The sequence below is a fragment of the Leptosomus discolor genome, chromosome 6, assembly GCF_034619465.1.
Source record: "Leptosomus discolor isolate bLepDis1 chromosome 6, bLepDis1.hap2, whole genome shotgun sequence".
NCBI lineage: Eukaryota > Metazoa > Chordata > Aves > Leptosomiformes > Leptosomidae > Leptosomus > Leptosomus discolor.
The window spans coordinates 54,182,513-54,326,691 of NC_141396.1; the positions used below are offsets into that span (position 1 = coordinate 54,182,513).

Here is a 144,179-nt window from a genome sequence, read left to right on the forward strand (position 1 = left end):
GGGAAGGGAAGGGAAGGGAAGGGAAGGGAAGGGAAGGGAAGGGAAGGGAAGGGAAGGGAAGGGAAGGGAAGGGAAGGGAAGGGAAGGGAAGGGAAGGGAAGGGAAGGGAAGGGAAGGGAAGGGAAGGGAAGGGAAGGGAAGGGAAGGGAAGGGAAGGGAAGGGAAGGGAAGGGAAGGGAAGGGAAGGGAAGGGAAGGGAAGGGAAGGGAAGGGAAGGGAAGGGAAGGGAAGGGAAGGGAAGGGAAGGGAAGGGAAGGGAAGGGAAGGGAAGGGAAGGGAAGGGAAGGGAAGTAAAAGAAAAGAAAAGAAAAGAAAAGAAAAAAAAGAAAAAAGAAAAGAAAAGAAAAGAAAAGAAAAAAAAGAAAAAGGAAAGAAAAGAAAAGAAAAGAAAGAAAAAAGAAAAAAGAAAAGAAAAGAAAGAAAAAACAAGAAAAAAGAAAAGAAAAAGAAAAGAAAGAAAAGAAAAAGAAAAGAAGAAGAAAAGAAAGAAAGAAAAGAAAAGAGAAAGAAAAGAAAAGAAAAGAAGAGAAGAGAAAAGAAAAGAAAAGAAAAGAAAAGAAAAGAAAAGAAAAGAAAAGAAAAGAAAAGAAAAGAAAAGAAAAGAAAAGAAAAGAAAAGAAAAGAAAAGAAAAGAAAAGAAAAGAAAAGAAGAGAAAAGAAAAGAAAAGAAAAAAGAAGAGAAAAGAAGAGAAAAGAAAAGAAGAGAAAAGAAAAGAAAAGAAAAGAAAAGAAAAGAAAAGAAAAGAAAAGAAAAGAAAAGAAAAGAAAAGAAAAGAAAAGAAAAGAAAAGAAAAGAAAAGAAAAGAAAAGAAAAGAAAAGAAAAGAAAAGAAAAGAAAAGAAAAAAGAAAGAACAGAAAAAAGAAAGAACAGAAAAGAAAAAAGAAAAGATTGTGGAATGGAAGCTGGTTGTTCAGTACATAGTAAAGAGGGAGGGACAAAGAGGAAGAGGCCACAATGTGGAGAAGAGGCATATTTAGAAGTAATTAATGAGCTCCTGAAGGTCTCTCCATCTATTGTTCAAAAGCTTAAAGAAAATTCTGTGCAATAAGGCAAGGAAATGCTTAGAAGTGTTTTATTGCTCTAGACAAAAGTTAGGAATGACTGGCTTAGAAACGGTGCTTCTTCAAAGTGAAGAAATAGCAGACAACAAGCATTTTCCAAAGAATTGTGTCAAAAAGGCCAACAAGCACAGGAGCAGACTCAGCCTGAGAAGCTAGGCTTTATGTCCTCTACTTGTCAATATCCACACTGTTTATGTTCAAGGTAGATGCCTACATCTAGTCAGATGAATCCCATCCAAGGTGCTTACTGCACGTGAGCCAAGTGTGTGAGGCCCAAGCACAGCAGTCAGTCAAGTGCCCAGAGGCAAGGGGAACACTGCCAGGGCTGGAATAGTATAGACTGTCCATTTAAAATGTCATCTAAGTCTTACTGCTGACAAGAGAGGGAAATAATTCATCTGTTAATTAAAATGAATATGATCTGACTCATCCCTCTGCACTTCTTTGTAAATCGAAATGTCCATTTCCTCCCACTGTTAAATGCTTATAATATTATAAATCTATAAGCCATCTTCCTTGACTTACTTTTTTTTTTAACCCACAGAGGCTAGAATTTTTATTTGGTCAGATCCTTAAAAATGCATGATTCATGATCTGTACATTTCAGAAGATTTCTTTGAGTTATCCCAGTTTACGCTCTGTATTTCACTCTTCTTCCTTCAAAGATGCCTAAGTAAATCTATCCTTACGCTGCCTGCAAGTCCCCATGATCTCTGCTGCACCACAAGCATCATGTTCATGAGTCAGGTTATATCAGCAATAACCACTGCCCTGGGAACAGGGATAAGTGAAGGCTCAGCCCTTTCTAGTTTGCTGCCCACCCAGGTCCTCGGTGGTGAGGAATGAGCATAAGGTGTAGAGGTAAGGGCTTCTCTTGGAGTCTGTACTTGCCTGTAGTATCAGCCCATGAGTTCTATAAAACCTTATATTTCTATACTAAGGTCCTCTGAGGAATACAAGGAAGCACTTTGAATATCAATACTGTAAGGAAAGAGCATTTCTTCTCATAGGAACATCAGCATCATTTGCAGCCCTTTCCCAGGGAATCACCACAAGTAGGTGATCACATAACATACAAGAAACATCATAATAGTTGCCAGACAGAGTCCAGAGTCATGACAGATAAAGATTGTTATAAACCAGTAGCATGAAGCGTATTAAATCTTTCAAAATTTATGTTATCACTCACCATTGTAAATGGGAATATTCTTAGGAACTGTATGAACATGCAGCTACCTTTTAATCTTACTAAGTCTTCAGCCTTTGCATTCTTTGCAGACTAGCATTCTTTGCAACAAGTTTTAATATTTACCTGCTCTGTCCAACAATATATTTCTTTTTATCTGTTTTGAATTTACCACCTTTTAATTTCATAAAAGTCCCCATATTCTTGTGTTATGAGACAGGGAGAACAGATGGTCCTGATCTGCCTCTTCTATACTGTTTATTATTTTGCATATTTTTATCACATTTCCTTATTCATCTTTTTTATCCCAGTGTTTTCAATTTCTGTTATGAGTTTCTCCACTGCTCTATTCATTGCACACCTGAAGATGAAAAATGAAATAATTCTAAAATACTTAAATCAGATAAAATGACTGAAGCTTACAAAAAAAAAAAAAAAAAAAGACAAACTTTTGTGTTTGGTTTTTTTTTTTTTTAAAATCCCTCTTCATTGAGACCAAGGGCAGAAAATATGTTCTTTGAGACAAAGGCCCCAGTAAAGAAAATTAATGGGTTAAATAAATTAATATTATTGTTATTATATATACATAAAAATGCAGAGTAAATATACAAACCCATTTACTCACATACACAGATTTAAATATATAAATGTACACACGTACATATGATACGTTTGACTTACCAGGGGGCATTATGAGTCCTATGGCCATAGGCCAATGAAACAGTTGAGTTAGAATTGTGGCTGCAAAGATTTGCCAGTTCATGCTACACTTCAGCATGTTCCAGACACTGAAATTGATTTGCCAGATTGTTTTAATGGAATAGACATTAATATGACAGAATTCTAATTAAAATAAAATGTTCACAGTATTATAGAGCAAGCAACCTGATGCCTATAAACCTGTCCTGTTAGCAAGGAAATTAAGAATGGGTCATACACCAGCTGCTGAACTCAGTCTTGCAAATACCACAAATAAGTAACTTTACTCAAATGCATTTATCTCAGCGATGTTGGCTTTCTCATCTTTAATCTAGGCGCCTGCTTCATTTGATTTATTGCAATCATTTCCCTCTTAAATCACAGCCTGAGACACCTTTTTGAGCTGAAATAGATAAATATTCTAGTTTCCTACAAGTAACACCATGTATTTATTTATTTTCTTACTCTGCAGTTGTCCTTTTACATTATAAATGACAGTGAATGCACTGTATTTGAACAGTAAAACTGTAATTCAGTCTAGAATCTCAGCTTCCATACGAAACATGGATTATAATATGGTTTATAGTGACAGCACACTCCTTGGCTTCATTAATGTCTTAAATCACCAATAGCTTACATCTGTCTATATTTGACCAACCCACAAAAAAAATTAAAGCCAAGATATAACAGGCATTTGCTGAAAGTTTTTATGAACACGTCCAGTTTATTTTACACTTCAAATAGATACAAGCAAAACTGGGAATGAGAAATATAATCTCACACAAATTAATTCCAGTTTCAATTACCATTCAGCAACACACTCTGTGTCAGATCATCCACCGTATTGCACCAAGTTCTCATTTGCTGAAGCAGGAATGAGCTCAGGAACCGCCATGAGTGCACAGCCTGGCATTGATCATGGTGTTTCTACACAACCCAGGGAGAGTTCAAGAGCAACAAAGCTCCCTTAAAGAAGACAAGTGAAGACCATATTTGCATTTACTCACCATCTTGTCTAAACCAAAGAACAGATCAATGGCTTCTGCCTGTCCCTGCTTACTTCTGAGTCATCTGGGCATCCCCACCTTGACCCAGGCATGAATACTCTTGTAATCTGCTGAAGTCAGGGCATAATTTAGGACAGGGAACTGATTGAAAGAGTTCAGTACAGTGCCACAAAGATGATTAAGAGGGTAGAATATCTCCTTTATGATGAAAAGCTGAGGGAGCTGGGTCTCTTTAGTTTGGAGAAGGGGAGACTGAGGGGTGAGCCCATTAATGTTTATAAATACGTAAAGGGTCAGTGTCAGGAGGATGGAGCCGGGCTCTTTTTGGTGATGTCCAATGACAGGACAAGGGGCAACGGGTGCAAGCTGGAGCACAGGAGGTTCCACATTAACATCAGGAAAAACTTTTTCACTGTGAGGGTGACAGAGCCCTGGAACAGGCTGCCCAGAGAGGTTGTGGAGTCTCCTTCTCTGGAGACATTCAAAACCCGCCTGGACGCGTTCCTGTGTGATCTACTCTAGGTGGTCCTGCCCTGGCAGGGGGGTTGGACTAGATGATCTTTAGAAGTCCCTTCCAATCCCTAACATCCTATGATTCTGTGATTTCCCAGAGAAAGAAAAAATCTTTTCTCTCCTGCTCTATTCACCTGCACTACAGTCAGCACAGTTGCATTAGTTGCCAGTACCTATCCAGCACCTGTCCAGGCAGTAAAGCAGTACAATAGCTTTGACTGGGAAAAGTCAAACATGATCTTTTTGTGCCCTGTGACAGTAGCAATAGGTCCAATTTCTTAAAACTGCTAGTGAAGAACAGTGGAAAACTGATACCTTTCTGCATTGCAACAGCATTTCCCTGACATATATAGCTCATTTTCCAAAGTCTGACGTAACGCATACTGAGTTTTGCTCCATGATTACAGAAGATCTAAGAAATGAGAGTGCTGAAATGAAAAATAAAACTCAATACTATATGAATTCTGAAGATTTCCAATTGAGACCTGAAAATTTTCATTTCCATTACAGAAGTAAAAATTTTGGCAATTTTTAAGAATCAAGCAGCTGCACAAATTTCATTCTCCATCTAAACATCTGAAGACAGTTTGCTTCATTTTGTTTCAAAAATATTACAGCAGGATACTTTTATTTTTGAAAGTTTTTCAAAATGGGAAATACCCTAAAAGTGATTCCTTCTGCAGTTTCAGTTTTAGGGTTTTTTTTAAATGCTGAAAAATTCACGTCCAGTTCTGGAGATGGGAAGATCGATTTATCCACTACAGACAACAATGGTCACATTATTGAAATCAAGTGTAATGTTTCAAATATTACCTTTGTATCACATCAACTTTGATGGCTATGATTTATTGAAACTACAGGTCTAGCCTATATTTACCCCATCCACTGCAATTATAAGGCCAAATACTTCTGCTTGTGCAAGGAAGGCAGGGTTTTGTGTGCAAGGAAACTGCATATGTACATCCTGCAAAGACCAGTTTTCTCTCAAAGCCAGGTTGCGTCAATGTACTTCAGTATGGGAGAAGTTGAAGACAGTCACATGTATCCTTGCTTGCAGATTTGGGGGCTGCAAATTCAAGTTATGTTTGGATCCGCTGGCAAGGGGCTTGCCAGCTGCAACAGCATAGCAGAAAGCCTATCTTTTCATATATGACACAACAAGGAAAGCTCAACTCTAAAAAGCCAGTACTTGTGTAGCCATTTCAGATTATCATTTTCACATGAAGCATCTGCAGTAAAATTCCCTCATAGCGAGGAGTTAATTCTAATTTAACTCACCCACTCCCTTCCACAGATGCTCAGCAGAAGGGCTATCTGAAGGTCTGCTGGAAGCTTAGGGTCTGATCCAAAGCCCATTAAAGCCAGGAGGCTGTTGGGCCCTAAAGCAGAATTAATCATGCATCCTGCAGCATTTTTGCACTCATGAGCTTGCTCTGTTGGTATCAACTGATCAAGACAAGTAGCCAAATATTTATTACATGTAACTCCACCCAGCCTGACTGTCTGGTTGTATAACACGTCTGTGTCGCATAAAGAAAATCTAAAGCCTGAGAAGTTATTCAAATTCAGGTTTCCGCTAACTCTGAGCTAAAACTGCTGGCAATGGTTATAACAAAACCTGACAAGATGTCACTGCCTACAGCGAAGAGAGAAAAGCTGTGGTTCTACGCAAGGACCTGTCCAAACGAAAGAAAACAAACACTGAAGCCACACATTTGAGACGTTGCAATGAAGACTGACTTGGTAATTAAAAGAAATTTCTCAACTCAACAAATTATATCTGTTTGAGCTTTGGTGTCAGCTGCTAAAATTCCTCAGAGGGACATTTTTAGTTGAATTTTAGTGCTTTCTGGAAGTGCCACGGCTGGGTACACAGGAGACCGAAGTACGAGGCCAGCACAAACAGTATTAGGGCTGGCACCCTCTAATGCCCTGCTCCCTCTTGACCAGGGCAGGCACATGACCATTAGAGATGAGAGCCTTCGTGCCTATCCCACTCCTGGTCTCTCTGTCTGCTGACATTGCCAGAGGGTCATTTTCCGATAGAGACAAGAGTGCATCACAAATGCATAAACATGTCAAAACAAGACTGTTTAAAACTCTGTTTTATTACACTGGAGCTTGCAGCAGTGATCAGGAATGAGTGATGAGTCTGGGTTTCGGGTTTGAGGATGGCCAAGTTTTCATTAATTTACATCATTTTTGGCCTTGACCATTCACTGGTATGTTTTTTTTACTTTTTTGTTGGCACGGGCCTTATTGATCCCCATCCAAATACCCATCTCAAAATAGGTTTACCTCATGCTTTTCAAGAGAGGTTTTATTAGCATTGTCTAGCGGTGAGAGGAAAGCTCAGAGAGCTCAGTTTAGCTTTTAGTCAGAAAATGCCATGCCGCTGATGTATTAAAAACCACTGCAGTAAGTCAAGGGAACAAAAAGGGAGGAAAATAAGAAATAATAGTGATGAAAATAAGAAATCAAAGAGGAGATTCTCCCATAATTAATAAATTACAGACCTCTTTACTATTAATATAAATTCAGTTCAGATACCTTTGTATTCTAGACCTTATTCTGCATATACAACTGTTTTTCATTATTGGCTGTTTGATGTCTGTATATAAATGCTTTCTGTTACGGACTGATGTTACTCTGTGTCCTGTACGAAGCACTTGCTCATTCTAGGTGCTGAATGGGTAACGTGGTCATCCATTACAGGCTTCTAGTCTACTCTGTCATAGAGTTACTCAGTTTATTTAGTAGAAAAGTGGCTCATGGACACTTTTGATGCAACACTCTTGCAGCCCTTCCAGTAGGAGATACGGTCCTGGTTGACTATATTTTCAACAATAAACTGCACAAGCCACGTTCCTGTCAGTGCCTCTGCACGCTGCCTGCAGGCTGCCCTTACTACCTGCCAGCTCAGGCAAAGAATTATGCAGGCACTCCAATAAACAAACCCCAGCACAGAAATCTGCTTATTTCCCCAGGCTGGATGGCAGTGCTCCCCAGGTAGTTCAGAGTTAGGTCCTATTCTGCCAGTCTTTTTGGAAGGTATTTTTCCAGAGTGCTATGCCCCTAAAGCTTTTCCCTGCTCCTTGCCTGCATCCTATTTAAGCTAAAAGCTGGAAATTTTGTTTTGTCACAGAGGAGAGCCAGTTACTCTCCAGAGTTCTTGAAAATTACATACTTTATGTTACAAAATCCAGAGAGGAAGTCCAGCTATGGAGGAAAACGGGCAAAAGAGATTCCAGAAACACTATAAAATACTCCCTTCATTGGCAGATGCAGATTAATGGTTAACATCAAAACAAAACTGAATGGACTTATTTTCACTTGTGAATGTGAAGAATTTCTGTTTATTTTATTCTGTGGAAAATTTTAACTATAGTAATAGCCAAAAATTCAGATTTAAATAAAAGACTGCAATGCAGGAGCTTCCCAGAAGAAAGATCTAATTTTCATTTTGTTCTAATTTCAAAGTTCACAATTAAATTTTAAGAGATCCCTATCTGGCATAAAAGTCTCCACAAAGTCTTGCTACAAGATGATGTATCATTGTTTTTTTAACTGCTTATAAGAATTAAAAAAAATAGCTGACAAATTCAAAGAGCTTCAAAACAGAAACAGTTTCTATCACTGTAGATTGAGAACATGATTGAAGAAAGCAAGGAAATACATTTAGAATTTCAATTAATGTTCAGAAAATCACTTAAGTATGTGCTTAGCTTTCAGCAGGGTGTTAAGTAAAATTTGGTTAATATGTTTTCCTGAACAGAGATAATTTTCTGCATCAGGTCGTTAATGAACAAATGGTAAGTGAGACTTATTTTTTTTTTTTACCTACACATATAAATGTATCATGGTAATTTCAGACCAGCAAGTAATAAAACTACATTGTGAGGAATACCTTACTAAGAAAATCTATTATGAAATGTTATATAAAAATAACAGATTGTTCTGCATTTGATTTCTCCAAATGATCTCATTTAAATGTAAATTTTAACTAAGTTATGCTTCCCTTGGTGGTATTACTGTTTAAACTAATTGCTGGCTGTTAGAACTTGAAATCGTGTGTATGCAGCTGTGAATAATGAATTTCTATCGTCTCACTAAAGAGCACAGGTTTTCCTCTCTTGATATCTCTTTGTCTTCATGGTATTATCAGAACTAGTTCTTACACCAAATGAAGTTCAAGAGAGGTAACATAAGAAATCTTAAAAATAGATTTTGTAGAGATTAGGTGGATCTCTTCAGAGGGAAACATCAGTAAGCTTGCATGATTTGACCTAAAAGTCACTATAAGATCATTTACTTCTCTCAGCACAAAATGACCTCTTGCAAATCTTTGCTGCCTTGCTTTTAATTTCTGCATACTTCTCTTTTCTCTCATCAGAGCAGTTTAGTTTTTGTTTTAGCAATATTTACAATACAAGGAGTAGAATCAAATCCACACACTATGGACAAATGGTATATACTATGCTATATCTCATGACTGTCTTTTTTTTTTCTCACAGATTCCCTTCAGTTTGTAGTTGGGAATGCCACACACTCATGGCCTTGTTCAGATCCCCAGGTCTGTTTGTGCCTTACAGGCGTGACCATGTGCAAAGACCAAGATTTGCCTCAGAAAAACATGCATGTAAGCACACTCCCTTTTGAGGCTTTGCAGAACTGTGCATGTTCCACCCATCCTCAGGGCTTAGCTTTCTCTCCCAAAGAACTACACGGCAGCTCAGCGGCTACAGTTTATGCCTCCTCTCCTCTCTCCCTCCTTTGCCATCTATATAATCAGATGAGCATGTCCCCGACCCAACATCAGACCCAGATTCACCTGTTTGCTACATAGCAACGCACGAGATTAACCGTATGCCTCATGTGTTGCAAAAGGGGAAAGCACGAACACACGTGGAGCAAAATGTTTCCGTCAGCCAGTCTGAATGGATCAGGCCAAGATGGGGCCAAGCACGCTGGAGAAATTGGAGAATAGCCCAGTGATTTGTTCCCAAAAGAGAACAGCATCTATCACTGGTAGGTAGACTGGACAGGGCGTATATTCGTAATAGCAGCTTGCATCCACTCATGGGATCCAAAGTGCAGGCCTTCGGCCCATACTCACACTTCTGTATACCAAAAGCATGCTGCCATCTACAATGACCCATGATATCTGGGCATGAAGTTGATTACCCATTGTCTGCCTTCCAGTTCTTTCCTTTTTACTGTGCATCTGAAACCTGCCTTGCTCTCCCACTGCCCCGAGCTTAGAAAATTTGCCAGCACTCTTCTTGGTTCTGGTATTTGGCTTTTCTGCCCTCTTCTTCTCTCTTCAGGTTATAAGTAACTACAGCAGGAAAGAGAAGCTGTTGGTCCATCACTAATTTCTAAAACATTATTAATGATGCACAGGAGAAATCAAAAAAGAAGAATCACAATCAGTAAATGATTTGATGTAGGCATGATGTAGGCAGGGAGTGGCAGGTGATACAATCTTTTTGAAATTTATGGTTTCACAATGTGAGTGACCTTGGAGAATTTTTATTCTGTATTATGAAAATATGTTTGCAAAATTATGAAAAAAAAAAGTCCTAATAGGATGCTCTAAGTGTAAAATTAAATCTCGTGAAGTGTTTAGATAGTATGGTCACAAAAAACCATAAATGCTGGTGTAGAAATGCAGACAGATAAAGCTTCGATGAAAGTACAGTCAGAAGACAAAGTGTATATTCTAACTACTTCTGAGAAACAGGAGATTTTGCAAAAAACCCGTGTTGCCTGACTGGAACCCAATGCACAGTTTACATGCATTATTTAAGAACAGTCTTTCTTTATGAATCTCTTACTAGCAAAGCCGAAACATTTTACTATGTCCAGTTTCCATTTTTCTGCCAATACTACAAAATAAATTAATTCATTCATCCTACTGCCACTTTGCTTTAAATTAAGTTTCCAAATATTCATTTAACTTAAAATACAAGCTGCTGCTGATAAATTTAGCCTAGAGGTGGGAGTTTAAATGATTTAGGAAACTAGCAACTGGGCATAATCTTTCAACTTTGATTACTGGTTAGAACCTAAGCAAAGTGTAACCTCTCACAGGCTGGTTATGAAATTCAATGACAACTTGCATCTCATTCCTTGAACAGGAAACTACTTTGTAACTGGCATTTACTGGCTGACTTGTTGGCAATCTAAGCAGAACAAGTTAAGATTTAAAACGTTTGGAAATTGAATCTTTTCCAAGTGTTGAAGAGTGCAGAAGATCCTGCTGATGCTGTAGATGATGGGCACAGCACCCCAGCTGGAATCACTCAGAGTCCTTCCACTTCTCACACAGCCTTCAGTTCACAAGTTAAAGCTTAACTTTACCTTTTCTCAGCAGTCGCTCTGGGACTGTTAACAATAGTTTCACTACTTTATCCCATAGTTCATTAGCTGGCGGTAGGTGTGTTTTAAGGCTCCTGCACATAGTGCTAGGAAAACACTAACATGTAGTAAAGAAATGGATCCTCCCACAAATGGTATAAGCTTTATGGTTGCTAAACTTAACACACGTATACTTAACACACTCATAGATAGCCAAATTACGCTGCAGGAGTTCCCAGATCACCATATAGCATCAATACACTTAAAAGTACTCCAACCTTTTTTATGTAAGTTCAAGATCCCCCACATTTAGAGAAAAAAGGATAGTATTCTGCAGTAGTATTTGGAAAATGTTGATTTCTCATATTTACCGCAGGAACATGAACTGCAATCGCTGCAATCAATAAAGTTACATTTGATTTAAAGAATTATTTTATGCTCAAAATAAATGGGAACACTTCAATAACCATATGTTTTGCTCTGTCTTCTAGTCTCCTGAAACAAATGGAAATTACACGAAAGTATATCACAAAGATATAATAAGAGTTTGGAAATGAATCAGAAACATAAAACTATGGTTCTGACCACAGATATTATATTTTCCACATTGCCTAATGTAGTTGCAGCATAACTTATTTGACTCACTTTAAATCAGGGTTAAGGCAGCTTAGATTGAAGTTCTATTATTGTTAACTTAAAAGATACCCATTGAATCTTGAGTAGCTTGGGACAAACCTAAAAGATTATTCTTTTATTCATTTTTGTTCTTTGGAAGTGAAATTACATAACTCCGACAAAAAGTATGGGCTTTCTCTTTGTCAAAGGAGAAAGACAGCATTTGTCACTTTGCAATATTGTATACATTGAATCAGATTTATCAGGAGTCAGTTATATTATAAAATTAGAAAAAGAATGTAGAAAATCTCTTGAACAGCATAAGCAGGATCTGTACTGGGGAAAGCAAACCTCAGCCCTCCTTTTGGAAAGTTGCTTGAACATCCCTATGAATTCTAGCTGAATGTCTTTTTATTTGCTTTCATGGATTGCATGCGCAGCTATGGAACATTAGTTAAATTGAACTAATATAGATATATAATTTTGTACTATTGAAGGCAATTTTCTTTAATTAGCATAATAAGAGGAAAATTACGTATCTTAGTAAGGGCCACTTGTGTCATTTCCATGTGTACGCAGGTCTTCTCAGCTGACTGTTTTCAATCAACCTAGAAAGCACCATGAACAAAGCTGCTGGAGTGTAGCAGTCTTACTTCCAACATCATTCATTTCATACATGACACATTTTCAAACATGGTTTCTGAGATCCAGACCACATGAAAGGATTTCTTTTGACTGTTTCAAAAGTTTGCAGTCTTATCTGTTCGCTTATAGTCATCATGGAAAGACTTATTCAATGACTGTACGTTTTTCGTGGTTTGGATTTTTTTTTCCCTTTTCCATCTTGTGAGTGAAGATGAAAGAAGAACCTAATTACTCTAGGATCAAACTTCTTTATATGAAGGACATTTCACTGTGACTTTAAACATTAATATCACTAGAAAACACAGAGACAATAATTCTCATTTACCATGCAGGTTCAGATGATGCAATGCACTGAATGAAAGGATGTAAAACTATAATTATATACATACGGCTTGTCAGAAAGTAAAAGGAGTGTCATAATAGCTGCTAATTAACTTTTACAGAGTGAGTAAAGTTGGTTAGGTATTTGGAATTATGAGATGGAGAAAAACCATAGCTCTTCTGAGTGATATAAGCACTCTTACCCCAGAGGGATCACTCAAAACCCCGATAAACTTGCGTTTAAAACTTAGCATGTCAGTAATGACTGGTGATCATGTTCTTTGACACACTGTAAAAGATTTTGTTGTCAAATAATGCAGGGCAAGTAGCAGCTACGGAGGCATAGCTCTGAACTTTTAAAAATGTGTTATCATATATGCACATTAAAAGTAAATCTAAGGATCTGTCACCAGAAATGTCTTTTGGCAGTATTGCTTTTCATTTATTATGGAGGTTTTTTTATTTCCAAGAGAAAACTTGATTTTTCTTAAACACGAGAAAGGGAGCAATTTAAAGGAAATAAAATTAATTTTTGAAGGATTGCAGAAATTGTAAAAATTAAGGGTTTTTTGATAATTTATCATAAGATGGTGATTTTTTTTTTATTTTCCTAGCTCCTTTCTTTTTGCATAGATGAAAATAAGTTACATTTCTCAAACAATTACAGTAGAAAATAAAGGCACTTCTGACTTACACATTTTTTATATACATCCACTGTCGAGCAGCCATGATTCACAAGCTTACGATAGTAGAAAACTAGGACATGCACACTAGGACAAGTAGCTAAACTCTATCTTTGGCTAAATGTTCTCATGTAGATAAGTCCTAATTACTCACCTAGAGCCAGCCTGATAACTTTATCTATAGTGAGCAATGCCCAGCTTCACCAGAAATCTTATGAAGACACTGGAGGAATGCTGCCTTGCAGTATGAATTCAATCAAAATCTGTATGTACTGCTGTCTGCATTCATTTTGACGAATCTAAACTAGAAGAAAATGGAAAGAAAGTCCTATCCGTATCACGAAATATTGCCCAGTGCTTCTCAGCAAAGTACTGGTTTTTATTTTAAAATGATCTTCCTATAAAAAGCCAGAGTATCTTTTAAAAAAAAAAAAAATCCAGTGAAATTTCCATTTGCAGAGAATTTTTGCAGCTCAAGTTTTCTTGTATTCAACCCAAATTTTAAAATTTCAGAAAACCTTTTTTGATTTTTTGATCCTTCCTGCCTTCACAAGAAGGGCATCACTCACTGATAGTGAGATCATCTAATTTCCCACACTTCAAGCAAATCAGTTTTCTTCTTGGCATAAAACCATGCAGGATTATCACAGCTTTACCCCGTACCAAAGCAGTCACGACATAAAACCCAGCACACCACGTGTCAACCATATTGCTTATGTGCCTGTAATTCTGAGGTATGATGTTTACATTGCAGTTCACAAGCCTTTGAGATAAACCTTTCTGTTATTTATTACCCGGCTTTCCATTCTTTCCAGTACATGTGCAAGATTGTAGCATTTGAGAAGACAATGTTATTTGCTTTTTATAATAACCGATATCAACATCCCCTCCAGGTTGCATCCTTCTCAAGTAAGAGACTTAGAAGGAGCAAACAAATATCCCTTTATGCTCCATTAATTAGCATTTCTTTTGCAATGACCAAAGGCAAGGTCACAGAGAGCTGGAAATAAGCTGGTTTTGTAAACTTGTGCAAATCCAGTGCCCATGTTTCTCTGTGGAAAACAAACCCAAACTGTTTTTTGCCTAGAATTTTAAAATGTGAATTACCCACAGAAAGCTTCTCTGGCTTTGATTCTCCATTTGGATTACCTGCAACTGCTTGCAAGTACTTAGATGCAAATAAGTATCATTTCCTTTCAAGATCAAAGATTTATTGGATGTCAGATTTTATCTCTGACAATCACAACACTATATGCATAAGCCTAATGCTGTATGTTCGTACGTTCAGAGTCCTGTGTTCTCTGTGTTAAACAGAAAGTAGGTCATTGCCACATAGTAAGTGAATGAGCATAACAGTATAAGAAATCTATAATTCTCTCTTGAGGGTTCAACAAGGGAAGTAGGGAAAGAGATTGGATTAATTCTACTGAAACAGTGTGGTTGGTCATTACTCTTTATGTGGATCAATACGAATTGAGTCTGGGTTATTCTAAAACGTACTGTTACTTTCCAGAAGGCAGGGAGCTATTTTGGTGGTGTGCTCAAACCATAATAGTTACATTTGTCAGATTATCCATTATATCTCACATCGCCATAAAAATTCTCAGTGCTCTGATGTGCTGTTGAAATAATCTTAGGTACTTTTACTTGGAGGTGAGATAATATAGCTGGACCTATTTCAGGCAATTTTTTAATGATCAACCATCCCTTAAAAAAATACTGAGGACAATCTGATTGCAATTATGCCTAGCCATCTTGGCTATTTTAAAAATTCATTTACTGTCTAATCTGAGAACATCAGAATATGACAGGATTAGACCTTCAAATATCAGATGCCGCTTTATAATTTCTAACAAAGTAGTTAGTGCTTAGGTTTTTCTCCTCCTTTGAATTATGCAGCTTAGCACCGGAATTCCTACAAATGCCCAAGATGTATGAAATCCCAGCTGTCCCTTGGGAATACATTTCACAGTGCTGTTGATGTCTGCTGACCTGAGCCTGTAAAAGGGCTGAACTACTTCTGGAATTGTTCTTTTTCCTAAGGACTAGGAATTTTGGTGGTGTAAACTGTTACAGAAATAAGAAGACTTCAACGGATCTACAATAATTTAAATCAGCTAATATCTTGCCACCACTTTCATGATTTCAGAAGGAGTTGCAGCCTTTCAACACCACATTGCAGGATGGAGCCCTGAGGAATAAAAGTTAAAAATCCCCTTACAACCTCTGTCATAAGGACTATGTGCTCAGAATGTATATTCAAGAAAGTTTAGAGCTGCATAATGTATGCTGTGCAAGTGCCCTTCCTCCTTTTGACATTGGCACAGATTGCCTCAACTCATCGCAGAATTCTTCCTGCTTATAGCTAACTTCTTTTTCATTTATTATCTTCACTGTATCTAATGACAGCAGGTGCAATGCGCAGTCATTTGGACCACAGCAGTGTACTTATATGCATTCCCAGTAAATGGGAATGAAACAAAGATGTCCAGAAGCAAAGGAGGACTGCAAGAAAGACATGTAGGGCACTGAAAAGTCAGCTTTTTGAAGGGAATGTGTAAGGAGATTATTGTAATCATCTTTATATGAAGATAAAGCACTTGACCTTTATCTTCACTGCAGCATTTAAAGGACGGGTGAAGTGTTTTGGGTTTTTAATTCAAAAGAGAAGAAATAAAATGTGTAAAAAAGCATCTATTTTCAGTGTTAGCTATATCAAAAAAGTAAAACCTATTTTCTCATATAATGTTTAGTAGACACTGCTGCTCAGTACATGTCAGTCAAAATGAGTGAAAAGAGTTGTGAACAGTGGCTAAAAATCCTTTCTTCTCTCATTTGTACAGATTTCAGCCTCTTTTCTCTTGAGATGTCATAATTTCATTGTATCTCCAGTTACCATAGCGTCTTTCAGGATGGACAAGAGCTGAATGCACATAAAAGAAGAACAAATGACTAAGTGAACGAAAGAAAATGCCTTCTTTTTTTCTTTTTCAAGATTACTATTAAATGAGATATTTGTTCCTGAGAAAATAAATACGGTGGACTAAATTAAAGCAATGCTGACATTGTGACGTGAAAATATGAAATCATTATTCCTTTATTACACTCCACTGAGCCACAGAATTTAGAGAATGTGCACTATCTCAGTGTATTACCTAAGGTCCTTGATCCTCCTAACATGCACTTTAAACATGGAAGTAATTTCATGTGACTGTAATGGAAAAATTTGCATGCTTAAAGTTAAGAAGCTGCATAAGCCTTTGTGGGATGGAAACCCAGACACACAAAGTAGCTGATATGAATACAGAAATTAACCTGAATTTCTATATACTAGCTATGGAGAAATAAATATTAAGTTTACTTCTGCTGGAAATGATAGCTTAATTTTACCTTGTGGATACCATTACACAACAGGAATACAAGGAGATTAAAACGATACATTAAATTTGCAAACTGAAACCCTTTAAAGTATAGAAATTCCAGTAATAATGTTGCCTAAAGGTAATGTCACACACTTCCTCAACACATTTGCATTAAATCAACAGGGAGTGCAAACATGCAAAACCCCTATGAATCAAATAGTTAGGCAAGTGACTGAATGTGGATTTGGGATTAGGATTTTCAAACAAGTTAGATCACTCCTCTGCAACACTGTCTTCAAACCTAAGTGGTTAAATTATTTAAATGCCTGAATCTTACTGTTTTTTCCTTTGATCTCCTGAAAATCCTAGCCTAGCATTGAAATTCAGGTCCCATTAAAGTCAATAACAAACCACTCATTTGATTTCAACAATGTCAGGATTTCACCTGGGATGTCTAACTTTACCTACTCCAAAACAAGCATTGTCCAGGAGATCATTTCTTCACCCACTAATGTTTTCGTTGAGAGCTAGACCATGCCATAAGAGATCAGCTTGACTTCATTTTAAGGTGAATGACCTTTAAGGAGAATGATCATACAGTGACAATAAGGCATGAACAAAATAGCCCCAATAAAAATCACAAACTTCTGCAAGGAGGACACAGGGCATTTATTATACTTTCAATGGGCAGAAGCCAGTATTGCTGATCTGTGCTGCCACCCTGTGTCGTTCAGCACTCTGCCTTGTGATTTCAGTTGCTAACACATACTGTGCAGCTCAAAATCCCTTACAGTATTGGTCCCTTTTGCCTTTCCTTTGTATTGAACGTCACCCACAGAAAATACCCCACACCAGATTTCCATTCACTGAATGGGATATGTATTCCAGCTGGACGTCTTTCGTATCAGCCTGGTTCCAAACACGTGTGTGCCTCAACAGTTAAAAACCAAAAGCTTGCACCATACCAATGTCAAACTGGTATTTATTTACCACTAGGGACAGAAATCATTGCATGCTAATTGTCAAATAGGTTATGCCCTGTTTTAATTGGAAAACCACAATTGAAAATTACGGATAATGTTTTCATTATGTTTATTTCAAGGCATTGCTTAATCATACTTACAGTTCATGACAGGGAAATATTTCAATTGGATTTCACTTGGCCAGTCTGGGGACAAAGACCGTCCCTTCGTTTTCATGTGAAGTCCTTCAGGCAAGAAGATTTTGATCTTTAATCATGGCCTTTAAACACAACTACAATTAATAAATACATAGTTTACATACATATATATATATATATTTACCTGTAAATTGTAACTTTTAATTCTGTGCAGATGTGCAAGAGCTCGAATGGACGTAGGAAAACCTAGCTGGCTGCTGCCTCATAGGACAATTAGTGTTTCCCTCTGTTGAAGGGTGCAAAGGGCAGGAACATTCACTCCTTTCAAGCACAATGTTCCAGTTCTTTAAGAAAATATTCTATGTAGAGAATCCTACAATCTATTTGTTAAAGTTAGCTGCCAGCTCAACCACCTGGTACCCTCTCCCTTGGCAGACAGGAAGAGTTTTAATTAAAACACTATTTTTTTTGCACTGGGCAGTACTCACTGATCCATGAGCATCCAAACTGTTTTCTTACACCTGAAGTTGAGAGGCCTTCACTCTCTTCTGGTTTATTGTTCCCTTCAGATCTGCAACAGCCAGGAAGATTTACAGAGCCTTTGCAGTCTTGGCTTTGACTCTTCAGGTTGTTTCTTCGTAATTCAGTCATTTTCCTTCTGAACGACCTCTTTCCCAAACTGCTGAGTAGGGCATTTCTCATATGTCCTGCCTCCTTTAGAGAAATACTCACTAGACAGATATCTTTGCATTACATTTCACAAAACTCAGTTGAGAGATTTTTAACTGGTATACAAAGCCAAGCACACAGGAAAAATTGATTGTTAGCTAATTGTTAATTAACGAAATAGTGTTTAGTGCCAAGAATGGATAGTACACAGTAAACTGGCATTCCTAGTAATCCTCAGGACACTCAGCATTGTGATTTTATTTACTGTGCGCAGTTTAAAGCCATAAGCGTATGTGGGATGCTTCATCTCTTCATGGGCCTTTGCATGCTACTCTTCATAGTCATAGCTCACTTTTTCACAAGTATTTGTTAACTCGAGGTACATCCACTCCAAGCAGTGGAGTGCTGGACAGGCTAGTCACAAAACTAGAAGCATTATAAATGCATCAGTGTCACATTTCATCTTAGGGGGATGTTTTTGCCATGGTATGAGAACCACACGGTATAAGAATCCGACAAGTAGCTCTGTGTGGGAACACACTTCGCTGTTCAGCCATACCAAACTACTTGAAGCTACCAGAGGAATCTGGAATGCAGGGCTGTATCACACAAACATGACCTTATCTTCACTAGCCTATGAAAAAGTAGACGTTGTTCTTCCCATTCTAGGAAAGAGTATCAATTTTTGTTCCTATCTTGAAATAACTTCAGCGTGATTTTTCAGAGCAGTCAGCATCCTTTATGGCACTTTGAAGTATAGTTCCTTTTGGCTCCATTTGCAAACCCACCAGATTTAACTTTCAGTTTCAACTTAAAATAATCTCATTTCAAAGCTCTGTCATGGCATGACTAGTTTTGTAGAAAGGTAAACAAAAAACTCCAGCCTAGACCACATATTACAAATTTTGCATGATTTAAGTGGAAAACTACATCTCAATCCAGATCGTTTAAAAAGCAAATTATAAATTGCACATGCAATAACCGCACTCAGTTTTCAGAAGAGATAGTGAATAGCGTTTGAGGAGTTTTATCATTGTGCTGCAGTGACAGATTTTAGCTTTAGAATATAATCCCACCTACCTAATGAGCTCTAAGTGCACGGCTTGTCTCACTGCCAACTGTGTCACAGAAAGCTCCTTTTGGCCGGCAGCACAATCAATAAGACAATCTGAGTGGTAAAAGGAAGGAAGCTAAAACCAGCAGCGCGACTGGCAAGAAAGCAAGGGTTAAGCTGAGGCTTTTCCATAAGAAAGGGTGATAGCATCAGTTTCAAATGAGATAAGGGTAGAAGCAAAGCTGTAACACAGGACACAACCCTGCTTCGAGGAGGTTTTAAGACAGGACAGGGTGCACTTGCCCTTTTGAGGAACAGTGACCAACAGCCAGCTCTTGCTCTTCCAAAATCACAGAACCTTTATTGCAGCTTGTGAATGGTGTGAAATGGTTCAAGTTACTGAAATTCCCTCTGCAGCCCTTCCTCCTCCCTGGCATCAGCCCTGCTGTGCTCCCCAGGCTGTGGAGAAGCCAGAGAGGAGGTGGCTAAACATCATGTACCTTCCCAGAAGCTGCTACAGGAAAAGCCACTATTGGCCTATACACCAAAGCTATCCGGAAGATGATTCAGGTGTTTCTGGAGCTATAAACTTTCCTGGAACATACCAGAGCAGGTGTCACTTTCCAACATCACTTCTTGAGCGACAACTCTGCCGTGCTCCTCAATCTCACTTAAAACTGATGTTATCTCCCTTTCCCATGGCATAGCCTCAGTTTACCGCACAAGTCTTTACCTGCTTTCTGTTACACTTTCCTTCTACCTTCTCCACAGTCTCAAAAATCTTTTAATTTTTCACTAATCCAACACCTACCATCAAGGTTGCCTCCTCCCTGCAAGTGTTCAAGGTCAGGCTGGATGGGGCTTTGAGGAACCTGATCCAGTGGAAGGTGTCCCTGCCCATGGCAGGGGGGTTGGGACTAGATGATCTTTAAGGTCCCTTCCAGCCCAAACCATTCTGTGATTCTACGATGGCGACCTAAAATTCTTCACTGCCAATACAAGTTAGCTAAAACCTGAGGCATTAATACGAGTGAAGAAAGTAGAATTTGCCATCTGAAGAATGTGCTGGGTATCATAAAACCTAAGTCTGGTCGTGGAGGACAAAGCATTTTTTGATAGTTCCAAAGCCAGTAATCTAAAGCAGTATTCCCAAGACCCTTTACATAAAGCTAAATGGATCACTTAAGAGAAAACTCTAGAATATGCATGGCATGAAATGGCATTTTGGAAGCAGTTTGTACTTTTATTTTTGAAATATGTGTAAATTTGACCAGGGTTCCCTAAGGCCCAAATTTTAAGGCTCAGTTGAATTTTAATGGCTTACTAACAACATTATGTACGTCTCCAATTAATCTTCTCTGAAAACAAGCTTACCCATGAGATATTATTGCAAAGCCTATTTGTGTAAATTTTTTATTTTTTAAAATGAAAATATATATAGAGTTGATTTCCTACCTGAAGTTAATATCTTCTATTTTGAACAACGTGTTAAGCAGGGTGAGAAAATGTAACTGTCCAGTTTGGCAATAAATGCAGCCCTTCTTGTCATTTCATTACCTCAAGCCTCCCTCTGAAAACTGTCCATGTACCAGAAGAAAGTTTGGGGCATCATTAGGACAGCAGAATCTATCATATCATCTAGAACTGGATGTGTTCTTTGCATGCTCGGTATTTCATTTAAATTGTTTGCACATGTATGATACATACATGGGTACCTGGCACATTACAAAGGACACAGGTAAATATTTTATCTTAGCCAAACATGGTTATCTGTAGGCAAAATGAGTGTTTGGTGAGCTCTATTATCAATAGACAAACTATTGAAACAAAGATATCTGTAAGCAGGCCAATGATTTTTGCATGTACAGTGATTTTTCTAATGATTGATATATCTGACATTCAGCATACACATTATTCCGTTTGTTGAAAGCTTTGTTCATTCTGTTTTGAATGGCAAACTGCACATGCTTGAGTTATCACAATGGAAAAGCTTATCATAATAATGGCACACAAACTGCAAGAGGGCAAAAGCTTTGGCCCATAGCAGTGCTTCTGTATGTCAAGGTTAGACATTGCCTCATCCGAATGCAATTGCACCCTAAGTTATGTTTAAGAGTTGAATAAGTCAAAGTTATTATCATGTTCACTTTTATGCTCAGCTGTTGCTCTAGGGATATAGTCTTCTGCCACGTACATGCTGCCTGGCTCCAGATTTTGTACTAGGTATTCATTTTACAGGGTGAATTGGAAAATGGATTTGATGATCCAGAAACAGAGAGCCTCTTTCAGACTTGTTAAGTACAGAAATGTGAAGTATATAGGGGTAAAATTAAAAATATTATATATAATTTATTGACAATTAGAGTTAAGGGCTTCAAGTATTCACTATCCATAGCTACACCTTTTCACTTAGACTCTTCCAATTTCTTTCTAATTGCCTTTTGTCATTGCCTCACAACTATGTGCTGGAATTTTTCTGTTTGTGACTATGTACCCCATAGTGTAGTCTTGGTATCCTAGTGCAACTTTGGGTATCACTTCTCCTGATAAAACAAAAGGACAAACCCGCACACACGAAACCTTGCTGTGCTGATCCTATTTGCAGAGTGATCCTTGATTTGATCAGCAATTTTCACACCTTCTTCTTTCTCTGTTTGTTTGTGGAAGTCATGTGAAATGACCTTCCAAACAGATAAAAAGCTGTGACATATACATTCCACATACATATGGATGCAAGCCATACTGAAATATTGTTTGTTTGATTGCTTCAGTAGGAGGCTGAAGCTACAATGCTAATTTTGTGAGTTCTTTTTACACTGGTTTTGCTATGATTTTAGTCAAAATGAGCAAAAACAAGCTTTAGAGAACGTGCTGGTCCTGTGATTCACCCCTGAATTGTCTTTCATGCTCTCAAGAAAACTAACCTTAAAAAAAATGTGTCAAAATGTGTAAAGCCATCAAAGAGGTGATTGAGAAATCTTTGTTCAAACTAGATTCATTTGTTCGGAAAATTCATTTATGCAAAATAAATATTTCTGAAAATTACCTTGTTTTGAAATTAATCATGAAGGATTAAGATAAACACATACTTGAATTTCAAATATATACAAATAAATTTGCATATCTGTAAAAAGCATGACAATTTTACAGGAACACCAGAGGAAGTTTTACCCATGTATGTCAACACATAGGTGCTACGTGATTCTGACAAAGAAATGAATCTTGTTCCAGAGTCCCATTGACTAATTATTGAAACTCTATTAGCATACCTGTAAAATAGATAATAATAGCAATCTTAACTCATTATTTCCTTGAGAAACCATGAAACTGAGAGACAGGATGACTGAAGTAGAGATTATAGTGATAGCGAAGTCACTATTAACCTTAGCAAGGCCAGGGTTTCTTTTTGTAAGTCAGTGGCAGAGTTAAAACATTCCTGGAGTGATGACATACAGTCTTCAGTTTTAATAACTACCAAAGCCATCAAAAATAATAACTCGATCCTTTTTTGTATTACTGGTGCAGGCAGCCATCCAACACTAAGCTTCTGTAGTAGGTTGCCTTCAATTATTAAGCAGTAAGGTGGCAGGTCTTTATCAGGAGCAGAGATGAAAGAGAATACTTTGCTTTAACACAAGAAGGGAGAGACATGTTGCTGAACATAATGAACTGTACACTATGTGGAGTACATCATAATGGGCTCTTTATTTGGGTTACATGTGGAAGATGAAACAAATATGTTCATACATTCCAAAGACTTCTTTTCAAAACTTCAAACCATCACATTTCATTCACTTTGGGTAATATTTTACATCTGACAAAGCATGAGATCATGCAGCAGATTAGGTCACATTGCCTATTTGAAGACTTTATGTATTATTCAAAGGAGAGAGACTTACATGTCCTGAAAACCGTAAGGAAAAGTAAAATGTGTGTGATAAAAACCCTGGCTCAGTTCTGCAACCTTACTTAAGTAAATCTCCCAGTGACACATAGCAGAAAGCCACTGCTGCAGGAATGAGCGCTGCACGTACCCTGGCCGAAATGCAAGGGTTACACAAGCTGCAGCTGCCCATCAGCAGGCATGCTTTTCTGCCTTTCTGTGAGTGCAGAGTGGTGGTAACGTACTTGTGCACCTTCCCTTCCATACAGCTAGGATTATAGTGACAGATAAACAGAAAGCACCATAAAGAACAAAAGCCACGAGGTAATACTTGACTGGTGTCTACTTCATGAAATGCTACTGACGCCAGTACGACTGACTACACCATATGTAAGAAATTGCTTGACCCATGAGAATCAAAGATTGACTGAAAACAAGGTTGTTAGGCAAATGAAAAAATCATGCACTGTCTTCAACATTTCTGAAGTGGTTTGACTCCGAATCTTCAGAACAAAGACCCGCTTTTTAAAGTTCAGCTTCAATGGTACAAAGTGATGGCACAAAAGACAGACGTTTAACAAGACTTACAATCGTGTCTCATGTCTAGAAAGTGATTATAAGGGTTGGCCGACTGCAGCACCATGTAGACATTAACAGTGGAAGATACAGATGGTTTCTGCTTACCATTTGTTTGTAATAATGAAGTGTAAGTCAAGTTGCATTTTGTGACTCATTTTAAACAGCTGTGTAAGAGCCAGTACAAAATCTAAAACCAAGTACGACTTAAAATATAACACTGCTTTGCTTTTCTCAGTCAGTGAACTGGAGAATGTTTTGATTACTTTAACCTGATATCATTTGTACATCTTGGTTTTCTAAGATAATTAGACTTGCAGCTCATGCTTTTCCTGTCTATCATTGAGTCCCCCTCTCCTCCACCAACTTACTAATTGTAATGAAACCTGACAAGAGCAGACGTCCCAGAGATATTAAATTCCATGTTTTGTTAAAAGAGACAGATGAGTAGCAGAAAAACTTAAGTGCTCAGATGAGGGAAAAGCAGGAAGAGCCCATCCATTACATGTTCAGTTTGCTGAGCAATCTGTCAGCGCATCACTCCAAATCAGCTACAGCATCTGATATTACACTGCTAGCACAGGCAATGCAAAATCATAGCAGGGATGAGAGGCTCCTGAGGGCATTGCAATACAGGCACAGGTAATGGGGAATTGCTCTACTCCAATGTAATGGATGTGGCGCCACAACAATAAACAGTATTTTGTTACACCTGCTGGTCATAGGACAACTTATCTAAACGCCTACCTCTTCACATAACAAACATCCGATACCTACAGCAGTCACAGATGCAAATATAGCATTTTCACCGTCACTGCTACTTCAGCATGTCAGAATACATCCAGCTGGGTTCTCTAAGTGTTCAAACAAGCATTCAAATAAGGAAAGTTGAAGATTAGTAAAGAATTGCTCCTCTGGCTATCTGCATATAGACCCTGGCTACACCATCCCCTGATGGTTCAGATCACATAAATATTAATTCACCCCCAGGCTCTCTTTTGGAGTGAAAAACCTAGTCCTGAAACAAAATGTGGTAAGATTATGGACACAGTTTGCTCAAAGACCTTCTAAAACGCAACTGGAACAAGACTTCACTGGGTTAGGCTACCATCACCTTATACAACCCTCCGACTTAATCCTGGGGCTTTGCACCTCAGATTTCTTCAAGGCCCTTTTCCCACACAGAAGGATGCTGCACAGTTTCATGTTCTAAAAACACTTCCCCAATAAGCTGCATTACAGCTCTCTCACTACTTCAGGTAATTTCAACTAAAATTCTCCTCCCCTCAGCTACGTCTTAGGGCCACATAGGGACCAGAGGAGACCAAGGGCCAAGTGTGGACATTAATTTTTATGAACCTTCTCTGGCTTTGCAGGTAGAAGATGCTTTTTATCGTGGGGATGCCCTGCTACCCTGACACTTAAGTATGTAACAAAATGCAAGAAATCTGAGGGTTAAATATTTTTTTCTCTCCCTTCCCTTCTACCCCCAAAATGAAAGGTAAGAGATAACAAGAAGAAACTCTTCCCAGCATGTGGCAGCTGAAACATAAACAGATGCAAAGTGATTTTCCAGCTACTCCAGACAGCATCAGACATGGACTAGATCCCACCTCTTCTCAAAATATGTTACATTTGTGCTAAACTAAGGAACACATTTAATGATTTTTCCATTACTGCAGCTCCACAGGATCTAGCATGTGGTTTTGCAGATATGGGCAGTGAGCTCACTTAAACAACATATTTAACTCTGCATAAACTCCACAACTCCTTTATGCAGACGCTGTTCTTCCCACAGACAAAGAGCATGCCTTGGCCTATGTCTGTGCTATATGTGTATGTGCACTGTTAAGGACTTAATAAAGGCTCTCTGTCAACAGGGTGACAGGAGCAAGACTGAGGCACCTTGTTAGAGCTATGTGAAAGACCACATCTGCACAGCATTAATCTCTACTCTGGCTTGTCTCACTCCGGTGCAACAAAGAAGTTAAGAAATGAAATATAACCCAATAAAGCTAAAAGAAAGTTCATAAAATGTGGATCACTCTGCAGTATCAAGAACTTGTTTATCCTCTTCTCAGCAGTGAGGCTTTTGTTTTTCTTCTGTTGGCAAAAATGGACTCTGACGTAACTCATGATTACCTATGTTATGGCTATCTTCCTACATCAAGTAACATTACTAATGGTTAAAGCGGAGATATTCCCAAAGTGTTTGTAAGGATGAATGAAACGACTGATACGTAAGCTGCACAGATGAGTACTTCTGGGTTCTATAAGCAACCAGCAAAAGAAGATCCTTCCAAACAGAATCACCCTAGAAAATAAGTAAGTTACAAATTTTTAAGCCATACTCTATGGAATAAAGTGCTGTCACTTTGCTATTTCACTAGTTTTGTTATCGCTGAGACTCATGCTCCTTCAGCTGTCATTGTTAACAAGTGACTTGTGCAGAGTTTGAATATAGCATTAAACTGCAGTTTGGAGGCAACACACAAGTTGTGCATGAAGTTCTGCTTAACCCCTGAGAAACAGAGGAGTTGAGCAACTTTCCACTCCTACATTTGTGATATTCTTTAGGAAGTCTTTTCAGTTAGCGACAATCCTTGGTAAAATCCTGTTCTGTACAAATAATACTGATGTGACTAGCTTTCCTCACTTATGTGTATGCACAATATTACAGAACCATGCAATTTTTGTTGACCTTGACCCAACCCCTATCTCCCGTATATCTTCCTCTCTCCTTCCTGTCCCTGAATTCCTCACAGTCACATTATTTGTTAGCAGGGGAAGTAATAAAAATATTTAAATCTTTTAATATAGATGCAGGAAAAGATGTGAAGGAGGGCAGTAAAATTATTTGAAATGTAAACTATTAAGCAAGGTTTTCATCCTGACTGTAACCAGGTATTCTGGTCTGAGTAACGTAAGCCTAAGACACAGAAGCGCTTCTGATATGCTACGTTACCCCAGGCTTTTAGCAAGACATACAATTTTCCTTTTTTTTTCCTTCTCTCAAATCATTGGTTGGGAACAAACCTGCTCCTAGTACTGTGGCAATGGGAGGTGTCCTGTTCTCTGACAGTACAATACAAAGCAGGGTCTGCACATGCCAGCATCAGTCCTGCATGGGGTCACACAGCCCAGTGGAGAGCCTGTTTCTACCTTGTGGGATCTCTTCGAAAGAAATTGTCCAAAAATCACCACACTGAACATTGCGTTCAGTTTTCATTACGTTTTCTACTACAAAATCTTGGTGGGGAACATCTCCCTCTCTTTCACACTACCTTGTACTCGTTTAATAATCTTCTAGCTGCCATGGACAGGAGTCCTGCTAACAAGCAGACAACCTCTGGGATACCTCCAAGCCCTAAGTTTCAGGCTAAACACATGCTTGTGAAGGTAGGAAGGAAGGAGAAAAACAGCAGCAGTACAACCATCACTATCTGTCTCTGCCTCTTGCAATCTTTTCTGGAAGAAAATATGGACAGAGAAAACTAGGAGGTGTGCTGAGGCCTGAGAAGCTTTTCTCTCCATGTGGCTTTGTAAAATACTGATTTCAGTCCCGCCAAATGTTGGCTGACAGCCCTGGTGCAAAATCCTTGGCTTGCTAATGTTTTGTTATTGAAGAGAATACACTTAAAACCAGGAATGCACACAAATAGTAGGGTTCAGTGATGTTCAAGACACAGGCCATGCTCACGTTCCCTCAAAGACCTATTCTTACCAGACACTCTTCCAGCAAGATGATGGGAGGTCATTGCAGGGAACTGCGGAAGAGAAGGACCAGCATCTGGGATGTGAAAGTTCATTCTTCTCAACTCACCATCTGCCACACCGTTGTCATGAACTCCCTTCTTTACTCATGCCCCTCAGAAAAGGGTTAGCAGGCAGATTGTGTCCTCATTACTGTGTCCACTGACAAAGCACAATTTCTGACATACCAACTGTACCTTCACCCAACACCCTTTAAATTTCTATCTTTCAGCAGACCTTGAGCATAGCCTTTTTTCCTTTTGCTGACATTCATAACGAGTTTTATGTTGCTTCTGAAAACATATACTACAGGGCTGTGTGGAAAATCACTGGTCTCTCCCCTGGGAGGGTAAAGCAATCACAGAGGAAATGATTTTTATTAACTTTAGCCCTGAGAAAATCCTAGAAGAAAGGTGCAGGCACAGTCTACGCTCTGTGCAGAGAGAAATGTTGAGATACAAGCACGCTTGGTAGGGGTCACCATAGAAAATACCAGGTGTAACAAGCATCTACTAAGTATTTTTCAGAGATTGGCAAAATTTGGGAAAAAAAAATGAAGATAAGAAGACACACTTGACAAGTGGGAGGGACCAACCTCTGCTGCAGATGATAAAGAATGAAACTTCTTAGTTAAACACAAAATAGCACTGTCATTCCTGAACAGTTTTAGTTGAATTTTTTGAAAGAAACAGCTTGTAATTCTTTGGCCCAAATATTTAATTTAGATAAACTTGTGATTGAAAACAAAATCTTTTGAAGGAAAATAACACTAAGTACAGGTATCTTTCAAACAATGAGGATTAAATTGTCATCTCATTTTCACCAGTGGAAAAGCTCCTTGAAGTAATTGCAGTTATATAGAATTTGTCACTAAGTAACTGAAAGCAAAACCTGGTCATGGTAATCAAAACAGTTTTACGTGATTTATCAAGACAAGTCTACCAAGAGCATTTTATACCTTTATGCTTTTACACGGCAGTGAGGTTTTTCTGAATTATCCTTTTCTTAAGATGGAAAAGTCATGTTTACGAAATTGCACGTACACATACGTGTGTGTGCCTGTACATTCAGAAAGAATATAATGTACTACTCTTACATTATCAGTGCAGCAGTCATCTTACACAGCAAGAAAATGAAGAAAAAATAGTGTAACAGATCAGCTTCTGTTCCATTTCCCAGAAGAAAAGCTCTGATGTACAAAATACATCGAAGACAATAGCAGGAGAAAGAAAAAAATATTTTAAAGTTGTCTAAGGGGTAGTATAAAAGACTTCCATTTTGTGATTAAGTTTAGGGATGATGTTTGACGTATTTTGAAACTCTGCCCACTCAGATTGGTTATGGTTGTGAAAGGTTGCCTGTCAAACACTATGTCAGTGATATGAATACAGACAGCCAGTAAATCATCCTTCCAGTATAAACATCAACTAAAAATAAATAAATGTCTGTAGCAGAATGCCAGCCTGATGTTCCATTAAGATGAATGTTATAAACCATGAAGCAAACTAAATATTGATGACAAGAAATCTGTAAAAAGAGACAGTAGCTTATGGTCAAATAGGAAACTGTTAGTAAAACTAAGGATCTGAACAGTCAACAGAAAAAATAGTACAGTCTTTTAAAATAAAAATTGCTGCAAGTCACAACCTTGTTTGTGACTTGTTGTGAATAATAAAAAAGTAAGTATATGAAAATATTTAGAAATATTTGAAAATTGAACCATGCAGTGTAAACTCATGGTTCTCTGAGTCTCAGAAATACTTTTTTTCATGTTTATTCTTTTGAGAACATTGTTCATTATATATTTATGTCATTGTTTGTTTTCAGCTGAAAAAATGTACAAGCTCCCATCAAGACTAGTTCTTCATGGTGTTAGAAACATAGTTTCTGGAAACTTATGCTGAAACTTATACTGAAAAGAAACCTATGCTGGAAGTAGCACCTATCAAAGTGGTGTGACTTGAATCTAATCTGAAACAAATATAGAAAAGAGGGACAAAAACCACAGGAGGTGAAATGGTAGAAGTCACGGAGGAAATCAGGTATAATGAAAACAGGGAGCAAACAAATTGCATTCGCCAGTACACAGCACCTAAGCTTTACATGAAAGTTACTGGATCTTTTCACTAGCCTTAAAAAAGAATGAAAGATACATAATTAAGATAGATGACGGGTTATATAGGTTAATGCACAACATCCAGACTTTGACTACAGCAAGTTATTGGCTTTTTTATTTAATTTAAACATTAATGAAATGGGAAAATTACATGGAAAACACAAATGAGAAAACCAGAGGAAATGAGCAGTGCTGGAGCAATCAGGAGCCACGCAGCTAGCAGGGAGATCAAGGATGTGCTCTAGGGCAGCATGCCAGACAGCAGGGGTGGGGAGGGCAGAAGGGCAGGGAGAGGGCTGAGCCATGCCAGGATGGTAAAATGCCCAACGTGACTGAGCACATGCAGCAGCGGGAGGCAAACTACTGCATGCTAGACAGTGAAAAGGAGGAAGAGATGGTGGAGAGAAAAATTCCCAGGATACTTTAAAACCCAATTTTTTCAGTTATCATAGCCAAAGAACTGAAGTGGTGTGGGACATGCGGAGAACCTGTTGTTCATCTGGCTTTGTTTAAAATCCCACAGAGTCTCCTCTTTTGGCATCAGGCCTTTTCTGTCTAAATAGATAACTGAGCTCATGTTCAGGAGCAAGGATTTGGTAATTTGGTGGCTGTTACTTCACAGATGCTGGGCCTTCTGGGAAACCTCATGAACGTGCAACGTGAAATCGATTATCAAGTTACTGTCTAAAAATCTTACTAGTTTCCAAAATGGAAGGAATAAAAACCTAGGCATGTACCAGCACTTTCCTGGTGGGTACAACAACATCCTGTGAATCTTTACCGAGGTCCCTCTTACAACATAGAGTGGGAGAAGTACATCTACGTCTCTGCTAGCTTATCTAAACCGCGCTGTCCCTGCCTGACAGGCCTTGTGCAGCCGATAAAGGCTCTGCACACACAGACACAACTGCAGGATTCAAGCCCGGTTTAGTTTCCCACTTAGTCCTGTTTACCTTGCTCACTTTCCTCACAAAATCGTTGCATAAATATGTCGAGATGCATTAGCAAGACACGGTCAAGGAGAGATGCAGCCCTTGAAACACATTTATGTTAGGTGTTGCGGAGTTTTTTAATTTGAAAAAGGAAACAATAGGCTCTACTCAAAGGTCGCTCCCTTTATAACCAACACAGCTTTTGATTTTTCTGAGAATGATCTGAACAGTCAAAGGCATTTCCAAGAGATTTTCCCTCCACAAAAAGGCTAATGTGGTGGGGTTGCGTTCCACCTCTCAAGCTCCGCCGCCCCGCTTTGGGGCCCACCGCCCCCAAGGCCTCCCCCTGCCGGGGGCCGAACGCCCGCCGCGGCCTCACCGCTCTCCCCGGAGCTCGGCAGGCGGGTGCCGCCGCGGCCTCCCTCGGCCGCCGCAGACCCGCCGCGGCCCCGCCGTCCCCCTGGACCGCCGCAGCGCGGGGCGGGCCGCCAGCAGGGCGGGAGGAGCCTCCCGCCGCCGCCAGTGCAGGCGGGGCCCGCGGCGCCTGCGCCGGCCCGGCTCTGCGGCCCGTCCCGCTGCCGAGGCGCCGAGTCATGTGGAGCCGCTACCGGGCGGCCGGGGGGCTGCTGAGCCGCGGCCGGTGAGGGCGGGAGAGAGCCGGGGGTAGCGGGCGGGGGGGCCCCCGTCGTCCTTTCCCCGCCGTGCCCGGCCCCGGCCCCTCTGCCGGCATTCCGCGGGGGAGGGGGCCCGCCCGCCGCTGCCCCGGGCCCCGCCGCGGGCCTGGGCGGCCGCCGTTCTGCAGCCGGCTCCTTCGCGCTCGGCGAAGCGGCGTGCCGTGTCCCGGGCACGGCCCGGAGGGCCCCGGGCGGCCCGGCTGGGAGTCCCCGCTCCCGAAGGGCAGCTCCTCGCCGGAGGCCGGCGGGACGCCGGGGCTGGGCGGTTGGGCGCTCCTCGTCTCCCCCCGCCTCCGTCCCTCAACGCGGGAACGAGGGCCGGTGTCTCGTTCGCCGTTGCAGCACCGCCGGTGGGAGCGTGTTTGTTTTAAAGGGAAGTGTTGTTTCAGGTCTTGGAATCAGAAGTCGTGGAGGTGGAAGAGCGTTTCCGCTCACGAAAGAGCGCTGCAGTACAGGGTCGGCGAGCAGATCCACGGGTTCACCGTAAAGCAGGTAAACGTCGCCCCGCGCTTACGTTTCCTCCGTGTTTGTATAGGTGCATGCTCCCTTGACTGGAAAGTGCCTAAAAGTGAGGTCAGGAGTCTACGCACTAAGTGTTTGCATAGGTGCTTTGGGTGCTCAGTTAAAAACCGATACACTGGCTACTTGTAGTTACCTCTCTGCATCAGATTCTTTAGGTGACTTTAACGTGTGTTCCCATAGGGAGCTGACTTTTCTAGAGTAAATAACACACCCCCGGGAGTTTGTGTGTCCACTGCAGATGTTGAGCATTCAGTGTGGTCTTCGCAAAGTCCTGAGGGATAACTGAACCTCACCCATGTGCTGTTTTATGAAATACTTTTAAGTAATATTTTATCTCTTAAGCTGCTTTTATTACCTTTGTTAAGAACCTGTGATGGAAATATGTCTATTTCTTTTCACTTTTCTAAAAAAAGAAGCAGAAACAGAAAGTAAAGGTAATTTGCAAAAAGCTACTGACAGAGCTAGTGGTAGAACTGGGTTCCTTGATTTTTTTAATATTTTTTTTTCTGTCCTAAAGACTGGCATTTGAATATATGCCTTTCCTTTGTATTTCAGATGAAATTGTTCTGATCTTAATATTTCTACAAGAAGAGTGTAGTTCTTTGGCTGTAGTGTATTTTAATTGCTTTTTAAACTTTATTTTCCATTTGCATGCTTCTCTTTTTTTTCTCCTCCACAACTTATAGGAACAAAGAATTTATTTAATACTGTATATGGCAGTATTATGTACAGGATCAGCAAACTGATCATTGCAATATCATCCATGATTTATTTGATCTAGTTGCAGTGACACTGTAATAGAGATGTTTTCTTTCAATGCAGGTGACAGCTGTTCCTGAGCTGTTCCTGACTGCAGTGAAGCTTAGTCATGACTGTACAGGAGCCAGGTATTTACATGTGGCTCGGGAGGACTCCAATAATCTGTTCAGGTAAAACATTAATGTATGTATAGTGCATTCCATCTCAGCATTACCTTGTGGTTTCTAAATTGTAATCCAGCTTCATAACTGGATTTTTACATGATAACAAAGAGCATAGTGCTTCCTTTGTGGGACCTCTTCAGAGTTTTTCAGGTTGGAGCAGATGTCACGAGGACTGTTGTTCAGTCTGCTGCTCAAAACAGGGTCAGCACTTAATGCAGGTGCGGTTCCTCAGACTTTTATCCAGGGGGGCCTTGAAAACTTCCAAAGACAGAGATTACTCAACCTGTCTGGGTAACCTGTTCCCAGTGTTTGACCATCCATATGGTGGGGTGTTTTTTTATTTAATAATCAGGTTGGAAGGTCCCCTGCCTCAATTTATGACCATTGCCTCTTGTCCTTCCATCGTGCATATCTATGCAAAGAACCTGTCTTCATCATAACCTTGTAGGTATTGGAAGGCAGCTATTGAGTCCCCTGATGCCTTTCCTTCTTTAGGCTCAATGAGCCCAGCTTCCTCAGCCTCTTTTTGCAGGGCATGGCTCCACAGTCTTTATGGCTCTCCACTAAACTCCTTCAAATTTATTATCATCTCTTCTGTATTTGTGAGCCAAAAACTGGACTTTCCGATAAACATGCCTTCTAGTTGCAAGATGTAAACCAGTTCTTTTTTCCATAACCTTCCATGAAGTGTTTTTCTGAGCCTTTTGGGTGAAAAAGAAATGTGCTTAGTTATATACTGAAAACTTCTGTACCACCTCCAGAAATAGAAGTGCAGAGGTTGTACACTCTGGAAGGTGGCTGAGCATGCAAGAGCCTTAAGAACTCAATAACTGCATCCTGCTGTGTGTCATGTTAGTTACTAGACAGTGATGATGTTCCCATAAGTCACAGCTGGGGATAGGAAGTGGGTGGACTTCTCGTCACAAATAACTGCATTCCTCTCTTGCAGCGTGCAATTCCGAACCACTCCAATGGACAGCACTGGGGTCCCACATATTCTTGAGCACACTGTATTATGTGGTTCTCAAAAGTATCCTTGCAGAGATCCGTTCTTTAAAATGTTAAACAGGTCGCTCTCCACTTTTATGAATGCGTTCACAGGTGAGCCCAAAGTATATAATACCACTAAAAATGCATGGAGTAGAGCTGGATGTTGGCTCTCCTGTTGTTACTGAGTGTGAATGTTGCAAGTGAGATATTAAAAAACTAACAAGGCAAGGCAGCAAAATAGATCTTGTTCATTTGGCAGTTATGAAGTCCCGATAGAGCTGGGTCTTTTGTAGTATACAACAGTACATTTAATTATTTTTATATGTGTGTGTATATATATATATATATGTATGGCAAAAGCAAAGTTTTCATGGTAAAATAATTGCAATGTTAAAATTCTGTGTATTCCTCAGCAAAAATATATTTCATTTAGTAAGTTTCTTCTCTTCCAGTTACTTATATGGATAAGAAATTAAAAATAAATGAGGACAAAATTTGTCTTAGACTTTCTAAAATGCTGATCTTTTTATGTTTATTTATATGCAGCTAGTGATTACACACTCTATCCATTTTCAACACAAAATCCCAAGGATTTTCAGAATCTCCTGTCAGTGTACTTGGATGCAGCTTTCTTTCCATGTTTGCGGCAACTAGATTTCTGGTAAGATGTGGACAGCTTGAGTTGTATGCAAACCTTAAATTAACAAAAACCCCAAACAACAAAACAAAATAAAACCCAAAGCCTTCAAACTCCAAACACTTCCATGTTATTCATTTTTTCAGGCAAGAAGGTTGGAGGTTAGAACATGAGAACCCATCTGACCCTCAGACGCCTCTGGTCTTCAAAGGAGTTGTTTTTAATGAAATGAAAGGGGCATTTGTAAGTTTTGTGAATGTTTGGTTTAAGATCTTCTACACGGTGAAGTGGCTTAAGCTGCAGGTTGTCAATGGCATTATTGCACCAGAGATTTCCATTCCTACTTTGCGAAATTTAAATCCTCAGTAAGGTCAGCAATCTGGTACATGGTTATTCTTAAAGTCAGCCTGTCAAAAGTTCATTTACATATTAAAAAACGTCTTGTTAATGGATTTTATTGTAGAATTTTCTTTTAAATTGACATGATTATGTAGGTAGTTTTAAAAGTACATGGGACTACAGAACAAAATGCTTATGTGAGGGGGAGTTCCTGTGTAAGTTAGAGCTCAGAAGTCTTACTATTGAGCACTTTTTATTTTTGAAATGTGTTTTGATGACTTTTACTGAAATGTGGTGTTTTCCTCTTAAGACAGATAATGAGAGGATATTTGCACAGCACCTGCAGAATAAAATCCTTCCTGATCACACTTACGGTGTAGTATCTGGTGGAGATCCATTATGTATTCCTGATCTTACATGGGAACAGCTTAAAGAGTTCCATGCCACCCATTATCATCCAAGCAATTCCAGGTATCTGAAACTTTTGACTAACTTTCTAGGTTATATAGTGTCTTAGCACTCTGTTTGTATCTTTGTGAGGGGAAAACCAGCAGTACAGCGTTTCCATTCGCATGGCCAGCAACTTTGGTAACTTAGCTTTGCAGCAGCTGGGACAGCATTGAAGCAAGGAATTTGCCTGAGGAAGAGCAGTGAAGGATGAATAGGAGTCAGAAAGGAGACAAGACTGATTTTCTAGAGTGTGTCTGCCTGCTTGATTATGAGGATTTATTTGGGGGATTTTTGTTTACAGATGTTTCACCTTGAAGTCACAGGTTGGGGGGTTTGGGGGGAATTGGAACATACTAATAAGTATTTGGCAATAATGTTAGGCAGTTATGATATGAGTAGTGCAGATGAGTCTGGGTGTTCCTGTCCTCCTTGAAGTCAACACAGATCAGTTATAAAAAGAAGTTACAAATGAATGGCTGGTCGTTTGCTCTTGAATCACACGTTACTGTATTGGGTACTAAATAATGGATATTAATTTGAGTTGAATACCAGTTCTGTTGGTACTAATAAGGTATTTAAGCTAAAAGTCCATTTGAAAGTGATATGGAGGGAAATCTTATAGTATCGTTGTTTCTTCTGTACCAATTTTGTGGTCAATCTGTCAGTCTGATTAATTCACTTACGGAACATCAGCTTGTGTCATGATAGCAAATTTGCCATCCTTTGTTTTTCTCATCGTCCCAAGTATTTTACTGTGCCTGTGTTTAGATTTTAGTCGGGGAATAAGATTTACCTGGGACATAGCTTATGCTTATATTTAATTCAGTGAAAGTCATCAGTGTTTCTTGTAGGTGTGGGAATGTGCTTGGTAGACTGACCTCCAGAACCAAGCCATGTTTTGTAGATCACTTGGGACATCAGTCATCATATTTTATACATTATGTGTGAGGACTGTAAGAATTTTGTGTTCTGAAACTTTAGAGGGCTAGGATTCTAGCTTCGATTGCTAATATTTTTTTCTTGGAACATTGTATATTGCTGCAGCTAAATGAATCCCAGCTTTTTGTGGCCTTCAAAGTGTAAAACAAAAGCTGAAAAATGCAGAATTTTACCAGGAGATCTGTGAGCTTTAAGTATTTGGCAAGCTGGTGGATCTTTAACTTAGGGGCCTTACAAAGCATATTCCATTGGAGATGTAACTGAATCACTGGAAAACACATGAAATTCAGAATATAATAAAAGCTGTTACTGTAAATTTCATGTAAAGTCTGATGCTTAATCTGAATCTTTCATTTGGAATGCAGATTTTTCACTTATGGTAATTTTCCAATGGAGCAACATTTGAAACAAATACATGAGGAAGCATTGATAAAATTTGAAAGACTTGAATCAAATACTGACATCCCCAAACAGAAACTCTGGGAAAAGCCTGTAAGTAAAAAAAAAATTTAAATAGAAAACAAAATTAAACAAACAAAAAGAAACAGTGCACATTCAGTTGTGGAATTGCAGAAGCTGAATATAACAGGTTAATATTGTATCGTTGTTTCTTCTGTACCAATTTTGTGGTCAATCTGTCAGTCTGATTAATTCACTTATGGAACACTTAGTCGAGCCTGCTGGAGTTACTTTTTTGTTTAGAAGCGTGTTTGTGTGTAAATGAGCTAAAGTATTTTTATTTTTGGTTACAACGAGGGAAAAGCTACGTTTACTTTTGAGTTTTAGTAACATAATGGTTGCGTGCAGTTGTTTATTTTTCTTATTTTCAATTTTCAAGTCCCTCAACATTTGAGGCACCAAAGCATTTATTAATGGAAAGCATTTAGTGCCACTGATAGAAATATTGATACTTAGCATCAGGAAATATGCCCTCTAATGGTACCTAAACTTCCAGACATTGGTGTCAAAAATAATTTTTCCATGCTCTCCCTCCCCCTTTTCCTCCCTGGCTTGTCCAGAAGTGTAAGCATTTCTTTGAAACCAAGGTCAGAGTGTTAATTATGGACAGATTTGCTTGGTCCTCTCCTCTAGTCTCTACTTGTAAAATTTGAGATACCACTTATATTTTTCAAGATACCCTGTGTTTGTGTATTTACTCGTGAATATTGAACTTGTGAGTATTTGTAAAATTATTTGAAATCTTTAGAAGGAAGATGCTATGAAGATGCAAGCAGTTATTTTTTATTTGTAACTTCTGCATCAAATGTATTTATTATGCTTCACAGAGAGAACACAGTGTAACGTGTGGCTTAGACTCATTTGCTGCCAATCCTTCCAAGCAGACAACCGTCAGCGTCAGCTACTTGTTGACAGAGTAAGTGTATCAAAATGAAATTCCGAATCAAAGGCTCATTTTAGAACTTTAAGCAAGATGCAGGCATATTTCATGTCCCCCAATCCCTCTTCATAAATGTCATCTTTAAGGTGAACAAGGCCCTGGGAAAGCTAGACAAATCCTGCTGTAGTAAATGAAAGTTGTAATTGCTAAGCAGAATTTTTCCTGACTTTTTCTTTAGCAGATAGACATGAGGAAAGTCAGCCATTATCGTACAGAACTGTTCAGTGGATTAAGCTTTTGGGAACACTGGTTCCTGTCTTTCAATTTCCTGCCATGTGCAAGCTTTTCTGTATGACCCTACTGCTAACTTTATGTACCCTTGCAGCCTAATTTAACTTGCTTTACTGCTAGTTACACCAGGTGAAAGATGCAGAACTCTCTTGGCTCCATAAGGTTTGGTGCAGTGCTCGTAGCCGATAATTATTTCTCCCTTGCTCCCTCTACATTGTTTCGTAGAAGTAATTCTTCTGAAATGAACTCAGTGATGCTGGGTGTCACATATTTGTAAGCTTTATGGGTTTTAAGAACTATTCTATTAATTTTTCTTCAGTATTACAGACACTTTTGAAACGTTCACACTGAGCCTGTTGTCTTCACTGTTGGTTGATGGGCCGAATTCTCCTTTTTACAAAGCCTTAATTGAGTCTGGTGTTGGTACAGACTTTTCTCCTGATGTTGGGTAAGTGTTGCAATTTATTTTTCATCACTATAAGCAATATTAGAAAAGTTACAAATCACTGTTAAGTTGGGAGAAGTCATCTCTCATACTGGCAATTTATGCCAGAATAATCTTATTTTAATATTAAAATTTTGTAAGAGTTTCTACTCATGAACTATAAAGCATTCTCAAGTGTAATTTTTGGCTCTTCAAAATAATTTGATAGAAAATATGTTCGTTTAAACAGAGTTGTACTGTTCAAAGCTTGTGAACAAGAGAAATGGGTAGATGAAATCATGGTATACCTTCAGTGCCCTAATTTACTTGGGGTTTTCATCTTGGCCATTTAGTATTACCCCAAAGAGTTTGCTAGCTCTTCTCTGTACTGTGTTACCTTTTGCTTCTTTGCTTTAATTCTGTGATTTCGTAGTAGGTAGGTTTGGGACAAATGTGCCTTCATGCAATTAGGTGCCATTAACTTGCCATTGCCTCAGTACAAAGGGGTATTTCTGTCAACACTTGTTCAAACTGTAGCTCTTGCATCCAGTCTTCTGAGCTCGCTTTGCGCTTCAGACTAAGGGTGGGTGGATTGTCTTCACCTACAGGTTCAGCTGCTCATCATAGTTTTGCCTTTTATTGTCAGCTGAAAGAACGAAGCGCTTTTGGGGCATGATTCATCTGACTGATTTTTAGACTTGAGGATGACAAAAATCATGTCTTTGTCTCCACTAACTGTCTCAGATGTTTGAGTGGGAAACCTTATACACTCATCTGTGATTTTAATGTCTTATCTTGAATTGTCTCTACGTGAAGTCATGGGCTTCCTGCAAGTCCTGTGTCATGCATGCCAGCGCCATGCAGACATTTTAATGTTGCAGAGCATGGCAGTAGAAATTCATCTTTAGACACTGAAGTAGTGATTCAGTTGTATGTTTTGTCAGCTGAGCCTTTTCTGGGTTGACTATATTGATATGGTGTTGAACTGTATAGTGAGATAGCTTTAATTTGCCTTAGTGACTGTGCTGATTAATCAATCTAGAAGACTTAAGTTTGAGTCCAGCAATCAGTATTCCAGAATCCAGCACCTGAGCCTGCTATTGAATTCCTTCTGTGGTTTTTAGACATGGAATAGTGAATGTTTAAGAGTTGATGAGCACCTATTGCTTTTTGTTTGTTGGCTTTGGTTAGAACTGCTAGGTGTTCTGTATTTTGACAAGTGTCAATTATTCTCTGTAAGGATGAGTTCTTATGATTAACCCTGCCTGACAGTTTGGACAAAATTATCTTCTTTTTTTAAGCTGCTAGTGGAAATAATTGCAACAAACATGGAATGCTTCACCTTCACCATATACTTTACAAATACTGCTTTAAAAGTACAAACTGAAAAGTGCCATTCTACTTACTCACCTGCTTAAGTAGAATATATGTGTTTGGTGTTACAGGCAGCTGAAATTTTCACCTTAAAAAAAGAGACTTTACCTGAAAGTACTTACAGATGCATGGGAAGATAACTGAAAAGACCAGTTTTTCTTCTGTAACTGTGTTTCTTTCTCTAATATCATATGCCGTATGTTTTCTTAACAGTGGCCACTACTACTGAAATTGAACAAAAAAATGCTTTTAAGTTCCATTTCTTGCCTCTTTGGTAATTATTTTTCTTTCTATCTAGCTCTTAAAGTCCTCTGTGTGTGTATGTGGAAATGGTGGGTGGTTTTCCCTTTCTTCTGCCTTTGCTGGCAGGTTTAATGCTTAAGTTCTAGTACTTGTCACTGAGTTGAGTATGTTTTATTCTAGGTTTAATGGCACAACAAGGGAAGCTTATTTCAGTGTGGGTCTACAGGGTATTGCTGAAAGAGACATTGATACAGTGAAACAGATAATTGCTAGAACAGTTGATGAAGTTATTGTGTGAGTAATGCTAAATTTTTGAGAATACTGTTAGTTCTTTCATACAGTCTTTCACAATTAGATATTATAAATCTCTCTATTATTACATTATTAATAATACAGCCTATATATATAAATAATAACATGCCTTAAAAATTTAGTTATATTAAAATGAATGCACCAAAGAAGCAGTAATATTGCTCAATACTCTTTAAACTTGTATCTGCTACTTCCTCTATTATAGCATATTCATCAGCATAACCTTCAGGAGTTTAATGATATGAGTGCAGTTTCACTAAATGACACAGCATGATAAGATTATTTCATACCAATTTCAATTCAGTGTGGAAGACATTATTTTGTAATGTTTCCTTTATTGATGTTATAATTCATTTTCATAACTTCACTTAAAGTGATTAGTGTATCACGAGTATGATTTCCTTCTCTCATCACCCCTTCCCAAAGGAAAGGATTTGAGGAAGATAGGATTGAAGCTCTACTTCACAAAATTGAAATCCAGCTGAAGCATCAGTCTACGAGTTTTGGACTTGCCCTGACATCTGTAAGTCTATATGTGTGTCCATGTGTGGTGGTTTTTTTTAGGAATGCATAAGAAATCTACTGTCTTTGTCTTTATGAAATACGGGGTCATTTTTTAGGCTCTGGATATGTAAAACTTTTCACCTAAGGGCTTTTTCTTTTTCATCTCACATACATCATTCTTTCTTCCTTTCAGTAGCCTTCAAACTGTTGCTGGACTCCGTGCTGTCTGACTTAATCAGGCAGTGAGCCTGTTGTCTTTGCCTGTTAATAGTAGCTTTGATTGCAGTAGTACTGGTTACCTCTGTAGGAGAGGCACGCCATACTGTCTCTTAGAACTGTGTTTTGGCTAGAAGCCTGTGTATTTTAAAAAATAATATAGAAGGACTAAATTTTTCTATGGAGTTTAGGGTTGTACTGCTGTAATTTAATTTCAGGATTCACAAGTGAAAATGTACACTAATTCAATTCTTGGCCTGAGATTTTGATAGCAAAGCTGTAGCAGAATTTTGATACAAAGCTGTTGCAGAAAACATATTCCACAGCAGAATGTGGTGTCTTTGAGAAGTCTGCGAGTCATTGTAAATTTGGGAACAAGTTAGCTGCAGTATTTGCATCAGTTTGGAATTCAGGGCCTCCTGCTGCTGCTTGTTTGCCAGTGTCCTCTGCTTTTTCTGCTCTGCAGCAACTTCAGTTGCTTAGCAGCTCTTTTGCTTTCTGTCTCTCAAGCGTTGTATCTTCTTCAGCGTGAACAGGAGTTCATTTGGCATATGAAGTTCAATAAAGAAGCAGAGCCCTGGATTAACATGAGACTTGTAAATGGGAGAGCACAACCAAGAGCTGTTTCAGATCAGATTTCTGTACAGTGAAACAGACGAATTGTGGATGTTTAATTGCCTGTCATATTTCATAGTAGGATCTGGTAAAATATGCCTGACTTTGATAGCCAGTACTTTCTAGTGTGTATTCAGATTGTGTGAGTAATTCATTCTGTGAAATATTTACACATATACTTTATCTTTTAACATTTTTAAGTGTTGAAGTTGATTCAGCTGTTAGGACTTCATTCTAGAACAGAAAGCTCTTAAACAATTCTTGCTTTTAAAGATGGATAATGCAGCATTTGATGTTAATACTGCCCTAGAGGAGGGTTATATTTCAGTTCATTTCCCTTAAGTCATATTTTAGAAGTTGACCTTGAAAAGGATTGGAAGGGACCTTTAAAGATCAGCTAGTTTCAACCCTCTGCCATGGCCAGGGACACCTTCCACTAGACCAGGTTGCTCAAAGCCACATCCAGCCTGGCCTTGAACACTGCCAGGGAGGGGGCAGCCACAGCTGCTCTGGGCAACTGTTGCAGTGTTTCCACCACCCTCATCCTAAAGAGTTTCTTCCTATTATCTAATCTAAATCTACCCTCTTTCAGTTTAAAACTGTTGCCCCTTTTCGTGTCAGTGCAGGCTGTGGTAAAAAGTCTCTGTCTTTCTTCTAAGACCCCTTCATATATGAAAGGCCACAATAAGGTCTCCCTGAAGCCTTCTTCAGGCTGAACAACCCCAATAGTCTCGGCCTTTCTTCATAGGAGAGGTGTTCCATCCCTCTGCTTGTTTTTGTGGCCCTCCTCTGGGTCTGCTCTAATGGGTCAATGTCAGTCTTGTACTGTGGGCTCTAGAGCTGGATGCAGTACTCCAGGTGGGGCCTCATGCGAATATAGAGCGAGAATTGCCTCTCTCAGCATTCTGACCACGCTTCTTTTTATGCATCCCAGGATATGATTAGCTTTCAGGGCTGTAAGCTCACATTGCAGCCTCATATCCAATTTTTCACGTACCAATATCCCCAGTCCCGTCTCTGCAAGGCTGCTTTCAAATTGTTCATCACCCAACTTGTGCTGATTGCTGGTTGTTGCCCCAGCCTACGTGCAGGACCTTGCTCTTGGCCCTTTTGAACTTCGTGGGTCTACTCCTTAATCCTGTCATGGTCCCTCTGGATGGCGTCCCTTCCCTCAAGCATGTCAACTGCACTGCTCAGCTTGGTGTCCTCTGAAAACTTGCCGAGCATGCACTTAATGCCACTGTTTATGTAATTAATAAAGGTATTGAACAGTATTGGTCCCAATACGGACCCCTGCGGGACAGACACCACTTGTTACTGATCTCCATTTGGATGTTGAGCCATTGAATGCAACTGTTTGCACGCGGCCAGCCAGCCAGTTCCTTGTCCATCAAATAGTCCATCCACCAAACCCCAGTCTCTCCAATTTAGCAACAAGGATGTTGTGTGGGACTGTATCAGAGGTCTTGCAGAAGTCAAGATAGATGACATCAGTTTCTCTTCCCTTATCCATCAGTGAAGTCACTCCATTGTAGAATGCCACCAGATTAGTCAGGCACGATTTGCCTTTTGTGAAGCCATGTTGGCTATCGCAGGTGACTGCCTGTGTAATTTTAAATGTCGTGTGGTAAGGATTCTCTTCCATGCTGTATTCCAGTGCTGTGCTTTACGAGTAGAAGGACTTTCCTCTGTGTGATGCCTTTAGTTAAAACACAGTATGATAGGTGAACTGTTGGATGAAGAGTGGGGCTCAAAGAGTAAATGGGGTAACACCTGGCTGGTGGCTGGTCACTAGTGGTGTTCCCCAGGCTCACTTTTTGGGCCAGTCTCTTCAATGTTTTTATCAGTGACCTGGACACAGGAGTTGAATGCACATCAAGTATGTTTGCTGACAGTACTAAATTAAGATGAGTTGTTAATTCCTTTGAAGGTAAAGAGGCCTTACAGAGAGATCTCGATAGCTTGAAGTGCTGGGCAATCACAAACTGTTAAATTTAACAAGGACAAATGTGGATTCTGCACGTGGGGTGGTGTAATCCTGGATGTACCCATAGACTGGGGGATGAGGCTGGAGCACAGTCCTGCAGAAAGGACCTGGAAACATTCAAGGTCAGGTTGGACGGGGCTCTAAGCAATGTGATCTAGTTGAAGCTGGCCTTGCTCATTGCAGGGGAGTTGGACTAGGTGGCCTTTAATGGTCCCTTCCAACCCAAGCTACTCTACGATTCTATGATTAAAGGGGTCTGGGTGTTTTTGTTGGTGGTAAGTTCAATATGAGTCACATAAAGCCAAAAAGGGCCAACCATATCCTGGGGTGCATTAAGGACAGCATAGCTAGCTCGTCGAAAGAAGTGATTGTCCCACTACTGTAATCACTGGTGTGGCCTCACCTCCAGTGCTGTGTGCAGTTTTGGACTCCACCATATAAGGATATAAAAATATTAGAACATATCCAAAGGAGGGCAACAAACATGCTGAAAGGACTAGAGGTCACAAATTAAGAGGAGCTGCTGAGGATACTAGTTTTTTTCAGCTTAGAAAAGGGGAGACTGGGGGGTGGCCTCGTTGCTGTCTACAACTCCCTCATGATGGGGAGCAGAGCAGGAGGTATGGCTCCCTTCCCTGTGGTGTCCAGTAACAGGACAAGAGGAAATAGCTTCAAGCTATATCAGGGAAGTACAGGTTGGATATTAGGAAAAAGTTCTTCACAGAGAGGGTGGTCAAGCACTGAACAAGCTCCCCAAGTATACTGGTTTTGGCTGGGATAGAGTTAAATCTCTTCCTGGTAGCTAGTATGGTGCTGTTTTGGATTTGGGATAGAAACGATGTTGATAACTCAGGGATGTTTTCATTACTGCTGAGCAGTGCTTACACAAAGCCAAGGCCTTCTCTGCTTCTCACGCTGCCCTGCCAGTGAGTGGGCTGGGGGTGGACAAGGAGTTGGGAGGGGCCGCAGGCAGGACAGCTGACCCCACCAGCTGGCCAAAGGGGTATACCACACTATATGATGTCAGGCTCAGCAATAAAAGCTGGGGGAAGAAGAAGGAAGGAGGTGGACATTGAGTGGTGCCGTTTGTCTTCCTAAGTCGCTGTTACCCATGATGGGGCCCTGCTTTCCTGGAGATGGCTGAACACCTGCCTGCCGAGGGGAAGTGGTGAATGAATTCCATGTTTAGCTTTGCTTGTGTGCAGCTTTTGCCTTGCCTATTAGACTGTCTTTATCTCAACCCACAAGTTTTCTCACTTTTATCCTTCTGATTCTCCTGCATCCTGCTGTGGGGGAAGTGAGCGAGCGGCTGGGTGGGGTTGGGCCATGGCCCCAAGTCTGTCAGTCTTCAAGAAGCATTTGGACAATGCTCTTAGATGGTTAAACTTCTAGGTTGCTTACTGAGAACCAGCACTGAGTTGTTATAATGACCCACGGAAGCCTCAAATAAGGAGTTACTACTTTTATTTCAAGAGAATTAACTCAAGCATATTCTAAAGGAATACTGTTCTTTAAAACAGATTAGGGAACTTCCACAGAATAGATGATAATAGCTGTTACTGAAAAAGTCTGGAAGGCTTGTGATACCTGCTTGTAATTAAAGAAGTGAGAAAAGAGAACGTGGTTTTGACCGTTCCGATGCGTTTATTTTGTGCATGCTTTTAAGGGCTTTTTCTTTCATACGTCTTGGGATTTTTTTGCTTTGTTTCATTTTTTCCCATTCACACAGAGTAGAAACAGAGAAGGTTTTGATATCTTGCCCTGTGGTGTATTTGAAGAACTTTCAATAGCAACTTGAGCAAACCTAATAGTCTCAAACTAGAGAATAACACTAGAATAAAAATCCTTCCAAAAGAAATATCCTGGGGATGTTTTTAGTTATTTAGTATCTTCTTTCTCCAAAGCCCCATCTATGTTACATGTTTGAGTTACCTTATAAATCATTTAATCTGACTGATACAATAAATGGGTGGACTGTAATATTTGTGTACTACTTTGTCTCTACCACCTGTTTCTTTTTTCCTTCATTCTTGGGCTGAAAAATTAATTTCTTTTAAATGAGTGGGGGGAAAGAATAGATTTCCAGAATACACACCTATGAAAAAAAAAAAAAAAAGGTGGTTTGGTGTGAGTTATGATCAAATTAGAGGAGAGAATGGAGAGAACAGCGGACAGGTGGAATAGTCCTTTAATCTGAACAAAGATCTCAGCTTTTTCTTTCCCCTCCAAATATGTTATGATATATCCATTCTATGTCTGCTATTCAAAAATAAATGATAAGGTGGTTTTGGAACATGGATGCTGCCAGTTATAGAAATGCAGATGTATTGTCCTACTTACCTAATTATTATTTCCCATTCAGTATATAGCCTCCTGCTGGAATCAAGATGGGGATCCAGTGGAGCTTCTGAAGATTGCGGATAAAGTCTCTCGGTTCAGGCAGTGCCTTAAAGAAAATCCCACATTTCTTCAGGAAAAAGTTAAAATGTATTTTAAGGTAGGCATACATAGGAAAAATATCTTCAGTATTAATTTTTAAATCACAGTTTTAAAAATTAAACAGAAGACTAATTTTTTATAACCATGCTGCCTATTTTTAGGTGTAGATGAACAGCAGCACTTTTGAGTAAAGCATGTTAATTTTAAATGGTTGAAGTCAGAACTTCTCAAAATGGGCACATGGGTGTTTCCTAATGAGAAGCTCAGATGTGAACAGAGACTTAACAGACCTAGTTATGTGTTCCTTAGCATTGGCATAGCAAGATGTATCGGTGTGTATCTTTTTTTTTTTTTTTTTTCCAATGAAAGGACTTTGGTTATAAGTAAGATTGTTCTCTTGCTCCTCATGTTCACTCAACTGCTTCCTGAATTTTGCTATCAGTGCAATTGCTTTCTGCTCTTCATGTTTTTAACTCTATATATTGTACTGGAGTACTTGAAGAAATAAAAACAGTAAAGGTATTATAACACTGAATAGTTCTGAAGCCCTGAATTAGCTAATTCCAGAAAGAAAAAATCCAGTGATAGCAGTGCAAAAGTGGGTTTTGGTTTTTGGTTTGGGTTTTTTTTTTTTTTTTTTCTGGTGTTGGTTTTGTTGGTGGGTTTTTGTTTTTGTTTGGTTTTTTTTTACAGTCAAATTGTTCAGGTTGTTTTGAAGGGCAGATCTATTACAAGTAGTTGCCAACGTGATTTAGTAGCGATTAAATGCTAGTTCTTATGTACTCAAAGTCAAGAGACACAGAGACAGTGGCATCAATTGAAATCTGTTTTCCTAAAAGCATTAGTGTCTGTTAAGGTTTTGGCTTTTGAAGGGGAGAAATACAAGTGCAGTATTTTTGAGAGTGTCCTTTACTATGCAGTTCTGCTGAGAGGGCTAAGGAAAAAACATGACTCAGTAGGAAGTAATGAGAATAATTGGATGTTCTTTTATAGAAGATTATGCACTGATGTACATTGTGCCTGAAGATTAATAAAGCAGGGAGGCTAGGACCGAGGGAGAGACTGCCATTCATCCTGTCCACTTTACTATGCCTGGTTGATTTTGCATTTCCCTCTTGAACTCTGTAGTCAATCAGGTTTCCAGAGTCTTTTCGCGTAAGCACAGGGGAGATAAACTCATAAAACAGAATCCGATTACATTGTCCCAAATTATTGGCAGTGTCTGTCAGTGACAGATGTTGCTGTTTGACTCCTACTTTGAAATGGGTAATTTTTGAGGTCACCCTTTATTGACTAGCCTCCCATTATTATATAAAATGGAAGTTGCTTGAGTAATTTTGTTACTAAATTCCACAGTCTGGTATGAACAAAGAGAAATTCAACAGCAGTTGTGACACTTGCATAATGCGTGGAGTTCTCTGGCAGCAAGACTGATGTAAAACATTTCTGAGCAGGATAAGGCATGCACATTTTGCATCATATGGGATCTCTGTGCACTCAAGCTTGGGCAGGTTGAAAGAGGTGTTTAATGAAACCCTTGTGCATTTAACTGGATTCCCCATCTTAGAACATTCTCCAGATAAAACTTGTGGCATGCTGCTCTGTAGCGTTATGTACAGTTGTTTCACGTTGATTTAATTAAGCTAATGAGTACTGTGTGCTGTTGAAGGATTCTGACTCTATACCAGAATTTCACAGCAGGTTGTTCATGCTTGTTCTTGTGGTAAGCTGCCTCTCTTCCCCACACTTGCAGAAGACTGTTCTGTATGAAATGAAGAGTTCAAATTGCCTGTTTGTGATATTTTTGATAATATGCAAGCCAAATAATGCACAAACTATTTTTATCTGCTGATGATGAGGCAATAATCTGAGGCAAAACAGAAGGAAATGACCCTTAAGATTAATAATGCTGTGTTTTGGGATATATTTCTACAGGATAATCCACATAGACTGACTCTGTCAATGAGTCCAGAAGAAGACTACCATGATAAACAAGCAAAAATGGAAGCAGAAAAGCTGGAAAAAAAGGTCAAGGCTCTTTCTGAGGAAGAAAAAACCCAAATCTTTGAAAAAGGTTAATATGGCTTTTTATATTTTTATTTGGGTAACTGCTTAGAAACATAGCCAGTTTTTTAGCAGGTCTTCTGTAGAATATCATAAATTCTGAGGCAGTCTCCAGCATTTGTTCTGAAACGGATGATGTTTTTGTTGGAAGTTGGTGTATATGTGTTATGGGGCTATGCAGTGTCGTGTTCACACTGCAGTGTCTGATTGGTGTATTCCATTAGTTTTAACACTGAAAAATAGAATGATCAATGTCTCCAGCAGGGCAGAAGAAAGGATGTTGTTTTAAAACACTGATCTGCCTATTCTTTCCCTTGTTAATTTGCACTAAGTACAAGATTAATTCCACCATTTACCTTGAAGCTGTTTTATTTTTGAGCATATGAGGTATGCTTCATGTTCCTATAAAACGTATTTTGTAATTTTATTTCTTATCTTTTCTACTTAAAAAGTCAACTATGAAAATAATGTGCCATTTAACTTATTCTGGGCAATAACCTAAACTTGGAAACCCTGGGCAGTCATCTAATTTTGTTAAAACAGTGATCTAATCACAGAAATCCTCCAAAAAAGTGGCATTAATCTTCTGAAGCTTTGGTACTAGGTGGGGGATAGGGGAGCAGAAAATCAGATGAGGCTTTCTACTTACAAAGGTAAATTGGAGAGTACTTGGAGGTGACCAGCTAGAATCTGAAAGGCTGAAATCTGAAATTAAACACAACAGTTTCTCTGCTCTGTCAGTACACTGATGCACTGGAGTAAGAACTGGAGGGAGTGGGTTAGAAAAAAGATTCTTACCTGCAAGGTCTGGGTTGCCTGGGTTGGTGTTCAGAGAGCTGGGTGATAGGGCAGGCTGGCAGATGTCGCTTCTTCAGGGTTTAAACTGTAAACAGGATGTGAAGGGGGGGATTGGAGAGAGAATTTACAAAGATAGAGTGTTCTTTTTGCTGTTGTGATGTGATAATCTGCAGAATTTGTTTCAGTGAAATATTTGAAAGAATTGTTGATAGAATATTTTAAACTTCCAACTCTTGTGTTTTTTCTGATCTGCATCGCCTCAGTAGGTTTGACAGCACTTTCCCTAGAAGCTGAAAATGACAAACTGGTGTTCTGCTCTCCTTACTAGGTTTGGAATTAATTGCTCTTCAAAGCAAACCTCAGGATACCTCTTGTCTCCCAGCTCTGAAAGTGTCTGACATTGAGCCCAAAATCCCGTTCACTGTGCTGGAGACAACGCTCGCAGGTTGGTCTAACCACTGTTTTGTCCTCCAACAGCAGCACTGTTGGAGTGTTGCCGAGCTGCTGGCCCCACTCTTTTTTGCTCTTGGCGAAGCATACGTACTGGCTGTTTGTTGTCCATAGTTAGGGTCCTTTTCCTCTAGTCCACCGCCTCTGTGGTAGACAGTTTGCAGTGGATCTGCAGGTGCTTCTTGCTGTCTCTGAGGGGCGATGTGGGGCTGTTCTCGGCAGAGCCAGCCACCTGCCCTTCCCAGGGGTCTGGTGCGTGCTCCCTGCCGCCTCCTTACTCACCGCCTGCCCTGCCCTGCAGTCGGAGGAGTCTCCAGGTGGCATGCTCCACGGCTCTTGAGCAATCTCCCACTTCCCAAAGACTGATCCAGGGTGCAGCGCTACTGGCAGCTTGTGCAACGAGCCTTCCTCACTGCTCTCCCTCCCTACCCATTTTTCACAGAATATAACATACAGGAGCCGTAGGGAAGAAAAAGATATTGTTGTTCTTTGTAACTTCAGTGCAAGTTTCTCCCTGCTTTGCCAGTGACTACTCCATGGGTTGACAGGAAACAAGAAATTTTAGATCTCCATTTTTTACTGTTCTGTCAAAATCTTGGAGGTAATACTGCTCTGTAGTGTATTTCTATCAGACACTTTCCTGGAAAAATTGCCAGCAAGGATCAAGTACTGTATAATTTTGACGCTAAATTGACCTGGTTTTGTGAAAATTCTAATGTGTATGTTCTAATGCCCTAGCTTAGAGAGAATGTACAGTGCAGGAACCTGCTTTCCTTAACTTTTGGGGCAATGAAAGCAAAAAATAAGGGAGAAAAACTTCTTGACTTGTTCAGAAACAAACTACCATTCCTTTATTTGAATGTTACCTGTAAAACGTGACCTCTATCACCAGAATTCTGTCTTCAAATTGCCCAGGTATCCATTACCTTACCATGGTCTAAACAATACCCCTTCAGTCCAGCACTCTGTGCATTGTGTGAAGTTTAAACAAGAAGTGGCGCTGAACTGTCAACAGAAAATAACTCTTGATGGGAAGATCTTGTAAGAAGTTGTTTTGCTTTATGTGTTTGTGGTAGGAAGCTGTTGGTTATTCTTTGCTTTTATTCTTTTATCCCTAGCTGATGAAATTCCTGTCCAGTACTGTGCTCAGCCAACCAATGGGGTGGTTTATTTCAGAGCTGTTTCCAGCTTGAACACACTTCCCGAGGAGCTCAAACCATATGTGCCACTCTTCTGCAACGTCATTACAAAGTGAGACGTTTACTTTCTTGGAAGCTGAAGCAACAGGCTGTAATACAGCTACTGAAATAATATTGCTTTTAATAATTTCAGCATCTGTTCTTACAGAAGGGAAATGCTGATGAGTTGGTATCCTGCAGAAACAGTGGTCTTCCCTCTTCCCCACAGAGTTGCCAACTCCTGTCCCTTTCTCCATCATTCTCTGCATTGCCTTCTTCCCCAGCGTCAGCACAAGCATTCCCTGAACAGACTGGAAAATTCATATAAAGGCAAAATAGCCTATAGAAATTAGAGTTTTCACTTGGATAGATTTTTGGTCCAATTTCACCATGTGGTCACAGAAACATTGACCTCATCATAGGGGAAAAAGCGGCACAGAGCAGAACAAGTGACCTGGGCTGGGAGGAGTCTATTCTTTTTATTGGTGATGACAGCTTATGTGACGTTATTAATGTCGTTTCGTATGGATGTTGGTAGCAAGCCTGTACATAAAACACACTTTTTAGTACACCATTTTGAGTTAACAGGATACTTTAATTGAAAAGCTTGGTTTTATTAAGGAGTATTTATGAAGTAGTATGTTTGCTTGATAATGCCCCAGGTTGTTTAGTTGCTAAATTAGTATTGACCTGGACAGTCTACTTTGTAAATGCCATATGGATCCAGGTTTTGGCATACACTGAAGATGGAGATAAATCTCTCTCTTTTTTTGCAGGATGGGATGTGGAGCCCTTGATTACAGGGAACAAGCCCAGAAAATAGAACTAAAAACAGGTGGGATGTCTGTCAGCCCACATATCATTCCAGATGATTCACACCTGGATGTGTATGAACAGGTAAATTAATCGTAAACTTCACCATGTTACACTTGCAATAACAGCTCTGTAGTTAAGGGTCAGTCAGGGCTTCTAGGTAGACGGTGAGCTAATGTGCATTGAACGTGTAAAAGGACTCGTGCCTTTTTGTGTGAGATCTGAATTCGACAATTACAGTAACAGTATTTTGTCTTAAGGGGAGTGCTTGATGAAGTTACCCGTTTTAAGGCAGTGCTTCACTAGCATCTGTCACCATATTTTTGAGTGCTGCAAAAAATTTTGGAAGCAGAGGGTAGAGGACAGAATGGTTTAGTGCTGTATGTAGAGATTGCAGTTAGTGTGTGTTTGTCACCGTTAATGTGGTTCAGAAACATGGAATGTTTGCGAGGTCATTGAGATCTTCGTATTGGGCATAACAGCCCTAGCAATATTTCTTAAGAGTTTTTCAGACTTGCTGGGGTGTGCTGCTGGGGTCTGCTCCCCATGGATCCTGGAGCTGAATTAGGGGGACTCCTTTGCAGAAAGGTGCAACCCCAGAACAGTTTTGTTTGTTCTTTATGTGAAAAATAAGTTGTTCTGTTTCTGAACTGCTACTTAACTGTTGAGAAGGAGAAAATGACAGGCTTGCTTTGTGTGAAGAACAGTCACATTTCATGTCTGCTCTGATTGTAGTAGCAGAGCCTGGGTCGAGGTGGTTTTGTGATGTGTAGCGTTAGGTTGGCATGATTGCATCACTTTCATAAAAAGTTATTGTGCATTTCTCAGGCCATTGCTTTGGTTGTCTTGTGTGAAGGGGTTGTTTTTTGTGTTTTGTTTTTATTTTTTCCTTCAGGGTGTGCTCTTTTCATCTCTATGCTTGGATAGAAATCTGCCAGACATGATGCATTTATGGAGTGAAATATTTAACAAGTACAGTACATTTGGTTTCATTTGTTTCTGGTTTTGCATGTGTTCTGGGGTTCTGTTTTTCCCTCTTTCCCCTATCATTCTCTTCTTACAGATCCTATTTTGGGATTTCTTTTTATAACTAGATCTTTGAGTGGCTGTCAGTTTATAGAACTAAGTATTCTATCATTTGCATGACTATATGTTGGGTTAAATGGAGAACAGTTGTTGAACTTGGGATGGTGAATGATTCAGTAGTGTAAATTCCACTGGTGTGCTTTCGTGTGAGACCTGGAGACCTGCTTCTGCTCTTTTGCAGCCCCCGATTTGAGGAGGAAGAACATTTTAGAGTGCTGGTGAAGAAGACTGCCCAGGAGCTCTCAAATGGGATTCCTGATTGTGGGCATTTGTACGCCTCCATTAGAGCCAGCAAAAACCTTACGCCTTCTGGAGAACTGCAAGAAATGTTCAGTGGGATGGATCAGGTGAAAAGATAATGGCATCCTTCAGCGAGGCCCGAGTCCTTGACTTGGGAGTTCCGGTCCTTGTTCTTGCTAATTCCTTCTGTTGGCTTAATCTGTAGTTTTTCTGCCTTCCCTTCCCACACAGGTGAAGTTGATGAAGAGGATAGCAGAAATGTCCGATATTAAACCAATACTGCGCAAACTACCACGCATTAAGAAGTATTTATTAAATAGTGACAACATCAGGTGAGTTCCAGCTAAAAAGAAGGGGATTTTGGTTAAAGAGTGGCCATGGCCTGTGAAGGTGCATTTCTCAGTGCGCTTCATGGACTCCTGGGGTTTTGTGAAACGGGAAGACTGTGGAAAAACCACAAAACTGTTATTAGTTTAAGTTCTTCTTGCTTACAAAGGGTAGCTATGGCTTTTTCTGTTCAATTTTTAACAGGTATGAGAAACTTAGGGCAAATTTCATCTGTAACTGTGGTACCAGAAGTGTATAAATGGCCTGCGGGATACTCAAAATTCTGCCTTTTTTTTTTTTTTTTTTTCCCTCTCCTTAGAGGTGCCCATTAGACAAATACTGTTATGTTGTCTTGTACCAGTAGAATACAGTTCTGGATTTTTTTTTCTCCTAAAAGGAAAATAGTGACATTCTGAAATTTGCTTTATGCGTTAGTTGGAAAAAGTAAGAGGGCACTTTAAGGTGTTTAGTCTCAGACACATTAGTTCCAAAAATAGGTCCATTTGAAGTGACATAAGTGGCAAAGTTTTGTTTTGCAAAGCATGAAATGATGAATGACATTGTGGAGGTACTGTACTGTTCAAAACCATGGTAGGGCTGCCTGTAACGAGAGAATACAGAGGGCATTAGTTTCTTTGTGAGGCATTTATAATTTGCAAAATGGTGTAGTCCTGCCCTGTGCACAGACGTGGTTTGAGAGCTACTGCTGAAGTTTAGATCTGAAGGTGTTTTTGGGCAAGAAGAAAAGCAATTTGACTGTGACTTTTTTTTTTTTTTTTTTGGCACATCAAATGCTGGATTATGGGTATTTTGCTTTTTTCTGTGATAATGATTATCAGTGACTCTAGATCTAACGTTCTGATGATATAATAGAAAATGTTTAGGAACACAAAGTGGTGCAAATTATAAAGGGCTATCCAAACCCACAAAAACATATTTAAAAACTTGATATTTAACAGGTGTTCGGTGAATGCAGCACCTCAACAGATACCAGAAGCAGCTAAAGAAGTAGAGAAATTTATAAAGGGCATAGCTAGAAGTAAAAAAGAGAGAAAACCTGTTCGTCCCCATGTGATTGAGGTAAGAAACTACTTCATTTGTGACTGGTGCCTCAAATACAGTTGACTTGATCTTGTGTAAAGACCGCTGTGCAATCAGGAGATCATTTGAACTCAGATACTATGTCCACACAAAGATGTCTGAAGAAATTTGCAAGAGTCAGCTCTGCGATTAGCTGCTATGTGTTTGGCCACAGAGGCTGTCTTTGCCTCAATAAAATAGACAATATAATCCTGTAGATCAGCTGTCAAGCCCTACCCTGAGGTTACTCTTTTGCGTGGGATGTGGAAAAAGAAATTCTTCCTTTCTCTGTTGCATAAATCTGTAATTTCTTTTTTAGCTGAGCTTTACTTGAAATGTTGTCCAAAGGGAAATAGGGCATGACATGCAGTTCTGCAGTTGCGTAGGAATTGGTTTCTTATCTGGGTGTTCAGGACATGTGGCACAAAATGCGCTTGATTCAGTAGAGTTGACAAAGGATCTGCTCTGTCAATATGCAGATGTGTCTTAATTTCTGACGAGAGTGGAATGAGCTCCCAGTTCCCTACCCATGAGGGAAATGATAGTCTGAAACTTTCTGGGCCTCATTTAATCTCTGCGTGTCTTTCAGTGCCAAATCACTCTTGAAAGGAAATTTATTTGGCATTTGCTTAGAAATTGAAATACAAGGAACTAATCAAGTATGTTTGTGAAGAGGCAGTCTGATGATAGTTTTAAAGACATTTGAGTGGTAGGGGTTGCATTTGTAGTGTTCTTCATCTAAATTGCTAAATCATCTTTTAATGAGGGCTGGGTCTCTTGTAGAAATCTTCAGAAGTCAAACCTGTGGGAAGTGAAATGCTAACTGGTTTGCAGATCACACGGAAACTAGTTAATGTAAGTACACTGTTGGCTAGGGATATTGGTATTACAGGGCTGTTACTGATACTAATGGTCCATCTTAAGCTGTTACAGATTCTTTTACTACTTCGAAGCGCACCACTGAAACATAATGTGCCCTTCAGTTCTACCCTCTGACTGGGTTGTTTCCTTAAACTAGCCATCACACTTCTTGATCCCTCTGTGTCATCCTTTTTGTTATCTTCCCTTTGGTTCTCGCCTGACGATCATTTAGCTAACTCTGTGCCCGTGCATGCAGGCAAATACTCACTTCTGCTGTCTCTTGTGAGTGATGCTTATTTTATTTTTACCCTGGTTTCTTTCAGAACCAGGCTCGTGCAGTGTCACTCCCAGTTAGTCCCTTCCTCTCCTCCCTAAATGATTCTGAATGTGAGTGACACCTGACAGAAGAGCATAAGTGACAATTAAGTAAAAATGAAAACCTGTGTTTGGCTACAGAAGATAAAACCAGCTTAGCATACCCTGCGCTCTCCTTTGAGAAGACGACAGGGAGAGCTCAGCCCACGGTTTTGCTTGCTGACCAGTGATGTATGCACTGCTGTGCTTGGCCCAACCAGCCAGAGTTGTGTGAGGGGCTGGGGAGCGGGTCTCTGAAGTTAAGAAGGGTTTGGGAGTAGCAAAATGAGGCCATAAAAGCTGCTGGAGCTGTGTACAGCTCTGGTCATGCTTAAGGAAGCACGCAAGCCAGGTGAGTGTGTGAAAGAGACAAAGAAGCGAGTGCTGCAGGGGCCTGGAGATGAAGAGGACTGGAAGTTTTGAAGTGGGGTTGTAAGGAAGAATTGAGTTTATTGCAGGGGATGTTTGAGCAGAAGTTCATGTAACTGCTGCTGTTCATAAATAGTTTGCAGTTTTTTGTGGGTTTCAGTTTCTGAATCAGTTTTCAGTATCTAAAATACAGTGGATGGACTGAAATATGATGTAGCGACCATGTACTTATGTGGACATAGAAGTGGAGTGTTACGAACGCTTGATTCAATCAAAGTAAAGCCATGGCAGGGGAAGCATGCCAATCGAAACTCTTTGGTAATCACACCAGATCTGCACACCTGAGAAGCTGGTGTGCAGGGATGGGCAGCTGATGTACAGTGTCCGTGTGCTTTAGTTTCCCAAGGCAGTTCTGCGTACTGGATTGCTGATACGGGCACAAGCGAAATGTCACTGGTTGCAGCATAGGTCAAGTGGGAGCTCTAGGACTTCTCAGTGTGTCTCTGTGTTTGGCAGAATTTCATAGTTCTCAAAGAAGGCAGCATTCTCAAAAGGATAAATGGTCTCATCTCTGCTAATTGTGACAATAATGCGTTTTTCTCTTAGGATCCTACTTTCAAACCATGCCAGATGAAGACCCATTTTGTACTTCCCTTCCCAGTGAACTATGTTGGGGAATGCATTCGAACAGTTCCCTACACAGCTGCAGACTATGCAAGGTGGGAAGCAGAACCAGCAGGGAGCTTCTGTATGTGTCATGTAGCACAAACCAAAACGGAGTGTCGATAGAAAACGCTTTGCAGTGCATTTGTCACAGAATCTTTACGGAGCAACCTTTGCATGGCGAGGTCCAGAAATGCCCGTTTTAGTAAGTGCTGAGACTAACAAGGGGCTACTGTCCCCTAACTTCTGAATAAACAGCCCTGCCTACTTGGATGTGCCTGCTCACAGTCCTTTTGCATGTAACAAAGTGTAGGAGGCTGCTCTCACATTTCATTAAAGTGAAATAAATGGAAATAGTCAAGGAATGTCCCAAGCAGTGCCACTGTTACAATGATGTCACATTATTCAGATATTATTAAGTATTGTTATCATTACTGGTGTAGATTGCAAGAAGCAATACATTGCAAATGGGGATCTTTGTGAACTTCAGAGGAAGTTGAGAGTATTACTGTTGTCCAGTTCATTTAACATCTTTGTGGTTGGTATTTCTCTCATTGCAGCCTTCGAATTCTGGCACGGTTGATGACAGCTAAATTCCTACATAGAGAAATCAGAGAGAAGGGAGGGGCTTATGGTGGAGGTGCTAAACTTAGTCACAATGGCATATTCACTTTCTACTCCTACAGGTAAGAGTAGGTTTGTTCTTCCCTGTTCATGTCTGAGGGGACCACTGCCTGCATCTTATTTTTGACTTAGTTGTAGCTGTCTTTCAAGATTAAGTGCAATAAAAAGAATGAAATAACTAGAAAGTGATTCAGTGCTGCTGCTGATAAGATTAATTGCTTAAGGTGTATATAATAAACCCCTCCTTGCTTTCTCTGGTTTCTGTCCTTAGGAAAGCCTAATTTATCTAACACCCATTGTTGTGCCTCTGTAAAACTGGCTTTCACTTGTTTCTTCCTGGGTTGAGGAGGCCTTGAAAAAGGGAATGCAAGACACTTCTAAATTTGAGACCAGGGAGCAGAATGATGCTGTTCCCTAAGGTCCTGAGTTTGAAAATACGCAGCTTCCTTTGGTGATTGACTGGAATAGTCAGAGATTCAGCAGAAAGCATTGCTGGTGCTGAGCTAGGACAGGTTGCTCCTTTTTTTTTTTTCCCCCTCTTTTTCGCCAGTCCAGAGCAGTTACCTTGCATTGGTCTTACCAAAGTGCTTTTGGATGAAATTTGAACTGGAGGTATTAGAGACGAGTTATAAACCCCACTAAAATTGTCATCTGAGTCCTGGCTTAAATAATTTTCTTAGACCAAAGGCAGCCTAGCACAGTACTTGGTCAGGATTCCTGGCTACAATTCGAGCAGCCTTGCTTTGCTTCACAGAGAATGAAGCTTCAACGTGGTAGGACTTGTCCTGGTTAGAACTTCGGTAGTTGTTAACCTGTTGCACCTGTTCTACAGAGAGCAAAAGCAGGTGTAGCAGGAAAAGCAACTTAAGAGATGATGTGGCATATCATAAATATCACTGTTGTTGATATTAATGGCAGTTATGTTTATTGCAGCAAATTGATAGCACATTGTAAGCAGTGCTGGTTTACCATCTTTTTTTAATACCAGTTCTATGCACACTGTCTGGAACTACTTTTAGGCAACTGAACTTGCTGCACTTGTGTATCTAAAATTCAAAATGTGCCTGGTTTATAATAGTTCTTCCTTCTGAAAAAACAACACCCCACCTCAAACCCTCTTTTTTGTACATAGAAAGGAAGTTTATTATTTGGTTTAATCCCCATCTGTGTTTGTGTGATGCATAACTATGAATGAAATGAGAACAAAGCAATTGCAGTTTTTCATTTTGTAAGACTGAATTAATTATTTTATTTTTTTTTTTCTTCTAAGAGACCCAAATTCATTAGCTACCTTCAAAACATTTGAAAAAGCAGTTGAATGGGCGAAATCTGGAGAATTCACACAGCAAGATATCGACGAAGCTAAGCTGGCAGTATTTGCTGCTGTAGATGCACCAATAGCTCCTTCAGATAAAGGTATATTCTCACCAGCCTCCTAATATATATATTTTTAATTTAAGTTTAAAGGGAAGAAAATCATTTGCTAAACTGTATCGTATGATAAAATTTGTACTTGGCAGATGTAAGACAATTGCGGTTTCAACGAAGCAGTCGGTGCCTGCTGCTCCCTGTCAGAAATACCACAGGCATTCAGTCTCTCTGCTCAGGTGTTTGTATTCGTGCTCCTCCTCGATGTCAGGTGAATAGAGCCAGGGGATAGAGGTAGATTGAAGAAGCAACTTTAGGTTTGGAAAGGGCATTAAATGCAACCGAATAAAAAGACATATTGGTCTTCTGATTCAAAAAAAGCTGAAGCGTTATTTTCCTGACACAAGTCTGCACGTTGAGTGCGAGCGTCACTAGCCCTGTGTGCATACTCTTCTGGAAGAAGCATAAAGGTTTGTCTGCTGCAGTGGAGGGTGTTGTCTTCTTTACATACCTGCATACTTATGATGGCTTGCTAGTATCTTCACACCTTTTCAGCTTTCTCACTCGTTGCTTTGCTTTCCTCGCTTTTCCCTCCCTCCCCCATTCTCAGCTTAATTTCAGTCTCCAAAACTTGCTGAGTTAGTAGTATACATTGCTTTCCTATACATAAAGAAACTAGAAGGTTAAAATTAGCATTATTTTAATATGTACTTGTATTATCACTAACTTATTAAACAAGAAAACTTAAAAAGAAGCTGACTTTCAGCTGATGGTTTTGGTCTGGGCACTTAAAAAGATAATCCATTTTAGGTGCCTATGACTGAAATGCATGTGTATCGCTTGTTGGTATTTGTGAGAGTAATGACTTCCATTCCTTGGTACCTGAACGTTCATCTTAACGGAGCTGTGGGAGATTTAGTGAAACACTGACCAGAAGAACACTGTTCAATAGGCCTGAAGCTGTTGCAGAAATACCTGTCCCTTCGTGCTACTGTTATTTGATCACTGGGCCTTGCGTAAGGACTCGAACAACCACATCTAACTTGGACGTCAGCCCTGCTTTGGGCAGGTTGGACTCACTGACAGACGGCTTCCCAAGGCATTTTTTTTTTCCCCCTATGATTATTTGTATGACAAAAAGCTTTTCTATTACTATTTCGGAGTTCTCTGGTTATTCACAGACCTATAGTATTAATATGAATATGAAAATACTGTAGGTACGTATTCCAACAAAAACATTAAAGTATTTGTATGCAGAGTTCTGTGTGCAGTACAAAAAAGTGATCAAACCTTTGTGTTGCACGTATATGACAACCGATTGCAAATTTTAAGAGTTTGTTGTAAATCAAAATGAAAAATAGAAGCTGTATGAAATGCAGTTTGGCTAAAACATTGTTAGAAAGTACTGAGACTCATTAGAATGATTCATGTTTAGGTTTTCTGGATGACCAGTACGTTTAGAGTTTTGACAAACTAAATCACTTCCCAGAACAGAACACGAATGTTCTTTTTTCCTAAATAGGAAACTCCTACTACCTCAGAAAATTAATTGACCCAGTTCTAACCTTTGATATTTGATTTAGTTAAGATACTATCTGGGACCAACGGCCTAATACTGGTCTCTGTTTCCCCCTTCCAGCACACCTGCCCCTCAGTTGACACTCATTCTTGCACTCAGTTGTAACTGCAGTGCAGTGCGGGGTTTGGTTTTCTTTTTTTCCCAGGAATGGATCGTTTCTTATACGGGATCTCAGATGAAATGAAGCAGTCGCACAGAGAACAACTTTTTGCTGTCAAGAGTGATAACCTGGTTGATGTATCAAGCAAGTAAGTCTGTGCTCAATTTAGGAAAATGTTTACTTGAAAAATAAAACCCTAATTTGAAGAAGAAAACAGTTTGTGAAAGTTGTCACAATAACGTTCTTGGATTTCTTCCCTTGGCCTTTGGTACTAATTTCACTGTTTGCTTTTGTACTCTAGAGAGATGTTAATTACATCCTGTTCATTGCATTTCAGCAGATTAACGCCTTCCACATTCTGAATTTGTGGGAGATTGTTTTACTTCTGGAAGGTCCAGAAACTGGAGAGAGAGTACACTCAGACACCCAGCTCCTGGCTATAGGAGCTGGTTCTTCTAGACTTGTAACATTTGGTGATTCTTTAGACTTCTGAATTCCCGTTTAGACTTAAGAATTCCACTGCTGAAGAATACAAAGGGAGGAGATAAGCCAGTTAGGGCTACGCCGCAGGAGACTGCTGTATATTGTGATGACTGGGGAAAACCACTGCAAACCCCAAAGACGCTTAAACGCAAACAAGGGGTACATACCAACAGCAGATTTGCCTGGGATGGGAACTGGCGTGGCAGAGGTACGGATAACTGAATGCAGCAGCTTCTCATTTGTGTTTTCTTCTTGCAGGTACCTTGCAGCTGGGAAGAGCACTCGTGGTCAAGCTGTACTTGGCCCAGAAAATGCAGATATCACCAAAGATCCCTCATGGGTCAAACGATGAATTGCTGCTGAACATCCCAGCTAATGGAAAACAAGCTAATCTGTGTGACTATAGAATTAGGGTTGGGTTTTTTTAGTAACTTTTAACAGTGCTCTGGTCCAACTGAAATGTTCATTGCTGCTTTTAACAGTGTTAAAAGCTGTCCTTGAAATAACTGTGAAAAACTTTCTAAAACCATACAGTATTTGGGCACAAGGGTTTTATGCTCTGTAAGGCAAAGATAGACATTGATATTTTACTGAAGACTCACTCCTCCAATGGCATATGAATACTATATAAATTAAATATTTTTGTATATGTAAAACTCTAGAGTTTTAAACGGTGTTTGTTTGAAATCATGTCTGCTGTTGGATATATAAAGAACTATGTCTCTCATACTGACAGGTTTCATTCTTTGGTGTGATAATCCCTGCTTCCTTTGCGTAAGCCACCTAGAGGTAGAGGAGCTTTGTGACAGTACGTTCCACCTCGCATCAAGCCAGCTTTGTAGTGGAGTACAGCGCAGTGGGCAAATCACTCGTGAAGCTGTACAGTGCATTTTAAGTTCAAGTTACATTGCCAATTTGGTCATATTTTGATATGACAGGGGCATAGATAAGCTGGCATGAGGAAAACATTTCTGGCTGGGTGTGTCAGCCCAATTTCAAAAATCCGGTTTACCCCTCTTTCATCATTATGGTGTTTTTTAACAGTCTTGAAGAAGCCAAGAGAAAGGAAACATGAATCAAGGACCAGATTACAGCCTTCTGAATCTCAAGTTATTAAAGTTCCCCCCCTCAAATAGTTTTACCATCCCTGTACAAGGAGAAAGGATCCCGAGTTCCAGCCTAATCCTAAAGAAGCAGCACAAACCAGCATGCCCTGCTCTGACTACTCCCTGCCAGGTTAGGGAAGGAAAAGGGCAGTTCTTTTCTCTCCTTCACTGGACTGTACAGAGAATCCTTCATGATGCATTTTTCTCCCAGCTGTTTAAAAGCAGGTGAATAGTCACTCATGATGTTTGCAACAGTATTTTATTTCACTTCAGATACATTAAGCACATCCTGGAACTGGACACAAAGCTAGCCATCTACACTTATTTTTGGGGTGTAAGTACTCTGAAACAAAGTGCAGTAGATGAGTAACTTACAGTGCATAGAACAGTGTTGCACTTACTGTTAAAGGGTAGGAGCAGTAAATGGTGCTTAGCCATTAGATGCTAGGGTTTGTTTCAAACGTAACACAAACACAGGACAAAATCTGTGTGACATCTGAATGTCTTGTTTCACGTAAAGTGCTGGTACAATAATTTAAATGTTACAAAACAAAGCTGTAACGATTCTAAAGCATTGTTACTCACAATGTGCATCTATTACAATAATCTAAAAGTGATGTCTTCAGATGGCTCCGGTTTCTGCTTCCTTTGGGCTGTGCATAGCAACATGCTCCAGCTGGCCTGAATCTGAAACGTCGTAACTAGTCTTGTACTTGGCCAGGATTTTCATCAGTGGTCGCAGCTTCAGCCACCATTGCTCCTTGGGAATCCTGTGTCTGTGCAAGAGGTGTGGTGGGGAAAAGAGACAGCGATGTCATTTACTTAGCGGCTAAGACAAACCACATACGACAATACTAACAGTAGCTCATAAACAGGATCAGCTCAGGACATTTATGGTGGGATGTAAACACTGACCCAAAATGGGGAGAAGTAAGGACAGAACACTGAAGGAATGAGTAGATTTTACTGGCAGATGTTCTTCATAGGTAAGCATAGAACTAAATTTGGCACAAAAAGGCTGCCCTGCTAAACTGTGCCAGAAGTAAAGTAATTCCAGGCATTAGAGCAAAGACGATTATGAGGAGGTTATTTAAAAGAACAGTGGAATCCCAAAATTCATAACGAGAGACTCCCAAGTGTAAAGAGGATATGAAGAGAAAGCACGAAGGGAGTTGTTGGAGAAGACAAAAGTGAACAACCAAAGCGAAGCACTGGCTGAATGTAGGCCAAAGAGAAAAGTGGAGTCAAATGGCTGGCAAGCGCTGTGTCAGCACTGTGGAGAAGTTGTTCCTTTGAAGTGGTGAAAGGAAGCCTGTGCTGAGGTGTTTAACATGTAAGCAGCGTATACGTACACAAAGTCTGTTTCAGTCTTAAGCTCAGCCACGGGTTGGAAAACAAGGTTGCGTCTACGCATTCCCAGCAAACAGACCGAGTCATCGGTATTGGCAAATACTTTTCCTAAAAAGAATGAAATAATTCAGGATCTTTCTTACTCAACACTTGTAAGGGCAAATACCCTTTTTCTGTAATTAAACTGAGTAGGAAGCTTAATTAGCAGTAGCTTAATTCCAGTTACTGAATATTTAATGTAATGATAAAACATCAATTAGTACTTTAATAGGGTTAGGAGATCTTCACTTTTTAATTTAGCTTTGGTGATTAGCAATGAAAATACAGTGTAATTAACCAACAATAAGACTGAATTTTAATGTCCAGTTTAAAATTAGATTTTAGTAAATAGTGCTTTACAAAAATTCCCAAAGAAGACTGATTACCTTCTTCTGTCTCCCATGTAGCCACCATGAAACAAAAAGGAAGAACAGATGTAACTATATAACCATCAATTCCTTCATGCATGAAAAAATTCAATCACACTAGCATTTTTTTAAAAGAAAAGAAAACAGCTTTGTGAATTATTGACCTCGCTTGAAGGGAAATCTTCTTACAGCAGGAAGCACAGCAAGGCACTACTGAATAATAAAAACATAATCAAGAGGGAAAGAAGTATGTTGACTAACAAACTAATATACGTTCGTACGTTTGCACAGTAGAGCAGGCACATAGTGATGGCTAATGAAAGACAGTAACAAGAGATAGCACCCAGTATTTCTGCACCTTTTCGGTAGGTTTCTTTCAGTTTTTTGGAGATCCACTGCATAGCTTTCGCAGATATTTTTGTCCCGAAGTTTCTATCAAATGGCGAAGGTGCACCACCCTGTGTGAGAATTTAAGTGTGGGTGAGTTCAGTTATGGAACCAGTACTCGAGATTTGTTATTTTATCAGTCATCTCTGTTAAGGGCCTGCTCTACCTCTTACTTCCACTTCCCCTACTTAGAAAAACAAACCAACAAACCAAAAACTCCATCCCACAAATCAAGCTGAAACATTCAAAATGTGTCTTAAGCACCTCGAGAATTCCCACTGAATCAGTAATACCTTTCACTTAGATAAACGGAGGGCGGTGTTTTCCCTTTCTTCCACTTGCCCTTCGTGCTGATCACGAAGCACGGCCCAGCTACCGCACTGGCACAGGGCAACCTGCTGTCAGCGCAATACAAACCAGGGAGCTGTTGAAGGAGGGGTCTCGGAGGCGCCCGAGAAACCTAAGTGCCGACTCCGTAATCTCGGGAGTCCGGGGAGCGCAGCTCTACCGCAGCTGGAGCAAGGAAGGCCACAAGGCAGTGTGTGTAATACCACGATGAAAACAACGCGTTAGGATTTCCCGTAGTTCTGGGAACAGAGGTGGTGTTTTGGGTTTTTTTTAAACCCTCTGTCTGTATTACGTAAAGTCTGACTTTTCTGTCCATTTTCAATGCAGCAGATGGGACTGAAATCTTATGTGAAGTAGTTCTAAATAGTTCAAAGCAGTTTGACTGATGCTGCTCTTGACCTTCAAAATAAACTTTGCTAGATTTTACGCAGAAAGTGCATTGAATAATCTAAAAATAGACGAGTAAGGGGAATGTACATACAACTTGAAATCTCCTCTCTTCCAGCGCTCAGAAGCCAAATACATTACAGATGGGCAGATAAATGTGTTCTAGGGATGTATTACAATAATAAGAAGGTAGTTGGATTGTCTATTAAAAACAGTATTGTTTATTCATATAGACAGGAGAGGAATAAAAATTAAAATCATTAAGAATCTAATGCGGTTTCTTCCTAGATTTTTAAGGGGGAATAGCAACAAAATGTAATTCTAACAAAAACTTCTGAGCTACCTACAAACAAAAATCCACTCTTCTTTAATCCTGAGTCAGGCTTGCTTGAAACGCTGGAATAGCATATGCTCTTTGTTCACATGAAGTTAAGCTTGTCTGTAATGTTATGGTCATTTTTACCTGCTGCATGTGGCCCAATACATTTTTTCGACAGTCAAACACTCCTTTTCCTTCCTCAGAATACAGCTGATAAATGAAGTCAGTTGTGTAGTTCTCATTGCAGTTCTCATTTCTGTAACAATTCAGGCCAGACACAGAGAATTTACTATTAACTAGTGGATGTCTTTACAGCTACCGAGTGACAAACGCTGTCCCATTTTCTTGACACCAATAATCATGGCTTGGATATTTTAATCTAATCATGTAAGTTCACTTCCATGTAACATGCTCATAATTTTGAAGTCTCCATTACTTTTACTACACTGATATCACTGGCAGGTCACTTGGAATCCATTGTTGAATACAGAAGTGAAAAATACCATTTTAGGTCTGACAAGTTCATTATGCAGAGGAGAAACTGCATTAAACAGAGTCATCGATACCCAATGTCATCATTTTGACCTTCATAAAAGCACAGATAATGAATAGTACCTTATGCTGTTCCTTACCAATATTGTCAATCTATGATGTTTTTTCACCCTAGTCATGTAACGAGTAGAACCTGAACAAATACAACGGTATCCTCACAACCTGCTGTGGTATTCATTTTTCAGCCCTTCACTATTTGGCACACTGAAAAACTAAATGTTCGAGAAAGACAGAAGCTACAGCCCGATTCAGGCTGCCTAAGAACATATAATGCTAATCAACATATTTTGCAAGGTATTTTATTCGGTGTTATCTCCTAAAATCTAAAAGTAGGCTTTTTCTAGTAAAGGCCATACCATACGTGTGCACATGTATGCTAGGTTTTCACACTATCTTTAGTAAAGAAAGAATCTACACTAAAAGACAAAGTCGATGAGAAAATAGGCTGAAAACAGCATAAATTATTAGATTATAAAGCAAATACATTTACATAGAAAGAAGGAAGGTTTGGATTTGAGCTTCCAGACAGCTCCCAGAATTGCCTTCTGAAGCAACAGCTTTACTAGAAATCTCATGCAAAAGGAATAATCAAGAAATACAGACTTGGAGAGTCTTTGCAAGCGGCCAAACAGCCTGCCTGGCTGGAAGTGCTCAGCATCACTGATGACATTTGTTAAAACTACATTTGCTTACCTCAGCACTAGACCACGCTGGATACTGGTTTTCATTTTTTCAGTTAAGTGTTCCACATTAGCCTAGAAACAACAAAAATATTTTTGATGAGCTATACAGCACTCTAAAACAACTGTAAGTGTCCTGAGAACTTCTGTAAGGTATTCCACATAAAACGTTATGTACAAATTCAAATAATCAACAGGTTTTTGGAGATCCAGGTATGGCTATTCATCTTGGGGTAAAGGTAACTTCTTCCTCTATATCACAAACAACTGATTTTAATAGCAATACAAAGTTGGTTTTTGTATGCTATACTGGTACAGCACCAAGTTGGATAACCTCAATATATATAAAAATACAGCAATTGCCACAAAAGATCATAGCTAGCCCTTACTCCCAGTCCTTGCGACAGTCCCGTTATGGATACATTGCTGTACTGCCGTGCTGGTACTCCCATATGTGACAGGAAGAGTACACACCACCAAGCAATGAGTGGGGAGGAATTATGCTTCATTTCACATCTGCCTTTAGCTTTGTATCTGTCCATGACCACAGCCAGCACCACCTCCCTCACAAGTGTAAAATCCTCATAGTAGACAAGTTCTGTCTCAGCTTACACCCTCACCTGTAATCCTTAAAGCCTGACATCTTTATTTTAGTAACGTCTCCAAACATGCTCTGCATAGTGGTGGCATCAAAGTCAGTATCTAATACACCTCGTGTACTGCTCAGTTCCTGACCTGAATAGCCCTTAACACAGTGAGCTGAGGCCACATCGTAACGGTTTTTCTTTTAAAACTACCCAGGTCTCTTCATTTACATGTAATTTGAATTTCAGTCAGAAGAATTAAAATGAAACAATTAATCTAATAGTGTTTAATAACTAATACAATACTTTTGTCTTTTAACTGAACCTGATGCCAAGAATAACTGGGCATATGTTCCTCTATGTAATAAGGCATAAGAACTGGCATTACATCAAAGCACCACTGACAAGCACAGCTTTTAGATACAGTCTAAACATTTTTTTGTCGTTGCACGAGCCATTTACTTCAAATATACACATTTGGCTATACATGTACAGGGATTTTAGGTTCTACTTAAAAACGAGGAAAACATTTCTAAAGCTCTTTACCTGGAGCTCTCGAATATCAAACTGTTCTTCAAAGATATAAGCAGCATCAGCTCCTGCCGCAAGGGCCCCCATATTAGCCAGATAACCACAATAACCACCCATGGTCTCAATGATGAACACACGACGCTTAGTACCGCTGGCTGACTGTTTGATGCGATCACACGTCTAATGAAAGGTAAGATATTGTAAGTTTAAACAAAAAAAAAGTCTGGTGTTATATGTCATGCAAATCTGCATTGCTTATGGTTAAGAGAATTTATAAAAAATACATCTTTAAAAATTCCAAAATGGCATAACCCATTTATCTACAATAATTACCAAATAAAGTACTACTTATAAATCATACATCAAACACAGTCAAAACGTTTTGCTACTACCAACTCTTACATATTTGCTTCCTGCAAATACTAAAACAAGAATTTTGGTTTGTGCACGGAATTAAAAGTTGTAATCATTTTCTAACAGAGCTACAAATAGATATAAAGCAGCTTTTTAATCAGTTCTGGTATGCATAAGCTTCTCTGCTTTAACTCTACTCATTACTGAAGAGTTTATTTCCTCTTAGCATTGATTTTAAAGTTCACTGCATTCCCAACCATGCTTACAGTTACAATTTCTTAAAATTAAGTCCTGAGCATGTACTGCTCCATTGTTTGCTTTCCAATAATGATATCCACGTAAGTATCATTCTTTTGAGCACCAAGCATTTTTTAATTTTTCTTTTTGTTAACAGATAGACAATTAATACAAAGACTGCAATCTCCACTTGCACCTTACCCTGACCAGCATAAGGAACATTCTTTACCAAGGGATCTGTTGCTTACATGCCACCAATTAATACCAATATTTATTAAAGCTGCGTAACAGACTTTGAAAATAACAAGAGAAAATCTCCAGTGTGGTAGGATCTAGGATACTTGGCAAAACACAGAAACTCAAGAAAATACATAAACCTAGGAACTAGGTTACTACGCATCTCCAGGTTTTAAGAATTCTCAGGAAGCTGTTTGACACAGTCACTTCCTGGAATGAATTGTTCTACCATTCACAGCTATTTTAAAGTCATCAGATAATGTGTCTTCCTTTCAAAAAGCAAGTAAAAAACAAAAATATTTCCTTCTTTGCCTTAAAAATAAACGGTCGGGTTATACCACACTTCGTGACATGAAGAATTTTGTGAAACTGATGTACTGCCCCTACATCAGTTCTGTCCAGTAAAAATAAGAAATAGAGGTAACTGGGAAGTCTGTCATCTTGAAACCTGAACTACACACTAACGGTAAAAAATCCCCACATCTTACTGATTTTCTGAATCAGTAACAGCAGACACTGTAATACTTGAGGTATTTGTTTCACAGACACTTAGAACCAGAACCTTCCTTCAGCTAACTGAAAATAGTACTTCAGGCTGAAATCAAGGCTGTGAGCAACACAGTCTTTGAAAATCACCTAAAAGACCACAGAACAAATAATGAATAGATAAGTGAGAAAACTTAAAATAATAAAAAACTAGAACTTCTAACATAGTAAGGTTTAATGCACTGAAGGACTAAACCCAGTGTATGTGGTTATTTAGATCCAGCTACCAAAAGACACATGTAATTTCACTTATAGATATTTATGTATTTGCATATGTGCATACATACATACACGTGCGCAGAATTCATATGAATTTATTCAGAATATGGACTGACCTTCTGTTAATCCTAAGCAGGAAGTGTCTCCACAACAAACTACACCACAAAAGCTTACGCTGAACTTCAATCAGTTTTTGAAAATGAAACGTTCTTTCACCTGTCAGATTTTACAACATCCTCAAGCACTGTACTTTCCCCTTCCAGATGCGGTTTCAAACAATTTTTGCAGAATACTGACTTGTGGCTTATGGCAAACAGTAACAAATTTCTTCAAATTCCCATTACTTTAATAGTGGCAGGTGCAACACTGAACCAATTTTAACTCATTTCAAAAGAGCTGCCTGGGACCGGATGGATTACCTTATGTTATTAAAAAAAATCTTGGCTTTAGACACTGAAGAAAAATATGTATGTGAAGATTTCCTTCATTTTGAGAGGCCTAAACACCAAGCTTTCTAAAAGTTTTCCAGCTGCTGGTATTGGAATGAATTTTTCTGCCTTTTGAGAAGCTCTAAACTGTAAGAGGGGATGTAAATCATTAGCTGCTTTTGCAATGACCTATATTAGATTTGTTGAGAAGGATTTCTATCCTTTACTGCACAAGAGACACAGCAGAAACTTTCTAATACTCTTGCTCTCTCAGAATGACTGTGACACAAATACCCAAATACAAAAATGGCACAGAGGGATTTTAAAGACTCATTAATTCATATACTACTCCATGGGCTGAAAAGGCCAAAGCTCCAACGCCTGTTGCATGTCTCAGAAGTTTTAAACATGAAAGCACGGTGGAGTACTTTTTGGAGTACTCTTCAGAATTCCATTGCTAGTTGAGCTTTCATAGGAACAGAGCCAGTTTCATGAAAAATCTGATATCCAAAATTTCAGCAAATCAACAGTGTTCTATTCTTAGCATAAACTAAAAATTATAACCACAATGAAATTCAACAGATACAACCACTTTTATTTTATTTTTTACTGAAAACATTACTGAAAGCTGTACAAATTGCAAATAAAATTATAATAAAAACAGTGAAATAAGAGGAAGCAGCAATATATGTGAGCAATTTTCTCCTCATTGTGTTTTTGTGTTTTCACTTTTACAGGTGCATCACTATTAGAAGTGGAATCACTCATAACTAGCAGACTTTGCCTGACATTTAGAGAAGTAGGGAAGAGGGAAGCAGCTCCTGGAGTGGTAAAACTACCAGTGTCATGCCTATGAACGCACTGCTACAATTTACTCACACTACATCTTAGGTCATCTTCACCTCAGAGATGCTGTACTGCATCTGCTGAAGACCAGGCCATAAAGTATTCTGACACAGCTCTGTCAATTATCTGCTGGAGCTTTTGCACTCTATATAAATAAGTAACAGAGCGAGAACACACACCTGCATTTCTTAAACCCCTGGATTTCTATTCTGACTTTCTTGGCCAACTACTTCATAATTAGTTATATGGATTGACAATGAGGGGTTTGACAAAATCCAGAGCTGTTCAGAGGTTTACTCACTTGTTTGCATTAAACCTCAACTCAGTTCCCTTTGCTGTGGCTCCAGCAGACTCCACAGGACAGTAAAGAACTTAAAAGAGTTCATACAGCAGTTGTACCCAAGGGAAAAGCTATGGCAGACAAACTAGAAAACTGATTGTTCTGACTGAAATAGAAGACTCGTTCATAGCAAGTTCTGGCCTCACACTGTTCAGTTAGCATCAGTGACAGACTTAACTGCTTATACTATGCATGTATTTATATGCACTTAATATATGTTAAGCCTAATGCAGTCTATGGGATTATTCAAGTGTTTAGTGTTAACCATGTACTTAAAATGCTCTACTGCACTAGCTCAGCCACTAGACCCTGCAATAAATGTGGCATTTATTTATAAAACATGTGCTTTCTTCTTTCACTTAAGATAAAAAACAAAATCAATGCAAGCAGAATATTTTATTTTCAGTAAAAGCAAATGCCCTAAGCACTAATGCAGCAGTCTTGGATAGCAAAAGAGTCCCCAGAAGTTAAACATCTAACATAATTAATTTTTATAAGGTTAATCTTTAATCAGTTTTGGAAAAACTTAACTATCAACCATAAAAAATACAGTAACTGAATTATTTTAGAGAACTAGACATTTCAAGGTCTTTAGGTATCCTCATCTTATACATTTTATTGTCTTAACTTTTAAAACATATGTAGTCTTACCTCCACAATAGCATTCAAGGCAGTGTCAGCACCAATGCTAAAGTCTGTGCCTGGCACATTGTTGCTAATAGTAGCAGGCAACACACAGATAGGTACGCAAAACTCCTCAAAGCGGGAACGTGCCTCGTGTAGCTGCAGACAACTTTCATAGGCCTGAAGCAGTGGTACAAGTATGAGTGATACATTCCTTGTCTTTGGATTGCTCTGCTAATGACTCCTTGCACGTGACGGTAAATTTGGCTGTCCATCGGCCCAAGTAAACACAATTGGTGAGATTATTGAGGGGGGGAAGATATATATATATATATATTTATCTCCTGTACATACCACAACAGTGCACTGGGGTTGCATTGGCACAATGCTCTTTGAAGAAACGCAGAAGATTAGTGCAAGTTAATACAGAGTGAACGTGAAGTGTGCACAGTATAGAGGTCTGAAGCAGCTGGGCAGAAAAAGACAGCATAAAGGTAGACTGGAAATCATTCCACAAGAAACCACTTAAAGAACAAAGTCTGATACATGTTAAGGAGTTTAGAAAGTTAACTAGTAGAACACCTACAACTTGAAGGAGATGCTTAAAGAAGCTGCTTCTTAAAAAACTATGTTATCCTATAAAGTCAAGACACACATCTATTTCCACCAAGAAAAAGGGAAAAAAGTTTTGCCTACACCTTCCAAGATTCTATCAATGATGTCACACATCTGCCTCTATGGACACAGACTGGACATAAGCCCAGAAAAATCTCGGAACATGTGCACATCGATGAGTTAATAAAGTTTGCATGTATAGTTCAAGGATTCTTTGAAAAGCAGCTGTAGGTCCTTGGGAAGATTCCAAACACTATGAAATAAATTATGTGAAAAGGATTAGGGTTCCTAATAGATGGCAAAGTAATGCTTAAAGGTTAAGATTTTGCAGCTGGTTTAAGTCAGTAAACATATTTTTTAGTTACATTATTCCAATTCTACCTAATCTAAACTAATTGGCATCTCTCATGATGTGTGGCAATTTTTGAAACTGTCTATGTAATGACCCTCCACAAGAGAGGCTTATTACATCGTACGCTACGTTTTTCTTAACTTTCTCCCAGAAAGGACTGATGTTCACAGAAGTCTCATCTTTTCAATTTCTCAAAGTTCAGAGAAGCAAACTCTTGCAGATCAAATGTAGATAGCTATCAAGCTATCTCCACAAATATCTATATAGTGACTGGTTTAAGCAATAACTCAGGAGAAAATGATGGGAAAAAATTCACCTGTAAGAGTTCTGCTCTAGGTTTTCGTCCTAGATGGAGCAGATCCTGCTCAGTTGGAGGACAGGACATATGGCGGTAGGTGCTTAAGTGCAAACTGACTTTCTAAAGTCTACCTCTACTCATGTATTTCGTAAATGCAACTATCAATTAAGCTCAGTGCTAGGATGCATTTCCAGTTTAAGTCTGAAACACTGTCTAGAAGATTGCACTTTCAGACCTGTAGCTCTGGGAGGCAGTATAGCCAGAGGAGCAACAAGTGTGGGTTTCCTGCCCTCCGCCCCCCCCCCCCCTTTTTTTTTTCTCTCAAGTGGACAACACTTCACTGAGAAAATTCCAGTAATTGCCTAGCCCAACTCCGCTCAGTCAGACTGCTTTGAATTTTTATTTCCACTGAAAAAAAGATGTACACTGAGTCACAGTGGTTTGGTAAAACCACATGGCTTCCTGGAGTTCTGCAAAACATCTGTTTCTCTAAAAAGTTTTATATTGAGACTTTTGGGAAAACAAGTTGAAGGGAGATTTAGAGCAATAACTAACACAATTGGTTAGTCTGCATTTATGACATGTTAAGATGCAGTTAAGATATGTTTTACTTGCATTAAATATTGCCATTTTATTTGATGCAAGTGATTTGAGCAAACATATCCAAAGACTGTACCTTCACCAAAAGCATGAGCATTACACAATTATATGCAACATCTTTGCATCACTGCGGTAAAATATGAAAATGCTTTCAATAAGGGGTCACTTAATAATGATAAAGGGTAAACAAGCGATTGGTCGTTTTAACAACTGTTTTACAACTACTTATTTTAAAATAAGTACTACAGTAAGATCATAGAGGGATATTGCGCTATGTCAATAAAGTTGTTTAATAATTTCATGCCCTTTTATTGTACTTGTATTGCCATAACCAGGGGTGCTCTATAAAAATACATGCAGTCAAGCAAAGACTGCTTGCTGACTTTACGTTGATCTAAATGCAAATGGCCATTGTAAGGGATGGATTTACTGCCCTAGCTCCACATCCAGCTGTTGCTAGGACTGAAGTGGATGGAAATTTAATTGCTTAGCTAGCTTGGCCAGGCTGATTTTCAGTTTCCTAGTTGAGATTAACGTGGAGCCACATACGCCAGTACTAGCACTGGGAGGGTACAGGAGTCTGTTTTTCAAGGGAAATGCATGGAGACTGCATTAAGGCAACCTGCCTGCAGCTTTGCTCCTCAGCGGCTATTTGCTCCTCTCTTTCTCACAAAACCAAATGATGAACCTGTACCCTCTTCCCTTTGATGAAAGGAAAAGACTCTCAAAGAAACATATCAGCAAGTTTTAGCCTCTTCCTTTTTCAGGTTCTATTTTTCTCCATCTCTAGCTGACACCATTTTCTTTTCGTTTCCCCATGTACTTTTACATCTCCTAAATCAAATGAGTATTCTTCCATACCTTGTTCTGCTTCATTCCTCTTTCCATCAGTTTCCTCAAGCCCATTAGGCAGAACTGTTTTCAAATTAATTTTTCATCTTTTCCACTCTCTTTCCATGTTCTGTAGCTGAAAGAGTCTAACTTTTTATTCATTCTCCTTAATCACAGAATAAGTTTCTGCCTTTTAGTTCCACCTGCAAAATGTATTGCTGCTTCTTTTTGATCAATTCTAAGTAATCCAACTTTCATTTTAAAAGAAGTTTCTATCACTCATGTTTACGTAGGCAAAAAACCTCACACTTCTTTGTTTTCACATTCCAGAGGTCTGCTATCTGAAATAACATTCTATTCATTTCACTGGATTAGCAACATGAAGTTGAGAATACAGGTATTTTTATTATAGTAGTTATTTTACTGATACTTCTTTTTCACAGACAACTCAAAGTTCATGTTCTTATCCTGCAACCCTAAACAAATTATTTTGCATATCTGGATATATGAGTCTTAAGTATACCCTTTTCAGGTGCAGAAACATCCAGCTATCCCCATGTGTTTTATATTGGAGGAGTTTTCACTGACAATTGTTCTCACTAACATGAAAACTAAAGTGAAAAATACAGAATATCATAAGTTTATCAGACAAAGCAAATTTTGCAATTCAACGGATCACAAGCCTATATTTTAAAACAAAAACGCAAAGATGGAACATTTCAAGAGGGCCACAGAATCTGTTACACAATCTAAATTCTAATTATTGAGAAACGTAACATCCACTATATTTGACTTAGGGAAAAGCACACTCTTGCCTAACCACTCATTCAGAAGTTATGTGTCTGTTAGTCTCCTTTTTCCTTTTTTGCTTTTAAATGCAGCGTCTTAACACATTTATCTGCAAATGTCTCAAGGTACCATTTACATGCCTTGACAAGTTTCAAACAACCTAACATTGAACAAGGGTCCTGTACTGCCAAACACTAACAAGGCCTCCTTCCCCAGCAGAAGTGTACTTACCTCACTAAAAGCTGTCAAGAAGATAGAAGGAAGAACAGTACCACAGACAAACTAAGTGCGATGACATTTTGGTGTTCGTAAGAAGTACTGATCTGAGAGCACTGAAAACTACGATGCATTTGTTGTTGAAAACTATGATGCATTAGGAACAAAAATGCTATAAACGAGATAGATATAACGGACATTCGTGCCCATCTGCTACTTTCGTTTACCACAGTCAATTGTATGACTTGCACGGAGCCTAGTCACACGTAATGGGGCATCATCGCTATTGAACCTGATCTGAACATACGACACAGGAATGAAAGGATACATTTTTCATTATCAGTTTTAGTGAATCATGTTCAAACAATCAGAGCAGAAAACTGAAAAGATACCAAGCAGAAATGTTTCCCCAAAACCAAAGTCTGCTCCTTCCCCAAAAAAGGATGAAATTTTATTTTCCATTGTATTGGATCTAAATCTTGCAAAGCCAGGACATTTCATAGTTATTTCAGAAAAAAAATCTAGGCAAAATAAAATACAAAAACAAGACAGAAGCTATTAGTAAAAATATAATTTTGAGAAGTTTTCAATTAGTGCACTGAAAATATGGAGATACTGACATTTTATTATCTAATGAAGGCAAATGATATCTAGAAACCTGAATATAAAGCAAAACACAGCAACAAGGAGAGAGAGGCCGACTGACTACGATATATCCCCTCTACATGAAATAACCTACAAAAAGAATTCAGTTAGGTAAACAAAGCTTATGAAGAGAAGAAAAGAAGAAAAGTAGGTGTTATGCACAATCATTTTACTCACCTTAATTTGTGATCAATCATTTTGGAGAGATATTTTTATTTACCAGAACTGGAAACAACATCAACATTTATAACCTAAGTTGTCTACAAAGAATACATTCAAGATAGATTTTTAGTTAGCTTACAATCTTGTTCAAGGCAATAGTTCAGGAAACTGAAATTTCCTAACTGAAGGGTTTATTTTGCTGAAGATAAAAATATTTAAGTTGGCACAGTAAAAAAAAAAACAAAAAAACAAAAAAAAAAACCCCAAAACCGAGGTGAACATTATGTTAGTGCTTTTGAAGTTGACAGCATTTGAGGAATCCTTCAAATTTCTGAAATAATATCATGATTAAAATGTTCAAATACATCTAAGTGATAGAAGAACTGACATTTAATTTTCAAAAGCAACCTATAATTCTTTTCCTGCATTACATGAGGACTATGCTTGTTATTTTTCACTTTTTAAAATATAGCTCAATATGTACCATCAGTGAAAAATTCTACATTCTAGGTCCAACACGGCTGGAGATAAAAATCAGAAAGTAGAACTTGTAATATAATATGGTAATTCATTGTAATTCACTAAGTTATGAAATAATTATGTTTCTTCTTTGTAAGTGCAAATGTAAATTCAATTTTGAAGACAAATGCTTTCTTAGGTCTTTGCTGTGTTTTAAACAAACTGTATTTGCAGTATGTTGTGTCTGCAGACTACGCTGACAAGAAAAAAAATAATTGAAGGAAGTGTAGTATTACTGCTACTGTTTCAGAGACGAAATTACGTCAGAATATACAGAAAAAACAGAATTCTCTTCTTAGGTGTGATGGATTAATGCTTCTTAAGTGATTTAGATGAACTGTAAATGTGCATGCCTGACAATTTCATTCAGATGGTGTTTGACTATGCTTCCTGTCCAACTCAGTTTAGTATTAATCAATCCATTTTTAATTTAGATCGTATTACTAGTTTTGATTTTTTAAAAAAAAAAAAAACACTTCTTAATATGCCTCAACTCTTTTTGTTAAATCTGTTATTAGCAGGATACATGTAATTCTTATTATCAGAGAAATATGGATCCTACATTCTCTATTAGAGGAATAAATATGGTACACAAATAAGAACAACATTCACTCAGTGTTTGCTACAGCTAGGTATACTGATACTCTACATATAACGGGGATTTTTTTTCCTCTACAGTGCATCAAGTGATCATCAAGTCTTAGCTACTTTCTTCCATATACAATAGATACATGGCAACTTACTTCATAATTTACAAATTTACAGGTCATTGTAGTTTCAGAGGAAACCTAATGGAAGCATTTGGGATCCTAAACCTTCTGGTTTTTAAATAGGTATCATGAATGTAGCTACATGAAGTAACTGTAATTTTCCAGATTACATTTCCAAAGTTCTGGTCTATAAAAATATCCAGTTCTAGCCAATTTAGTCAGTTTTAACCAGAACTGCTTTGTTAGTAAGCGCACACACCAGAATAGACTTACATCAGTTATAGTGTTCAGAGCAGTATCTGCACCAATGCTGAAATCTGAACCCGGTACATTGTTGGATACAGTTGCAGGAACCATAACCATGGGAACACAGAATTCGTCATATTTCTCTCGGGCAGCTGACAATTCCAGAAGTCCGAGGTATGCCTGTTGGGCACAGGCATCGAGTGAAAAATTAGGATGAATAAAGTAAGGGCAGAGTTGGAGTGACAAAATGGAAAGGGCCACAGGGGGAGCCATTTCTACCACAGCACATGTCAGCAAGTCAAAGCATTAAGGACCACTAAAATCTAACACACACACAAAAAAAGAGAAAGCATTAAAAACAGGTATACATTTGAAAACAAACAATAAATAGAACATTCATTTTCAAGGGAATATAAAATTTAGACATAACAAAGTGCCTTACACAACACAAATATACAGCAATCTAGTTCCCCAATCTTCAGGTACTGTTACTCATCACTCAAAATCTTAACACTCCTGAACTAGTGCTGTGCTTAACAGGTGCATATTCTTTTCTGAGAAGAGCTGGCAAAATACTTTCCTGAATCAATATTTCAAACATTTATTATTTTGGTAAAATGAAATTAACATGAAATACAGAAAAAAAAGAAAACACTTCTCCAGCTAAAGATTTTTAAATGATTTTGAAATGCACTATGTGAGAAAGAGTGGCTTAAATAAGGAACCACAGTGCAATTACTACTAAAGGTAAAAGACTTCTGGAAGTACGTTCTAAGTATTGATACAGTATAGGCTGGAACTTGCACTACTGAAGTCATCAATTACTTTTTTTAATACAAAAATACTATCATGCTATCTCACCTTATTTATCCTTTTAGCACATCCTGTTTTGCAGTCATTAGCCACGATCTTGAATATCAACTTTCTACAGAATCAGTGATCGATAATACTTCCAATCCTAACCACTATTTTTGTTGTATATCAAACATAGCTATAATCAAATGCACTTTACATGAAGATTGAGTAAAACTTAAAATGGTCTATTAATTTTGTTAGGAATTTTACTCTACTCAGACATAGTTAAGACATTTCAGTGTACCTCAAATCCACCAATAACCATAAGGGCGTTAATGTTGTTAGTGCGCATCTGGTCAGCAATCTTCTCCAAATATTTTGCAGGAAGAGTACTAAAAAGTATTAAACCAAAAGAAAAATAAAAACAATTTAAGACTCCACAGCAATAAGAACTAATCAGTAAGCTGAAAACAATAAACTGCACAGGCAATGCAGTATTTTTGTTTTACATATTTATCCATACAAATAATTCTTCCTGACAATCAGTAAGGAATCATGTCAACTGTAAAGAAACTACAAGTTTGCAATCCTTTTAAGTGTAAGGACCCCAGGAAAGTCTTAACTTAAGGTTCTGACTTCCATGTTCATTCTCGCTTCAGAGCTGGTACAGTACTACAAAGATACCCAAGATGGAACATAATGATTAAAAAAAATAATAAAAAAAAAAAATTGAGACTTGAACCATACTGTGGAAGGAAGCGAGCATGGAATCATACAATGGTTACATAAAAACCTAGAATTCATCGTATCAATTGGCAAAATATTGATGTTACCGTTTTGTACCAAGAATTGATCCTCCTTGACCAGTCCAGCCTCCAACATCTCCCCAGCTGATTTCTTTTATCTTTGAATAAAAGTTAAAAAGGAGATTCAGGTAAGTAATTATCCAATTACTTCTCTTGACATGCAGCAAACACCAGGTACTACTTAATGTAAAGCTGTTGGAACAAGTCGTTGGGCACAGACAGCACCAAAACCAAACTTGGCAAAGAAAGAAAACAGCATCAAGAGCTTAACTTCTCATGGAATTCTTACCAATCCTTTTCCATTCTGTCTATTTTTTTTTTTCTTCCTCCAGACCATGATGAAACCCTGCTTCCTTGTTTCATATCATGATCCTATTTTCACATCCTCTCTTACTGAATGTGAAACACAAAAATCCAAAACTAGATTTTTGAAGTTAGTTTTGGCTCCAGCTACGTGTAGAAATCTTAAGTCTTGGATCTAGTTTCTCCTCGGTACACCAATTGATGCTTAGCATTTAAACCAGGGGAACAGAAGAATCTAACTCACCTGGGGGGCTAGGAAAAAGCTTCCTCCCTCAACAAGTACCACTGCAAAGTTTCTTATAGCAAAGGAACACAGATGCAACAACTCCTCACACAAAAGCAGCGATTCTTCTGTTATTCTGTGGAAAACCTACCATATGCTAAACATCGACCAAAATTTGAAGGTAGGAATCACCTGAGCTCATTTTGTAGCTCTGCAACATGTGATTAGCAACACTTAAGAAAAGTGAATATACAGACTTGAATTGTTGAGAAATACAGTTACAATTTGGGTTTTATATATCTCTACGAAATAAAAGAACTTCCAGAATCTGTTCCTACAAGAATTATGACAGAACACACCTTCTAAGAACACAAACAAAGGTGGTGGGGGGGATGGGATACATACTACTATGTAATGCACACACGTAATACTGACCTTCCCTCTAGCAAAACCTTCAAATCCATCAATAACAGCAAACATTTTATGGCCTTCAGTTATGCCCACTCTCACTGCAGCCCTCACTGCAGCATTCATTCCAGCTGCAGGGGCACCAACATTTAAAACTGCCACATTAAAATTAGTCTGCAGGAGAAAAAAATAATATTTAATGAGACTTTAATTTCTACACCATGGTTAATTTGTCCATCATACACAGCTGCTAAATATTGGAATGCAGGAAAGGAAATTTCAAAGCCCCTAAAATCATCCAAAATTTAAAGTTCATTAGAAGATACATACATGTATGTACAAATTTTCCCATTTGCAGAGTATCACATAGAAACAAACAGTTTAAAAAAAAAAAGTTTGTTTTTAAATAAGACTTTATCACATTTTCATTTGGTTTGCAGGTTGTTATTCAGGTTTTTATATTCTAGCTCAGCTAGGTTCAGGAAATATAAAAAACCCTGCGTTATTCAACCAGTTTCATGTTACCCAAGGAATAATTTTTTGCAAAAACACCCAGAATAACCAAGAAAAGAGTAGGAACTGACGATTCTAGCATCACAGCGCTTAGGTGTATATCATCAGTACCATGCAAAGTGGAACAAACAACAACTTTTAAGTACCAGCCAGGTTTTTTAGAGCAACTGACAACACAGTAGTCACCAGAGGCACTCAGCATCTTTCACAACACCATATATTTTAAGACTGGCAGTTTTTAAAGCATATTCTAATGACTCTCAGTAATCGTGCTTATTATACAATGTCTTCCCAAGTTTCATGTGTATCCCAGGTAAGCAGCCAATCTACTCAAATGGAAAAGTCTGAGATCGCAAATATACGTTTGTAATTTAAACCACAGGCAACATAGGAGTGAAGGTTCTATTTAAATCACAACATGAAATAGTAAGTATTTTTGTATATAATGTGTATTCCATATCTATGATTTAGTCCCCATTTATACTGCTTTGTTATCAATCGTACTCTAGATAAAACAACTACATCTACCCTGTCTTTGATTAAGAAAGTCAGCTAATATAAATCAGTACAGTTTCACTGACATCAGTAAGGGCTGATTTGCAACAGATAAAAATATAATCCATTACAGGCTCTACAATTTATCAATTTTGTTTTATTTTTACAGCTTTGAAATGAAACCTGAGAGCAAAATATAAGTAAATAATTAAAACTTTACAGGCCTGATCTTTGGGAAAGTTTAACCACTCTGCACGAATTTAGCAAAACAAATTTAAATGACAGAAACTATGCAAGCAAAATACAAGAAAATTTGACAGCTTGACCTGATACACTAAAATTCATCACGCTTTAGGTCAGCTGGATGACCTTAAGTTGTTTATAACTATTGACATGACAGAATTGTTACAATTTGATACTGCAAAAGAGCTAGAAGTTATTAGCTTTATCCTGGAAAATGGGTACACAAAATAAAAAAAAAACGCACCAGTTGTTAGGTAAGGATCATGGAATCTCTTCCAATTTAAAAAAAAAAAAAGTAGACAAAAGAGAGACCCAAACCAGAACATATGAGGTTTCTTTTTTAGCTCTGGCAAAATCAAAGGATTGTAGAAAAATGTAAAGGAAACACCAGCAGAACAACATCCACGTGCAGTAACACTGCTGAAGCAGAGCATTCAGCAGGGTCTAGAGATCTGATCAGCTTAGCCTTCTCCTCAATTCCTGTGACATGCATATTTCACCTACTTTCTAATTCCCATCCATATTTAGGCAAAAGTAAAAGTATAATTTAAACTACAGTTATTTGATTCTAGTCTCCTTGAAAGCTTCTACTATGACTTTTCATTTGTAACCGTTTCCTTTATTGCGTGAAGTCTTCCATGACATATTACACAGTAATTTTTCCCAACTAAAATGGCTAGTTGTGATTGTTACTTGCTATCTGCAGAATTTCTGAACAGATGTCAACTATTCAAATGAACTTTTCCTATTTTCAATGCAATTTTTCTCCTTAGCAATATTGAGAAGATACTATTAATCATTACTCAAATATTAAATTGGAATAAAAAAAAAATCTTCAAAAACGTACCAGTAACATAATCATGAAAATAAGGTAACAAATTGTCACGAATCATAACTAAAAAAAAAGGAACTAGTGAGGTGATACAGTCATCAACCACGGTCAAAACCAGAATTATTCAGTAAAGCATTAATGAAAGCAAGAAAACCCTGTCCGAAATTTGTTTGCACACAACATTTTGTGCCTGCTTACTAATCAATCCAAATTTCCTCTTATACAAAACTTACAAACTTCAAAGAAAAGAAGAACTAAATGTCCACTGCTGTATTATACACAGTGACTTACTAGATCAGGTAAACGTGATGCGTCTGTTTTCACTATTCCATGAATTCCTGGACTTAACCCTGTTCTTCAGCAGTTTTACCCTTTCAAAATGAAGGGCTAGAATTCTTTTGTATTTAATCTTCCTTCTTCATCCCGAGATTTTTAGACTCTTAATCATGATTACATCACCTTTCCTTCTCTCCATTTTAAGGAACAGAGGGCATAACAGAAACTATTAGGACCAGACACTATAGCACTTGGGCTCAGGCATATATCCGAGACAGAAAGAAACCGTCTAGCAGGAAAATTTCCAGTTAGAATGGTATTTCACTTTAAGAAGATGTTAGTTATTATTAGAATAAAGTGTTTCTGACATTATAATACTTAACTAATTTTATAAAATATCCTATGGCATAGGTTTGAAGAGAGTATTATGGTGGGATGACGGGGAGTGAAGAAGAAAAACAGTATTTGTTAAAAGCAGACATGCATTGCACACTCAGAAAAACCCCTTACCTTTGGAAGCTCGGCATCTGGTTTTTTGTGTGACAGTAATTTGTAGGTGTTAAGATTGTTTTCAAAGCTCCTACATAAGTAAGTAAATAAGGTAAGAAAAACAAGATAAATAGTAAATTTTTTAAACTCATAGTTCAAAGAAACACTTGAATTATTCAGAAACTTGTAAAAACGTGTATATAATATTAGCACCAAAGGTATTACAAATGCAAAACATGATAAAAACTGGATATGAGAGAACACTGGAAAATACTCAATCCTGTAAGGTAACAGTGAGAAAATGTGATGTAACTATATAGCTGGCAAGCTAGTTTCATAGATTGGGGAAAAGGCTCTGTTGACACGTAAGAGTGCAGAATGTCTCCCTCCAGCATTACTGCTGGAAAACTACTAGCTACTTACAAACAAGCTCAGGGGATTGGCCTCAAAATCTTGAATAAACACATGGCTGTTACCAGTCAGCTCATATAACACAGCAGCTCTTTGCTTTGTGACTAGTTAGCCTAGTATCAGTCACTAGTCTTGACACAGCACTGAACTACAGTTTTCTTTGTTTTGCATGTTTATTATGCAGATAAGAATTTCAATCATTCTAATTAAGCATCTCTTCTTCCATCTCCTCTGTTAATTCTCAAATACATAAAAACATATGGATATTAAATTATTTAAAATAAAATGTCAAGTGACAGCAGAAGAGCAAAGCAATCCAGCTTTCCTAGAGTAAATAAATTGATACAAGTTATCAGCCATACCTTCCACGAAGCCTCACAGCCTCAACAAATCTTCCCTCATCCATAGCTTTCTGGACTTCTTGAGTCTGGAAAAAAACAAGTTCACTGCTCAATAGGTTTAAAAAAAAACACAGGAAGTTGATTATTTAATATATTCCAGTAAATAGATCATTCTGAAATAGCTTTCTAAGTGAAAAAAGAAATATTGACATTTCATTAATTTATGAGCTACTTTTTAATCACAGCATAAAGTACAGTGGACAGGAGAAGAACAAAGTAGAAACAGACACATAGAGCCTTCCTGGGACAAAAAAAAAAAAAAAAAAAATCAAAAAAAAAATCAATTTATCTGTCTTGAATTTTCTTTTTTTCAGTTTAAGTTGAAGAGTTTTATTGCAGAAACCTGACTATTGTGTATGATGTGTAAATGGATGCAAGCGTCCGGAGAATTTGTTGTAGCACTAAAGACAGAAGATCTAAGATTAAATTTTAAAAGAAATTTAAAAAAAATACATACTCATTGTTTGTTGGTAGCTCACAAATAAGTAATAACATGTAGAGAACACACATAAAGTTCATTATCCACCAATGCAGAAAATGCTGCACATACTCCCATCAGTGTTTTAATGACAACGGACAATTATTGTACACAGTGGTCTCTTGTAGTTAATGAATAACTATAAGTTGGCTTTTTGCCAGAAACTCACCATCTGCACACACTCCATCAAAGGCAGACGGACAGCCTGGTTTCCAGAGAGGGACACGACACAGGCAGGGGTAGCTGGAGTAGCTTCTAAAAGGGCAAGCACAGCTTCCACACCCATACGACTTGCCTGAAAATAGATAATGTTTGAGTGTTCAAGCAAGCACTTAAAAGCACAAGGCTTCCAATCACAGAAATGGTCACAATTTCTCTGTAAATCAAGCTGAAGCCAATTATTCCTTGGTAGGTGAAAATGTCACAAGCTGTTTAATGCCCTTAAGTATGGATGATGTTCTTGCAGCTTTGCTTTTTAATCCTAACATAGATTCCTTTACACAAAGTGCTTCACTACTCTGAATTTGAGCTATTCAGACAGTTAATGCGAGATAATAATTGGATTTGTCAAGTTAATCAGATAAAGAACCACCCCACCCCCAAGTAAAATAATCAAAAAGTAGTTGTACTGTATGGTGCCATGAGTAATTATTTTAGATTCACTCACTAAAATTCTGTCAAAAGCCGAAGGGGTTCCACCTCTTTGCACATGACCCAAGATAGTTACTCGGGTGTCAAAACCAAGCCGCTGAACCACAAGCTGCAAAGAATTTCAAAATATAGTGGGTTTATTATCATCATTATTTTATATACAGGTGTCAGCATTACTTTGTTTTACGTGCTATCGGAATAATAAAATTCTACATATGCTATACACTGGTTTGTCAACAGTAATGAAAATACTATAGAAGTTGGGCCAGTCCTTAGTTTATTCCTAACCTAGAACTAAACTACAGGTTCCTAATCTAAGGGAACATTTTATTTAATAACGGCAAAACAGTGGCTTAGATTGCAATGCTTTAACCACATTACAAGGGCTTCATTATGCACAGCCCTCAGCCTTATAAAAACAGGTCTAAATATTATAATTAGAATATTTGAATGAAGTTCAATTACAGTGTTTTGTTCACTCCATGTTTCATCCATGTGCAGGATTACACATCCCAAAAGATTCCGAGTAAAACTTTAGTGCAGATGACTTTTAACCTTAATTGACAAGGCTTTTAATACATGCAGTAAAAAGTCTAAGAATAAAATTATTTCATTCAGTCACTTTCTTTCCATTTCCTCTGTTACATATTAAATTTAAAGTCACAGAAAGACACGTTTTATTAATGATTAATAATTTATTAATGTTTATTAATCCTCAATGAGCATCTAAGGTTAGGAATAAGTAATGAATACCATAAAGCAGAAAAAAAATTTACAAGTTATTTACAAAATCTTCTATCCCTGGTACTTACATAAATTTTTGAATGTTTTAACTGGCTGAAATCTGTAGCAAGTAACTAATGTTTGTTCCATATATGCGTAACAGCGACCTGCTGTATGTACAGTTAATACCACTTGGTGCTATATTTTACTTTGTAAAACTGTAATTCCGAATTAAGAGTCAAAGATTACTCTCAAACTGACAGTCATGGAAAATAAAACTCCTAGTCACAGGACAGATAAACACCAGGTAAAGTCAAAGTGTCATAGCTCCCTCCTGCCAATGATTATTTTTCAACTTCTTTTCTTAAGGGATCCTGTTCCAAGAAAAGGAGAATAATTTCAGCTCAAAAGTTTTTCTTAATCTTGGACACCAGTGAAATTTTTGGATTCATTCATAAAAGCAACTGTTCAGAAAAAAGTTACAAGAGTTTGACCAAAGTAGACAGTATGATTTCACTGTGAGACAGACCATTATTAAAATTTTACATGAAATACAAAGTAAAATACGATTATAATTACTGATTTGATCTGATTTCAGACTTTCTATCAATTAAGGCACCCATGAAGTACAGTTTCGGACTGTTGTCTTATACTACAAGCAGAAAACAGCCACTGAAATAATTCCCCCTTAGGTGGACTATGGATTCAGATAGTAAAGCACAATTATAAAATAAAACCAGCAGACTGTGTGATAAGCTACTCTACAGGAACAGATTTACTTTACAGAAATGTTATTGTTAGTAAGACACTCCATCTTAAGAAGAAAGCAGAAAGTGTATCACAGGGATGTTGACACTTACATCCTTAACCTTCTCTGACGTTATAGGTTTGTTGTGGCAATCAATAGCTCCTTCAGCTACAATAATAATATTCAGCCTTTTCTTTCGTGCACGATTCTATAACAAAAATAAAAGCACATCCATATAACTAAAAAAAAAAAAAAAAAAAAAAAAAAAGACATTTACAGCACAATTTTATAATTAATCACTATCCATTAAGCGTCAGAGAATGCCAAACATAGTAATAGATTACCTCTGAAAGCTTAACACACATTGAATCTTCCCATCCTTCTTCTGGTGGGTATTCGGGAATAAATACCCAATCTGCGCCACAGGCTAAGGCACTAACAAGAGCTAGATACCTAAAAGACATAATAAAATATTAGACATTTCTGGTTCAGATTTCTTGACCTTTCATAATTACGTATGTATGGGATACAAACTGGTGAAGACAATACATACCCACAGTGTCTCCCCATAACCTCCAGAACAAATGTCCTCTGATGGCTGTAAAAATAAGGAAACAAAAGAACTGTAATACTGCAACTAGAAAATCCAGTCCAAATTCTTGAACTCAGAACCTGGTATCAGGAAATAACCTGCGTTTACCATGATTACCAAACACAGAATTCATTAGCAAAAGAGAAGGCTGTATTAAACAATGTATTTGAAGTTACGCATCTCCCAGCGCACAGTTCATTTTCACTTTCTTCTAAATTATGCAAGGGCAATTCGGAGAGAAGAGGTGAACATTTACTAGAAATGCAAACGATGCAGACACATAGTTAACTGTAATGATACAGGTGTATTAAAAAAAAAAAAATTGCTTACATTTTACCTAGGGAACGCTTATATACAAACAGATGCTACTTTGTACTATTCACTGCGTGTCTGGATCTTCTCTAGAAGAGTACATGTGGGAAAGACTAAAAACATACCAAAAAACCAAAAACCTGCCCCTAAAGCTGATGCAGTCTCTACTTGAATTGCTGCCAATACTTGAAGTGCTGCCACAACAGCAATGATGGAAAAGCAGTTACTAAAAAGAAACTGAGACACTTGAAAGATACAGCCAAAAAGAGCTTTTATTCCCACTCTAGATGTAATACAAATACCAGTTACGAGACTTCTATTTAAAATTAACTTATATCCTCCAGTATTGTATGGCAATAGGAAACTTCAGATTTGAAGCATAAACAACTGTATATTTCTAACATTTTTCTGTAACATACAGAATTTACCTTTGAGCAGTGGTCATGATGGCATCCACAACTTCAATGATTCTGTGCAAGGCTGAGTCAGTACCTATGGTCATGTCAGTGCCACAGAAGTCGTTGTCTATGGATCCAACCATTCCCACAATGTTAAGGTAAGCATACTTCTTAACAGCCTCTTCATCAATCTTTCCTGTAAAGAAGTATCCAGAGAAAGAGCTATAAGATTTTTAACAAACAAACAAACAAAAAAACCCACAACAAAAAAAAAACACAAAAAAAACACCAAAACATTTTAGTCGTATTGTTTGAGTGCTCTACATTTGTAAATGAAACCTATCCAAACATTAAATTATGTTTAGATCTTTTAAGAACAAGGTTAGTCTAAACTACAAACAAAAGCCAATCAAACAACCAAAGAATCCTGCACAGAACTCCTTACAGTCAGGAAGGAAACAAGAGCTTTTCAGTCCATGTCAAAGTGTCAACAGATTATCAAGTTTTTTAATCAACCTTAAAATTGATGGTTTGGACTTAAACAATAGCATTCAAATTGTAGTCTCAGTGTATGACATGCAGTGAAGAAGTAAAAGGTTGCAAACTGGATGCAATTATGGGCATATACAAACAATCAAAAACCAACATTAAAGTTTTGAAGACTTCTCTTATGCAACACTGAAAGGCTCTGATTTCATGATTAATAAGCAAATAGAACAGAAATGCTTCTATTTAAGTCTTAAGTCTGTGTCTCCCAAGACATCAGTGAAAATGCTGAATCATCCAAGAGTTCTAAAGGATCTCAAGGATGAAATACCTTAGCTGCTTAAGTGCTTAAAACTACCTTAGTATCTGTGGATGGGATGGTAGTAAATATAATGCCGAACTTTTAATATCGGATGCAAGAACTATGTATCAGTGTGTTCAATGTCTATACCAGAGAAAATAGTAGAAACCATAATGAAAAATATACTAATGTCCATAAATACAGCATTCTGAAGAGGAATCAAAATGTTTTCTATGAATTTATACCATGCATTACAAACCTTTTCTACAGTTCCAAAGGTGACTTACTAATCACATGAATAAGGGATATCTGGTTGACATATTCTACTTAGATTTCCAAAAAGCCATTGACAAGATCTGTCGCCAAAGGATTTTGAGGAAACTAAGTAGCCATGGCATAAGAGAGAAGGATTCTGCATAGAATAAATACTGTGAAACCAAGGGTAAAAAATATGAAACAGAGGGCAGTAGTAAATGCAAGTTCTTGTATCTGAGGAAGGCAACCAATGGAGTTCTACAGGGATCTGCGCTGTTCAACATTCTCAGCAATAACCTAGAAAAGGGAATGAGCAGTAAGGTGCCAAAGTTTACTGATCAAACTGAATTATCTGCATCCTAAAGGTGTGGAGTGTCTGAGAAGAAATGAAGACAACTAGCAAGACACAGTGAGCAGTAAAGTATCAGATGGAATTCACTGTAGATAAATGTAAATGAATACATACGAAAAATGCAGCCTAATGTCATAAACAAAATAATGCTATTTTCAGCATAATAATATAACAATGCTGGTTTCATTAATAAATCAGCTTCAATGCTCAACAGCAGTCAAAAAAAAATATTAGAAAATATTAGGAAAAGAATAGAGAACAAAACAAAGATCATTATACTACTGTGTAGATCCATCATCTTGCCCTCATCTTGAATACTGGGTGCAGTTGTGGTCCTCCCCACCTCAAAAAGGACATGGTAGAACTGGAAAAGGTTCAGAGAAGGTCAACAAAGATGATCAAAAGTATAGAACTTACACATAAGGAACAACTAAGCAAACTTCCATCTAGAAAAAGAGATGATGAAGGGAAAATAAGACAGATGTAAAATCTCAAGTGGCATGCAGAGAGGAAGCAGGACTGATCATTCACTGTTTGTTCCAATACAAAAATTATAGGACGTCAAACGATACTAAGAAGCCAGCAGGATCAAAATAAACAGAGGAAGATTCTTCACAATCTTCATAATTCAGTGAAGCTGTAGAACTCTGCTACACAATGGTTTCAGCAAAAATCTGTATGCTTTCAAGAAGATTGTATACATTCATGGAAGAGAAATACATTAAGGACTGCTAACAGCATCTGGTTCAGGAAGTCCTGAAGACAGAAACGGATAGAACCTATCAGAGTATTTATATATTATGAATAACATATAGCATCAATACAGTATTATTGAGGGTTGTTCTGTTCTTTTACTCTTCCCTATACATTCTCTTGGATGCTACCAAAGATAACTACCTGGCTGGATGCACTTTTAGCAACAGTCACTTAATGTTCTGATCTTAAAACAAATAGTGACATACAGGCAGGAAAGCATCATAATTTATTAACAACCAAGTGCGTAGCTTGTTGCAGGAAAGGAATTACCATCTCAGTTTGGATATGAGGGCAAAGGGCTTTTCAAGCAGAAGGTTCAAAGTTCAGACCCTGAAAACGATTCATAATGGGGGAAAAAAAGCCACATAGATTGTTGCCCAATAACTGTTTGGCCTTTTTGAACCTTTATGGTATATCAGAGAGGATGTACAGAAATTAAAAACTATTAGTTTATGAAGAACCACGTAATTTCCTAGAAGGTATGCATTTGATTTTTGAACTGAAGAACTGAAATATCCTCTAGACATAGGTTGTGTATATATAGTTAAGGTATATAACTTCCCTGGAGATTGGACTAGAAGTCTAGAGAGTCTAAACACAAACTTACCTTTCTGTGCCAGTTCTTCTAGAAGTCCACTCCACTCTTCACGGAACAGATTGGCACCAGTTAAACTACCATCTCCACCAATCACACACAGATTAGTGATTCCTCTCTGAACCAAGTTGTAGGCTGCCTGCAGGCGGCCCTCTCGGGTACGAAAGGATTTGCAGCGTGCACTACCAATAACTGTACCTCCCTAGAAAAAGGAAATGTAACCATTTTCATTCATAATCTAGTATTTTACTGTACTTTTTTAAGATGGATTAACGAGGAATTGTTACTTTGCAGCATAACCTCCATCTATAATTTTACAGTCAGTACAAAGTAATGAAAAACAAAGTGGGCAATTATGTTCTCAAAAGCAGATATACACACCAAGGAAAAGGTAAAAAACACTCAAAAATGACTGATAGAGCTACTCTTGAAGGAAAATGTTAAATGATTTGGGATTAATTTCAGTAGCATTCCAGTAAATTATCTAATTGTTACTTATTTGTGATTACAATAGTAAAAGGGTTATGATACCAAGTAGTTGAGAATTTAGATGAATTTGCTTCAGTGTAACACTTTTTCCCCTAGTATCAAGAAATATATAAACAATAACAGAGAAGATGTTTCCCTAAAGCTCAAAATTAGCTTTTACTGTTATTCCACAGAATTATGGATAGAACTGCATTCACATTTAGTGCATTACAGATCAGACTAATGCAAAATTTTCTGTTTTATTAATTATCTGCTCTATTTATTTATTAGTATCATTTAAAGAACTTCCTCCATAAATGGAAGTCATTATTTTAAAAAAAGACTGAGGCGCCCTGTCACTGAAAATTGTTTTCAGCAAGATGCCCAGCAAGTTATTTACACATCTTACGCATTTCTGTTGTTCAGTCACTCAAGAAAAGCCTAATTTTTGCCTTATTTATTATCACAGTAAAAAATAAAATTAAGACAGCAAACCCATTTTTTTCCCTGCAAACCAACTTGAAGATGATTACCTCACTTTTGCACAAACATTTTCTTCACTTCAACTTATAGTAAATTAGTCATGCCAATCTAAATTGAAGCTTCAAATCCGTAGAGGCTGTAGTGATATGATTTGCCCTATCAATAGGTGTTTCAGCTCTCAAGCCAACCATAGGCACTATTTTACTATCTATGTTGCGATACACAACAGCTGCTAGGGCAAGGAAAAAAAAAAAAAGATGTGGAACAGAAGCAATTCAGCTTTCTCCACAGGCAAAATGTAGCAGTGTACACATAGAGATGTCCCAAAAATAACGAGGACTAAAACCGTATCTAAATGAGGTATTTTCGTGCTTAAAAAAACATAGTTGTAAGTGGAAAAGAAAAAAAGAAAAGTATATTTGAAACAATGTACTACAACTTGTTCTGATTAAAATATGTGGTGGGCTGAAAAACCTTGTAGCAAAGGAACTAAGCACATTTTTTAAGATGTATCCTCAGCCTCACTGTTGCTCTGTATATACCCATACAGGATGTCTACATCCTGCTCCTGCCCATGCTCTCATGTGTCTTGTCCATGACATCTCAATTTTTTCTTAACTGTAAGATACACCTGGATGATGCTGTTAGTCATATGGCTTAGTTTTAGGTAGCCCTGCGAAGAGCAGGGAGTTGGATTTGATGATTCTTATGGGTCCCTTCCAACTTCAGTTACTCCATGACAAAATATCTCACAGTATTCCAGTATTCTTGTCTGTTTTTTTAAAAAAAAAATTAAAAATCTATTTTTCCCTGTGCTAACTGTTTCATCTTTATTGTATTACAGAATGCTCCAAAGAAACACATGCTTCACCTGGAGGAAGTTTTCAGAAAGCCTGGCAAGCAGCAAGGCCTCTTTGCCAAACATAGCATCTGCTCTGGAAGAGGTAACAACATTACCATGCTGAGGAAAAGCGTGAGGAGATTCAAATACAGAACGTTGTAATATAAATGCACAAAGTCACTGGTATTATCTGAGCTCTGGAGAACTGTACAGTAATTACAGCCATTACTGTAATTCTAAATCCACTTACACAGAAAGTCAACAGCATTTTGGAAGAAAACACCTTATAAAACACCGTTGTTTCCTATTTTGGCCCTATAATGTCTTTTTTATTAAATATAGGCTTGTCAATATGGCTTTAGGAGGGTAATGACGTGTAATGTTGAAAATCTAGGACAAAGGTGTTCAAGATTATTTCTGTACACCTAATACAAGACTAAATCTTTAGAAAGCATCAAATATCCGCACCGAAGAAACCGGTCTCTGCTAAAAGTGGTATGTGCTGGTCACTCAGTCATCACAGAATTTGAATCCATAATTACAGTGGTTACCTGGATCTAGAAGTTTAGTTTCCTGTTTAAACAGAGAGGGTTTGGGTCCTACCCCCTAACACTTACCACTTGCAGGATACTCGAAACACTTTCCCATGAAACTTCTACAATATTATCACCTCCATCAACCATTCCCTGGTAACCCTGAAAGAGAAAAAGTGTTTCAGGAGTCTGATCTGAATTGTGTAAAATTTCCACTGCAGTAATACTCACCTTGTACATTTTAATGCAATTTTAAGTAATTAAAAAAACCCCAAAAATACTCAATTTAATTAAACAACATTCAAGCAGGTATCACATTAGGGGGAAAAAAAGGCCAATCAAACCCTCTTCCTACAAGAAAAATTCCAAAGACAACTTCAAGATAAAGTAATGCTTTACATGGATTATACAGCTTATAAACTACAATGGCAACGTATTTCTCCTTTCTTAGCAATAAATATTCAGTTATTTTTGAAAAACTACAAAGATGGAAGAACTCTGAAAAGCACTATAAAATGTGCTTCCTAAAAACATAACCTCAGCCTGAGGTCATGACCTTACCAAAAAAAAATAATAATAAAAAAAAAATAAAAAAAAAAAATCTACCTTCGTAACACTTTGTACACTTTTTCGCCCAAGGTAGGCATAAGGAAAACAAAACAAAGAGCACAACCCAAAATCTTTCATAAACAAAGAAGAAATCAAGTCACATAATCTTCAATCTTTTTTGGAGGCAGTTACACAATAAAGATGACAGAAATTTAGTAGAAAAATACAATTTTTTGTGATGCATTTAAGAACCTTAACACCTTAACTCAAATGGTCTTCAGAAACCAATGCATGCTGTGATATGGAAAGAACTATGCTTAGTTGAAAGAAGGAAAACTATCCAATGAGCAGCTGAAAGGTTTTGTTATGCCTGGCTTTATTAACTCTCTGCATAAATACCAGGAGAAAGGCAGTGACAATTACATTAGGCGATATTGTGAACACTGATTTTAAAAAAAAAAAAAAAAGAAAAAGAAAACCAAAGAAAATACAACAAAGCTCTAACCTGGAAAAACCTAACTGACGCAGACACCAGAATAAAACTGGAGTTACCATTCAACTTTTTGACATCTATTTAAATCCAAAGAGAAAAAAAAAAACACACTAGGTTAAAGAAAACAAACAAAAAACCACTAAAAAATACACATGACAATGTTTATGTCTCCATTTTTAGATTATGTGTATATATGGATAATCATGCTGAGGAACAACTAGTTAACCTTTCTTCATATGCAGTTCTTCCAAGACTGAACATACTTAGTTTTAAGGTGGAATAAATCAGGTGGAACTAAAAATAGAAGGGAGTTTAGAAGACAATAAAACTGACATTATGGACTGGAGACACTTACTCTGGCATGATCCAGAGTGTATGCAAATTTTGTCCACTAAACAGTAACTTGGAAACATACTAAGCCTACACTGGCTTAAAAAGCCATATATATTATATGAATACTGTATCACACTTGGAGTCCCTCACTAGCATCATAGGGTAAGAACATAAAGATAACCTGGACTCAGAAAAAGTACAAATTACTCAAATTAAGCTTCCTAGGAGTCTAGTACAGATTCCAAGCATAAAAGTTTTTGCTCACTGAGATTTGACTAATGAATTCACATATAAGATGATCAAGTAATAGTAAAGAAACAGCTAGATGGAAAATGACCTATGCCTCTAATCTGTCATTCAACAGATCACTTCTATATTTTGTACACTCGCTAGATAACTTTGATATGTACCTAATGTATACACACATGGTCTTGTATACTAATGTACACACATAATGACTTGAAGCTAAGACATCATTTGCACGATTCCTTCAACATTAAAGTAAACTGGAAAAGAAATAATGCTTAATCTACATATCAACTTCAAGAATAAATAAATTCTTTCTTAGATAAAGTGCAAAGATCTTCATACTGAAACATTCCAGTGGGTCCAAATGAGCTTGATGAAGGCTGATTACTAACCTCACTTATCACAGGTTTGCTGGTGTGGGTTTTTTTTAAAGCAAAGAATCTGCTGTTCCTTATATCACTTGGTAACAGATTGAAAGTTTTTCCTAGAAGTGTTCCTATCGGCAACTACAATAACACAAAGATTGATACACAACAAATCCTAAAAGAACAAATCCTAAATCCTAGAAGAATGGCATGATGTTGCATCCCAGCTCAGTTGGAACAGACTACAGTAAGCTGCCCTACAAGTTGACAAAAATCTAACAGTTAACATATTTGCTCCAATCATTCACCTTCCACTATTACTTGAGAGGAAAAATAAAGAAAGCGCATCCAAGAAAGTATTATATATAGTAAATATGTACATAAGTTATATACATATCATGAGACTCAAGGATGGAAATTCTCAATTCTTATAATTTGTTATATTATTTGTTAACAAAACAAATCTAAAATATGGGGAAAGGCAAATGGATAAACTACTATTTGAAATTGTCCATCAGATTTGAAACACCTTATATAGCTAGGCTAAGGCTGAGCTATGACCGACTCCTGCACCATGCATCTTTGAAGTACAAAGAACTCGTGCAGTGTGGTCAGGAGTCCATGTCGGTTCTACTTTCTCTGTGTAGACAACCAAGAACAGAAGCCACATTAACAGCTCCTCCCACTACAAGGTAAGGACAGGCCTGATCCATTTTAACTGTTATATTAGCTTTCCCCAACTCAGTTCTGCTTGCCAAGCGCTGTACGTCAGCCAGCTTTGAAGAATGTAGCTAGAATTTCCATGCTGCTCTTCCATACCACCAAGAGATAAAACACTGTAGAATTAAAACAGCTTTCTAGAAAAGCTATAGGAAAAAAAAAAAGACTAGTTAAAATTGAAGTATTAATAACAATCACAATTTCCAATTACCATTTTAGTTATTTAAACACTGACACTAACCTGGGAACCAGGCAATCCATTTCAAAGGTGGAATTTAACTTGAATTTTTATATCAAATAGTTCAACACTGTTACAGTTGTCTAATTACTGAAAATTAGTGGCAGATGTGAATACAGACATTAATAAAAAGAGAGTGGGAACCTGTAAATTGACATTTAAAAAAAAATAATCTTACTTTAAATTTAAAAATAGCAGCTTGGGTACTAAAATATTGTAACTATGGGGCAAGAATGTAAAAAAGTACATTATCAAAAATACAGCAAGCACTATACTTGAAGATCAACTTCATTTATGCTTATCCCTTCCTCTACCCAGTACATGAATATTCAAAGACGAACAAGAGGAAATCTCTGTGGGTCATGTGTTCACAGGGTACATACACAGACACTGGAACTCCTGGAGAGAGTGGCAGACAGCAAACCTTGCTTCCAGTCTTAACTCTAAAACCAAAAGCTTTTGAAAAAGAACAAGTCATCTTCTGATACGTTACATGCGAGACATTTTGGGCTTTAACAGTTATTTACTTACTGAGCTTTTTTAGCTATTGCTCGACAACGTAAAATACTAGCATCACTGAGTGCACAAACCACCACATAAAAGACATGAAGTTTTCCTCACAGAAATCCGTGACTGCCGTACCATTGCATTTCCAATGCTGGCCTCTTGAGAAAAAGACTCTTAATCAAGATGAAGAATCTAAAAGTTCCATAGCTTAGTAGTAAGAGCACGCATCCACTGGGAACTATGTGCTTCAATCCTGGAAAAAGGGCAGGTTATTTGTATAAATATTTAAGACCTCAGTTTCTAAAATGAATTGCCATAAATGAGAGGCATCACTTGTTCTTCTCGTTCTCAATTAAAAAGAAAAAAAAATCAAAACCAAAACCAACTTAAATCACTTCTGATTAGTGAAAAAATTTAAACCAGCCTCCTAGAGCAGACTGGTATTTTTACATGTACTTCCATCTCCTAGATTTTCACAGTACGAATGAACTAAGACCACGGGCATTCAAATTTTAATTCAGATTGGGGTATATTTGAGGAATAATGTGACACTAGTCAGTGAGGGTGACTACAAACTGTTTATATATTAAAATTAAATACTAAAAGATGTTAGCGCGAATGGATTAGGAAACTAGGGCAACTGTATAGAGTAAGCATTGTTTTCACAAATTCATAGCAAAATTTGCAAGTGTGTTAATTTCTATGAATTAAGATATAAGATTTTTTATTTTATAGCTATGAAATTATATTGTATATAAACGATATAAATTATATATAAATATAATAAATTATAGTTTTAATAGAAACTATTTTATAGTTTTAGTTTTCACATGATTTTTTTTTTTCTCCTCTTCTTTGGGGAACCGAATTATGTCCAAATAGCCCATGAATTCCTGTATCTAACGGTTTCTTTCTTTGGGCTTTGGTAAACCCAACTCAAAAAAGGCTAGATAATTACTTGTAACTAGTTCACTGCCAATTTTTATTTCAGTAATCTCTCATCAAACTGAAGCAAAATGGAGTTAGGAAACAAAAGGAAAACAGAGTTATTGTTTTACTTAGAATATGGAGCTAATTTTGGCCACAAACATACAACAGAGATGGTTTTACAGTGCAAAAAGTTCTTACGAAAGTTACAGGAGAAAAAGAGCATATGACAACTAAAGTAAAGCAGGCTTGAAAAGGCTGAGACTTTTAACTCCATTTTTGGCTCCAAATAAGAAAACCTTTTTCACTTTCGGATGTTGCCACTTCAGGTTTTTTCTTCACTTTTCAGAGCAGCTTCAATACCTCTATCACTTTACCTTGACATATGTGTCTGATTAAAATGACTACTCAAAATGCAGGCTAAAAACATACTGTTCTCACTGCTTAACACACTGAAGTCTGCATTACCATAATATTTTTACCTTCCACTACACTTGTCACGTGCATCTGTTTCCTATTTTGAAGTGCTGAAATGAAATAGTTGTTTCATTTCAAAGCTTGCAACATTACTGTTAGAATAAAGACAGAATGACAATATATAATGGAAATTCAAAACTCCAATATTGAGTCAATTTTTACAACTGATTTTCATTCAGAAATATCTGTGACTTCACATTGGCAAACTAGCAATTAACAGAGGAATATGATAAATAGTTTAGTTTTGCTAAGTTCAGAAAAACACAAATATCCAAATTTCTCTGGAAATTTACCATTGAATACACACTGTGATACAAAACAGTTTTTAAAAGGTGACAAAAGTAAACACACTGTAAGATGAACTACAAAGATGGCAATTCTTAAGTTAAATGTAATTAAAAAACAATTTAAAAAACCAAGTTCTGGCCTTTAAAGACAGCCCAAAACACCCTCTTTATTTCCACAAAACTGTCTGACCCATTTCGGCAAGCCTGCAAAACAGCTGAACACTGAAAGAATTTTAGAGATCGGCCATGTAATTAGCACACACCAAGTATTCAGAGCTAGTTGCTGTAGCAGTGTAGTACAAAAGCATTTTGGAGCACAGTGCTCTGTTTATTTGCATCTCAATAACCTTTGCATCTCTTTAGTAAAGGAACTATAGGAATACGCAGTCACAGAAAGAAAATGGATAAATAGCTACCTTTTAAAGCTAATTGTGTATTTGCATGCACAAAACTAAAACCAACCTACTTTCGTAGCACTTCTATGCATCTCAGTACTTCGTATTTTTACATTAAACATTAAGACTACATTTTGCTAGTAATATTGCCTACCATGTTTTGCCCCATATCAAATGTTTGTTATGACTTGTAATCACCTCAAACTTCGAAGGCGTTGTACAGGAATTCCAGTATGAACAGAATGACTTCTTCCTAAATATATTTACTGTATTCTTTAATCTGCAAATTTTATAAAAACTGAAAGTCTCCGTCAAGCGAAGTCTAACTATAACTTAGTCTTCCAGTAAGACATACACATACAGCATTACTTTGGCATTTACATCAAACTTGTCTCATCATTTTTTCATATCAAGTAATTCTTACAGAAGATAACAATCTTCACGTACATGCAGTCATAAGCTTCAAACACAAAATTCTCATGTCTGGACACACTGATGATGGTGCAGGTTTTTTGGTGGGGTCTTTTTTGTTTGCTGGCTGGAGTTTTTTCAGTTACAACTTTCTACCTATAAGCCAGCACTCTTACCAAAAACAAGTTGTGTAATACATGAAATGAGAGTGATGGTACATCCTTATCATAGCCTAGGAAAACAGACTGGGGGAAAGTCAAAGGGTTAAGAATAAGCAGTGTAGCTAGGTTTAGGAAGGTATTTCTAAAGTACAATACTTGAGGTCCACATCTAACTAGTACACGAATACATAGCTCACTGCTGGATGACAATCATCTCCAGTTTTCTCAGTATTTTCAAACTTCTGGTGGCACATAAAGAATTCTATATATTTAAAAAAATCACTTTTAAATTAAATAGTTTTAGCATATACCTTGTAAAAAGGACTTTCCACAGAAATAAAAAAATAGAAAATAAAATACTGATGAAAGGGAATGATATCTACAACATTTTAAAATTTATATTATTCACTCTCCATGAGGCTTCCACAAAAATTCAAGTATAGTCAGAAGACAAATACAGAATGAAAAAAACAAAAACTAACCTCATAAACAAAATACACTTTGGCTTTTACATAGATCCCCATGCGTACTACTGCGCGCACAGCAGCATTCATACCTGGGAAGAAAAAGCAAAATCACATTGTTAGAGATTATCCAACATTTTTTGTATACTCTAAACGTTCAGTGTCTTTAAAAACAAGGAAACATTAATTCATTCCTAAAGAAAGACAGTGATCAGCATCTATTAAAACAGAAATTTGCTTAATGACAGTGCAATCAGCCCATGAATATGAAGGGTGCAGAACTATATGCTTTGTTATAATAATTATGTAGATGCCACTATGTGTGTTAATCAGAGTTTAAATTGCTGCTGATTGTAAAACAGTATTGTAAAAGTAACAACTACTACAACAGAAGCAGAAAGTAAAGTCATTTCACGATGATTTTCTAGCTGAAATGTAAAACATTCAGCCAGTTAAAATCTAGCTTCTTCAAAGCAGAAATTACGTTGTAACAGTTTTTTCCCCGAGCTTTCCAAGGTAACACAGGTGCATATACAGTATTTTGTGGGGATCACAGCCAAAGCTCCTGATGTGGACAGGTGCCCACTCAAAAAAGGCAGAAGTAGCAGCAAATTAACATAAGAAATGCTGCATGGAGCCATTTGACAGAAGAATGCCTAAATGCCACTTCACTTCCCAGAACTGCAAGCTCACATTGGAATTCTCTGCTCATGGCCAACTGACAAATTAAATGGAAGATTTTACATAAGTCTAATGGTCAAACACTCAACCTCCTGAGAGCAGCGGAAGTTCCACTGGTTCCCCAACATGGTCCAAATGAATTTCTGTCATATCCCATCCCTTCACATATTGTGTTACCTTACTCACTATCCATGAAGTTCCCAAAAGTAATAAACTAATTGCTTCCCTACCACTTAAACAGACACAAGAGATTATGCGAAGCATGAGGACAGAACAAGTTAGGCTACACTGAAAGAAAGTCTCAGCACATCAGTTGAAATGGGATGCCAAAAAGTGACAATCCAAAATACTGGGCACTGATTCTCCAGATCAGTTGCACCTAATATCAAAGTAGTAGGTCAGCTCTGCTGTTTGACATAGGCATTAAGTGTTCACCTATCTGGAGATGTAAAAAGTCAGTAACTAGAATATAAAAACCCACAGTATTTACTGTGTAGTAAGCCATAAAGATCTATTCCTACAACACCCACCATTATTGAAAAAATACTGAGCTACAAAAGCTTACCTGTCTGAACAAAGAATGAGACTGAGGTTTTATGAGAGATTTATTACTAACAGACATACCAGAAAGTCCCTGAAGTTGCCCAATACAAAACAAAATTTAAGTTTACCAAAATAAAAAGTTGCTTTATTGCTCATATGGATGTCCCTTAGCCTTAAGATTAAAACCATGAGTAACTGTTTTCACAGCAATTCTGTATTAGGAAAAAACGGCAAGAATTCTCTCAGCCAGAGTCAGCCCCGTGGCAGAGCTGGAAAAAGTTCTCAAATGCCAAGACAGCTAAAAGCACAGTTTTGGATGATGAAGTGGATGGTGCCAAAGAAAAGCACAGAATCTCATCTGACAGGCTGTACTGAAAAGAAAGTTAGCATGTGAAATCTCAGATCAAAATACATCTACTACACGGAGCAAAGTTCTCTCCGCAGTGAAACAGTTCTCATAACAAAGAGAACACCCAGCCAACCGCCCTCACACACAATGTCCCCTGGAAAGTGGAGACAAAGAACTTCAACTTTATAAAACGGACAGTTCTTCACAGCATTGCTATTTTCCTCAAACTGGCAAGACACAAGCACAAGCTACTCCTTTCATCGCAGTCCACAGCTTGCTTCTATTAACACCCAACATGTTGTGTGGGAGGTTGGTCTGTTTTGTTGTTGGTTGGTAGGGAGGTTTTTGGGTAGTTTGGGTTTGTTTGTGAAGGAGGTTTTTTTTAGAGGTAAGAACAACTTTTTGTATTACTCATTTGGCTGCAGAATTCTACAAGAGCTGCTGAAAGGTTCATTTTCTGATGAGAAAACATTCATCCTCACCAGGTCAGGACTACTCAGAACCTCCTGGTTTAAGAACCGTCCGTTTTTGAGGTTCAACTATGTCACCTCTCCCATTTGGCACCTGAGAAGAAACATTAAGACTGTTTGAAGTATCTAATATATGTTCAGTTTTAAAGACTGGTGTCTCATTCAGCAGTAGTCTCTGTATTCCAAATATCTAATTAGAATCAAGAAAAAAAAGTCTGTTATCCAAGCAGGCTAAAGCAGAATAGTTTGTCAGCAAAACCAAATATCTAACGAAATAGGAAGACATTAAATACAAACATTCATGTGTCTCCTAAAGATACGTACTTGTCTTTTCTCTGTTCTTGCTCACACTTCTGGTTTATTGGTCGTGTATCCTAGCTTTTTATCTTTAGCACGCACCTCTCTCATTCAGTATATTTTAAAGAAGAGTAGTAACTCTTCTCATTACAGATTCTCCAGATCCACCATACCCTCATCATGTATAAATTAGCCTACAAATGCTCACTTGGCTTAATGTTCATACTTCTTCTAAAAAAAAAGTAAAATAAAAGCATTTATTTCTCAAAATGACAAATCCATTAATTCTTTCCCTGTGAATAAATTCATACTACAGCCACACACTTTCTTAGCAAATACTTTCCAGTTTCCATATGTCTTACATCAAAAATTGGTAAAATCCTTAATTTATGTGCTGCAAGAAAGTGCAAAAGCCCAGGAAAAACCCCACAAATTACATACAGAAAGCATCTTCTCAGTACCCCCACTGTAACTTTTTAAGTTTATGCAACACATATTTTACTATTGTTCAGCAATGTATATTTTATCTCTTTATATAGAAAACGGACTTGGGTGTTTATTGGCAAGCTCCCAAAGAAGTGGCTTGCACTTCAGAAGAGCCGAGGACTGAAGGATGCTATGATTTGATATCTACAAAACACAGTTTTATAGTTTGAAGCTTTAGACTGTTACATGTTGGCTACCTAAATCTGAGTACACTGCCTGCAGTGATTCAGGTATGTAAATACAGAGAATTGCATGAAGTCACTGTAGAACTTGTCTAACAAAATGTTGTATTTGATTATTTGTGGAGTCTTACAATAGTATTTGCAAATTACCATAATAACTATGAAATGTAATTATGTGCTTATTGCTGAAAAAGAGATTTACCGGGTTAAACATGGTTTTAGCCCTGAATAATAAATATAGCCTGATAAACATATAGGATTAGAATAACAGCTTCAAAAGAATGCCATGAGTAAAACCAGTATTTTTTATACCACTTGCTTTTGCATTAAAGCCTTTGACAGAGAAAAAGATTTATTATGTTCTTCTGGACTCAGCAAAGATTAAGTAATCTGCAACTACTTACATGGCTTTACATAATGTCTGAAATTAATTTAAGAGTTGATAATTTACTGTCCTTCTTGATTTTGCCTATTCAGCTGTCTTTGAAAGCAATAATTTTCATAGCAGGGTTACAAACACTACTGCAGAAAACTGAATTATTTTAAAGGCACTCTCTTCCCCCAAAAGAACATTCCTCCCCTGTGCCTACATCCTGTTCCACATGCGTATGTACCACTACAACAGATGAGTCTGAGTAAAATTAAAACACTATTTTGTGTTTAAGCCAAGTTTTCCTCACTTAAGTCAGCAAGACAGGCCTTTAAATAACTAACTGTAATACTAACCATATAAAAGAAAAATCAAAACTATGAATCTTGGACAAGCATCAAGAAACACTTAAGTACCACCAAAGTTAAAGATAAACATTGGCTTTAATGCATGCTTAATGACTCAGCACATATGTTTAAGTGCTACCCTGAATAAAGATCCAGACTTAATAGCCTATATAGCAAAACCTAGAAACTAAGGAAAATGTCTAAACATTGCCAAACAGAAAGGTTTTATTCCAGTATGTAAATGGATCTACCACTAATGACGTAAGAATCTATAATCACCAAAATGAAAGATGAGAAGCAGTCAAATACAAAAACTGAACACATCATTAAGAAAACAATTAGGGTTTGTTCTATTTACTTTTAAAGACAGAACAGATTTTATTGCATATAATCACAATGATACCTGAAGAAAATACTACACATTTTTTCTAAACAGTAACACTACATTAGATTAGAACATCCTACTGCATAAATATATACAATAGCGTAACATCTAGACTGCATATGTATCTCCTCCTTCAAAATTAAAAAAAAGACCTTTGACTAGTTTCAATCACTGAATTTACTAATGATAGTGAAGAAGCAGTTCCTCCAAAATATTAAGTGCATTGAAATAGTTCCAGTCATCCATTAATAACTATATTCCTCAATTTTATAAATTATATTTGTAATATTACATATATGGACACATATATATGTATTTTATATACATGTCTATACACACACACACATATATTATTATTTGCTGGAAGAGGTGCCTTTGGGGGGGGCTAGAATTCAAAAATTCCTAAATCTTCAAATTACATAAGTGTTAATAAACTCTGTAATTTCGACGACATAAAAGAAGCATGGGTTGGTTTGGTTTGGGGGTTTTTTGGATGTGGGTTTTTGTTGTCGATGATTATTTATTTATTTATTCGGTGGCAAATTTTTTTTCCATCGTATGCTACCAGGATAAGATCAATCCATCTGTGGTACCATATTAAATATGTCTTGTGATGTTCCTCAGAAGCCTGTAATATTTCAAGAGTAGAAATACACAGATCTTTGCTTCCACAGTCATGGTCTGTGGTATTCCAAAACTCTAGAATCCAAGAAGCCATAGGGCTCTTTTTAGCTGTTTCTACACACTAGATCTGCTTAAGAAGTTTTTTTCATTTGTTCAGTGGCAAAATTTCTTCTTCCAATGTAAGTTACTAGGACAAGAGCAGTATGTCTGCACTACAATACTAAATATGCCTTGAAATGTTGGAAAGCTTGTAATGCTTCAAAGGTAGAGACATGTAGAGCTGTACTTCAGCAGTCACGGTCTATGATGGATTGCATGGTAACGGTCTGGAATAGAAGTCCCTTACTTACGCTGTCTTCCACAACACTAAATCTTTGAGTTTATCTCAGAAATAACATGGTCACAAAGCCAATATTCTTGAGCCACTAAATTGGGCAACAGTTCGAAGGAGCTCGCACTCTGTCAGAGCCATACCTATCACGGCCCTAGAATAAGCAGTCTGATTGGAGGTTGTACGAACATAATTGACCCACAGCAGCCAAAATTGGCTGTGGCAGCCACCGGCAACCAACGTAAAATACAACCAGCGTACTTCATGACCTGAAGCAGGCCATGGCCAGAGAGTCCCGCAAAGCAAAGACAAAAGCATGACATGAAACGCATTTATTAGTCCACCTTTCTGAGCTTCAACCATTACAATTTATAAATAGTCCAGAAACAGAACACTTAAATTTTGAAAATCAGTTGTCAAAATTTCTTTTTGCTTCTTAACTTACTTGTGATTATGGTGGAAAGTACTTTAGTTCACAATTTAAAAGCTGGCTGGTAAAGTACTACTGGTTTAGTACTTACAAACCTTAAGTGTACAAAATACACTTTTTTTTTCTGTGAAATAAATCACTGATTTATTCTCCAAACAAAATAATATACCTGTGTTTAAAATACGGTGACTAAACAATAATAGTTCCAGTATGACCTATACACATTCTCTAGTCCTTAATATTCCACAGGTAGTAAAAAAATACAGACAAAAAAATCCTTGCAAGAAAATACCACAAATGTGGGGAAGTAATTTAACCTTAACATGTCCTATAAATAGAAAGACTTGCGTCATTTACCTAACGCCACTTCTAAATTATTAAAAAGTACAATAACAGTAAAGGTAGTATCTTCTATTTTAAAACAATTTCAAGCATATTTTGTCCTAGGCTAAGATTTACAGTCCAACCCATATCAGTAGGTGCCTTGATTTAAAGACATTTAGTGCAACACTAATGGGTGTTCTTTCCACTCGATTTCCTGTAAGTTTAGTTAGCGTTACAGATATTGTGAAGACTTCTAGTGCCTAACAGATCTAAAAAAAAAAAAAGGCAAAACAGGAGACAAACTTTTTTTATAACAGCACTTTTTTGCCTACTTCAGAGTCAGTAGTTTTGCCTCACCTATAGTTTGCTTGAACATGTATTTTCAAACAGCTCTGCAGCAATAGCAGCATATTTCCTTCTGCTTATACTGCACAACTTCACTTCTGTTGCACATTTGCCCAACAGAGGGCAAATGACCTTGACAGGGCATGACTCATGCTGTCCTTTGTTTAACTCCTAACCTAGTATGCAAACAGGCTTGAGGTTGCATATTTTACACATCTGTACTGTTACCTTATGAACCTCAACAGCGTGGCGTGATCCAGTTTAAATGATCAAGTTCTACTTTTTTTCCCCTTGTTCTTCTAAGTTAGGACAATGCTGCCTACAAAACAACTTGGAAGGCATCCAGTTTACTTTGTTTGGTCTTTGTGACAACCTCACTCCTCAGACAGCAACTTTCACAGGGTGTTACTTTTTACCCCTCCGTGCAAACATGCTGCAGTTGCAGTCTTCCAGATGATAAAGTCTAGACGTTACCCATGGATTCTGCAAGTCCTTTAAATGCTTTAATTCACATAGTGGCAAGCACAGATTAATACTTTATAAAACGACGTACATCTGCTGCTGCATTATATAATCTCTGGCCACGCGGAAGCAAGCAGCAGGGCTCAGCCTCTTGCTGAACATGCTCCTGCTGCCTGAGGCAATGCCCTGTCACACTTTAAAGTTAAAATGGCGATCTGGCGACCAGTTCATCGAAACGGAGATGCCTTGATTCACAGTCCCTCCTAGAATCATTTAGCAGTGGAATTGATGATACTGCGAGCAAACTGTGGACAAAACTTGGACAAGTGTAACCTGCCCCCCGAGGTGCAAAAGAGACGCCGTGTAAGGGCATCAATCTGCTTTTTCTCCACAACTGTAACATTTTCCACCCCCGATTGCTACCAAATCCGTTCCAGCCCCGATCAGAGCTTCAGGTAAACCCGGGGGCTCCCCGTTATTCCTGCGAGCAGAGGGAGGGAGGATGCTTCTCCCAGCCCAGATGACGCAAAGAGGCGGAATCTGCAGCGACTCGCAGCGGATCACGTACGCACCGGCGGCGGGAGGGAGCGCGGAGCCGCTGCTCCACGCGCGCCGCCGCCCCCCGTGCGCGCCGGGAAGGCGAGGGGAGGGGAGGCGAGGGGAGGCTGCCGCCCGCACCCGCCGGGCCCGGGAAGGCGGTCGGCCTGGCCCCGGGTGCGGAAAGCTGGGGGAACTGATCATTAAATACCGAGCCCACAGGAAAGGAAAGAGAAGCTTTTCCCCCGCCCCGCTCTCTATTCTGTTCACAAACGCGAATAAAGTGCCGTTTCTTCTTTAAGGGAAACTACTTTCGAGACACTCCCAGCAAAAAATATAATAATTTAAAAGTCGTAATTTAAGGGAAGGAGCTAAAAGCAATCATCACTAAACAACTCTCCTGGCAAAAGCGGAGCGAGAGCCCTCTCAAATAGCACGGAGCAGCGTACATCTGAAATCTTAACTAACTGAAACTTCAAACTATTAATATATATGAGATTTTCTGGTAGAAAAGGGGAAACGAAAGTGCAGAAAACATTACTTCATGACCAAGTATACTGCGATCAAGCCTCTTTTCTTTCCCTTTCCTCTTAATGTCTATAGGTCTTTTGTTCACCCAGTCCTGTAGCGAGGACTGCCTCTACACTTCGGAGATTTAAGGAGGTGAAACACGTTTCCATCACACTGCTAAGGGGCTAGAGAGTAAACTGCCATCTGAGCGTTCTAAATCATGGGTAGGAACACGAAAAGTGTTCTGGTGCCAAAATGAAGGGAAAAGCAGATGAGGCGAGGGCTGGCAGAGCCCCAGCCGCAGCCAGCCTCCCACCCGCCGTGCAAGGCGGCACGACCTCCTCCCCCGCTCACAGCGCCAGCCGCTCTCCTCCTCACTCTCCTCTCCCCACCATCTCCCGAGGGGTGAAGACATTTTGGTAGCAAAAGTTACTGGAGCGTTTCTACTCTCTTCCTTGCCAAGGCAGGCTCAGAGAAAATGTGATGAGAAAGGGAGGGAAGAGGAAGGATAAGGGTGTGTTTGCAGCTCAGGAGCCCAGGCCGCGCAAAAATGGTTTATCTTTTAAATTATCTTAGTAAGAAGACAGCTCGCAGGCCAGCACGGAAAGAGGAACCGGAGGACCAGGGCAATCTCGTGTGTCCCGCTCCCAGACCCTCCTCTCTCTCCACTACCTCCATGTGGCCCTACCGGCGCGGCTTCCCGCAGCCACCCCCGGGGCAGACCATGCTTCCTACTCCCGTCTCGCAGGCGCTGCTACACCCACCGGCTCCTTCCCCAGCCTCCCGCATGGGCGCCTTGACTGCCTAGGAGGCCCTTCGCGCTCCTGCCTCCCTTCCTACCACCCCCCGAGGGGCTCCCCACCCTCCCTTTCCCCTGCCCCCATTCCCCACCATGTCCGCAGCCCCCCGCCCCTCTCCCTTCTGCCTCTTTCCCCTCCTCCTCTCCCCCCGCCGCCGGAGTGAGGGGCGTGAGCAGCTACCTTGGGCATCGCCGCCGCTGGTCAGCACCCCGATGGCCTTCCCGGTGCCCGAGAGGTTCTCGAAGAACTTCGGCTGGTGATCCATGGCGCTGCGGGGGCGGCGCCGGCGGGCGAAACGGAGCGAGGTCGCCGAGGGAGCCCCTGGCCGCGGGGCTCTGCCCTGCTACCCGAGGTGCACGCTGCGCGGGATCAGGTATTTGGCCTCTGCGGAAAAAGAACTCGAAAAAACCTGGTGTAGGCGTGTATTTACAGACAGGTATATTTCTGTAGAAAAAATGAGGGGAGTGGGCGACTGTGTGAAAAAGCCCGGGAAAAAAAAAAAAAAAAAAAAGAGAGATGCGGAGAGAGCGGAGGAGCGAGGCAGCTCTCACATCACCACCGGCCTCCCGCCTCTTCCCCCGCCGCCTCTTCCCCCGCCGCCGCTTCCTCTCCCCGCTCCCGCTGACAGCCCGGCGCGGCCCAGCACCGCCCTCCAACGCCCCTTCAGGAGCGGCGGCTGACGGGCGGGCCGGGGGACCAATGACAAGGCGAGCTGCCGCCTTGTTGGGGCGGGGTGGTGCAGTTGTAGTTACGTTCGGAGGGAGTGGGCAGGTGGGGGGAGGTGGCGCGAGGCTGAGGGTGCGGTCGGGGGCGGTGCTCCAGGTGGGGGCGGGAGCCCCCGCGGCGCCCTTCCCCCAGCGGCGCCGGAGGCGGGGGCGGTGCGGGCAGCATGGCTGGCGTCTTGGCGGGGCGGCAGCGGGGGGCAGGGAGCTCTGTCGGCCGGGGTTAACTCACGGCTGAGTCCCCGTCGCGCGTGTGGAGCCGTGGGAGCGGGCTGCCTGGGCAGCCATTTCCACGGGAGCTCTCCGGCGGCCAGAGCCTTGCTGGGGCGGCGGCCGGGGTCCCGCGTTGTGGGGCTGGGCTCTCCAGGGTGGTGCTGGACGCGCCTTTCGCTGGTCGGCAGCGTCCGTCCCGGGCGAGCCCTGCTGCGGGCCCGGCGGGCAGGTGGGAGCGCCCACCCGCCTCTGCCGGCGGCTGGAGGGGGGAATCCGCCTCCAGCGTGGCGGCGGCTCGCTGCCCGAGCCTCGTGAGGCGGCGGGGCCTGCCCGCTCACGCTCGGCTGTTGCTCAGAAGACTCGCATCAGCGAGCGAAGAACACAGCGCCCGCTGTGCATGCAGAGTAAGCGAAGAGAGTTACTTTGCCGTTGTCTGCCAGGGTTTGTGTCCTGGGGAAACCCAAAGGCCTAGAGCGGTGCCCGCTCTGTTTTTGCCTCTCTTACCCCTTTTCAGCAGGTGTGTCTTGCTGCTGTGACATCCTGCAACCACAGCAGATGTTCATGTGCACGTAGGAAAACAAAGTTACTTCCTGTAAGTATTTACAGCTTAGAGACAAAGGTTGAGTCTAAGGGAGCAACAGAGGTAAAGCAGCTGGGAGAAATTACTCTGGGTAGGAATCCCAGTCTTCTGCCTTCCCTTTTGCTCTGCTGTGGTGCACTAATGTGTTTTCTTAGGGTGTGCTTAGTACTGGTAGAGAAGCACTCTCTTAAACGCACTGTATTGTACCGCCACATTGGAGTACAACAGACTAACTGTTGATTGTAACAATGTGTGTAGTCACAGAAACAGTTTAAGACCACGAATTTGTTAATATAAGCAAATAAACATGTATTATCCCAGATACAGTTCTTTGTGGTACTTAGCATAAGTAAAAGTATTTGCAGGATCGGGGGTAAGTTACTTGCCCAAAGTTATAAGGCAAGTCGGGGAGAGTCAGGAACAGCAGCAAAATGCTGACTCAAGAATTTAATTGCTGTAATTATTGTTTTTATTCAACATCTTCATCATATCTTAGACTTAACTCACATTGTAAAAGTACACGTGCTTATCCTGTCAACTTTCTCACAGACACACGCAGAAATACAGTCATTTGAGTAGTTCAGTCAAAATTACTCATAAATGTGTGAAAAAAACATACCTGCAAATAGATAGCTGTACATAGTACGTGAGCAGCTCACATTTGTAAATCTACTCGGAGACTAAAATGAGTGTGGGATTTGACAGTGGCAGAGACTCATTGCCAAGTTGTTTGCATACCATGAACAGTAGTGGTTCTACAGGGATTTGACTGTGTCGTTCCTGAATCTGAAGAGAGCTCTGTAGTTGCATATTGTAATAAAAGTGAACTTTTATTATAGAAATATATAAACTCCCATAAAGTCCCACTCTGTTCAAAGGGTTCTGGTTTGAATTGGAATCGTATTAGTTTATTGGAGAGTAGCTCTGCAAAAGCTAAATTAAGGTCTTTGAGTGACTCAGGGCTTGAGCCAAAGCCTGTGAAATCAGTAGGAAGGCCTTTGGCTAATACGAACTGTTATGACTCCCTTAAGATCATGGACCAGTGATAGTTTGTCATCTGAGTAACACTTTGAGGAAGCTTTGCATTGGTTCTGTTTCGTTTGGTCCAGATACTTAGCCATTCTTTGGAACTGGCTTACTTTTGTTTTATTCAGTGTAGCTAAAGCATTCACACTTTGTCTGGAGGTAGACTTGTCCCTTGTGCTTCCAAATACAGCCTCTATGCTAAGGAGCTGTTATTTTCTGAAGGTATTTTTTCTCCGATTGCCTTATGGTACATAATGAACTTCTAAATCATTTTTTCACCCTTGTCTAACCAGGATGCCTATGATTTCACTGTTTTCATCATTTGTTACAGCTACTCGTTTTTCAGCAGAGCTCTCAGGAAAGAATTGTGTTTTGTCTGTGTCAAGTCATTAAAGTAGAGGTGGGAGGAGAGGAAACGATGTGGAACTGTTTGTTCCTAAGGCTGTCTAGATATGCTTACGTATCTTCCAGCAATACAATTGCATGTAGTCGTAATTCTTGGCTGAAGTATTGAAGATTGTTGGGGGGAACAGTCTTATTTAACCTTGTGGGACATAGTTGCAATGCAGCTAGGTACACCTGTATAAATCATACTGACACTAAGAGAATAGACTCTTTTGAGATGTGCAAACTGATAATAAAGAAACTACGTATCTGAATAAAACCTCAGCAGGTAATTTGCACACTACATTAGGTGCTGTAATTGTCCTCTTACTGTAATACTAAATAGAATCAGTTTATGTGGGATAGGGGGAGGGTGGGTGGGTGGGTTTTGACTTTTTCTGATACTGACCTCTGCAGATGCTTTGCTGCATCGTTTTCTTGTTGCCTGTAGCATCTAGATGAGCCTATCTGCCCATCTTTAAGTCTTGTCACTACCTAAGAAATCCTGATTGACCCTTTAAAATACTTTAGGTTGCTACCCATCTCAACTTACTGTGCCAGTATCGTTACACGTGCTGTCTTTGAACCATAAACCAGTTTATATAATGGATGTAGTATCACCGATGAATCCAGTGCTTCGTTAGGCACAACATCTTCCAATGAAATTAAGTTAAACTGGGAAGAACAAATCACGGCCAAAAAGAACAAGATTAATGCATGAGTAACAGAGCTGAATGAATGGATTTCTAGCCAGATGAAATTATTTTCTGCAGACAGACCTTTTTTTTCATATGTGGTTTCTGTAGCATCTAGTGGTATGTAAGCCCACACTTCAGGTTTGTCTGAGGCGCTTATAGAAGATGTCTCTTCCGCCCAGCTGTTGTTTTTTTCATGAGACTTCTGAATCGTAAAGGCAATTAACTTTTCCATATTCAATTTTTTTGATATTATTAAAAGCCAGAGGAACAGAGAACGAGACGGAAGGATTTACAAAAATTGCAACATTTTAAAATGAAACAGGCTTAGTCATGGAATGCACAGACTAGCATGAAAAGGAAAGAAGTCATCAAGATACCATTTCTGGGCAGATGGTGACAGTGATTTCTTTAAGAGAACTGACTGCTTTCTTCCATTAATACTACAATATTCCACAGCCCTACATGTTGCATGTAAACTCTTGTAGTGCTGAGTCTCTTTCCTATTTGCTTTCACCCTACAATTGTGTTGTTCTAACAGTATAAATTTTGTACTACAGGGGCTGGATTCTAGAGTTGTTTTTTTTCATTTGTTTCTTGCAAAAAATTACAATCTTAGTGACACTGACGTACACAAGGCTTTCTTTATGCTAGAAGTATAGGGTATAAATGAGAGAAATCTAGAACTAGTATGAGACAAGAGATACAGGAAAATGTCCAAGAGATTTGAAGAAGGGATTTGCTGCTATGCTTGGATGACGAAGGAAGGGAGATGAGGGCAATGGAAAGCTAACACAGATTTGAGAAGAGGACATGATTACGTCCAGAATAGGACAGTCTTTTAATAAATACTCAAACAAGATTTTCGAATGTATTTTTCTTGTTTTCATCTCTAGTTGGTACTGATTTTGTTAGGGAGAGAGCAGCAATTAACACAGCCTTGGAGAGGAATTTACTTGAAACTCTGACCAGTACAGATATTATGGAAAAGGTAATCAAAGTATTAATCTGTTACTTCTCAGTAGTCATATAAAATGCATCAGAATAATTTTCACTGTAAAGATGGATAATATCCTGATTCACTGTAATATCAGCTTTTAAAAGGGAGGGAGTTGTATCCCTGGTCTATTAATATCCCCTTTTTACACAGGGACAAAATTACTTAGCAATGTACTGTAGCAAGTGTAAGCCATTTAAACTGCCCAAGTCAGGGCAAGAAGTGGGACAGGAAAAATATGTCAACCTTAAAGGATTTTCAGTGAGGGTTAATAATGTGAAACATCACCATGTTAATCATGAAAGAAAAATCGCTTATTGAACATGAGCTACGACTTCTTGAACATCAGATGGCAGTTGCTTTGAATTTGCTGTACCTGACTCTTCAGTTGAGAGTTTAGGTACTAATCTAAGGCATTAATTGAATTCCCACTGAAATCAAATGGCAAGACTTTTTAGTCGTACTTGAATCAGGCCATGTGTAAAAGAAAAACACAAATCTAACCCCTAAATTTACTGAACTATAACTGTTCTTTATTTAAAAAAAAAAAAAAAAAAAAGGTACAATGACTGAGCAGTATTTTTCTAGAAGTTATTTCTTCCACAATGTTTTTGTCTCAGAATCTAAATGTAAATCATGATTAAGCAGTAACACATTAATTCTTAGCAAAAATACTTTGACTGGGAGTGTTGTTCTGTAACTTCAAAACCAAGAAGTATTATTCAGCTTTTAATATCTTTGAAGCCTCCATGTTTTTATGGAAAATATTCTATAAATAGTTACATGGAAAATATGTCAGCATGGTCTTTAGGCTTGATAGTTATTTCTTCCATGGTAAATTCATGTATCTTTTCTTAAATGAGATGTAATAAAATTTCTAATTTGTGCTGAGCAGGTTGATTTTGTGGCAGTTTTTTCTTCCTCCTGCTGCCAGCTGCTAAATTCACTGTTCAGTGCCACCATCAAACAAGTATTGTTAACGTCATTAAAAGGAAACATTGTGCTAATTAAATGGTTAATGAATCATACAATTGACTTAAGTTATTTTTCCTGGTTTGGGGGAGAAGAATACTTGAGCCTTTCTTTCTCACCTGGAAGACTTCCACTGTGAGCCATCATTTGGCGCCACAGGATAATTTGTAAGCTTGCCGTACTATGAGCCACAAAAGGTATCTGTCTGTCTGGGAAGTGGATAGGGCCATGTATATGTGGTCATAGGCTGCATTAAAAGGTTATGGACTAATCATGGTATTCTCAGAATGTGATACTTCTGCAGCTTTCTCTGTAATGGGTCTGCGTGGCAAGGTTTTGGTAGCGGGGGGGGTTACAGGGGTGGCTTCTGTACGAAGCTGCTAGAAGTTTCCCCTATGTCAGATATAGCCAATGCCAGGCGGCTTTAAGATGGACCTGCCACTGGCCAAGGCCGAGCCCATCAGCGACAGCGTTTTTTGCCTCTGTGATAATGTATTTAAGAGAGTGAAAAAGTTGTTGCGCAGCAGTAATTGCAGCGAGAGAGAGGAGTGAGAATATGTGAGAGGAACATCCTGCAGACACCAAGGTCAGTGCAGAAGGAGGGGGAGGAGATGCTCCAGGCGCCGGAGCAGCGATTCCCCTGCGGCCTGTGGTGAAGACCATGGTGAGGCAGGCTGTGCCCCTGCAGCCCATGGGCGGTGGAGCAGATGACTGCTTACACCCCGTGGAGGGCCCCCACGCTGGAGTAGGTGGATGCCTGAAGGAAGCTGTGACCCCGTGGGAAGCCTGCACCGGAGCAGGCTCCTGGCAGGACCTGTGGCCCGTGGAGAGAGAGAAGCCCACGCTGGAGCAGGTTTGCTGCCAGAGACCCCATGAGGGGGCTCATGCTGGAGCAGTCGGTTCCTGAAGGACTGCACACCATGAAGGAGACCCACGTTGGAGCAGTTCATGAAGGACTGAACCCGTGGGAAGACTCACGCTGGAGAAGTCCTGGAGGACTTTCTCCCGTGAGGGGGACCCCACATTGGAGCAGGGGAAACGTGTGAGGAATCCTCCCCCTGAGGAGGAAGAAGCAGCAGAAAACAACAGTGTGATGAACTGACCCCAACCCCCATTCCCTGTTTTCCCCCTGTGCCGCTGGGGGGGAGGAGGGAGGAAAATTGGGATCAAAGTTAAGCCCGGGAAAGGAGGGAGGGGTGGGGGGAAGGTGTTTTAAGATTTGGTTTTATTTCTCATTACTCCTCTCTGAGTTAATTGGTAAATAAATTACATTTCCTTTCAGTTGAGTCTGTTTTGCCCGTGACGGTAAATGCTGAGTGATCTCCCCGTCCTTATCTCAACCCCACAAGCCTGTTGTTGTTTTTTTTCTCTCCTCTCTCCTGTCCAGTTAAGGAGGGGGAGTGACAGAGGGGCTTTGGTGGGCACCTGGCATTTTGGACAGGGTCAACCCACCACATTCTCTTAAGTAGTGCAAATGCTCTTCAGATACCGAAGAGAATTCTTATTATTTATGTGATGTGAATTATGTTTGTTTACTTTATTGCTCAAGATAAAAATGTGAACAACCACCTTAGAACACTGTGTAGAACATAGAACTGCTTTCTCGTAGATGAGTGCCCTAACTACTTGGTTTTTAGATAGTATTATCCTTCTGGATTAGTGAATCCTTGTATCAACTTCAGCAGGAGTGTTGGAGTGTCCTCATCGAGAAAAATGCCCTCCTGACTGACAGGGCAGATTGCAGAGGAAGGCTTTGAGGTACTTGGGCAAAACTGACCTCAAGAGCATCACTTTCTGGTCATAATGCTGTAATTGTTAGGCTATATAATATAAAAGGTGAGCACTGTGGAATTTTACATGGCGGTCACTTCTGTTGAAGAGTGGATGATATTAAGGATGATATCACATTCATCAGCAGAGTTTGGTTGGAATAATGCTTAGTCTTCTGTTTCCGAAAAGGCACAAATGCAGGACACATCAACTAAGTGCTTATGTGGACTGGGGCCAAATGGACAATTTGGCTTGAAGCTGCTCTGGTTTCTTCCCTCAGCAGAATTGATTGAAATACCTGCAAGGGAAAAAATTCCGAAAAAACTAGGAGAGATAAAGAAGAATTTATACTATTTATGTAACTTGGGGTTGCTTAAGAAAAGAATAACCTCTTCCCCTGTTTTAAGACCTTGGTGATCATTTTTATGTGGGAAAGAAAACCAACCAAAAAAACCACAGAAATGTTTTTCTACTTAAATTTATGTACCCGTAATTATACTTTAAGAAATGGTACCATTAGTAATGATCTAATCTAATCTAATTCAGTTGTTTGGTATGCATAACTTTATTTCTAAATGTAAGCTCTGATGTTCTACAAACATCACAATGGTTGTTTGCTTCCACAAGGACTTGAATTTTATAATCCAGAATGAACATGAAAGTATAAGTAAGGTAATATAAATGTAGTTACATAGTTACTGATAAGATGAATGAAAAATGCGATCTCCCCAAATATTTGTATATGCAGCAATTCCCATGATGCTGGAGAATTTTAGTTTATCTAAAATTAAACTAATTGAAACCCTGGTGTGTGTTTTTGCATAAGTTATATATTTATATTTATTGTATTACTACTGATAAACAATGGATTTGATATCTATTTCTCATGGGATTCTTTTCCCTTTGAGGGTAGATTTCACTCTTTACAGTAGAGGTTATGCAGAGTTTCTTTGCAGTTTTGTGGCTTGCCCAAAAATGGAAGCTCCAGCAATGTATTAAATAGTCTAGGTGGTTGTGGAGACTTCAGGCAGCCATTAATGATAGATTGCTCAGATAGGCGGAATGATAAATGACTGGACTTTTTGTTGTAGCTGCTATGACCCTGGTCCTTCAAAGGCTCTTGTTATTCAGTGTGGTCTCTTACTATTGGGTTGAAAGAGGATTCAGTATTCAAAATGCTTGAACCTAATGGAAGCATTAATTTTGGGGACTGTGAGATGGGGAGAGCATAATTGGTCAAAATGGAATGCATTCCAAAGTGTACAAGCCATCTTTGTCTCCTCCACAAACTATCTGGGAGTATGGTGTCACAAATTGTCTCCCTTCAGGACTGAGGAGACTAGAAAGGCAATTTTGGTACTAAAGGAGATAGTGGGGCCATCACTGGAGCTGGTGTTAGCAGCCAGCAGTTTCTGAGAGAGATTACAAGTACTTAGAGAAAGCAATAAAGTTAGGTATTTGGTCTGAAAAATTTACATTTCAAGAATCGGTCTTTACTTTTGATTTTTTTGTTGTTGTTTTATTTTGTTATGATGTCATGAATAATATATCACAGCAAAGATTGTTTCTTCAGGAGGACTTACTTATTTTTACTTATACTATTTCCTGGTTGGTCAATATCTCTTATTTCCTAGCATGTACTTGCTCTCTCACTCTTTCTCCTCCCTACTCCAGTCTTCTTTTTCTTCTTTTCATTTATTTTTCTACCATTTATTTTCCTTTGCTCCTCCTTGCTTTCACTACTTGCAACTTCCGTCCCATCTCTTTCTTTCTTCTTATCGAAGAAGATAAGAATGTCAGGAGTTTTTTTCATTCACATTGATATTTTAGTATAGTAGTTAACTGGTACAAATTTAATATTCTTGGTTCTAAATATCTTTTATGACATTGATTTGAGATCATAACTGATGATGAAAAATATGAAATATTTCCATTTGTGGAATAAAAAAATAGCCTTTAATGACTAAAGTCATTTTCATTTGCACGAAGCTAGTCTGGATGCCTTATGCACTGTGGTCTGTTTTCTTCCTGTGAAGGGAATTAGTAACATCTTCTAATTTCTCCTGGTCTATGAAATTTAAATAGTTAGCAGAGGTGTATTTAGTATTGATCTCTTGTGAAAATGCATTTGTATGCATCCTTTGCTCAGAGTGACACCGGAAAAAGTCTTGTCTCACATTCTCTAGCACAAAAAAACCTCCAAAGTCAAACAAAAGCCATATTACATATGCCAGAACATACAGTTTAGAAATACTTTGACAGGCATAGCTGAGAAGTTAAGTAACATATTTAAACTGTGGAAGAGAGCTGAGAAGAAAACCCAGACTGTTTTTGCTTTTGTTTACAGAGTTAATAATGTTGTAAACTTATATGGAGTGTGTTATTTAAGATTATGTGCTAGTGCTAAGACCATATTAAATATCTGGCTTCTTACATACTAGTTTTGTTTGGGGTTTTTTTCTGTCCTTAGAATTCTGATAAAGTATTTTTTTTTCTTTGATTGTTTGTGCAAGTGACCGAAGTTCTTTTATGATATGTTTGAGTAATACCATTAAGATCATTATGTGAAAATAATCAGTATATTGTGAATAAATTGAGCGGTGATTGTTGTGATCAGACATAGACGGAGCATGTTTAATGTTTACAGTCAATTATCTTAGGCTCATCATTTCCTTTCTGTGAAAGCAGTGTTTCTTTGATGTTGAATGCCTCTATTTGCTGCTGAGACTGAGTGCTTCACGCAGTGTCTTGTCTTTAAAATACAAATGTTGTGTACTAAATAGTTGGGTTTTTCTTAAAAAAAAAAGTAAACAAGTACTGAAGGAACAGTTGCAATAACAACAGCTCCCTGGGGACATTAAAAAGAAAATTCTTCTTTCCACAGAGGAAAATGAATATTCTACGTAGAAGAAAAAAATAACTCATTATCTGTAATATACTCTTCATAATTGCTTTTGTGAGTTCAGAACTTGATCAAGTTAGATTTTACTATCAAAACCAAAAAGGCAAGTTAGCTCGCAGCAGCAGCTGGCTCAGTTCTGTGACATGCTGGAATAGATTCTAAAGGAGAAGGCAGGAGTAGGAGAGGTCATTGGGAGTTTGGGAAATAATGTGTGGTGGGCTAAAAGGGGATCAACTGAATTCCAAGGGCAGTATGAGCCCCACTAAGAGTTAGTAGTATTTTAGCTACTTCTGGGAATCTATGGTCTAGATCTTCTCTTCCTCTCTGTTACACTTGCCGTAGCCAGTCCAATTTCTCCATGAGGTCAAGATTTGCTCCTGTGAAGCTTCATTTCATTTTGGTGGCACAAGGTGATACTCACCAAGCCTGAAGCAGACACCTGTGGCGAAGTGCTTCCATTTTGCTAGGTGACTGAGAGGGATAGGAATTCCACCCCATCCTTGAAACAATTCTGCTGCAATGCCATTGTCCATATCTTGGGATCTGCAAGTCCTCGGGGCTCGCATGTGCCATATAAGTAAAGCAAGTGGCTGCCTGAGGAAACCCTGATACTTTCCAGTATGTAGGGCCAGACTAGAGTGGATTACTGAAAGTTAGATAAGCAGAATAGGGGACAAAATTAATCACATAAGGATAAGTAAGACAGAAACAGAGACAGCAGAGATAATGTTTGCTAGGGAAAATATTTTAATGGCTTCTTAACCTTCCTGTTGCCACCAATATAAATAGTTTATCAATAATCACAAAAGAATGTGAACTGCTATGAGGAATATTCACTTTTGTTAACAACTTCTACCTTGGAAGTTTTGAAGACCTGATGACAAAGCCTAGAATTCAGTGTTGACTCTGCTTTGAGCAAGAGGTTGAATTTAGGTCTTGTGAGGTCCCTTTCAACCTAAATTATTCTATGATTCGATAATTCTAAATTCTACTCAAATTTCTGAATTACTAAGAGGATGAATGTATGTAATATCTTCTTAGTTGTATGGATTAGAAGGCAAGTATTCGTGTGTCTTTAAGTGCATTTAAAAATAATTGGAAAGATAAAAGCTTTGGTTACTGTAAGTATTCAGAAGCTGTTTTTTTCTTCTTGTTTTCAAAGTTCATTGTGATCAAGTGCTACTATGAAGAAGTAGCTGTAAAGACAGTGGTACAGAAAATTATTTCCAAGACAAACAGAAAACTACTGCTCGTAGTTGTGTTCTTTATGGTTCTTGTCATTTGTAATTTCCTTCTGAAAATAGTTTTCTTTTATTATTGTTTCACTGGACTTCAGTCTGTAGCTGTCACTGGACTCAATGCTTTCACAGAAAAAAAATTAAATAGAAGTTTATTGTCAGAAGCAAATAAATAAAGTCCGCAGTCCTATACCCAAGATAATTAAGTGCTACTTTGTGTCTGTAAAAGTTGAAAACACGTTTCTAGTAGTTTTTCTTAACAGTAATGTCTGGTGCCATGGATCAGATCCTGTGCTGCAAACCTGTAGCATAGAGAAATGTCTGCTAGGACAACACAGAAAGAGGTTTCTCCCTTACCAGCGTCACAGAGTTGGGGTAGAGAAGCTCTGATTTTTTAATTTTTTTTTTCTGGTGAGGGAAGGTTGGCGCAGTCTCACAACATTGCTTTCCACAATCGCTATGGTACTGCTCACTTCAACTTTTTTTCCTGAGGAAATTGGAAGGTCCAGTTCTGACTGACCTCTTCCTCTGTGTCCCAGTGTAAGATGTGACTGTACTTTGGGGTGTGGTATAGGGTCTTGCACAGAAGGAAGAATGTCAGTTATGGGCTAAAAACATCTGAAAGAGCTTACACACATATGTACAAATACACACGTGTGTATTTAATTCCATCGGTATATATATATAATGTGCTTACACTGACGAGGTACCATTTATGATGGAAAAGTTGGAACCTCATCCAGGCTACTATAATATGTATCAATATCTGTCTTAGAATGTGGTGGATGCAAAACCACTTCCTCAGTTCAAAGATAGGGGAATTTTGTTCATTATTTTAATATATTATTTGTCTTAGTTGAATTTATTCATTGAAGAAGTTTGGTTCTTGTATTGATAATTGTGTGACTTCAAGGGGTTATTTTTTATGCTGGAACACTTCTGCAGTCTCTTTGCCCACTGATCTGTGACACAGGTCTCAGCTGAGAGAACAGCTTCTGATTCACTTGATGCTTCTGATTCACATGAGGCTGTGTAATGAATATGCCATGAAAGGTGATCAAAACTGTTTGTTCTTAAACTTGGTGACAAAATGGTAGATGTAAAAGGGTCGCTGTTGGTTACCTGGTTACTCTCATTTTTCTTTGTAAAAGGTAAGGGCTTTTTCCCAAGCCATTTTTGAAAGGAGAGCTGACCGGAGATTTGGGAAAGTCATACAGAAGTGAGTTGTGAGGCTGCCTGTGAAGACTCGAACCAGATTTAAAAAAAAAAAAAAAAAAAAAAGGCTTCAAGAATGGTAAGAAAATGAGACAGATGTGGTATTGCAAACTTTTTAAATCTTCATCCTTGTGCAATCTAAATTAAGTATGAATATTAGAATCTTTTTCAAAGTTTCCTGATTTGTTTTAACGTCTGTGTTTCTCTGAAGAGGCAGGTTGAAAACCAGTGCCTAGAAATCTGGAACCGCAAGAATAAGACTTACCTCACCGCCCAAAGATGTCACAAAACACTGTTCATTCACAGTACCTCTCTTTTCTTCAAAACTGTCAGTTTCATAGATGTTATCTTCTTTTACAGGCTTCCAAATAATCAGTGAGCTGTTGGGAAAAATGTGCCAGTATGCAGTGCTGCCAGTGCCTATTAGATACCATGTGACCATTTAAACGTGTTTCGCTCTTTAGGGTCTTGTCTGTTTAATGGAATGCAGAGGGGTTTGGTTGGTTGATTTGTTGTTGGTTTTTTATACAGATATAATTTACAGCTGGATGATCAAACTGAAATCTCAGAATTCTTCATGAAAGGTTCTGGAAGCCTGACAACATGGCATTGTGGAAACAGGTGTGTCTTTTCGCACATGAACTGCTAGGTGGCCCTGTAACTGCCGTGGTAAAACTGCAGCAGTGCAAATGTGTGGTGTGAGGTGTGCATTGGAAAAGCATTAGGCTGTCATAGGTTCATATTCCCATAACTTGATGAATGTACTGTTAATTCAAGTAGTGTAACTGATATGCTGACTTTTTAGCCTGACCATAAGATTTGGAGAGCCATATCTATGATATCTCTTTTATGAAAAATGTCCCTTTTTTTTTGTAAAACAAATAAACACAAACATATTTACGTGCTCTTTTGCATCCTTTTAATTAAGGCTAAAGTTATTATAGTAGTTTAGAAAAAATATCTTGACAAAAATAAGTTAATCAATTTGGAGTTTTAAATAGGAACTATGTGTATACTACTTCCTATAGTTTTTAGAAAAATAGAATAATTTATCTTGACGTGATAGTAGATCCTCAAAGTATTTGATGGAAACTGACTTTGCTAATGCATTGCTCTTCTCTTGAAAGAGTAGTTTTCAATTCTTTGAAGTATCTCTCTGGATTGTGCATGGATCTCTTGCCAAGTGCAGTGATCATCTGACTGTGACGAAAAGATTATTAAGAAGTGTTTATTAGCTGTTTTGTAAAAATTTACATCCAATATTATGGCAAACAAAATGTGAATTGAGAACAAGTATGTAATAATTTATTCAAAAGACATTAAGAAAAAATGAAGAATAATTTTAGGAAATTTTGTTAAGATTCAAATGGTCTTTGGTATATAAAAAGATCATTGCTTTTCCAGGTGAAAAAGGTATCATCAAATGCTAATCCTGACACAGTGTTCTAAAAAGGTGCATACTGCTGTGGGGTTTGGTGCTGAATTCAAATTAAATGTTTTTTAAAAGCCTATGGTGATACATTAACCTTGAAATGGACGTGGGCCAAAAGATTTTGTGTGAGTGAAAATTTGTAGTGCTTGGTAATGTGGCACAATCACACAGATTCGTACAGCTTGGATCAGCAGTGGGACTGCTTGTATAAGAAGAACTTCTGTATCTTTAAAATTCCTTAAAGTGAGCTGGAAGTAAAGAAGCACCCTTCTTACCTTGGACACAAATTTGTCCATTTTTTTGAAGCAGTCTTTCACTGTAGATTCATGGATAATATTAAGTCTGGACTTCAGCTGTCATTTTAATGGAAAAGAAAAGAAACTTAGTTTGAACAGTGACAAGTAAATAGAAGTTCAACATGACTTTGTAAAAGAGAACCCTCTAATTGACATGGTCATGGCTGAGGGCAATGTAATGCTTTTGTCCTATGCAAGCCTGCTGAATGTGTTATTGTTAAAGGTAGTGTAGCATACACTTGCTATGTCTACAAAGAGATCATGAAATTAAAATATCAATGTTCAAAACAAGTTAAGGGGGTCTATGGATTTTTTTTGTTCTGTGACAATACTGGTTTTGTCAATTCTGGTTTTGTGTACTGTGTTGAAGGAAACTGGTTTCAGAATAACTGGTGGTCGTTTGACATAAAATGTTAGGATTAACCTATGTGATTATGTTCATTCATTAAAAATACAAATGATAGTGTGCTGAAGTTAGCACTAGTTATTGTCCTTCATTGTACACATCTTGTCCTGGCGTGTGGCCTTATCAGAAGCAGAAGTGTGCTTTTGGAGCTCAGTGTTTATATGCTGCTGCTCCTCAGGCATGTGTATAATGATGGAAACCTCTCTCTCCTGCAGAAAAGTCAGTAGGTTCCCTCCATGGCAGCACAGGAGGGTATATTGGGGTGTATGCTTGTATGCCTAGGTTTGTTAGCAAATCTGGTGCCTGGCATAGGCATCAGTTGCAAGGCAAGCCATAGTAAATCTGAGGCTTCATCCTCTGTTAATACTTCTTAAGCTGACCCCAACTGAATTAACTATTTGTGCATATGTTTAAGTAGTTTACTCAGCTGAAATAGGCTGAATGCAGATCTAAATATTTTCCTGAAATCTTATGCATACTATTTTGCATGTAATTCTTTCCTTAGCTTGTCTTGACAGAGTTTGTAAGTAGTTGAAGAAAATGCAATTGCTACTTAGAATAGTAAGTGGTTCTGTGTAGAACTAGTGCAGTCTTTAAGAAGCAGCAAGTTAAATACTGGCTTAGCCACATTTTTAGGCATCACATGTCAAAATAAGCCCACAAATATCTATGTGTGAATTTAAAACTGCCTCTGTCATACTGGTCAGTAAAAGTGCTGAAAAACGCCTGTCATTACTTGCATACAGATATTTTAGGTGCCATTATTTGAAAATGTTGTCTTTAAAGCTTTCTATCACATTTTCAGCATATATATTATCAATTTTATTCACCATGGATATCTGACTTAAATATCATGCAGTGTAAAAAAAGAATTATACTTACACAAGTTTTGAGCTGAGCATGAGCTTCATACATTCCTCTTAGAAAAACATTCTTATTTTGAAAAGGAGTGTCTGCTCTCTTGAAAAACTCAGCAATTTCGTGCACAATATGAACAATGGCTGCATTATCATATTTAACCTGTGATGACAACAAAGAAATACAGACAAATTTGGTTTCTGAAGTTTGCACTCAAGTTTCAGTTAACAGTACAATTTTCAACTGCCTGAGTCTGGTTATCTGTAAGTTCTTAATTTTCACCACTTTCTTGAGCTCTTCTAAATTCTTTAGTACAAAAGTTATAGGAAGTAGTATGCTTTTCAAAGATGGTATTTATTTGAAAATCTAGAATTATATGTGCAATTTCCAGTTGCAATTTTTGCTTTCATAAGGACACTATTTTGTGATGTAAATACATCTTGCATTTTTGGACTGCACTGATATTCTTGAATGTATACAATGGATGAGGTATAGTCAGTAAAAGGCCAAGAGTCATAAGCAGATCTTTTGAATTCAGACCCAGGACAATAGACTTAAGAATGTGCAGCTCTTTCCTCACAAGCGCAGTATATATTTGATGAAGGGGAGCTCCCTCTGTTTCAGAGAAGATGGAAATACAAGAGAGGCTGGTAATGCTGTCTGTCCCTTTTGTTCCGTGGTTGCATTTTAGAAGCTCCATTAAAGAGCTGGAGGTGGGCTGAATGAATTGCTTTGGCACAGTAGCACACTCTCAACCCAGTGCCTTCTTATTGTGTGGCGTTGCAGACCTGGACCGAAAATGAACTGTGCACATAAAATGCATGCATGTGTTGACTAGCACATAAAATTATCACTGCACTACTTTTATGAGGTCTGCTTCTGACTGAAGCTGAAATCAGCATGCTGTTCTGGTAGTTTGCAGGCTACCAGACTGATTCCAACTAATTTTCCATTTTAAACAGCAGGACTAGTAAAAAAGCATCTAACTTTTCTGGTAAAAGTGGCAAAGCAATAGGAAAAGCAAAAAAAAATGGCGATTTCCTTAAGTAACCTGTCAGGGAAGAGAATTTGGACTGAAAAGTCAAGTTAGATTTACTATTTAAACCTGTAATTTTGTATGTAATAATTCTAATGTAAAAGTCTTGTGACAAGATGCATAGCTATGTGAGGTAGGGCTGTTACAATGATATAATGCCAAGTACGTATCTTTTTCTACTTACGGCTTTTAGCATCTGCTCAGGGAAACACAAATCTTCGTTGCTCACTTCCTCACACTCCAAAGAAAAGCCTCTTTTGTTCTTAAAGAAGACATAAGTGTAGAAATTCTAAGCATGTGCAAAACCAGGTTTATTATGGAAACAATTAATAGAAGAGTTTACTTATCAGTTGGTCTCTTAACAATGAAGTGTATGAATGACTACATCAACAGAGAACACTGTATATCTCATGAGGTTCTCTGAAGAAGATTCATGTGCTTCTATGTTCCTGAGCCTGTCTAAAATGGAAGAAATAGATGCTTGTTACCTATTTCACCTTTTCTCAAATGTTCCAGGGAGCTCAGTACAGTGTTGAGGAAAGGGCAGGCCACAAAAGAAGGCAAATTGGAAAAGGAAATGTGCTTTCCATATATAGCTTATTTCCAAAAACACCTTCAGAGAGTATTTGTACCAAAAACTCTGTGACTGTGGACACCTTTTTCTTTGAGTGGGATTATGTCATGGTAAAGTAAATTATGGTGTTATGGTTTCAGTTGGTGCCAATTAGCAGGAGTCGCAGATGACTCTGTACTCTAAAATACATGACTTCTGTGTAGAGGATGTGGAGCTCTTCTTGGGAAGACACAAAGATGTCATATATTCAACAGGAGGAGTTTGAATTAAAAAGTCTAAATTTAAGTTTTTTGGCTTTGTAGAGAAAGGACAGCTGGCTCATAATTTTTTAATAATATAAAAAAAAAATGTAATTGGGCTATTATTATGCATTTGAGAATTCCTTACACCTAAACTGAAGAAAGACTGAAAATGACTTCTATAGATTGTGACAATATTTTACACATTGACTTACCAGTTTCTCAATCTCCTTTAAAAGCTCACTCCATTGCACGCTTTGAAAGCACTGGTGACTGTTGCTTTGGTGATTACCAAGGGATGTGGCAATAAGGCAGACGGTTAAGAGGAAGAAGCTCCCAGGGCAATACATTGTCTAGTTCTGGAACAATAAGAAGACAGAAGGCTTAATAGAATCAGATGGTTTTACAGTTTTGTAAAGTCACACAAGCACAGTTGGTCATTTGCTCCTGCTTGTTCATTTTTACCCTGTATTTACTGATGTACAGTGATAGGCCTAATGAGTTCAGACTTTATGATGGAACATTCGAAAATTAAATGTGTTTATCCAATATTTAAAGAGAAAAAAATTCATATAAGAAAACCATTTTTATACTATTCATATAATATGTAAATCGTTCTCTGTTTTTTTAAAAATCCTATTCTGTTTTTCTGGAGTACTTATTTTTCCACTGTTTCTATATGGATAAACACGTGCATACAGAATCTAGAAAAATGACGTTATTTGCTATAGTGAATTTGACTAAATGTAAACTACTAAATAATGGATTAAAAATAGATTTTTTTTTTTCCCCAGCAGTTTTCTTTATAGTACTATCTGTATCCTTGTTACTTGTGACTTGTAACATGATTTAAAGCAATTGCTTCTAAATGTAAGGTTATATTTTAGTCAGATTTTGTTTTCGTAAAACTCATTTGATATTACAGAAGTAAAGTAAAAAGTTAAAATGAAATGAGTAAATTAATCTAATCTAGAAAAATCAGCAAGAAAATCAAAGAAGCCTACCTTGTGGATAATATCCGGCTCCTGGTTGTGCACTTCTGTAGGGCTCCTGGGGTACCATTCTGTCAGCTGTCTCTGTCCCTTTTAAATGCTCTTCTCCTACCTCTGACCACCTCCTCTCAGCAGATGATGCAGAGTGAAACTTGCTTCTTTCAGTATTCCATCTCTTCAGCTATGTTGATTTCCAGGCAATACAGAAGCTGTATGTGGGTGGCACAGAGGCCACATTTTAAAGTTTTTGTTTAAACAGATAAAAACTAGATGGCTGAAGTCTGTGGAACAAAATGTTAATGTTTATATTACTTGATTTTACAACAACTTTATAGTTAGTAGTTTGTAAATATTCACATACAGGTGATAAAATATAAAACATACCTTTCTTCAATATGAACAAATATTGTCTTCTCTATTCATATTATGAATGTAGAATTGCATATAACTTACTCCATGTGATTTATACTTGTATAAGTAATATTAAACATAAAGTTTAATTGCACTCATTCTATGTGAACATTTAATATTATAGTTCTCTATTATATTTACTTTCAAATGTAAAACACAAACTCATATGCACACACGTAGATGTACCTGTCACACACATAGATACACACATGTGTTACTTCCCCAAGTTACACCAAGTACTATGAAGTAATCAGTGTAAGTTTTTCATTGGCTGTAGGTTGGAGGTACTGAAGAGAGTTAACTTGCAAGAGAGCTAATCCCTCCCAAATTAGAAAATGTCTTAATAATATTTTATTTTCATTAAATTGTCTCCCTGTGGCTTTTAAATCCCATTAAAACTCAGAGCAACTCCAGATGTACTGTTCTTGTCATTTCATACCTGTCTGAGCCCCTTCATCTTACTGCCTAAAGCTTCTCAGTGATAGTCTGTCCAAACGTAGATAGTCTGTCCACTGCATTACTTACAGACAGAAAGGACTTTGCACTAGGTTTTTAAAGGTGTTTTTTTTAGGTGGAGTGACTTGTAGTTTTAAAAATCGTTAGATATCTAACATCCAACTTTCGGAAAGCTTATTAATATCATATTTGTATCTTTCATCTGTAATGTTTTGTCAATTTGTCTCTTTACAGAATACCTCCTCATCTTTAATCATTTTACTTTACTAATGCTAGTGGATGTCTGTTCTGTATGTGCTATTCATAACTCTTAAGGAATTGTAATAAGAAACCTGACACCTGGAATTAAGGGCAATTTTTGCCACTTTTCTGAGAATGGGTAGCTGGATGGGTGTGGTAAGACAGGCCTAATTTTATCTTGTCTTGGAGATGTTTCATGAACATCTTTTCAGCAGTAGTTTCTGACAGGACTTGAATATTTATCATAAGATACGTGCAGCCACTAAGAAAGGGTAAAATTCAGGGTACTGCTGTCTTAGCATAATGCCATGTCAGGATTGAATGGAGAGCAGTGGTAATAAGGCAAAGAGGACACCAGGAACAGTACAGTGCTGGAAATTGGAACATTTTTGGACTTGATTGCCCATTTCATTGTGAGCCACCTAGTTACCTACACTGATGCTACAGATGTGGACCTGAATCTTAGGGATTAATTTTCAGATGTGTTGGCTTTTCAATGCCTAACAAAAGAATAAGAAAGATGATAATTTACTGATTGCTGATTTAAATTTCAAGAATAAAATTTTAGACCACTGAAATTGTGTGCAAACCTCACTGTGCATTTCTTAGAGTTCAGCGAGAAAATTGCTCACTAGTTGGATATTCAGTTTCAACGAACAACCATATAAAGGAACAGTTCTGAAATTCTAAAATGATGGATCCTTTTTGTAAGATTGAGAATATTGGTTTCCCTTTGAACTGAATAACTTTGTAAAATGTTTTATATAGACTGGATGGTGCTAAATAGATATTACTCCATGTATAGGCAACCATGCTGGTTAAGTTTCAGGTTCTAACATGCATGTTATGTGTGTTAATATAAATATTTCTAAACAATGGTACCCTAAGTTCTTCATGTAATATTTAGTCTCAGGTTTGCTTTTGATTCAACATCAGTAAAAATTGGAAAATATACATTATATAGTACATCTTCAATGGACTTTCCATAGAAAAAATTTAGAGAAGCATTTTAGGGGAGGAGGAGAGTTGCATGAAAATTGCCTACACTCCTTATCTTTGTCTTCTTATTTCTTCCTTTTCTCATTGTGGATTCTTGATATATCAAGACTACGGCATAGAAGATGCACAATAATTCCTGTGTAGTATCTCGTGACTAAATCATAACTATTCTTTCTGTAATTTTATTATACCTACAATAAAATTAAGTTAGACCACTTTGGAGAGAATTTTCAAGGACTGCAGTGGGGCTGCAGCTAAAACAAGTCAGCTTTCACAAGATAGTTATTTATGTTGTTTGCTAATGGAAGTTCTTTCTTGGAAGACTGATGAAATAACTGTATTGTGAGCCTGCAATTCACCTTTGTGAGTGTTTTTAATAATTTGTCTGACGTAGGAATTCAAATATGTTCTTTTGAAGAAAAAAAACAACTAGAAAATGAAGAGGGGATGTTACATTTTTTTCTAGCCGTGTAAATAATCTTATTCGAACCTACAAATCTTTCAACACCAGATTTAAAAAAAATGTGTTTCTCTTTAAAATTAGGCTGTCTTTGTGAGAAAAATGTAGGTACTGCTTTTTTGTTAGAGTGGTAGACTTTTCTTGGTCTGAAAGATAACTGACAGATGTCCATGTTCGAAAATTTGCCACTTCATTTTTTCCACCTTGCTTAGCTTTCAACATTAGGCTTCACACTTCAGGATAATATCGTCATTTCCTTTTGTGCACTGGAACTCCATGAGTGACCGGGGTAGGCATCTGAAATGCTTCAGCTTTTTTCCTTTAATCTTTTCTCCCTCTATTGTGGTTTTCCTTTTACAAGATGCACGGCAGTGATGTGGTAAAACTTTTGCTCTGCTGTGTTTCTAATTAAAACGTTTGCAAACAAAGACCTGTAAAAGAATTAACTGAAGAAGAATATTTCACAGAATATTTATTGAACATAAGAAACACAGTCTTTGTTGTGTTTTGGCCCCTTTTTGCTGGTTTGCCGGAGGAAACAGCAGCTAGTTTTCTCAAAGTGAGGTAATTGAATACTGTCACTACCGATACGTAACTATAAAAATTCCTTGTTCTCGAAGATCCCTTTCTGTTTGGAACGAGTGTGGGACAGGTGTTTCTGCTTCACGCTGCCCCGTTTTATTTTTAGTGTGGGTGTGAACTGTTTTTTTTGAAAAGGCATACCTTACTGTATAAAGTGTATCTGCAGAAAGTGAAAGCCACGCCTGAAAGAAAGTCATTTCCTGCTGATCAGGAAAAGTAATCCAGAAAGTTTGGAAATTAAACATCTAACCACGACTTAGAATTTCAAATTAGAGTCCTGTAAATGAAATGATAGCATCATAGCTCTCAAAATTTTACTTTCGCTAGTTCAAGAGGGTGGATGGTGGGGAATGATTAGGCTTTGTTAGGCCTGAAATAAATCATCTTTAAGGCACCAAAATGGAACTTGGAAGATTTGGCCAGCCAGACCTTTTATTTTGGTGACCTTTGTGCAACCACTTTTTTCTTTAGTTAATTCTTATATCTAGAAGGGTGTCCATAGGGAAATTTAGGATTGTGTTGACTTGGAAGAGTTTAACAGAAGGCTTGCTGTCTGCAGAAACCAACCTGAATATTGGAACTGAGTAAAGCGGAAAAATGTAGGCGAGAGCTTGTATTACTAACATAGCCAGGAACAGCCAGCTCTCTGGAGGCTCAGCAGTGTGAGCATGGATAGACTCTTTCCTGTCATAATTTAATTATTTGTACCATTCTTAGTGGAGACAGGTCCAACGTGATGTAAACCATGGCCTTTTTTACACGGTATATGTTTTTCTTTTTGGTTTCCTCAAGGTAGTTCTGCAAATTTATCAGAGCTTAGAATAACAAATCATAAACCTAAAGTATTTACCAGGAAGAGGAGAGAGTACTAGTATTTTGTGACAGCTATAGGTACCTGATGCCTCATGGGTAACAAATTCAGGTTGCTTAAAAAAAGCTATTAAATTGTCTCACTTTTCAACTTAAATGAAATTTTGTAACAGTTTGTAATATTTTTGTGACTATTAGGACATTAGATATATAAGAATACAGAGGGTGAATGGAAAAGACCAGTAGTGATTCAATACCCTGCCGTTAAGATTATGGGGTTTTAATTCTATTTTATTTGGCCGTCAGTATTGCCTTGATTCAGAATGCTATGCTTTAGTATAGAAGAAAAAGCAAATGTGATTAAATTTGGATTGCATACCAATGTTTTGTTTGTTTTGAAAGCAAGGTATTGTTTGAATACTGAAGCTCTGGGTATGTGGCATCACTAGGGGGGCAGGGGTAGCTTATGGAGAGTAACAGTCATGGCCTGAAGACGTCACTCCTCAAATCTCAAGTCAGGTGCCTTCATGTTTGTAGGAAGCTGAAGGAACCTCCCTATATTTAGAGAAATAGTGCAGAGGACTTATGGCTTCCTAATTTACTTAGGCCCAGGTCTTCCACAATACTTAGTACAGCTTTTTGAAATACTCCACTATAGAGGGATCATTTTAAACATACGGGTATTTAATTGTAATTCTGAAACAATTTTCAAATTGGAGTAGTGATAAAGTACATTTTGTATTAACATACAAGCTTTATAAGTTGATGAAAAGTATAATGTAATCCAATGTGTGCCAGAGCTGGAGTCTGAATTTGGTGATTTTAGAAGTTTCTTCATATTTTTTTACAAGGTGTGTGCTAGAGTAAACATCCTTCAGAATGTGTTAACTCAGCCAGGTGGAATTGTGATCCGAAAGCCATAAAATGACAGGAAAATAAAAGCTGCCTCTTTTTCAGATGTTCTCACAGCCACATCACCCCACAATTAAAATTATTGTACAAACTATCAGATGAGTTATACATTCTGGTTGGGGATGAACCTCATCTGAGTGGTTAATCCTTACCACTTTTGGTATCATTTTCTTCTGTAGCATTTAATACTCACTGCTTTCTATTCCTGAAGTTTATGTGTCTGTTTTAGAATTCTCATTCATTTCTTTCTGTGTACAATTTTTCATACAATGACCAAGCTCTGTGTGCCAGATACTCCAGAGGTCATGTTTGGAAGAACTTTGTGGTTTAGATAATCTCTTTGCCAATATTGTGATATGAAGCATTTTATTTTGGCATCTAGGCTGAAGCACTTTCAAAAGGCCTGGCTTCCTGGAAGTGCTGATTACCCAGTGTGTGAAAATCATGCTTTTAATAATTAAAATACAAAAAAATATCGATTATTTTGAAAATTATGATCATGTCTGACCTTAGACCTTTTCTTAGAACTTAATTTGAACTCACTCTGTTTTGATGAGAATATTCATAAAAGTAAGCCCTGCTAGTACTTAAGTTTTATTAATTAACTCAATTCTGTCAGAAAATAATTCAAAAATGTTTTCTGAAAATCTGTTAATTAGCTATACAGTACAGCTGTTCAATAGAGTGACAGTTCATTATGCAAAATTTAAAATCAAGATCCTGATCAACTAGCTGTTTAATTCCCATCAAATTCCATAGGATTTCTCACTTATTTAAAGGTAAATGCAATGAAAACATGGATGGATTTAGCTATGTACTTCAATGTTGAAAACATAAATGACTGACATTTATGACAAGATACATGAAAAATCTATAGTGCACTACAGAAGTATAAAAAAAATGGAAAACCACAAAATTCTCATCAGAAAACTTTGTGTTTTGTGATTGGCTGATAAAATTCCTGCTTTGGAAAAGAATTAATAAAAGAGCAGAAAGGCCAAGAAAATACAGAAACAGAAGTAAAACTAGGAGGAAAGCTATTAATAAGGTCTACCAGTTTTCAAGTCTCTGCAAACTTCTTAAGCCTTGTTATATTCTTTATCTATACATGATTCTGATGTGAAGTCTGGGCTCCTGAGCTGAGCACAGAGGTTCCAGAAATGGTACCTGGTAGTCAGCTGCTTTAAAACAGATCTAAAGCGCTAGGTACACTGAGAGACTAAGCTAAAAATGAAATTTGTGCATTCTTCCTTGAGCTGAGTGTCTGCTCCTAACTGAGCTGTGCTCTTACTCCTGCGGTTGGAGGACAGGAGTTACTTGCATGTGCAGCTAGATTCCCAGACACACAGCAAGTTCCGTTTCTTTCCATCAAATAAAGGAAGAAATATGTTAATATAAGTTGAAAAGAGGCAGGTTTTATAATCTATGTGAAGGATTATGAAGGCTTGGTAGATGCAGGGGGAGCAGTGGATCTTGTCTACCTAAACTTCAGTAAGGCTTTCAACACTGTCTCCCGTAATATCCTCAGAGAAGCTGTTGATGTATGGGCTGGGGGAGCAGTGAGGTGGATTGAAAGCTGTCTGAACAGCTGGGCCCAGAGGGTGATGATCAGTGGTACAAAGTCTAGTTGTAGCCCAGTAACTAGCAGGGTACTCTAGGGGTCAATACTGGCTCCAGTCCTGTTCAAAATCTTCTTTAATGATCCGGATGATGGGACAGAGTACCCTCAGCAAGTTTGCAGATGATGCCAGAGGGTCGTGCTGCCATCCAGAGGGACCTCAACAGACTGCAGAGGTGGGCTAACAGGGACCTCCTGAAGTTCAGCAAAGGGAAGTGCAAAGTCCTGCACCTGGTGAGGAACCACCCCATGCATGAGTATATGCTGGGGGCCACGCAGCTGGAAAGCAGCTTTGCAGAACCTGGTGGACAGCAAGTTGAACATGATCCAGCAATGTGCCCTTGCAGCAGAGGCAGCTAACAGTATCCTGGGCTGCATCAGGAGCAGCACTGCCAGCAGGTCAAGGGAGGTGAACCTTCCCATCTAGTCAGCACTGGTGAGGCTACATCTGGAGTACTGTGTCCAGTGCTGGGCTCCCCAGTGCAAGAGAGATGTGGACATCCTGCAGAGAGTCCAACAAGGGGTGACTAAGATGATTAAGACACTGGAGCATCTCTGCTGTGAAGAAAGGCTGAGAGAGCTGGGACTGTTTAGCCTAGAGAAGGTGGTGGCTCCGGGGGGGGATCTTATTAATTTATATAAATACTCGAATGGAGGGTGGACGATCCTGGACAATGAGCTCTAGGTCGTGCTGCTCAAGCAGGGGTTTGGCCCAGATGACCTCCAGACATCCCTTCCAACCTCAACCGTTCTATGATTCTGTGATTGAATACAAGGGCAAATTATTGGGAAAGAACAATTGTTTTGCTTTACAGTGTAGGTTACAAATGTAAAGGGCCTACATGGGCAGGCATATTTTGTCTTTTTCATCTTCTCTCACTTGTCATCAGTACACTTGTATTCTGTGCTGCTGCTGATCTCAGACATCTCCTGAGACTACCACATCCACATGGAGAGAAGAGCAAAGGTTTATTACTTGTTCTCTGTTGTCTGATGGCTGGCTGATGTGTTCACATTAATTGACATCTCTCATTCATTGTGGCTTCATTATTGTAAATGAGATGCTATGTGCCTATGCAGTGAACGCCCTGCAGAGTCGTGTCGTATGTAGGGCACAGGACAATGGGGGTTGGCAGGTGGTCTTGTGGGTTAAGTCATCACATATGACTGTGGGATGTGAGTTGGTGGATTTAGAAAACTTAAGGCAGAGTCCTCCTCAGAGTGAGCTGTCAGCATTGCTTATGAGGTCCCTTTGCCACATTCCTAAATGTTCCCCTGTAGCAGATCAACCCAGGACCTGTGACAGTTACAGTAGAAATGCTCAGAGAACTTGACCTGGACTAAACTGTTGGAGATGCTTTAACAGAACTTCACCCCCATCCAAGTAGGACTGCTAACCATTATGTTAAATTGATAGCTCTATTCCAAAGTAAGTTATGTGTATAGAGAACAGCCAGAAACATAGGTGATGTCCCCCAGTTTAGAATAAACTATAAACAGGTGATTAGGGAATGCTGTACTGGCTAGGGATGAACATAATAACCATCCAACTTGTGTTAACTGTTGTGTTTAGTTAAGCCTTGTGCCTGCTGTGACTGCTTACTAAGGCAGTTACAGGCAATGTGAGAGATGTATTGCCTTCCAGTTCAAGAATAAGTGTTTCATTTATTATCATACAAAGGGGAAGAGGCACTACTGTTCTTCCCCAGATATGTTTTAAAAGCAAACTTCACTGACTGCTCTAGAGAGTCAATCCATTTTGTCTTCCCAAAGTATTAGTTTGGCTTCACTGAGAGTTTGAGACTCTGGATCCATGCCATGCTTAACCATGAGATAGATGCTGGACAGGCTCAGTAGAGTACAGGAGAAGATCATTAAATACCTGGAATAAATGAATGTCAAAAAGCTGAGGTTCTCTTAAATCAGACATCTAAGGTTTCCAGAATTGATGTTTTGAACCTAAGTGTATAATGCATGGATCCAATATTAACTCAGTCCTTTTTGGAATTGTTCCAAAATAATCCTTTTTATAGAAGCAGACATTACTGCCTACTGTAATAGCTATTTCCGCCCCCCCCCTCCCCCTCCAGATATATATGTGATGTACACTGGAATAGCTGGTTAATATGCATTAACCTATAACTTGAAAAAATTCCATTATTTAGAAGATTCCACCCACCTGCAGGAAAATTTCATTACGTGACTTCTGACATTTAAACAGTGAATGAAGCTAGAAATGTGCAGGGGACTTTCAGCCTTTTAGAGGCTGGTATTTAATTAATAATTATTGCATGGAAAAGCTGGAGGATTAGAAAAGAAAGGGGGGCAACCAGGAAGCATAGATAATACCATATAAAAACAAAAGGTTTTTCCAGTGAAAATTGAATGTCCTTAGTTTTCAAGTACATCTCCAGAAATTTTTCATCTGCACAAATATAGCAGAAGAGTATGGACACATCTGAACTGGTTTCTGTTACAATGACTACTTCTTCTCTTTTCCATTCTTATCTGTAGATTGGACAAACTAGCTGAGTGTGTGGTAAAATCCAAATGTCTCATTTTTGCTGCTGTACAGCGTAATTGGAAGTTTCCAGAGACTAAGCACCTTCATTTTGTTTTCTGGGAAAACTTAGGAGGACTCCTTTCTTTAAAAATTCATAGCAAGTCACTCATATGTATGTAAAGCCCAGTGAATAAACCTGCAACCTGAATGTAGGAGACCTAAGGTCGGAAGACTCTTCTGCTTAACTTAATACAGTCTCATAATCCAGACAGTGCCAGCCTCGTTTGTAATAAGATAGTGTAGGTTTATGGCACTTGTGCAGGTGTGCTTAAATTGAGGAGTGGTGCACAGAAGGCAAGTGCGTTAGCATAGTAAAACAGATTTTTCACAATGTGGTAAATGAACCAAGGTAGTTTGGGAACTGTTAATAGAGGGTTTTGGACTACCTCCACCCATTGATTGTACAACAATACTGAATTAAATTAATGAGATTTTCATAAACATTAATGTTGTTAATCATTTGCAGATGGCAAGATAAGTTTTGAATTGCTGCATGTATTAAGCACTCTGCAGTTTCTCTTTCCTTGAAGTCATTGTACTTTAGGAAGGCTTAACTTCAGTGCAGAACGAATGGGAAGTGGAGGTAATAAATGTGGAGAGAATAAAGGCAGTTTATTTTCATTTCCCAGAAATGAACATCTGTATAGTTTACTTAATAGTTTAGACTGTTAAGGAGCTCTGTCTTGACTTGCAGTGACAATCACAAGTTTGAGTGTCTTAGTTGGTTTGTTTGTTTTTTTAACAGGGTACTTATGGGAAAATACACCATCATTACAAAGCCATTTTATAAAGTCTGACCCTGGAAATCTACACCTGACTGTTCACACAACCTAGAAACTCAAAGGTTTGAAACTTTTATTTCTGAATAGAAAATATGTAACCAATGTACATTCAGAGAGTTTAAATATTTAGCACAAAGTTGTTCATGCTTTTTTAGAAGAGGTATTTGTAATAGCATTTAATTATTTAGGTATTTTTAAAGCTTTATGATTTTTGTAGTTTACTACAAATACAATTTTCCCCAAATCGCAGAATCTTTCAAAGGAGCATAAAGTAACAGATTTCCCACCTCTTAATCAAAGATAAAATGAGATATGTTTATTTTCATTCTTGCTGTTATCAGAATTCCAGAAGATATTTTAAATTAATTGATAATTACAAGATATTCTGATGTGTATGTATATAAATATATGCAGATACATAAAAATATTAGTTGGACTGTTGTTTTACTATACATTATATATATGTATATATATATATGTATATATATATATGTACATATATATATATGTAATACTATACATTAAAAATAAGTAATTTGCAAGAAGATTTGAGAATAGCATTTGTTACAATTTTTTAAACCAAACCTACAGTGATTATTTTTTTTTGAACTACAGAGGAAAATGAGATCTTAACAATTGTTAAGTCATAACTTGTTGATAAGCACAGTCTGAAGCTTGTGAGAAAACCAATAAACAAAGGTTGAAAAACCTACCATTTTTTTCAAAACCAACTTAATTCTGAGTAGAAAACTTATGTCTGTGTAATAAATGTTTACTCAGCTTTACTGTGGGCTTTGAAAGCAATGTCACTAGTGTGACATGGGTAGTTATATACAATCTTCCTATATATACATAGCTAAAACATTTTATGTAGTAAACTTTCTAATTTCTTATGCTTTAGATTGTTCCAGTTGCCTAACGGACATTATTTTTCACTGTGCAAAACCATAATGTTCAATTTATAGCTTTCATTTTTCTTGTTCAGAGTAGCACTGAATGGTTTCACTTGCCTCTAACCAGTGGCTGGAAAATACTCTCCACCCTTCCTACAAATTAGACACCTCACTTTACCATAAATTGCAGAAGCTTTTTAGTGCCCAAGTCAGTTTTTGTTTTGTTTTATAGTTCCATTTCATGAAATGGACCATTGTTTGTACACTGCATTCCTGCCAATTCCAGATTGGGTTGATTTTTTTTTTTTTTTTTTTTTTTTTAATTCACTGAATTCCGTTAATGGGTTTCCTGGCAATAAGTGGAACTTCTCTGACCATGGCTTAACAGTGAGACTCAGGAAATTTCACAGCTACCCCACGCTTCATGACTCTACATTGAGATAAAGTCTGACACATTTACTTTCCCTTCTTTCCAGTGTACCCCTGGCCATTTCCTTGCTGATGCTAAGTGCAATAGGTAGGACAAGGCTTTGTAGCCTGGAAGAAAGTCTTGTTAACCCTTAGGCTAGCTGTCTGATTTGGTCTGTGAGGGATTCAAGACTCCAGAGAATATCTTCTGAATAGTGGCAAGCTATGGCATTACAAGGTACTCATAATTTCCACTTATCTCAAATGCAGTTTCAGGGCTGCATTCCAAAATGCTATCTTTCATGTAGGACTGATGTTTTTGTCACTTGTTGAACTTGGGGGATCTTGCAAGTTGCAATTGATGGTGATTCTTCATATTCCTGCATATAACTGAGTTGAAAATGTAAGTCCTAAGGACTTTGCATAGCCTTCTCACTGTCCTATGTAGTTTGACCAAAAAACTTACAGTGTCCAGTACCATTACTGTGTATACTTTCCCCTGGATACTAAAAGTAGCAAAAATTATATTTTTAAATTACGCCATGCCAGGTTAAAATGATAATGTCACCTGACAAAAATTAGTACATCTTTATTAAGTGGAGATATTTTGTTTTATTATGTGAATTTATGATACAGTGAAGGTAAAAGGAACACCAGAACTTGAATAAACCTTGAAAAAATGAAGCAACCTATTACAAAAATATAAGCAATAATTTAAATATAAATATACAACAGTCATATGGAAATTAATTATTAAATCCATCACCAGTGAGTTCTGCCCCCATCTGTTCCCTGTGATCCACCAGTGAGATTTCCAGTAGGTAAAATTATTTTGATTCAATTATTTAATTTATCATTCACTTTCATCTGAATTGTATACTAGGAGTCTGCAACTTTTGAAGCTCTATTTCAAGTCTGGGAGACCTGCTTGGCTGGTCCTCCCTCAAATGAAGCCTTATCACCTGTCTAATAGTTCGTTAGAATTGTTATTGTGCCTACAAGACAGGATCTCACTGAAGAATGTGGGGAGCTAGAGCAGATCATAGTCCTCTGTGTTGTCTGTCGTAGGAAAGTTACTCTGCTTTCTAATTCCCTCTAAAGTGGGACACAGGACAACTAAGAACTCTTGAGAGGAAAAAAAGAAAAAATATTGCTTCCCCAAGGGTCCTCTGGGAAGCAACTGTCTCTTAAAGCCCACGTTAATATGACATTCATGGGGACCTTCCAAGTGTCAGTAGAAGGCCTCTATACATCCTGTAATATTTAGAGAAAAAACTTGTGTGTCAATGTTTCTTCTTTTAGAAGACAAATTCTAAATCACAAAATCAATTGAGAGCTTCAGTGACATCTGATTCTGAAAACTGGAAGGTAAGCAGTACCCTCATAGTGAAATAAATGAGTAGTCTTAAACATGAATGAGTTGTTAGTGACTGGATTGCTAAAATGAGATTGATCTCTGTTAAACGTATTGGTCTAAAATTCAGTCATGGGCTGTGTCTTCATTAGAAAATGATGCAAGCAAGAGGAATGAATCTGTAGAACCAAAACAATTAATTCTAAGGGGTGGAGTTCTACACTGTGCAAGTTTTGGAGGGGTTATTCCTGATTAGTTCTAGTCTCATTCTGTCAAATAAGGAGCAAAGTAGTATTCAGTTCTGATCCTGGAATGTATCTTCTGGTTTACTTTCTTCGCAAAGGAATTCAGTTCACATGCTGCAAGATGACTTTGTGATAAAGATGAAAGCATTATCCTTACTTATGACCAGGAGATTTGTTTCAGAAACATGCTTCCGATCCAAAACATTAATATGCCCTTAGTCTGAGTTGGTCATCTGAGGTTTAACAATGAATGAAGGTAAATAGGCAACTCCAGAATGTGATTTATTGGCACTTAGACACTCTCTCAGGACTGATGTCTTGAAATATTTATTTGTTTATCAATATAAAAGGAATCTACAATGAGTAGCTGAGGCTTAGATGTCTAACAGCTAAAATTACAGCTTTGGGTTAGGATCCAGCCTCACTAATATATAAATTATATCAGTCTGCTTAAAGTATCTTATTTAGTTGCTCCAAAAAAAGATCACCTTAACAGTTAAAATCAATCTATTATTCTCAAATTGATCAACATCATTTTCTTTGATCAATCTCGGCTGTCAAGTGTTTGAGATTTTTAGCCAAAGCCACCTCCTAATGGATCTATTCAAAAGCTTAAGTGTCTAAAGAAATCATTGTTGAGTAGTTCTGTAACACATTTGTAATTTCTGGTAGATAGGCTAAGGAGTGTGGCTTGTGATTTTTATTAGCCTATGGATTTGGATATCTAAAATTAATTTTGCATACAAGAAAGTATATTTTTATAGAATTATTGCTACTTCATTTTTTTAGTCTTCATACTTCTCATCTAAGGATTAATTTGTTTTTGTCTTGTGTTTCTCTTTTATGCTCATGGATTGTTCTGGGCATTAAATAACTAACAAACTAGTTGTGTAGGGGTTTCTTATGAGCAATTTCCTGCATGAAGAATACTAAAGGATAAATTTATTTTGTGTAATATTTACCATCCACAAGTTAGCAGTTATACAAGCAGTTTTCTGTGCTGCTTCTTTAGGCAATGGAGAGAGAAGGACTTAGGGTAAGTTGCTTCGTCCAAGAATAGATGGAATAAATTTGCTGATAGAGGGATCTGTCTGCTTAACAGACTAAAACAGATGGGGAAAGACCTCTGGAGGTCATTTAGTCCAACTCCTTGCTCAAAGCAGGGCCAGGCTTAAGGTGGGTTTCACAGGGTCCAGCTGAGTTGTGAATATCTCCAGTATGAAGAGACACAGCTTCTGTGGACACCATTTTTCGATATTTGATTACCCTCCTTGTGAATGTTTTTTTCTTACTAGTCAGAATTTCCTTCATTGCACTATGTGTCCATAGCCAATTGTCCTATCACTCTGCACCTCTAAGAGGAATCTAACTCTCTCTTTTCTATACCCTCTCTTTAAGCAGGTGTAGATAGATCTCCCTTTAGATTTCTTTCTTTGAGGCTTACAAACCCAGTTTTCTCACCCTCTACTCATGTATCTTGTGCTCCAGCCCCTTAATCATCTTGGTGACCCTTTTGCTGAACTTTCTCCGGTGTCACAGTAACTTTTTTGTGCTGAGAAGCTCAGAACAACACCGTACTCCAGATGAGTCCTCACAAGTGCTGAACAGAGGAGAAAATCATTTCCCTGGACCTGCCTGCTAATAGAGACCAATAGAGACCAGTATGTTTTCTTCACTGGAAGGGTGCAACGTTGACTCATTTTCATGGGACCACATGTCCATTTTGCAAAGCTGCTTTCTAGCTGGTAGCACTCAGTGTGTGCAGTCGGGTGGGGTTATTCCATCCAAAGTACAGGACTTTCCATTTGCCTTTGTTGAACTTGAGATCAGTCAATACTTCTAGTCTGTTGAAATTTCTCTGAATGAAAATCCTCCACCCTCCAGTGTACTGACCCCTTCCCCCGAGTTTGATATTCTCTACAAACCTGCTGGGAGTATATTCGATTCCATTGTTCAGGTCTTTAAAAAAAATTGAAGATACTGGCCCCAGCACAGACTCCTGAGGAATGCTGTCTGTCGGGAACTCACTATTGGTTGCCCTTTATGCTGTTGGTTGCAACTCTTTGAGCCTGCCCAGCCAATTTTCCCACTCATCTTATAGCTCATGTATCAAAACAGTATTTCACCAATTTGACTAAAGGCTGCCTTGGAACACCATGTCAAAAGCCATGCTAAGATACTAAAATTAATTGAATTAGTTACAAAAGCATGGAGAAACAATTTTTAATCAAATGTTTGGAATCTGCAAGCCCAACAGTGTAATCAGAGAGAGCTACAGCATATGAGGTCAAACATTTAACTTTGAATGCAGCTAGCCAGTCTGAAACTATCACATGGTCATTGTGCTTTTTGCCATTTGAGTGCTCTAGATAAATGGGAGTACAACTACAAAGGCTCAACAAAACATTCCTGATGATTCATCTTCATACTTGTATCATCTTGCAGCTCCCAATGTTTACTCTGAGTGTTATACTCTTTTGTGTAACAGCTGTTTTCCCTTCTCTGAATATGTTAAAGGTGGAATATGCATTCCAAACGAGTGCCCAATAGTTTCAGTCAGGAAACAATTTCCTTTCATATTTGGATCTAGTAAATTAGGGCTTGTATCTTACCATGCTGGGATATTCTTATTCTTATATTTAATTAAGTAAAAACTTAATAATGTCCCATGTGTTTCAGGAAAGGTCCTCAGATTAACTAGGAACTACAAGAGTGAATTTACAAGCAAAAGCTTTAATATTTACCAGGACTTTTTTATACTTCAAGTGGATAAATTTTCCATGGAACTTGTACTCTTGATTATCTTAGGCTGTGTTCAGACGTCTCAGAGTATTTACTCACTATTTCCTTTTACTGCATGCCCTGACAATGTTGGAACAAGAAGTGAATCTGTGCTAGGAAGAGGCTACACTCTGCCTTTCTGTTTCTGTATTCTTGTTCCCATTTGAAGAAAATGCAAATAAAGAAGCCAAAACCTTATTAAAGGCCAGCTGAGGATCCAGCATGCCTCAAAACTGCATGCATTTGCCCTGTTGGTGAAGTGACATTAGCAGCCCCCATGGTTTATTGTGGCAGAGCATGTCTCCCGCTCTTGCTTGACATTACTTACCCCTAGAAGGCCAAGATCTGAAAATGTTCTTTCTCTGTCTAGGAAGGCATACCAACAATTTCCTACATAGCTGTAAATTCACATATGTAACCACTAACCTATAAGAAAGATCAAATATATTTTTCCCTAAAGTGGTACTTAAAACTTAGTTTTCTTTATCTTATAGGGGTTTGTTTGGTTTGGTTTTTGGTTGTTTGGTTGGGTTTTTTTTTTTTTTTAAATAACTTTAAGAATTTTTTTGAATGGGTCTTATTAAGAATATATTTTGTCTAATAGGTTGGAGTGGGCTGTAATATGAAATAGCCTTTCTGAATATTGCAAAATTCATGTTATATGTATGTGGGAAAAGAAGTAACTTGCAGTAAACCTCAGCAGGTACACTGATAACAGTCCAGATAAGAACTGCCCTGCAAACAGCCAAGACTGTTTTTGCAGTATATTCCTTTTGAAATTTTGTCAAATGCTCCAGGAAATAGGTTTTCTTATTCTCTGAACTAGTCCTGTATTGCTATTACTACACCCTAGATGTAGTATGTACTGACCTAAAGACTTCTCCAAGCTATTTTTTGCTAAAAGAATCCAACTTAAATACAACTCTTTTCTCTAGCTGCCCTAGACCGAAAGGGAAAAAGGGAATAGAGAACTTGTTCTTGCTGAATAGGAACCAGGCAAAATGTTTTGTTGAAACAACAGGCTCTGTGTAAATGGCATCTTCTCAAGGACTTCATCAGCAGTGGCAGAATAGAGCTATTCCCCACATGCAGTGTCACTCCTAGAAACAAACTTCTGTTGGTAACAGGTTGATGTGAAGTTAACAACTCTTTAAAAAGACATCAAAGTAGAACTGAATTACGGTGTTAAGTCCAGATCTCAAGTGAGGGCTTTTCAATTTGCATCCAGCAGGTTTTCTGTTCATCTCTCTTTCCTACTTTGTCTCTCTTGCATAAATTGTGCAAGCTGAAATGAATAAAACATTCAACATCCAAAAGGAAATGAGTCCTTGTAAGATATTTCATCATGCTTGTTACAGTACATAGAAAACCACAAATTGTTTCTAAAGGAGAACAGGTTGTCCTTGAATTGACATGATAAAATGAGGAAAATGAAACTCAAATTGTTGTTTATATACTGAATGAGCTGTATGTACAAAGGGAAAACCTCAGCCTAGTACATTAAACATGCAAGTGAAATCTGATGTTCCTATTACAGCAAAAATTTATTGAGAATACATGACCTGCTCTAGATAAGTTTTCGTGGAGATGCACTTCAGGAACTATCTGGAAGAGCTCAGATATACACAGAACATTCTTGCTTCCCATCATGATACAGTTCCCAGCAGAATTGCTCTATTTGTATGGGCAGGATATCTCTCTGCTTCTATTTTCAGTCCGGTGTGTAGCACCATGTCAGGAGAATCTCCTTTATAATTCTGCCTAGAAAATAATTTTGACACAGATTGACTGTACCCATGTTACCTTACTTTGCTTATTTTCTTTTTTTTTTTTTTTTTCCTGAAAATGTTCTTACACATCTGTGTTCCACTTCGGATTGCTATTTGACCATTTCATACTTTCCTAAGTTGCTTCTGTTTTATTGTCGGAACTGTTTGGTTTAGCATTATGATGTTGAAATTCCATCTGAGATTGAGACTTTGAGTAGTTTGAAAGCAGATTTTGAAGCCAAGCCTGTTTTTCTGTATAGGCTTTTATTACGCTGAAAAACTGAATACTAAATCTCTGACTGGCATATCTTCAGTGCTCAACTAGCATGGATTCCTTGGAAATGGTAGCTTGGAAGTATTATGACTTGTGTAACTTTTCCTGAAGTTGAAATCTAGATCCCTCTACAATAGCTTAAGTATACATGAATGGGGCTGATCCATTTTCTTCAGAAATGGCTATGATATGTTTTATTGTCTTCCATTTCAGTGCATACTGCAATGATCTAAGAATTACTGTAATTAGATTAGCAGAAGTATTAATTTCTTTGCCACTTCAGAAATAGTTTGAACTATGCAGTGAGAACTTTTGCGTGCCTTTTATCTCGGGACTGGTATAACATATAAAATTCCAGCAGAGGGACCCCTCATACCTTATAACACACATTTTGTGTTTGAGGCATCTGCTCCTGGATGAGCATTTTGTTCTCGCAGAAATTTTTGGCTTTTCAGTCTATGTAAAAAGTTAGGTGTAAAATATTACACTACAAAATAGCATGTAACTTGTAAAGAAAATGTTTAAGATTTTTCCTTGTCTTAGGACAAACTGAAAATAACAGAAAACAAAGAATGTTGTATTAGGGAAGTATAATTTATAGCAGCTAAAAATTCTCAAAGAAATCTACTAGTTTTATAAATTAAATATAAAAACTAGTTCTTTATCTACGCACTGGTCAGAGCACTCTTCTTTTTTTGCATGTTTTCATGTTTGAAATATAGAACCTACGTTTTAATTGCCAATTTTAAAAGAAGGCCCTAAGAATTTATTTTGGTCACACCTCTTCCAGCTGTGATAGACTCAATGTTTTGTTTTAGCACTGCAGATAAGTCAAGTTGTCTAGGTAACAACCTAGTCCCATAGCTTTGCTGAGCGTATTTTAAGTATTTTCTTATGCTATTTCAAACCGTTTTTAATCAAATCAAAGTAGAGCCTATGGAGACACTAAAGAGATTGCCATAAACCTGAAGTATATAACATCTTTCTATTATTTACGTGTAATTTTAGTAACTCTCTACAAGCTTCTTTTTATACTTACTTAGACTACACTGATGTTTATGTTCAGTGCAGGAAAAGACTAATGTGAGGCCTATAGGATGCTCAGATATTTTGCAGCTGTTTGTTGCTGTTTTACCAGTACAGTTAAACCCTAAATATACTGGATCCATCACTGGAATTTTT

At 38.3% G+C, this 144,179-nt stretch overlaps 3 protein-coding genes across 5 annotated transcripts; 1 reads left to right on the top strand and 2 right to left on the bottom strand.

Moving 5' to 3' along the window:
- The first annotated feature begins 31,150 nt into the window (after nucleotides 1-31,150).
- On the top strand, nucleotides 31,151-60,945 carry PITRM1 (pitrilysin metallopeptidase 1). Its single transcript, XM_086467466.1, has 27 exons — nucleotides 31,151-31,197; nucleotides 31,621-31,723; nucleotides 32,576-32,682; nucleotides 33,626-33,777; nucleotides 34,213-34,327; nucleotides 34,450-34,546; nucleotides 34,953-35,113; nucleotides 36,397-36,523; nucleotides 37,318-37,406; nucleotides 37,981-38,109; nucleotides 39,883-39,996; nucleotides 40,441-40,537; nucleotides 45,699-45,833; nucleotides 47,711-47,849; nucleotides 48,966-49,082; nucleotides 50,206-50,338; nucleotides 51,042-51,162; nucleotides 51,974-52,050; nucleotides 52,346-52,511; nucleotides 52,636-52,736; nucleotides 53,691-53,811; nucleotides 54,595-54,666; nucleotides 56,002-56,114; nucleotides 56,619-56,744; nucleotides 57,953-58,098; nucleotides 59,775-59,877; nucleotides 60,471-60,945. Exons 1-27 carry the CDS (start codon nucleotides 31,151-31,153, stop codon nucleotides 60,562-60,564), a joined length of 3,102 nt encoding a protein of 1,033 aa, XP_086323592.1. The 3' UTR covers nucleotides 60,565-60,945.
- A 613-nt stretch (nucleotides 60,946-61,558) lies between these two features.
- Nucleotides 61,559-107,158, bottom strand: PFKP (phosphofructokinase, platelet). Of its 3 annotated transcripts, XM_086466931.1 has the most exons (23): nucleotides 107,074-107,158; nucleotides 98,439-98,512; nucleotides 91,929-92,006; nucleotides 89,532-89,721; nucleotides 86,805-86,970; nucleotides 86,026-86,070; nucleotides 85,817-85,925; nucleotides 85,585-85,680; nucleotides 84,018-84,110; nucleotides 83,520-83,645; nucleotides 82,834-82,898; nucleotides 82,082-82,151; nucleotides 79,240-79,386; nucleotides 78,306-78,376; nucleotides 77,777-77,864; nucleotides 76,705-76,857; nucleotides 70,722-70,874; nucleotides 66,879-67,043; nucleotides 65,762-65,823; nucleotides 64,661-64,772; nucleotides 63,434-63,533; nucleotides 62,671-62,776; nucleotides 61,559-62,094 (listed from the first exon to the last, which is right to left on the bottom strand). In XM_086466931.1, the coding sequence occupies exons 1-23, from the start codon at nucleotides 107,156-107,158 to the stop codon at nucleotides 61,941-61,943; spliced, it is 2,508 nt and encodes an 835-aa protein (XP_086323057.1). In that variant the 3' UTR covers nucleotides 61,559-61,940. The 3 variants fall into 3 exon arrangements, with proteins under 3 accessions (XP_086323057.1, XP_086323058.1, XP_086323060.1); XM_086466932.1 differs by lacking the exon at nucleotides 76,705-76,857; XM_086466934.1 differs by lacking the exon at nucleotides 70,722-70,874.
- Nucleotides 107,159-120,708: 13,550 nt separating this feature from the next.
- LOC147415374 (interferon upsilon) lies at nucleotides 120,709-124,798 on the bottom strand. Its single transcript, XM_086467438.1, has 5 exons — nucleotides 124,664-124,798; nucleotides 123,820-123,897; nucleotides 122,624-122,761; nucleotides 121,315-121,392; nucleotides 120,709-120,807 (listed from the first exon to the last, which is right to left on the bottom strand). Exons 1-5 carry the CDS (start codon nucleotides 124,796-124,798, stop codon nucleotides 120,709-120,711), a joined length of 528 nt encoding a protein of 175 aa, XP_086323564.1.
- Nucleotides 124,799-144,179: the final 19,381 nt, after the last annotated feature.

Coding starts and splice junctions, on each gene's coding strand:
- PITRM1 (XM_086467466.1), top strand. CDS start 31,151: ATGTGGAGCCGCTACCGGGCGGCCGGGGGGCTGCTGAGCCGCGGCCG. Junction 40,538..45,698: donor TTGGACTTGCCCTGACATCT/GTAAGTCTATAT, acceptor TTTCCCATTCAG/TATATAGCCTCCTGCTGGAA. Junction 45,834..47,710: donor AAGTTAAAATGTATTTTAAG/GTAGGCATACAT, acceptor ATATTTCTACAG/GATAATCCACATAGACTGAC.
- PFKP (XM_086466931.1), bottom strand. CDS start 107,158: ATGGATCACCAGCCGAAGTTCTTCGAGAACCTCTCGGGCACCGGGAAG. Junction 89,722..91,928: donor TTTCGAGTATCCTGCAAGTG/GTAAGTGTTAGG, acceptor TCCTTTTTCTAG/GGAGGTACAGTTATTGGTAG. Junction 62,777..63,433: donor GAAAGAAACCTACCGAAAAG/GTGCAGAAATAC, acceptor CATTCTTTTTAG/GAAAAGTATTTGCCAATACC.
- LOC147415374 (XM_086467438.1), bottom strand. CDS start 124,798: ATGTATTGCCCTGGGAGCTTCTTCCTCTTAACCGTCTGCCTTATTGCC. Junction 123,898..124,663: donor TAAAGGAGATTGAGAAACTG/GTAAGTCAATGT, acceptor GTCTTCTTTAAG/AACAAAAGAGGCTTTTCTTT. Junction 121,393..122,623: donor ATGCTCAGCTCAAAACTTGT/GTAAGTATAATT, acceptor TTAAAATGACAG/CTGAAGTCCAGACTTAATAT.